At 36.8% G+C, this 144,179-nt stretch overlaps 4 protein-coding genes and 4 long non-coding RNA genes across 12 annotated transcripts; 4 read left to right on the plus strand and 4 right to left on the minus strand.

Moving 5' to 3' along the window:
- Positions 1 to 9,838: 9,838 nt before the first annotated feature.
- LOC125499331 (uncharacterized) lies at positions 9,839 to 17,901 on the minus strand. 2 transcript variants are annotated; one of them, XR_008970112.1, is made up of 5 exons: positions 17,426 to 17,901; positions 17,206 to 17,336; positions 17,013 to 17,109; positions 16,266 to 16,649; positions 9,839 to 10,022 (listed from the first exon to the last, which is right to left on the minus strand). It is a non-coding gene; the product is annotated as an uncharacterized LOC125499331 (long non-coding RNA). The 2 variants fall into 2 exon arrangements; XR_007276121.2 differs by lacking the exon at positions 9,839 to 10,022 and having other exon boundaries at positions 16,086 to 16,649.
- Positions 17,902 to 21,224: 3,323 nt separating this feature from the next.
- LOC109135585 (uncharacterized) lies at positions 21,225 to 67,590 on the plus strand. Its single transcript, XR_007276116.2, has 4 exons — positions 21,225 to 21,491; positions 22,038 to 22,214; positions 66,538 to 66,604; positions 67,307 to 67,590. It is a non-coding gene; the product is annotated as an uncharacterized LOC109135585 (long non-coding RNA).
- A 2,611-nt stretch (positions 67,591 to 70,201) lies between these two features.
- LOC104898635 (uncharacterized) lies at positions 70,202 to 72,034 on the plus strand. The gene is made up of 2 exons (XR_002040423.3): positions 70,202 to 70,574; positions 70,721 to 72,034. It is a non-coding gene; the product is annotated as an uncharacterized LOC104898635 (long non-coding RNA).
- Positions 72,035 to 79,469: 7,435 nt separating this feature from the next.
- LOC104898636 (uncharacterized) lies at positions 79,470 to 92,734 on the plus strand. 2 transcript variants are annotated; one of them, XM_048648655.2, is made up of 18 exons: positions 79,470 to 79,803; positions 79,899 to 80,007; positions 83,114 to 83,159; positions 83,237 to 83,406; positions 83,577 to 83,694; positions 83,789 to 83,871; positions 84,088 to 84,147; positions 84,333 to 84,587; positions 85,563 to 85,659; positions 87,904 to 87,954; positions 88,063 to 88,143; positions 88,220 to 88,291; positions 89,754 to 89,816; positions 90,584 to 90,736; positions 91,213 to 91,270; positions 91,353 to 91,405; positions 91,504 to 91,558; positions 92,217 to 92,734. In XM_048648655.2, exons 2-18 carry the CDS (start codon positions 79,907 to 79,909, stop codon positions 92,327 to 92,329), a joined length of 1,629 nt encoding a protein of 542 aa, XP_048504612.1. In that variant the 5' UTR covers positions 79,470 to 79,803; positions 79,899 to 79,906; the 3' UTR covers positions 92,330 to 92,734. The 2 variants fall into 2 exon arrangements, with proteins under 2 accessions (XP_048504612.1, XP_010684031.1); XM_010685729.4 differs by lacking the exon at positions 92,217 to 92,734 and adding an exon at positions 91,666 to 92,129 and having other exon boundaries at positions 79,487 to 79,803.
- LOC104898637 (hypothetical protein) lies at positions 92,403 to 96,176 on the minus strand. Its single transcript, XM_010685730.4, has 6 exons — positions 95,706 to 96,176; positions 94,747 to 94,844; positions 94,562 to 94,633; positions 93,274 to 93,398; positions 93,082 to 93,154; positions 92,403 to 92,734 (listed from the first exon to the last, which is right to left on the minus strand). The coding sequence occupies exons 1-6, from the start codon at positions 96,046 to 96,048 to the stop codon at positions 92,630 to 92,632; spliced, it is 816 nt and encodes a 271-aa protein (XP_010684032.1). The 5' UTR covers positions 96,049 to 96,176; the 3' UTR covers positions 92,403 to 92,629.
- A 917-nt stretch (positions 96,177 to 97,093) lies between these two features.
- On the minus strand, positions 97,094 to 114,375 carry LOC104898638 (hypothetical protein). 3 transcript variants are annotated; one of them, XM_010685732.4, is made up of 13 exons: positions 114,058 to 114,369; positions 113,851 to 113,970; positions 109,611 to 109,738; positions 109,314 to 109,523; positions 108,768 to 108,963; positions 102,053 to 102,110; positions 101,916 to 101,966; positions 101,700 to 101,753; positions 99,902 to 100,021; positions 99,526 to 99,650; positions 97,973 to 98,024; positions 97,567 to 97,767; positions 97,094 to 97,444 (listed from the first exon to the last, which is right to left on the minus strand). In XM_010685732.4, exons 1-12 carry the CDS (start codon positions 114,228 to 114,230, stop codon positions 97,669 to 97,671), a joined length of 1,386 nt encoding a protein of 461 aa, XP_010684034.1. In that variant the 5' UTR covers positions 114,231 to 114,369; the 3' UTR covers positions 97,094 to 97,444; positions 97,567 to 97,668. The 3 variants fall into 3 exon arrangements, with proteins under 3 accessions (XP_010684034.1, XP_048504613.1, XP_057252332.1); XM_048648656.2 differs by lacking the exons at positions 97,094 to 97,444; positions 97,973 to 98,024 and having other exon boundaries at positions 97,628 to 97,767; positions 114,058 to 114,374; XM_057396349.1 differs by lacking the exons at positions 97,094 to 97,444; positions 97,567 to 97,767 and having other exon boundaries at positions 97,979 to 98,097; positions 114,058 to 114,375.
- A 2,777-nt stretch (positions 114,376 to 117,152) lies between these two features.
- LOC104898713 (uncharacterized) lies at positions 117,153 to 118,686 on the minus strand. Its single transcript, XM_019250565.2, has 4 exons — positions 118,255 to 118,686; positions 118,083 to 118,181; positions 117,843 to 117,963; positions 117,153 to 117,676 (listed from the first exon to the last, which is right to left on the minus strand). The coding sequence occupies exons 1-4, from the start codon at positions 118,684 to 118,686 to the stop codon at positions 117,153 to 117,155; spliced, it is 1,176 nt and encodes a 391-aa protein (XP_019106110.2).
- A 3,178-nt stretch (positions 118,687 to 121,864) lies between these two features.
- Positions 121,865 to 126,075, plus strand: LOC130589423 (uncharacterized). The gene is made up of 2 exons (XR_008967080.1): positions 121,865 to 122,925; positions 125,853 to 126,075. It is a non-coding gene; the product is annotated as an uncharacterized LOC130589423 (long non-coding RNA).
- Positions 126,076 to 144,179: the final 18,104 nt, after the last annotated feature.

Below are 144,179 nucleotides of genomic sequence, written 5' to 3' on the forward strand. Positions count from 1 at the left end.
TACATTGTTAAAATGGATGTGTCTTTTGGCAATAATTTGTGTATATATGGAAAGTCACTACTTATTGGCAAATCATACCAAAATTTCTTAACTATCACATATGAAATTATCCCAATTACTGCACTATTTAATATAGGAAATTCTACTAAATTCATTACAAAAAATGACGCCAGTTTCTATCTATGTTTATATTAAAAACGTGATTAGTAATTGTATATGATTGTTTTAAGTATACGTCCAATATTAATATTGCAATAATTTGGTGTATTAATTTAAGTTTTTGGTACAAAATTAATTTTCTAACCGGTATATATTAAATTTTAATTCTATTATGATTTGAGAAATAAACGAAGTGGTGGAATTACATAATTAATAACGCATAACAAAAAGTAGTAAACTTACAGTTTAATGTATACACTTTGTAAATAACAAAATTTAAAAAACAAATACAATACATAACAATCATATTTTGTGATCCACAAGTTTGCTATAAGTAGGCAACTTGCAAATAAATTGATAAGCACACTCTTCCGCCCAGTAAACGTGTGTAACATCCACAACTTCATGAACGTTAGATTTAAAACATAGCAATGTCGCTCTAAGTACGAAAACATATGCATCTCCAATGTGAGAAAAAGTTTGTTCCTTAGGTTGTCCATGTATTTAACCTACAAAAAACATTCATTAACGATAATGCGAAATTAATATTACACAGTTGTATCATTGAAGTTTCTAATATCAACATACATACCTCTTCAGTTCGTTTTGGTAGATCAAGAGTGGACAATCGTAATATAAAACATATTTGCTTGTGAGATAGTCCAACACTTAATGACCCACTTATATCCTTAATTTTGATATGTATGAATAGATTTTCCGAACTATCTACTTTATAAATATCATATATCCTCCCAACAACCCTACACTTGCATCCCTACAATGAAATAATAAATTTCGTTTACATATTAATATAAATATAAACGAACAAATATAAGATATTATAAAATAAGTATCAGATAGGACATACTCCGTTGTATTTGTGAAACTCAGAAATGGATAAACGCAGTGAATTTGAGATGCATAGTAATCTACTGAGCGGAAGAGAACTCTTATTTATCCATATTGTCTTGTGTCGAACAAATTGATCGTTACGAAGCCTAATTAATGCAATTAAAAGATGTATTTAAGCGAACACGTTACGTTGTTTATGTTGTAAAAATGATCCAATCGCATGTAAGTATACATAGTAGCTTACCATTGTTTTAGCTTGCTTGCAATCTTTGTCCTAGGATTGATCATGATTTGTGTGTTTTCGACGAATTGCAAATAAATGCCTATGAAATATGGTAGAAAGACAAAAGTATTTTATCTACAGATTGTAAACATATGTTACCTAAACAATACAATTTTCATGCTTACCGTCGTCATTTTTCAAAACCAATCCTCTTGCTAAAACAACCATAGCTTCTTGTAATATGTCAGAACTTAATTGTTCTAAATGGTCAAAACAATTGTCTACAACGCATACTTTCATAGCAGTATAACTGATATAAGTAGAAACAACGAATCAATATATTGATTATGGCAAAAAAAAAAAAATTGAACTACAATTACATGTAATATAAATCGCAAAATTATAAAACTACCTCTTGTCAATTAGTATGATATATTGTTTTTTGCTTTGTTGATTAATCTTTGATTGAACACGTCCCATATAGATGAGTACTCCAACAACACCTAACATATCATTTTGTAAAAAAAAAAAAACGTGTGGAACAAATAATATGCAATATATATATCTATACATCTAAAATAATATATATTTGTAAAAAAATAAAAGAAAAGAATTATCATAATACAGATATAAGATATAGCTTTCTTATTTACATAGCATGCATGGACCGATTTTGTTTTTTAGAACTATACTGTGATTAAAAATAAAAAAACGTACATATACGTAAGCTAGAATGTTTTAACAGAATGTAAAAATTACTGATAAAAAAAAAAGTGTGGAATAAATAATATGCAGTATATATATATACCTATTTCCTTAGTTTCAACGTGAATTGCCTCATCAAAGACTTTAGCAATGTGAATTCATTTTTTCGAACCTTATTGACATGAGGATCCATTTCACAAAAGAAAATAAAACAACTTGTTTGTATGTTTAATATATATAAGACAAACAATACCGCAAATAAAAGTATGTGTCGCTTGAAATCACTTAATTTCGGAATCAATCAATAAAAAATTGACTGGAATATTTCGTTTCTAAACTGCTAAATATAAATGTTTTTTATTAGTGTTTTAATGCATATGTTTGGTAACGAATCAATATATTAAAGGTAAATCAAATCAAAATCTTTAACACACATAAGAATATCCCATGGTGATATGTTCATTGTTAGATCGAAATATACAAAATAATTATGTTAGATTTAAATTGTAGTCACGGTTTTTTATAGATCCAAAAAAAAAAAAAATTTGTGCATTATATTTAATAGAGATAGGTAAATCAAATCAAAATCTTTTTCTTGATTGAACTTAATTCATGACCATGATAACTAAAGAGACATACATAACACTTAACCAATTTAGTCATGTACTGCAGGGTTTTTTCTTTACTAAACAAATTTCATGACCATGAAAAATAAATAGAGATATGTAATACATATTTAATACGAAAATGCAAAGCAATGCATGATAACACTTGAATACTTCATTCTTTTACACATCATCTCATGCGTTCATCCCAATTGTTACACACGTTTAAGTACATTAATCATTATTAAACACAAAACTGAACTCTTTCCTTTGCTTCCATTGTTGCAAGTTCAATCTTATTACGAAATGAGATAATCATACCAACATAACCCATGGTTTCCATTTCTTCTTCTTCTTCTAATTTCTCTAGTGCTTTTAGAGAATTCGCAATTTGCTCATCAATGGCAGACCATGCTTCAAAAAATTCCATCATAGACTCATTAATATCATTGACATGTTTTGCAATTTTAGGATCCATTTAGAAAAATAAGTTGTTTTTTCAGAAATTAGAAGGACACTTAGATTAGAAATTTGAAAACCGATTTTGATAAATTGAAAGCAAGAGGGGTTATGAAAACCGGATTCTTCAAGTCTATTTTATAGGCAAAAAAATTATCATTTAATGTATTGCATGCATTAGGTAGTAGATAATATTTATTTGCTTGCATGCATTGGTTGGTATTTAAAACTTTGAATTTATTGCATGTATGCCAAACCAACCGTGAGTTATAATACCATAAACGTTTTTCATTTATATTAAGATTGACAAATTAATAGTACAACTCTAATTGCAATTTTTTTGTAATTCAATTAAGGAAATTAACATACTATATTAATATAAAAGAGTATGTAAGACAAATTGCTAATCAGTCCTTGCAATATAATACAATAAAGTTGTATTTCTACTTAATTGAAGAAGATTTCCGTCGTCGACCAAATTCAATTCTTCGAAACACTCATGGCACACTTTATGAATCCTTGGAGGTAAAGTGTGTAGGTAGTACAACATCATGTTATCACAATCCAAGTATACCCTAAACCAAGGTTTTGATGAAGAAACGTCTTCAATAGTATCCCATATAGGCGAATCATAACATATATCATGCATGAATTCCTTTGATACTTTATGACTCAAAAGACGACCCGAACGTAATAGTGTTAACACCATTGCATCAACATCAAAGAAATTAGAATGTGCCAATTTCGGATGCCATGTATCTTCAATTGAGGCGCATTGTGCTTCACATGGGACTTCATGAATTACATCTTCAACCACGGACATATCACGTTTATGGTTATTAGTTTGGTTTTGATTTAGTATTTTCTTGAAACTAATCTCATAAAAGCGCATGAATATGAAACGCACAAACTGTTTTATGGTGTACCATGACCATCCAAAAAACGTCATTTGGACTCTCTTTTAATTGTAAAAATAACAAAATTTTGGGTTATGGTGTGGTGTGGTGAGAAAAAGGCCAATGAACCATTGATATTTATACTACATATGGCCGAGTATAATTACCAATCTTTTGCTTTTTTTTTGTAATGTAAAATTGTTTCCTAAATATTAGAGTAATTGGTTGATTTGGTATCAATTAGAACCGTGATTCAAGGTGGTCGAATTTTCTTAATTGATTCCGTAATTGATGCTAAAATGTATCAATTAATATTGTGATTGGTATTCACATTCCTTAAAATTTAAACGTGCAATTTACTTGCCATATATTACATAGATTACGCTATTGGACTAAACATTTCCTTAATTATGAAGATTACATATATCAATTACAATCCCTAATTGATGTCAATTTCACAATCTTAGAACCGTGTGACACGTGGACACGCTCATTGAGCTTAAAAAAATTCTGATCAAAGGAGCATGCCACGTCATGCCACGTAGGATTGAAATCGATAACAGAACGACACGTGGCCTCAAGGATCCTACTTTAAATATATATATAGATATATATAGATTAAGGAAAACTTTTGTGATGAACCTGTAACGAGTAAACTATAATAAAAATAGGAAATTATTAATGGTACATGTAAGTATGGAGAATAATTGTGTTAACCTGATTAGGTTATCGATGACATTTATAATATATAGTGTTTACAATACAAGCCTACGACTAGTAAAAGACCATACTATCCTTTTACATACAATGTTACTCTAATACACCCCCTCAATCTTTACGGGGTTAAACAACGGATAGATTGGTTCGATGTTTAGTAAATAAGTCAGTAGCTAGGCTCTTAGTAAAAATATCAGCAACATGAGACTGAATAGGAACATGCCAAACAATGAGACCTCTCTTGGCAACCATTTCGCGAAAAAAAATGATAATCTACATCAATATGTTTGCTGCGATCATGATGAACTGGATTAGCAGTGAGATAAGTAGCAGAGACATTATCACGATACACGATCACTGGATGGCGAAGAAAATGACCAATGTCAGCAAGAAGTTGTTTGAGCCAAATAGTTTCTGCAGCTGTATAGGCAATAACCCTGTACTCAACTTCAGTGGAGGATTTAGAGACAGTAGGTTGCTTTTTCGAGTGCTAGGAAATAAGATTCTTCCCAAGAAAAAGAGCATAGCCCACTAGGGGAAAAAAAAGGAAGGGTTGCGCAGGAAGGGTTCTGCTTTTTCTATAAGCGCAACCCTACATAACAGAAGGGCTGCGCTTTTGAAAAAAGCGCAGCCTTCACTTAGTAGGGCTGCGCTTTTGAAAAAAGCGCAGCCTTCACTTAGTAGGGCTGCGCTTTTAAAAAAAGCGCAGCCCTTCTTACAGTAAGAAGGGAAGCGCTTGTCTAAAAAACGCATCCCTTCTTAGACAAGCACAACCCTTTATGGGCTTTTTTTTTATTTTATTTGAAAAGAAGTGGCATTGGGCTTGTAAAGTTAATAAGTGGACCATTTTCTCTCCTCTCTCCCCCTCCCTCCCTCCCTCATTCTCACGCTGCCTTGCCTCATTCTCTCTCTCCCTCCCTCATTCTCTCTCACAAACGCTGCTCTCTCTCCCTTCACTCATTTTCTCTCTCTAACAAACGTTGCGTTCACTCATTTTCTTCTATTTCTTAGATCTGTGGCTGTGGGTGTGGCCGTTTGGGTGTGCGAAGGATTCATTTTTCATCTTTGACCCATTTTCTCTCTCTCACAAACGCTGCGATTTCACTCATTTTCTCTCTCTCGAACTTCAGTTCCCAGTGGCTCGTTCGTTCGCTCCATTCGTCTTTTAGTCTGAAATTTCAAGATCTACTGAAAATCATGAGAAAAAAGACGAAACGAAGAAGGAAGAAACTAAGGGGTACAAAGTTTAAGGAGTACAAAGTTTTGAGATCTGGTTTTTTTCCAATTATAGGTTTAAGGAGTACAAAGTTTTGAGATGAACTTTTTGATTTATTGTTGTTGACATAAAAAATGGGGAATAATAGACTATTTCGATTGTTTAATCTGTTATGATTTATTGTTATTGTAATTTAATTTTTCTTAGATCTGGTTCGTTCATATCATTTCTTAATTTTTCTTTTTGCAATTTATTTGTTTAATTATAATGTTTTACTGTTTATAATATATTCATCTGTTTTTGCGATAATATATATCTGGCTGAATATTTGTTTTTGTGATTTTATTATAATTTTATCAGTTTAGATTGATTTTGTGTCAATTTGACATAAAAAAATGCAATTTTTTTTTTATTTTTTTTTGGGTCAAAAGGGCTGCGCTTTTAACAATTAGCGCAACCCTTCATGCTTAAAAGGGCTGCCCTTTTAAGCTTAAAGGGCTGCACTTTTTAGGTAAAAGCGCAACCCTACTTAAAAAGTGAAGGGCTGCTGTCAAAAAGCGCTGCCCTAAGGGCCTTTTTTAGCGCAACCCTTCCTTATATTTCCACTAGTGGCCAGTAGTAGAACGACGAGTGTCAGAACAACCTGCCCAATCTGTATCAGAGTAGGCAATAACAATAGTAGGAGAACTGCTGCTATATAAAGATAGATCGAAATCCAAAGTGCCATGCAGATATCTGAAAATTCTTTTCACAACATGAAGGTGAGTAGTACGAGGAGCATGCATAAACTGAGATACCATATTAACAACATAAGCAATATCTGAACAAGTCATAGTTAAGTACTGCAATGCACCAATCATACTACGATAATCTATGGGATCAACAAGGAGCTCTCTATCAAGAGTAGACAATGTAACTCTGGAGACAACATGAGTGGTAACTGGTTTAACAGTATGAAGATGAAATTTACGGAGTAAATAAGAAACATACTTATTTTGAGACAAAAATAAACCAGAGCGAGTACGCACAACCTGAAGACCTAAGAAGTAATGAAGATCCCCTAAATCCTTCATAGCAAACCGAGAAGAAAGAGCAGAGATGAATTTTGTGACAAGGGCAGGACTACTACCAGTAAGGACAATGTCATCAACATATAAGAGAAGAATGATGAGATGACCACCGAACTTGAGAGTGAACATGGAAGTGTCACAACTGCTGCACTTGAAACCAATAGATAATAGGAAATTGCTAAAAAGAGAGAACCAAGCTCGAGGAGCTTGTTTCAAACCATAAATGGACTTACGGAGACGACAAATATGAGTAGGTTTAGATGGATGAATAAAACCCGGAGGTTGTCGCATAAAAACCTCTTCATGAAGAAAACCATGAAGAAAAGCATTTTTGACATCTAATTGACGAATAAACCATTTAAGAGAAACAGTAGTAGGCTTAATAACAGGACTAAAGGTTTAAAAGTAAGCAACACCTGCCTACTGGCGATTTCTAAAAATGACAAGCCTGGCTTTGAACCACTGCACAGAACCATCAGAATTGTATCTAATCCGATAAACCCACTTACAACCAAGTAAATTCTTATCATAGTTGCCAGGTACCAACTCCCATGTGTCATTATAATTAATTAAAGCCTTATATTCATCTAGCATAGTTTGACGCCAATGCGAGTCTTTAGAAGCTTGTTTAAAATTAGTAGGTTCAAACTCGACAACAGTAGTTTTTACGTCCAGTAAGATTTTAGGCTTGGACACATCGTCTTTTAACCTTGTAACCATTGGGTGATGATTAAGGACAACCGGAGGAGACGGAGACAAAGAGGGAGTCGGGACGGTGCTGACAAAAGTAGGAGAGGGTCCTAATGCGCGTTGGACGAGGCCAACATCGACACAAGGACCAGACGGCAGACTGGGCAACCAAAGACATTGTACCGTGGCCAGCACTGGACCCAGCGCGCGCTGGAGTCTCAGCGGGCCTGACAGAGTTGGACGCGGGTGAGGAGAGTGACCCAGCAGTCGCTGGATACTCAGTGGGCCTGGCAGAGCTGGGCACGGGGTGAGGAGAGAGGCCCAGCGGGAACTGGATCCTCAGCGTGCCAGGCAAACGAGGAAGGAGGAAAGGGGGGAGGCCTAGGGGACGCTTGGCGAGTAGGAGGCCATGCAGGAGACCTAAAAGGAGCTGGTGGGTCAGGGTCCGAGGCAGCCACATGGTTGTTAGGAGGTGACACATGCGACGCATGAGACACACAGGGGACATTCGTTAGGTTCCACTCAAGAGTTAGTACCATGGGTGAGGTGTAAGGCACAGTAGACGCAGGACCAACAAGAGCACGATAACAAAACTTATGTTCATGAAAAAGAACATGACGACTAGTGAACACTTTGTTGGTAGTAGGGTCAAAACAACGATAACCTTTATAATCCAATGCATATCCAATAAAAACACAAGTGGTAGACTTAGGTTGTAGTTTGTGATTTTTAGAATCCAGGAACAAAGGGAAGCATCCACAACAAAACGTTTTCAAAAATTGATAGGAAGGGGGATGAAACAATTTTACAAAAGGAGAAACACCCCCTAGAACCGAGCTGGGCAATCTATTAATGGTGTATGTAGCAGTATATGATGCATCAACCCAAAATTCAACAGGTGAATCAGAATGAATTATCATAGTATGAGCCATTTCAATAATATGACGATGTTTGCGTTCTGCCACACCGTTCTGAGCTTGAGTGTGAGGATAAGATTTTTGAAAAATTATGCCACTGTCACGAAAATGTTGTAGAAGAGGAGAATTATAAAATTCCCTACCTCCATCACTTTGAAAAATCTTAATTTTGCAATTAAAGAGATTTTCGACCATCTTTTGAAACACAATATATTGAGAATGAGCTTCCGATTTTCAACGTAAAGGATAAATCCATGAATATCGCGAGAAATCATCAACAAACACAACACAGTAACGATATAATTGATTTGACAAAATAGGAGATTGCCAAAGATCATTGTGAATTTTATATAATGGATATGGAAAAACATGTTCAACTGAATCAAAAGGTAAACGATGTAATTTTTCTAACTTACAACCAACACAATCATCATGAAACTTAGAAGTACAGGTGATAGAATTTTTTGAACATAAAGATCCTAAGATGCTAGAGGAGGTATGACCAAGACGAGCATGCCAAACTTCACCCGATGCCTTAGTAGCTAGGAAAGCAGGAACTGAAGGCTCAGGAGGGAGAACAATGGGTTGAATAGGGTAGACACCTTGCTTACTGGATCCCCGAAGCAGAACCGCCCTCGTTGTCTGGTCGTCCTTAACATAAATAAAGTTTTTATCAAAACTCACAACACAATCATTTTCTTGACACAACTTGTTAACTGATAATAAATTATGTTTCTAGTTAGGAACATGACAAATAGAAGACAAATGGAGGGGACGACTTGTAGTTTTTAAGGTTAAATTACCAGTACTTTAAATTAGGAGTAAAGGTACCATTACCAACTACAATAGAACTAGACCCAGTGTAAGGAGTTTTAGTAGAGAACTTACCATCCTGAGGGGTCATGTGAGAGGAAGCTCTCGAATCCGAGTACCAGACTGAATCATTAGCTTCACCACCAACAGAAAGTACAACTAAGACTCGAGTGACACTTTCAGATGAAGAGGGAGTAAAGTTGGAATTGAATCTTTGAGGACAATATGCAGCTTGATGACCTGGAAACCAACAGAGACCACAAGTATCGGAAGTAGGGGTAGAGTTTAAATTGTTACTTGAGGAATTACTCCTTGCCGAAGACAAATCATTAGTAATAGAGTCTAGGCAAGGCATACTATAGGATGACAAGTTAGAATATTTACTCATACCATTAAGGCATCCTCGATTAGCATTGTTGTTGTTGTTGTTATTTCCAGAACCATGAGAATTATTGATGGAGTTCTTGTTACCACCATTACCCCGATGAGGCGGCAGCAGACTGTGGCTGCGAGGAAAAAGGCGCCACGAAGGGCTGCGAGAAAATCGCAGCGAGGGGTTGCATGAGTATGGTCACGCGCCAGTTGGTGTAGCGGGGAGTCAGAGTGACGCGCCGACAGTGGCTGCGTGAGAGCAGCGGTGGTGGCGGAAGCGGGGTTTGAAAGATCCATGACGGTGAATTTTTTTTCTTTTTAGAAAAACCTAAGAACCATGTACAAGTGTGGAGAATAATTGTTATACCCTGATTAGGTTAACCCTGACATTTAATATATATATATATATATATATATATATATATATATATATATATATATATATATATATATATATATAGTGTCTACAATACATGCCTACGACTAGTAAAAAAACCATACTATCCTTTTACATACAATGTTACTCTAATAGTACCATTCTAGTATTAACTTTTTCTAATGTTATGCATTCTTAAATTTTCATTATCAATTTTACCGTCCTACCACTCAATTTTTCCTAAAATAAGTAGGCCTAACTAGGAGAATAATCATACAAGTGTATCATAATCGACAAATCCCACATCAAAATTAACGAATTAACTACAAAACCCAGACTAACCCACACATCCAATTAATGAGTAAACTATAAAACTTTGAAAATCTCGATGGTAGCTGCAATTTTTTTAAGGGAACTTATGTCACTTTATTTTAAAAAGAACCTTAAATAGTTTGAAAATAATCCTTTTAACAATTGTTATAACGAAAAATAGTGATTAATGCGACATTCTCACGTACATCCAATGCCCGACTTATCTCAGTCGCTTGAATATGAACTCTCAATCATTCGTACCTCCCCCATTCAAAAGAAGTGTTGGAAGGCCTGCTAATGAGAGGAAGGATGTTGATGCATCAGGATTAAAACAACTACCACCTTCTTAGAGCACTGGTCAGCAAGGAAAGAAAGAAAGAGTGGTGATGGTCCCATCACTTCCAAGAGTGTAGAAAAAATAGACGAAAGAAAAAATCTGCTGGATGAGAATGCAACACTATGCATACTTCTTTTTTGGTTGTTAATGATAAGTAATTAAGATAAATGTTGGGTTGAAAACTATGCTTAAATTTAATTGGATGAAACATGTAAGTGGAATCATATGGTCTTCTCTTTTTGTAAAACTACTTAAAAGCATTGAAAACAAGAAGCATTTTTTGTAAAGCTACCAATATTATAATATTATTGCAAATGGAATATTATTGCTGACATATTTGGTGCTACATTAAATTGTGCTCCACTTCTTCAGTAAAAAAAAAAAGTTAAAAAAAAGTAGTTGTTACAAAAATTTGCACATTTGGTAAAACATAAAGGGTATCTCGTGCATAAAAAATCTTGTTTAATGGCTCACTAACGTTGTTCCTCATTAATGACATTTCGTACATTTTTGTTGAACCTTAAGGATACCTTGTGCATTTTTGAAACTATAGCCGCTCGTAGTTTATCAACCTCTTCCTTGATAGCTGCGTTCTTTTTCGAGGAAAAGTTCCTTTTCTTCTGTTTTACCAACCTCACGTGATCGTTGACGTTCAATCGGTGGACCATAAATGTTGGTCAATTCCTGGCATCTCGTCTGCTGAAAGGCAAAGACGTCAGCGTGGTCGCGCAGGAGGCTTATTAAGTGGACCTTGACGTCATTTGTCAGATCGGCCCTGATCTTTACTGTTCTTTCTGGTCTGTCCAGCTCCAAGCTGATTTCTTCTGTCTTGCCCTCTGATCTAGGTCTCGATAGGTCTGCCGGCCTTCCCTCGAAGTTTTCCATTGACGGACCCTTCTTATCTTTATTCTCCATCTGACGCCTTTTTCTCTCTGATGGTGGTGTCTTTGTCGGTATTTTATGATCGGAATTCTTTAGAGTCGTCAGGTAACAAGCCCTGGCTCTCTTGATTCCCTTTGATTTTCTCCGATTTTCCCTTGTTCGACGTATAGATCATCGTCAAATGGTAAGTGGACACCACTGCCTATGCATCGTGGATTAATGGTCGCCAAATGATGGCGTTGTATGCAGCGAGGACGTCGACTATTAGGAATTCTACCATCAGGTCCCTGAACTGGGATCACTCTCTAATCTTGACCGAAAGCTTAATGGTTCCTTTCGGGATGACGGATACTCCCGTAAACCCGATCACAGGGTACGAGATCGCTTCGTACATGATACCCCCTAGGCCCATCTTCTCAAACATGTCCAGGTAGAGGATGTTACCGGAGCTGCCGCCATCCACTTAGATGCGATGAACCATTGCTGTTGATATCTGCAGAGATACTACCAAGTGATCATTATGAGGATAAATGATTCCCTCAGTGTCCTCTGACGTGAATGCCACCGGCGGCATGCTTGGAGGTGCCGTCCATTGTTCGGTATTATTGTAGTTCACTTGGTGCCTAACCTCGTTCAGGCTAGCCTTGGCACCATGTATGGTACCCTTGCGTGCCGATCCTCCTGAGATAACGTGAATCTTAGTGATTAGCTCTTTTACTGATTTTCTGCCGCCGTCTTCGTCCTCTTTGGATGGGATTTTCGATCTATTCTTGCTTGGTACTGCTTGACGTAGCCTCTTCGCACCAAGTCATTAATGTCGTCTTTTCAATCCTTACAGTCATCTGTGATGTGACCATAATTCCTGTGGAATTCACACCACTTCGACTTATCTCGGCCCTTGTAGAACATCAGCCTGGGCCTTTGCCATTTATCGTCTTTCTTATGGAGCTCATAAATCTCTGCCCTGGACATTGTCAGAGGCGTGTAATTGCGATAACGGTCAGATCACCCTTCCTAACCCTTCTTTACCGAATTACTTTCTTCTTTTCTTCCTGAATTGTCCGGCTTCTTATCCTTCCGGTACGTTTCTTTTTCTTTCTCCTTTCCATCTCCTTCTAGTCGCTTAGCAGCTGCTCTCTTGTCGAACTCTTCTCCTCGGATAAAGTCATTTGCCTTCCCTAGGACTTCCGTCAGGCTAGTCAGCTTTTGATGACCTAGGTAACTTCTGAAGGCAGTCCCTTCTCTTAAACCCGTCATCAGAGCTAAGACCGCCACCTCCTGTTATAGGCTAGGGATAGTAACGACTTCTGAATTAAAGCGTCCTACGTAGTCTCTCAAGCTTTATGACTCTCCTTGCTTGATGAACATCAGTTTGTCGGTAGTTTTCTTCCTACGCTTGTTACTGACGAAGTGTGTAACAAAAATGGAAGTGAGCTGGCGAAAATCGAAAACAGTGACCCGTAGTATGCTTTTGAACCATGTCTGACCAAGTCCAGTCAATGTAGAAGGGAAGACCTTACACCATACCGAGTCGGTATCGGTGTACAACAACATATGTCCTTTGTACGCCGAGATGTGATCCTCCGGGTCTGTCTTGCCATCATACTTGCATGTCGGCATCTTGATATTCTCCATGGGCTCTTGTAGTATAGCAGTTGAGAAAGGAGAATTTTATAGAGACACCGGTGCTCTCCGTCGATACTCGCTCTTTCTTCTGGGCTGGGTTGACTATTGGATCTCAGTAAATTGATCATCTTCTTCGTTTCCCCCACCTACTGGTTCTGTGAGGGTCTTGGAATCCAGGTCATACCGACCTTGGTCATCCTGGCGTCCCGTTGCTAGTGAGCTCATCTTTCTCACTGGACTATGGGGCCTACTTAGGGGACACTTGCCGGCTTGACCGGTCGGTGTTGTCTGGCTCGCCATGGCCTGGAAAACCTTCGCCACAGTCTTGAGCTGTTCAGGAGTGAACATATGTTGGAGCGCTTCAAAGATACCTGGTTGAGGGGACTCAACAATCTTCTTCCCCTTATCGATAGGTGGTTTGGAAGATCCCACCACCGGTTGCGGGGTCGAAAATCCCGATGGTGCTTTTCCCAATGGGACATTGTTCTCATCAGTATCGATGAGAGTGGTTATGCTGGCAAAGTTATGGCTTAATACTTAAAGGTATATTTCACCCCTCCTAGCGCCAATTGTTCCGGTATGGAATAAATGGTAGGTAGTGAACCGGTATCCTTCGTTGGTGTAAGCTGGTTTGGAATTCTGCAAAATAGAGCACGTAAACTAACCTCGGGGGTTGATCCGAGGAACGCCCCTCCGATGCCTAAGTCAATAATAGGTAAAGCGGAATATCTCAAGTAGAGCATAATAATAATTGTGAACGTACCTTATGACTCAGATAAGTGGGGTATTTATAGGAGTTAGCAGTGTCCTTGCTAGGGTAGGACTCTACTCCTATTGGTTAGATACAATTCTATCCTCTTTCAATACTTATCTTTAGGCCTATAGGCGCATTAGATAGTAATTGGATCAGGTCCGGGCACATATGAGAATGGCTCAGGATAGGAGTACCGTTAAGTCATCCTAATAAAACCTGCATGACGTAGTCAAGGGCCCTATAACCAGTATCTTGCACTAGTAGAAAAAGGACGATTTGCATCCCCCCATTTGTGTCGCACAGACACGGAAACGACGCACAGTTCGTATTTGCGTCGAATTTGGGAATCTGTGCGACGCAAATCACAATAATATCTCCAGCAGGTGCGCGTTATGTGCGTCGCACCCTCCTCTCATGCGACGCACATTGCTAATTTGCGTCGCATGAGAGGAGTGTGCGATGCACAATATGGGTATAATGTACGTCGGATTACTGGTGTGTGCGACGCACATCGGAATTAAATAAGTTTGGGCTTTGATTTGCGTCGTATGGGCCATATCACACGACGCTGATCATGGGTTACCATATTTAAAAGATGCGCATTTTAGGGTTTAGCTTACAACCCATTTCAGCCGTTTTCCTTCTCTCTCCTTCTCCATCCTTCATCTCTCTCACTGTCATTCAAACCTCCATCCATCTCTCCTTCGCATCTCTACTTCGAATCTCTACTTCGCATCTCTGCTATCTCTCATTTTCTCACCTTCATTTGTCATCTCTCTCTCGCATCTCTCTTGTTGGCGAATTCGGCGGCTTTGGGATCTCTTTCGCTTCTCTCATTGGCGAATTCGGCTGTTTTGCGGCGAACCTCCGTCGAGTGCGACGATCGATACTCGACCTCCAAGGTTTCCTCTCTCTCTCTCTCGATACTCGACGATCGATACTCGACGATCGATACTCGAAATATACACGATGTTCATGCTCAGATTTCTCGATTCTCGGGTATTTTTAGTTCTCATTTATTCTGAATTTCTTTAATTTGCCATATTTATGTTTATTTTTGGCGATTTGAAGAACGAGATTTGAAGAAAGAGATTGAAGAACAAGATTTGAAGAAAGAGATTGAAGAACAAGATTTGAAGAAAGAAATTTGAAGAAGAACGAGAATTTGGTGATTTGTATTTTTTATAAAATATATTTAGTGAAATTTCTCTATGTTAGATCTGTTTTTTTTGTAGGTTTAGTTTTTTAATTTCGTTTTTTGTTGTATGTTAGATCTGATTTTTTAAGTTTTTATATTTGTTTTGATTTTTTCGTTTAATTTTTGGTGATTAGAAGAACGTAATTTCGTTTAGATTTTGTTTAGATAATTCAGTTCAGTTCGTAATTTTTGGCGATTATCATCATTTGTTGTATGTTAGATCTGGTTTTATGATATGAGATTTGTCTTGTTTAATTATCACCATTTGTTGTATGTTAGATCTGGTTTTTTTTGATGAGATTTGGCTCGTTTCTTTTTCCTCCTACGCAGTACTAAAGCAATGCTTTAGTATTGCGTTTTTTTATTTTTGACATAATGGCATTTGCGTCGCACATGGCGCATGGTGCGACGCAGATGACTGATTTGCGTCGCACCCCCTGCTATGTGCGAAGCAAATTCCACTTATACCCCTTTTATAACCCGCCTGAAACTATGGGCTGGAATGCACGGTGCGACGCAAATAGCTAATATATCTGCGTCGTTCACCATTTGACGCAGATCGTGTCTAGGCTATCTGCATCGAGGCCTTTGGCGTCGCACCCATGTCCGAGCAAATGGGTGCCTCAGATCCGACGCAAATCGCCGTTTCTGTACTAGTGTTGACCATGACGGTCATCAGTGATTCCCAAGAACCAGTATGGAACCTAGTCATCCCCCCATACAAATAACATATGCCAATACAAGTTGGGAGCTCTCTAAATTTAAGATGCTCCCACTGATATGGGAAGCACAAGTTTGTGATTGACATGTACTTGAAAATACTACCAATGCCAAAGCAAACAAAAATGAGCATGACTTTGCTTTTCAAATATTATTTAAAAGGTTCACCAATAAAATATGAGTGACTTTACCTTGAAATATACTTCACATAATTTAAACTAGAAAACCCACCAAACTATAGCTTTGCTACTTCAAACTATGGCTTAGTATTGCAAGCAAGAGAAGCAATATAGAAGATTCTCATTGAACTTTATCTACCATAAATCCTTAAATACAAATTGATTCTATGCATTTGACAAAACTTACCATCCCTGCCAATTGTGAAACATCCATAAAGAACGCCAATAGTACAACAACAAATCCAGTTGTCACAGTGCTCTTTTTCGCAGGACCCTGAGTTTTTTTGCTAACATCTGAGAAAAGGACGAGAACAAATCATCTCTAGCCATTGCCATTAGAATTCGCGGCTGAAACAATGCAATTTTTTATTAGAAACATGCATTGTACTTGCTGATCAAAAGATAAACTTCCAACAAAAGATCTTATAACACAATGGAACAAAAGGAAACTTCCCCTATCCTTCAAGAATCATGTAAATAGAACACTCAAAGAAAAGGGCTTGCATGTGGAAGAATTGAACCCATCAATGTTGAACAGATAGTTGTAACTGCTCCAACAGTGATGACATATCTGCAAATAGTAAAAAATTCTCACTTATGGAATTTTGTTTGGTGTCACGTGTTAATGTAAGGCACATCTAATACAACTTATGTGGCTTAGTGTAAACCATGACTTGAAAATGCAGAAGATATTGGTGTATCAGGATCCATAACATAATAGGGCACCAGACCAATAAATACACATGAAATCAGCATGTATAATGTACAACATATAGAAAGCCCAACAGATATTCCTATCAGCAAATCCCTTTGTGGATGTTTTACCTGCCAAAGAATAGGACAACATCGAGTTATCATATCCTCGAGGAAGGACACTATTTCAAAACTTTCTTTTTTTACATAAATGACATGTCTATAGCACATGATGCAATACCTTCTCAGCGATGCTTTCTACTGAACCAAAGCCAAAATATGCAAAGAAGACTCTTGCAGAGCCAACAATCATTCCGTCCACGCCATACAAGAAGTACCTAAAATAAGAGGAAATAGTAAGGTATGGATGGTTATAGTCATATACAGGATGACAAAAAAAAAAAAAACAGAACTATATATAATAAGATAATTACCTTACAAGTAGCTCATATCCAGGCCATCCATTTTGGAATTCAAGATAGGCACCGGAAATTATTACAAAGATCAAGGCACATATATTTCCCGATGTGACGATGACTTATGTGAATGTATTCTGCAAGGTTTACTGATGTCTATGCATATTAGCCTTTTCCACCATACAATTATTGAGTGACATGTAGGAAGCAGCCAAAAATGAAGCATAAAACTATATACCTCCTTGATGCCAACACATAGAAGCCCAGTGACAAGGAACACAAGTATTGCGGCACAAGGGTCAACTATGACGCCAAGTATATGTTGATGTGCCATAAAGGAAGGCATGTTGTTCTGACCGCTAAAGAGCAACGCCTAGCATAATTAAATTCTAAGTAAGGGTTAGCACATCTCAACCCTTGTAATCAATCCAAAGTGACAGAAGTCCAACAAAAATTTGCAATCCTTATGGTAAGTCAATATAATGATGTAGCTCTAAATCAAAATCCCAAGTAATAAGAAGGAACCTATAGCAACCAAAGTGCACTCAATAGTTATTGAATTTGAATAGATTGTTAATGCAGCACAAGAGCTAACCACCGACTGTATATCCCAAAATCAAAGCCCAACCAATCAACCAAGCAACACTGCAAGAATTCCCACAAAAGCCAATCTCACTACATGTAGCATCCTTTTCAAAATTCTGGCAATCCTGCTTAGCACATGAAGGATCAAAATTTGAAGCAAAGGAGACTTGAAAATAGTTAGAATTTTTAGTTTATCAACTTTCTCCAACACAAATGTAGGATAAGCACTTTCAGCAGAAGGACATCGACTAGCAAGTTCTGCATAACAAAAAGCCAAAAGGCCAATAGTTATACCAGCTATAATGAAAGAAATAGCAAGTGCCAGTCCAGAGTGCTCTCTTGCTACTGCGCCAATAATTATATAGACACCAGCTCCAATAGTTGAATCAACACCTAGCGTACGTATAAGAAAAATAAGTTTAATGTTCAAAATGATTCAATGTAAACATACACGTTGTTGTCTACTATCAAATGGTTTCTCATACAAGCGTTAATTAGTTCATTTCACGCAATTTACCTTTCTTCTTTCCCTTGGCTGCATAGAAGGTAAAAAAGGGAGATTGGTTTCTGTTTATGAGAGTAGACTTTTAGTATCTTTTTTTTTTTCTCTCTTCATAGATTATCAAAATCAAATTATACCACTAGTTATTCCTTTAGATGATAAATGGCGATAACTATTCGTGGTTTTGAATTGTCTTCTTTGTTAGACACTTATGAGGCTACGATAAGTATGGTTAGCTAATTCGCTGCAGTCTTTTGTTATCATTATAGTATTTCCTTATGAGGATGGAGTGCCTTACTCATCCATTGATCCATGCTAATGGACTTATGAATCCTGTTTTAAATTTAGTAACTAAGCCACTCTTTCATAAAAGGAATTCTTTTTTTTATTGTTCCAACTTAAGAAGGATCAAAAGCTACAATAGAAAATATTATTGACGTTCTGCTAGTATTATGTAAGACAAATGTACTTGTGTCCTTACGCAGTTACGCACCATTACTACACATTCAAAAAGCGGAGTCTAATTGAGAACTGCTAATTTACAAACACCTCTCGTATTATGACATATACTTTTGAATAGTCTTGATTGGCTTCTAGCAATTACTCATTGGTCGGAACGGGCCGAGATTTTGTTCCCGAAACTCGTTATTTTGGGCCAAAAGGGGGCTTTTTCGGTCAAAATTGGATCGGGTCAAAAAAGACTAAAAAATCATTTTTGGCTTGCTCAAAGCCCGTTCCAAAGCAAAAATAATCGGGTTGGACCAAATTTTTTTGCCCAAACCCGTCCAAAATTCGGGTGGGGCATTTTTGATCAGCTCTACTTCTAAGTAGTCTTAAGAAACGTTGGCCATATCTTACTAATGCACAAAAATAACATCGTGTGAGATCTTATTAAGATTACTATACTCTAATGTGTATTTTCAAATTATCAACTTTCCATAATTTCTAATAATTCGTTATCGTATTTAGTTATATACTAATGGTCAAAGGTGAGTAATGAACACCTTTAAAAAGGTATGTAATTGTAAGTTATTCATACATGTCAATACTCAATTTTCAAACATTTCTATCGTACACACAACCTCACCTATAGAAATCCCAAGATTTGTATAGATCCTATCTCAATTCGATAAGTCGTGTTAGTATTTGAACATAACATTTGTTACTCTATACAATCAATACATAAATCAAGTAAAATAAGCTACTATAACTTACTAAGTTCAAAGTTTATAACACTATTTCATACTTGATACACAAATTTGTTCCCACTAATATGTAGCCTCAATAGCAAGAAGAAAGCTCACGAAATTAAAAAGGATTTTGCTAAACAACGCCCTACAATTTTCTAGTAACTTCCTAAATACGGTATTTTATACCGTATTTACATACTTGTATTTCTTTCTCTCTCCTCCCCTTGACTCCCTTTCTTAATATTTTCTAATTTTCAGATTTCCCCCCTTCTTCATTCACTTTCCCTCCCATCTTCTTCCACTCACCACTAGACACCGGTGTCGCTGCACAACCACTGTCGGACCACCACTGTACCACCATCACCGCACTGCTACCCCCGACACGCCACCATCGTCGTACCCTCACCATCACCCCCTCCCTCTGTTTTTTTTTCCATTTACAATGATTTTTAAAAAAAAAAAATTAAAGGAGGCGTCCACCACGGACGCCTCCCTTTTTTTAAAAAAAAAAATGAAGAAAAAACAGGTGGTGTGTCGGGGTATGGTGGTGGTGGTGGTGCTGCCGTGGAGAAGAAGATGGTGGTGGTGGTGGTGGTGTGGCGGGAACTTTTGAAATTAGAGGAGGAGGGGTTAGGAAAGTGAGTCAAGGGGAGGAGAGAGAAAAAAATACAAGTATATAAATATGATATAAAAATATCGTATTTAAAGGGCTTTGCTAAACACCGCCCTAGAATTTCCTAGTAACGCCCTAAATACGGTATTTTTATACCGTATTTATATACTTGTATTTTTTTCTCTCTCCTCCCCTTGATTCACTTCCTAATGTTTCCAGATTTTTTACCCTTCTTCCTCCACTTTCTCTCTCCCATCTTCTTCCACTCACCACTAGACACCGGTGCCACCACACAACCACCGCCGCACCACCACCGCGGGAACACCACTGCACCACCGCCGCCGAAACACTTACTCCGACATACCACCACCGCATATCCCCACCATCACCTCTCTGTTTTTTTTTTCAATTTACAGTGAATTTTTTTTTTAAAAAAATTAAGGGGGCGTCCACCATGGATGCCCCACCACCGGTGGAGGCGCCCATGGCAGGCGCTCCACCACATGGTGAGGCGCCTGCCATGGGCGCCTCCACCGGTGGTGGGGCGTCCATGGTGGACGCCTCTTTTTTTTTTTGAACTTTTTTTCAAAAAAAATTAAGGGAGGCGTCCATCATGGACGCCCCACCACCGGTGGAGGAGCCCATGGCAGACACCTCACCATGTGGTGGAGCGCCTGCCATGGGCGCCTCCACCGGTAGTGGGGCGTCCACGGTCGACGCCCCCTTAATTTTTTTTTAAAAAAAATTCACTGTAAATTTAAAAAAAAAACAGAGGAGAAGAGGGTGCGATGATGTGTCGGTGGTGTGGCGGCGGAGGTGCGGCGGTGGTGGTGCGGCGGTGGAGGTGCGGCAGCGGTGGTGAGCTTTGTCAACTTGTTTGTTTTTTTTTCTTTTTTTATAAAAAAACATTATGAGAGGTGGTAGTGTTGGTGTTGGTGTTGGTGTTGGTGGAGGGGGCATGAAGGTGATGGTGGTGTGGAAGAAGAAGGCGAAGTGAGGAAAGAGGAGAAAATGAAAAATACAGTATAAAATACAGGGCGTTACCAGGAAAATTTAGGGCGTGATTTAGCAAATGAGTATTTAAAATATTACTATGAAAATTTTTGGACATTGTTTGCAACCCAAAATAAAAATGCTACAACAACAAAAATAAAAAGTATAGATAATCATTACCAAATACCAATAGGCAATAGCAACAAGATGAGGAACAGTTGACGTCAAAAAAAACAAGATGAGGAACAGTTAAAGCTTTAGCTAAAATTAACCATTGGTGACCACTTGAAGCATTCGCATGTTTTGAATCAACCTATTTTCTCCTCACTGAACATCTTAATCCTCCTAAATTACAATACTCATCTTCAAAAATTGGATCCTTTTCTCTCTCTTCCATTCAGGCCTCTTTAATTTCTATCAGGTAAATACTTAATTTCTTAATGCTAAACTTAAGATTTCAATCTCTGCATTTTCACTTCATCTCTTTGCTCTTTCTCGATTAAATTTTGCGAGGAAATTCCAAGAAATGAGTTGCTCTGGTCTTTGGTCCGTTTGGTAGAAATTGTTTAAGTATTTCTATTTTATTATCACAAGTTTGATTTGACTGTCGTTACAGTATGCGTAAATTTGTAATTTGCTGTGATATAAATGTGAAATTTGAATTGAATTTTGTAGAGTCCGTTAGTTAGGAATTGTTTAAGTGTTTTTTGTTCAGTCTTTTTTTTATCAAAAGTTTGGATTAATTGTTATTGTTGCAGTATGTGTAATTTGCTATTCAAGCTGTGGTATAACGTCGAAGTTGAATTGAATTTCGTAAAATTTCTTGGATCCAATTTTAGAGTTATGAGAGAAAGGTCTGGTCAGTTTCTTCATTTTTTTTTAAAAATAGTTAGTCTAAATTAGTTGATGATAGCAAAGTTTGTAGCTTGCTAGATCTGAAACAATGTTTAATTTATGTCGTGGTTAGTTATTCTTATTGCAGATATTAGATACAAAGATCGGTGTAGGTGGTTGTGGAGGAAAGTATAAACCACTGCTATCCGACGTTCCATCCACTCATAAAGTTCTTCCCAATTTTTCAGCACACCGATTTGTCTTCAAATTCCAGTTGCGCCTTCTCTGAATTTTTTAATTTGTGGCGACTGTGAGTAAATTATATCTCTCTCTTCTCTATTAATTTCGTGATTCTTGACTGATTTATTGGAGGTACATCTTTCAGCATTTTCTTATAAGGTTTACAATACAAGCCTACGATTAGTAAAAGACCATACTATCCTTTTACATATCTTGTTACTCTAATAATAATCAATTATATTTGTTTAATTTTCTTCAATCGATGTTCGTTTCTTTGAATTGTTGTTCGATTTGTGCTTTAATTTGATTTTTTTTCCCGATAAATTTGTTTTTTTTAAGCTATAGATTATTATCTTAGTGTTACCTAATTCACCTTTTGAATTCGCAAGACAGGCCAAAAAGAAAGCAAAACTGACCATAATCCGTTTGCAATTCATAGTGGATTAGCGAATTAGGTAACACTTCATTGATTTATTGACAAAACTAACTGAAGTATTGGGAAGTGTAACACCCATGGAAAGCGGTTGCGTTTTCGCGCGAACGGCCCGTAACGGCCAAATAGAACGTTTCGCGACTGTTGCAGCGTAAATTTATTGCAAAAATTCACATAAGTCGGTTTTGAAGCTTGTTTTTTAATTTTTTTTGTTTATAGTACCATATTATAGTGAAATACACTATTTGGGATACTTCTCACACAAATAATTATTTAAATATTATTTAACTAATAAATGAATTAAAATAATTAACAACTCATATAACAACTAACTTGTGGAAAAATAAAATACTTAAATAAAGAAGGGTGTATGTCTCTTACCTATTAAGGATGAAAGTTGAGATGATTCCTTAATCAAATAAAAAGATTGTTTGAGAAGAAGGAAGTGAAAAAAAGGATAAAGAAATTTAGAAAGAGAAATTATAGAAATTCATATTACCTCCAAATCTGTAATTCCACTAGCTGGGAGAAAAAAAAAGAAGAAGATGAATCTCCATTCTCCAAAGTGCACTGCTCCATGTTTGAAGAAAGATGAATCTTCAAAGTCCACGCTCCATGTTTTTGGTGAAAGAAGTAAATCAGTAATGGGTTAGTATTTTAGGAGGGGAAAAATGGAGGGAAACATGGAGGGAAACATGGAGGGGAAAATTAGGCTTCTTTACGGTAAAATACATGTAGACATTCGATTTATTTTCATTCTTTTTACTTATTATTTTAGATTAAGATATTAATAAAATTTGTACCATTAGTTAGCAAGTAACTTATTTTCGTAACAAAAACAAATTATTAGAAGTAACTAGTAGTATAGTACAAAAATTAAATAAATTATTAACTATTACATGTCACTGAATGTAAAATATCAAATCATATACCATACTAATAGATATGATTACCACCAAAATGAACGACGATGGGGTTCTTCGTTAGTATCATCTCTACCCGGCTCACCAAAAATATATGGGCCCATTGTCGTGTTCCCCATCTCCTATGTGTTAGTTGGTTCAGTTGCTTGACTCGGATTACTAGAGTTTGTGGAGTAATCATAATTTACATTTCTATAAGTGATGGTCCCGTGGTTGATGATTTGAATGTGATCACGATATTGAGCTCCAGCCTTACCATCTTCATAATTAGTAGATGTATAAGGCATGCCACATCTCCAATTTTCTTCCCAATTTGCTTGAGGTTGTTCATGGTATGGCTGAGGTGGGTAATATGGGACTGGTGGTTGTACCTCCATCGCGTCTCCTCAATTGGGGGTAGGGTATGTTTCTTGAAATATATTATTCTCAATGTTGTTACTTGAATAACTTGAATCACCCATATTACTCCCCATGAAATTTGGAGTGTTATCATTTGACGTTATGTACGAGCCTTCATCATTCACATGGCTCTTTCCCCGATTTTGGCGTCTTTCATATAATTGAGTTAGGTTGAGAATGATGCATCCTCTCATCATTTCGAACCATACTCTTGTAGATCACAATCATCTAAATCATTTTGGACCATACTCTTATAGATCACAATCATCTAAAACACTTGAACCTACTTGTCTATGTGGATTCTGATGATATCCATATTCATCCTCATATCTACCCCCACCATCATCATCATCATCATCACTCGGGGGTGTTAATGCAGATCTACTCGATAGGGAGGACGGTCGGTTGGTGTCATAGCTTTGAGGTAGAGATACACCAAATCTTATTTCTGGATCATCATCATGAATCTCAATTGTATTATCCTCATCATCACCAAAGTTCATCCACTCCAAATCGTCATCTTGAAAGACCGATTGCTCTCTTTCTTACAGTGATGCATTAAGTGGATCATCCTAAAAAATATGATCCAAATTAATTGGATTGAAGCTTGAATCGATTTCTTCCTCACTCCTCCGTTTTGCATGTCTTCTTCACAATTTCATATTATAACGGAGGTAAACTATCATATGAAGTCTCTTATACTGCAATCGATTCCTTGCCTTGGTATGAACATGACTCCACATGCTCCAATTTCTTTCACAATTTGAGGAGGACATACATTAACTCAGCCTTCGAACAACTATACGACATACTTCTACAACACTTTCACCAAAAGTCATCCACCATTCAGCTACAAAATTTAAATTTGTTATAAATTATTGTTCCATTGAACTCATTCTAACATTAATAATTCGTGTGAATTACATATTTACTTATTTTTTTTTTACCTGGATTCATGTGTTTAATAGCACCCTCAGCCATGCTATTTCCGAAACTATCAAGCTTCTCCTTGTAGACGTATAAATGTAAATATTATAGTATTATATTATACTATCTACAAAAGATATAAATACAAATCTGAAAGTTAAAAGCTAAATATTACTTGATTGAAAGCTTTAATATCATTGTCCATATTGGGTTCTATTTTCTAAATGACCTTCTTCACCCCCGACATCACCTCATTATCATCAATAATCTTGTCATTTGAATAATAAAATTGTGGATCGAGAAAATAACCTTCATTCAGTAGTAAAAAATGATATAATAGTCAGTAATAATAATTGTGATATTAAATAATATCTATTGGAAAATTGCATTTTAGTTGAATTCACCAGCAGAATGCAGATCATGATGTAGTTGAAAATTCTACCTTTCATTAATAATTTTTCGGTAGGTTCTGTAATACCTACAATCCTTTCCTATAGCCAACTTGGCTCTTTCCATTGCCTCGTAGATGAAACCCATAGTCGGTTTTTCATCCCCATCAACAAGCCTCAGAACCTTTAAAAGTGGCTCCATTATTTTTAGAACCTCGTTTGCCTTATTCCAAAACATAATAACATTCTCCGTTTGTGCAAGTAAAAGCTCACGAACCTTTTTTGCATTGTCATCGGTCATTTTACCCCATCTAGATTGCTTCCATTCGGAGATTCAAACATATCCCGCAGATCATTATTATGCGTGACAATGCTCTCTAACGACACAAAATTTGTCGCAAATCTAGTGATTCCAAGCCACAAGAGCTCTCGATTGTTGGTGATCTTTTTCATATATTTCACGCTCCAGGTCGAATTGTAGATGAAGCTTGATATCAAATTTGCTTGTGATATAACATCTTTGATTGAAGACTTCTCTTATTATGTCCTCAATAATAAGATCTATAGAATGAGCAACACAATGAGCCCAATATATACGCGGAAAAGCGTCCATTAGTTTTTTTCCTGCGGCCTTCATGGCAGCCTCATTATCGGTCACTACTTGGACCATTCGATCTAGTCCAACTTCTTCTACTACTTTTTTCATCAAAGAAAAATAGTAGTCAATATTTCTTGACGACACATTGGTGGCATCAACTGATTTGTGAAATACCGTGCCACGAGAAGAATACACAAGGTAATTCAAAATGTGCATTCTGGTTGGACTATTCCATCCATCAGACATTATTGTGATACCTCTCTCATCCCACACCTTGGCAAATATGCCTATATATTCCTTCATCAATCTACATTCTTCTCGGAGATTACTTCTGCAAGCTCATATGCAGATGGAGCTCTTACATCAGCTGAAGTTTCACGAATGACATTCATTAATGGGTTAGTGAATGCCGAAATAACAGCGGTAAATGGTTGGTTGTTATCTATGATCCAGTTACCAAATGCTTTCGTAACTTTCTCATTTTGCCTCTTTAGCCAACTAGTGTTGATCTTTCTTTATCTTTTCACCTTTTCATTTTTTTCTAAATATATCTCAAGTGCTCTTAACCTCGGTGCAGGAGTGGATACTGGTTCATACATTCTATCCCTAGCTCGTTGTTGACCTCCTTCTCTAACAGTAAATGATCTGTTTATTCGAGGGATCCCACTCCCACTACCACCTTCATAGTTACTACTTCTCCCCTTCAACATATCACAGTCCCTTTCGAGTCGTTGTTGCATTGACTATCCCGCATTCCCATAAACATACTTGGATAATCCTTGTCATCAAAATCACAACGATTATATATTCTCATTATTTCTTGTTCAAAATTAAACTATCTCCGCTGCTTATTTGTTTTGGATTTCATACTCTTCTAGTAGATTGTGCATTTCTCTTTGGATTTGTGCCGGAACCTTATCACATGCCATGACATAGCCCTTTTCAGGAGCCAAGTGTTCTTTAAGACGTGTTATCCCCCTTTGATTTTACTTTTTGGCAAACTTTACATTCTACTGTTTTCTCGTCTTTAGTGAGTTTTGTTGGGGCCCATTTCTTGGACCAACCCACCTATGGCAAAGTTACTAAAGTACCCCTACATCTAGGGAAGCCAACCCTCCACCAGCTGGAGGTGACCAAAATACCCTCATTTATTGGGGCTCCTATCCTCTATAAATGAGGGTTGTCTCATCAGACAAAGGTAAGCGACTCTAAGCTGCCAAACCCAGAGCATCTCTCTCTACATTGACCCCTTTCTCTCTCTACCTTAATCATTTACCAACTTGAGCGTCGGAGGGGCGATCCCGGGACAACCCCCCGGGGTAGGCTAACCTTGTTTTGCAGGATTCTGACGTACGGATAACGGAGCTCAAACGTAACTTCTTGGGGCCCACATCAAGTCTCTCAACACACATTAGCATCCTCAATTTCTTAGCAGAAATAGTTTGGCGCCGTTTGTGGGGATAATACAAGAAGTTACTTTGCCACTACTCAGCAAGATTCACCTTGTTGCTACTCAGCAAAATTCACTTCATTGTTGCTCAGCAATGGCACCAACCAAGAAGACACGCTCCTAAGCCAACCGTTCCGGGAGAGCTCAAGCATCCCATGTGCACCTACGGTGTTATCCCTCTATCCGAATGATGATGATTCCACCCCAATCAGGAATCCATTGCGAAGTCGGTCATCCCACAGCATCGGGTCAGATATAAGTAGCTGACCCTCCACCCATAACTGCAACATACGTCACCTTGATTGCATCTCATCTTCAACAAACTCTCCAGCAAAGTCGGATTGGTATGGTTTCCACTAGTCGCGAGGAGATCATTCATCCTTCCTAAGATGGTCAGCCTAACCGGCTGGGACCTAAACAAAGGGAAGGATCGCGTCAACCCTCAAAAGGGTAAAACATGTTATCACTCGGAAGAAGTTGTATCGAAGAACACAACCCATGAAGACTGATCTGAACAAGGGGTGTGGTGACTCAGAACCGTAAAACCTCTCTAGAATAAGAAGTGGCACCCTCAAGTGTATGATATAGTTCAGCTAGAGGGGCCTATTCATCAAAGGCACCGACTCATCAACGATGTCTACTCATTCAAGGTATCCACTCATCCTTAGGTGCCCACTCGGCGAAAAGAAAATACTCAGATAGATGTGCCTAGTCATCATCAAAGGCATCAACTCATCAACAGTACTTACTCCTTCAACGTACCCACTCATCCTTGGGTGCTTGCTCAGCCAGGGCATCTACTTGGCCTTAGATGCCTACTCAACCAAAGAGAAACTCATCTCAGCTTCAAAGGCACACTATCAAAAGCCTTTACATCACCCAGATCGGTCAAGAAAAACTAAGACTATCAAGTCAACAAAGGCAAGCAAAAGGAGACTCAAAAGGCGAGAATTTCGCCATGGCACCTCCACAGTCACGAGGGGGAAATCTCACTAACATAGCCGAAAATGGCTAAGTACAACATACCGGAACATTCATGATGTCAAAGTGGCGAGGCTCAAAGCGACCCATATCCTCCATATCCGGACCCGCTCGGTCAGTAGGAGACCCCCTCTCCTTTGCCGAGTCATTCTCATACTTAGCCAAAGTCAAGCTAAGTACTTAATTGGCGCCCACTCGGACGACATGTGGCTCATTAGCCCCTTATCCGAGTGGCATCCGACCCGCTCGGCTGATAGGAGACCCTCTCTCCTTTGTCGAGCTGCTCTTATACTTAGCCAAATTTAGGCTAAGTAATTCATTGATACCTACTCGAATAGGGACCCGGTCGGCCACTCAGTCTTGCACATAAAGCGAGGCACAATCCTGAGTCCCCCCCCCCCTCTCGGACCCAGCAGGGTACCCTAGAACATGGATCTCTCTCGATTTCCGTTGGACGATTGCATTGGGAAGGAAGGATGCTACCCTATCCGATCATCCAGCGTGGGGCTAATTACTCGAACGCCTCAGCTGGTCCAATGAATACACTTGATGGAGGTGTGATGATGTTCATCATCCCCTGAATAAAAAAACTTCTCTAACGACACTCAAGTATACAGAATCCCCCTGGCTAACTTAGCATACACTCAAGTATCAACAATAGAACCTACTCGAGATATGAGTAGCGTCAGAAGACCTCCTCGGGAAGCATGAAGCTCACTAGCCCTGCCGAGTCGAGAAGCTCCATCATTGGCACCTCCTCAGTCAGAAGAGGAGTGTCCTACTAACTTAGCCGAGAAACGGCTAAGTATCAACAATTGAACCTACTCGAGATCTGAGTAGCGTCAGAAGACCTCCTCGGGAAGCATGAAGCTCCGGAAGTCTCCTCATTGGCACCTCCTCATTCAGAAAAGGAGCGTCCTACTAACTTAGCTGAAAAACGGCTAAGTATCAACAATTGAACCTACTCGAGATCTGAGTAGCGTTGGAAGAACTCCTCGGGAAACATGGGGCTCACTAGCCCTTCCGGGTCGGGAAGCTCGCTCTCCTTGGCACCTCCTCAATCATAAGAGGAGCGTCCTAACTTAGCCGAAAAATAGCTAAGTATCAACAACCGGACCTACTTGGGAGCCGATTAGTGTCACAAGACCTCCTCGGGAAGCATGGGGCTTATTTACCCCCCGAGTCGAGCATATATCTCGTGGGCACCTGCTCGGACAAGCTTGGGGCTCATTAGCCCCTCATCCGGGTGGCGTCCAACTTACTCGGCCCAAGGAAGCCTTCCCCTCCTTGGCTGAGTCACTTTCCTAGCCAAACAGGGCTAAGCAAAAGAAGGCACCTGCTCGGACAAGCTTGGGGCTCATTAGCCCCTCATCCGAGTAGCGTCCAACCTACTCGGCCCAAGGAGGCCTTCCCCTCCTTGGCTGAGTCACTTTCCTAGCCAAACAGGGCTAAGCGAAAGAAGGCACCTGCTCGGATAAGCTTGGGGATCATTAGCTTCTCATCCAAGCGGCGTCCAACTCACTCGGCCCAAGGAGGCCTTCCCCTCCCTGGCCGAGTCACTTTCTTAGCCGAAATATGGCTAAGGACCTCCCTCGACATCTCGAGGAGCGTCCATGACCACCCTCGGCACTTCGAGGAGCGTCACTCAAATACTTAGCGAAATTCAAGCTAAGTACTTCATTGGTACCCACTCGGACAGTATGGGGCTCATTAGCCCCTCACCCGAGTGGCGTCCGACCCGCTTGACCACTAGGAGACCCCTCTTCTTTGACGAGTCGCTCTTATACTTAGCCAAATTCGAACTAAGTACTTCATTCGCACCCACTCGGACAGCATGGGGCTCATTAGCCCCTCATCCGAGTGGTGTCCAATCCACTTGGTCGGTCAAGCCTCGAGGGCACCTGGTCGGCCAACGTCTCGAGTGCACCCGTTCGGCCAAGCTTCAGCCAAGCATCGAGTGCACTGGGTCGGCCAAGCCTCGAGTGCACCTGGTCGGCCTAGCCTTGAGGGCACCGGGTCGGCCAAGGTCCCGAGCATGCATCCCCTCGGCCAAGCCTTGAGGGCACCTGGTCGGCCACAATACTCGAGGGAGTTGCTCGGCCTCGACCAACTCAGCTCTAGCGAGCTGCTGGACCTCGACCAATTCAGCTCTAGGGAGCTGCTCGGCCTCGACTAGCTGGGCAATAGGGAGATGCTCGACCTCGACAAGCTCGGCTCTAGAGGGCTACTCGGCCTCGGCCAGCAATGCTCGAGGGAGCTGCTCGGCCTCGGCGAGCAATGCTCGAGGGAGTTGCTCGGCCTCGACTCACTCGGCACTAGGGGCTACTCGGCCAAGGAACCTGCTCGGCCAAGGAAATTTCTCGACCAGGACAGTTGCTCGACCGGTCAGCGAGACCCTTGTGCTTGGTTAATCCTAGCGCCAGAAGATATCCTTGGCTACGATCCGGCATGAAAATTCTTGGGTCCCGCTCAATATCGGCAAAAATGCAATCACCTTATTCCGCCAATCAACCGAGCTAAAATGGCGATTTCAACTCCGATTACTTGGCGTGGGGCTAATTGTTTGGGCCCATTTCTTTGACCGCCCACCTATGGAAAAGTTACTAAAGTACCCCTACATCTAGGGAAGCAAGCCCTTCACCAGCTGGAAGTGACCAAAATACCCTCATTTTTTGGGGCTCCTATCCTCTATAAATAAGGGTTGTCTCATCAGACAAAGGTAAGCGACTCTAAGCTACCAAACCCAGAGCATCTCTCTCTACATTGATCCCTTTCTCTCTCTACCTCAATCATTTACTGACTTGAGCGTCGGAGGGGCGTTCCCTGGACCACCCCGGGGTAGGCTAACCTTGTTTTGCAGGATTCCAACGTACGGATAACGGAGCTCAGACGTACCTTCTTGGGGCCCACATCAAGTCTCTCAGGACATATTAGTATCCTCAATTTCTTAGCAGAAACAAGTTTCATACAAAATCTTCATCCAACATAAAAATATAAATATGTACGCCGTGTTAGTTTCACGGGATTACTTGCAAAATGCCACGATCTAAATCTGAAAATAAAGATGTTGGATGGAGATTTTGTATGAAACTCACTAAAGATGAGAAAACAGTAGAATGTAAATTTTGCCAAAAAGTAAAATCAAAGGGGGATAACACGTCTTAAAGAACACTTGGCTCCTAAAAAGGGCAATGTCATGGCATGTGATAAGGTTCCGGCACAAATCCAAAGAGAAATGCACAATCTACTAGAAGAGTATGAAATCCAAAACAAATAAGCAGCGGGGATAGTTTAATTTTGAACAAGAAATAATGAGATATATATCAATCATTGTGATTTTGATGACAAGGATTATCCAAGTATGTTTATGGGAATGCGGGATAGTCAAATGCAATAACGATTCGAAAGGGAGTGTGATATGTTGAAGGGGAGAAGTAGTAACTATGAAGGTGGTAGTGGGAGTGGGGTCCCTCGAATAAACAGATCATTTACTGTTAGAGAAGGAGGTCAACAACGAGCTAGGGATATAATGTATGAACCAGTATCAACTCCTGCACCGAGGTTAAGAGCACTTGAGATATATTTAGAAAAAAAATGAAAAGGTGAAATGATAAAGAAAGATCAACACTAGTTGGCTAAAGAGGTAAAATGATAAAGTTACGAAAGCATTTGGTAACTGGATCATAGATAACAACCAACCATTTACCGCTGTTATTTCGGCATTCACTAACCCATTAATGAATGTCATTCGTGAAACTTCAGCTGATGTAAGAGCTCCATCTGCATATGAGCTTGCAGAAGTAATCTCCGAGAAGAATGTAGATTGATGAAGGAATATATAGGCACATTTGCCAAGGTGTGGGATGAGAGAGGTATGACAATAATGTTGATGGATGGAATAGTCCAACCAGAATGCACATTTTGAATTACCTTGTGTATTCTTCTCGTGGCACGGTATTTCACAAATCAGTTGATGCCACCAATGTGGCGTCAAGAATTGTTGACTACTATTTTTCTTTGATGAAAAAAGTAGTAGAAGAAGTTGGACTAGATCGAGTTGTCCAAGTAGTGACCGATAATGAGGCTGCCATGAAGGCCGCAGAAAAAAAACTAATGGACGCTTTTCCGCATATATATTGGGCTCCTTGTGCTGCTCATTCTATAGATATTATATTGGAGGACATAATAAAGAAGTCTTCAATCAAAGATGTTATATCACAAGCAAATTCGATATCTAGCTTCATCTACAATTCGACCTGGTGCGTGAAATATATGAAAAAGATCACCAATAATCGAGAGCTCTTGTGGCTTGACATCACTAGATTTGCGACAAATTTTGTGTCATTAGAGAGCATTGTCACGCATAAGAATGATATGCGGGATATGTTTGAATCTCTCTAATGGAAGCAATCTAGATGGGGTAAAATGACCGATGACAATGCAAAAAAGGCCCGTGAGAGCTTTTACTTGCACAAACTGAGAATGTTGTTATGTTTTGGAATAAGGCAAACGAGGTTCAATATATAATGGAGCCACTTTTAAAGGTTCTGAGGCTTGTTGATGGGGATGAAAAACCGACTATGGGTTTCATCTACGAGGCAATGGAAAGAGCCAAGTTGGCTATAAGAAAGCATTATAGGTATTACAGAACCTACCGAAAAATAATGTATGAAAGTTGGAATTTTCAACTACATCATGATCTGCATTCTGCTGGTGAATTCATCTAGAATGCAATTTTCCAATAGATATTACTTAATATCACAATTATTATTACTGACTATTATATCATCTTTTACTACTGAATGAAGGTTATTTTCTCAATCCATAATTTTATTATTCAAATGACAAGATTATTGATGACAATGAGGTGATGTCGGGGGTGAAGAAGGTCATTTAGAAAATAGAACCCAATATGGACAATGATATTAAAGCTTTGAATCAAGTAATAGAACCCAATACTATAATATTTACATTTATACGTCTACTAGGAGAAGCTTGATAGTTTCAGAAATAGCATGGCCGAGGGTGCTATTAAACACATGAATCCAGGTACAAAAAATAAATAAATATGTAATTCATACGAATTATTAATGTTATAATGAGTTCAATGGAACAATAATTTATAACAAATTTAAATTTTGTAGCTGAATGGTGGATGATTGTTGGTGAAAGTGCAATTGAGATTGATGATGATAATCCAGAAATAAGAGTTGGTGTATCTCTACCTCTAAGCTATGACACCAACTGGCAGTCCTCCCCATCGAGTAGATCTGCATTAACACCCAGAGTGATGATGATAGTGGGGGTAGATATGAGGGCGAATATGGATATCATCATAATCCACATAGACAAGAAGGTTCAAGTGTTTTAGATGATTGTGATCTACAAGAGTATGGTCACCGAAATGATGAGAGGATGCATCATTCTCAACCAACTCAATTATTTGAAAGTAGAGCTGGCCACGGGCCGTGTTGGGCCTGAACGCGGGCCAGGCCCACGGGCTGGAGTGGAATACGGGCCGGGCTAGTCCCGCGACCCATCAAACTCGTGCCATGCCGTGCCGGGCTGAAATTGTGCGAAGCTTGTCCATGGCACGACACGGCCCACGTGCCTGGCGGGCCGGGCTCGTGCTCACCACGGGTCGGTGTCGTGCTCAACGCGGCCCTGGTCCGAAAATCACAGTTTTTGAAAAAAAAAAAATACTTGTGCTCGCAGGCCTTGTGCGTAAAAGGGTTATTTTATTTTGCAAAGTAAAGTAATGGTAAATGAACTGAAAAGGGTGACACAATCAAAAAGAGTTGATTTTTGCTACTGATAAATTTTAGTTTTGTTTTTTTAGGTCTACTTCACTACTTGTCTAGCATTGTTAGATTTGTTGTCACTTTACTAGAATTATATTGTAAGCTTTATTTCTCTCTCTTTTTCTTTTTTTAAGTTTATTTTTTATTTTATATATTTGTATTTATAAGTTAATTATAGTGAAAAACAAAAAGTAAAAAGTAAAGAAAATTTATTTACAGTAACATTGTAACTTGAAAAATACCTCAAATTTATTATTGAACTCTTGATAATATTGAAAAGGAACAAAATAACTAGATGTCTAGATTCTTAACAACTAAAGACATTACAAACAATAAGAAAGTTACATTGCATTGATTGAGAACTATTATCATCACTCATCATCATCATCTATTTCTTGTTCAAGATCGTCGGCTAATTGAATTGATTGAGAACTATTAGATCCAGAAGCCGACGTGCCTTCATCATTATCGTTTTGTACATAAGACTTATCTTGAGATCGATCTTCGGCATCTAACCAATCTTTGAAAGAGACACACATTTCAAGAGTTTCGGGTTTTAAACTTGATCTTCTATCATCTAGCACTCTTTCTGATGCGCTAAAAGCTCGTTCGGATGCAACTGATGAGACTTGGATAGCAAAAATATCACGCGCCATCGCCGCCAAAATTGGATGCTTTGTGCTTTGTGCTTTGTCCTTTGTCCTTTCCACCACTCCAGTAGGTCAAGTCCAAACTTTTCTTCATCATTCATACCTTTCATAAAATCATAGCTTAGATACATTTGTAATTCAGAAACATCACTTTGAGTTCTCCGGGATGATTCACTACCAGAAAATTTAGACATCATATTAGCAGCTTGTGCAAATAAACCTTTTGACCGCTTACTTACGCTCTTGGATGATTGAGAAAGAGCAAATCGAGTAACTGTTACATATTTAATTTCATAAATTCTAAATAGTTCGAAAAATCGAGTGGCCACATTGGTTTTAAAAGCTCCAACATCACTTTCAAGTAGCATGCAATAAAAATAAATATCAAGTAACAAGAAAGTACCATCATATTTTTGCCTTGGATCTAAAATAGAAGCAAAAACATAAATAATAGGAAGCTCCGTATAATATTTGCGCCATTTCACCTCCATTGCTGGAAGATAGTCATCATAAGTTTCTTTACCACGATGCTCATAAAAAAGTTAAGCAAGTAAACATGCATTACTAAGAAAAGATTGAGAACATGGATTATAAACAGAAGAAAAACAATGGGTCATGCTATATAACAATTGTAAGAAGTTCATATACTTTTCACAATTGTTCCAATCACTTTCTAATAAAGCCATTTGTGAAAATTTTTGATTGAAGAAAATCGTTATTGGATTCTATACTCGATTGCCCTACTCAACATGTCATAAGTGGAGTTCCACCTAGTCGGACAATCGGCTTTGAGTTTTACCACCTTTAGCTTTTGCTGACGCAGAAATGCTTTCCACTCCTGAAGTCTCATAGAAGAACTGTTAATAGAAAAAATTGCAGTTCTAATTTTCTCATAAAAAGGACCAATAGCAGTAGTTCCATCTCTCACACATAAATTTAAAACATGACAAATGCATCTAATGTGAAGTGCTTCTCCATCTAAAATTAAATCTGGTAATTGTTGTTTGACCATGTTTGCTCTATATGTCATAGATGTTGCATTATCAAAAGTCATGGACATAATTCTAGTCCTAAGACCATACTCATCAATAGCTTGCATTAGATGATGAGCAATGTTAAGACCAGTGTGGGCGTATTCTAACATTCTAAAATGAATAATACGCATTTGCAACAACCATTCATCATCTATCCAATGACAAGTCACACACAAGTAATGTAGTCCATAACCACCATCCCATGCATCTGCAGTTAAAGAAACTCTACAAGGAAGATTACTTAATAGTTGAATTAACCTTTCTTTATGCTCTAAATAGTTTCTCATCGCAGATGAACAAGCCATTTTTCTAGAAATTGGCTTGTGTTGAGGTTGTAGTGCTTTGTTGATGTAATTATTAAAAGGTTCATTCTCAGCAAAAAGAAAAGGTTGTTCAGCATGCACAAGCATTTGCGCGACGCGAGTTCGTCCCTATCCCTCTCATAATTGTAAGTGAAACCTTGTGGATGATATCTAGAGATTTTGGGTTGTGCTGGATCGCTAGAGGGTTCACCATATTTTTTGGAGTGTCTAGCTAAGTGACCCGTCCCTTGTTTAGATATAGCAGATAAAATAATGTTACATGTTTTGCACTTAGCTTTGCTTTCATCCTTATTTAATAAAAAGTAGCCCCAAACCTTACTTTTTCGATGTTTCTTAGTTGCCATTTCCTCTTCCGTACACCACTCATCTAATAGATTTGGGATTTCAGAGAAGGGCCTATCCACTGATTGTCCACTAGATCTGGATCCCATGCTAGGCATTGTTGATGAAAATTGAGGTATAGTTTGGGTGGCATGGTAAGAACTTGGATCTTGTGGTGTGCTAAATCTGTAATAGGGTTGGTATGCGTTTGGTTGAAATCCCGGAGGGGGATTCATACCGAATGCAGAAAACGGTTGGTTCACTTGGCTATACTGATTGAATCCCATGTTTTGAGGTGGCGGCATAGACATGTTTGGGTTTTCTTGGTCACTAGAAGTAGCTATGTGTTTGGCTTTTTTGGAGGAGGTATTTGGTTTTGATGCCATTGCGTAAACAAATTCACAAAACCGGAATGTACTCAATTAAAATTAACAAAAATAACACTAATTAATATAAAAGGAATCAATTAACAATAATAGCTAACAACGTACTAATAATATAATTGTAAATAGAAAATGATTAGTAATAATAAGCTAAAAATAATTGAAACAAAGTTGAGTTAAATCTTACAACCAATATAGTAGAAATAAAATTAGGAAATGTGAGAATCGCAACTTCAAAGATTACTTGAATGATCTCCAAAAAATCTTCACCCAAAGAACAAGTAATTTTGTAGTAGTACTATTAATTATTTTAAGAGCAAAGTGTTAATGTATAATTGAGAGATTTTGTTATTTAGGAATTGAGAACTTTGATAATTCTAAATTGAGGAGATTGAAATAATACAGAAGAATGAATGATGAGATGAGAGTGATGAATTGTTTGGAATAAAAACTGAAGTTTTGGTGTATTTATAGACAAAGGAAAAAATTAGCCGTTGCAAAAATAGCTGTTGCAAAATTAGTCGTTGCTTGGTGCATATGGATTATGGACGTTGCAAAATCTGAAAATTTCACTCTTACAGTACATTGTGTATTTGTGACATTGTGTAGTTATTATGTGTTGTCATTGTCACAATGACACAATGTCATCATGTCACTTTACATGCACAATTTGCATCAAATGAAAAGCAAAAGGAGAGTTTCAACGACACTCAACTACTCAAGTCTTCAGCGAGCTTCTTTTTCGTGGGCCCAGCCCACGGGCCAGGTCACGGGCCCATCCCACGGGCCTGAACGGGCCAACTTAACGGGCTTGTGCCGGGCCGGGCTGACTTTTAAATTCCCGAAACGTTAACGGCCCACGTCCCATGTTATGAGCAGCGGGCCGAGCCGGGCCCATAGCGGGCTCGGGCCGGGCCGGGCCTAGAACGAGGAAAGAGTCATGTGAATGATGAAGGCTCGTACAAAGCGCCAAATGATAACACTCCAAATTTCATGGTGAGTAATATGGGTGATTCAAGTTATTCAAGTAACAACATTGGGAATAATATATTTCAAGAAACATACCCTACACCCAATTGGGGAGACGCGATGGAATTACAACCACCAGTTCCATATTACCCACCTCAGCCATATTATGAACAACCTCAAGCAAATTGGGAAGAAAACTAGAGATGGAGCATGCCTAATACATCTACTAATTATGAAGATGCTGAAGTTGGAGCTCAATATCATGGTCACGTTCAAATCATCAACCACGGGACTAGAGGTGGCCATGGGCCGGGCTGGCTCGCGGGCTTCCCGGGCCCTGCCCGTTCTAGGTCCGGCCCGAGCCCGCTATAAGCCCGGCCCGGCCCGCTGCTCATAACATGGGCTGTGGGCCGTTAACATTTCGGGAATTCAAAAGTTAGCCCGGGTCCGGCAGAAGCCCGTTAAGTTGGCCCGTTCAGGCCCGTGGGCTGGGCCCACGAAAAAGAAGCTCGCTGAAGACTTGAGTAGTTGAGTGCCGTTGAAACTCTCCTTTTGCTTTTCATTTGATGCAAATTGTGCATGTAAAGTGACATGATGACATTGTGTCATTGTGACAATGACAACACATAATAACTACACAATGTCACAAATACACAATGTACTGTAAGAGTGAAATTTTCAGATTTTGCAACGTCCATAATCCATATGCACCAAGCAACGACTAATTTTGCAACAGCTAATTTTGCAACGGCTAATTTTTTCCTTTGTCTATAAATACACCAAAACTTCAGTATTTTTTCCATACAATTCATCACTCTCATCTCATCATTCATTCTTCTGTATTATTTCAATCTCCTCAATTTAGAATTATCAAAGTTCTCAATTCCTAAATAACAAAATCTCTCAATTATACATTAACACTTTGCTCTTAAAATAATTAATAGTATTACTACAAAATTACTTGTTCTTTGGGTGAAGATTTTTTGGAGATCATTCAAGTAATCTTTGAAGTTGCGATTCTCACATTTCCTAATTCTATTTCTACTATACTGGTTGTAAGATTTAACTCAACTTTGTTTCAATTATTTTTAGCTTATTATTACTAATCATTTTCTATTTACAATTATATTATTTGTACGTTGTTAGCTATTATTGTTAATTGATTCCGTTTATATTAATTAGTGTTATTTTTGTTAATTTTAATTGAGTACATTCTGTTTTTGTGAATTTGTTTACGCAATGGCATCAAAACCAAATACCTCCTCCAAAAAAGCCAAACACATAGCTACTTCTAGTGACCAAGAAAACCCAAACATGTCTATGCCGCCACCTCAAAACATGGGATTCAATCAGTATAGCCAAATGAACCAACCGTTTTCTGCATTCGGTATGAATCCCCCACCGGGATTTCAACCAAACGCATACCAACCCTATTACAGATTTGGTACACCACAAGATCCTAGTTCTTACCATGCCACCCAAACTATACCTCAATTTTCATCAACAATGCCTAGCATGGGATCCGGATCTAGTGGACAATCAGTGGATAGGCCCTTCTCCGAAATCCCAAATCCATTAGATGAGTGGTGTACGGAAGAGGAAATGGCAACTAAGAAACATCGAAAAAGTAAGGTTTGGGCTACTTTTTTATTAAATAAGGATGAAAGCAAAGCTAAGTGCAAAACATGTAACATTATTTTATCTGCTATATCTAAACAAGGGACGGGTCACTTAGCTAGACACTCCAAAAAATGTGGTGAACCCTCTAGCGATCCAGCACAACCCAAAATCTCTCAGTATCATCCACAAGGTTTCACTTACAATTATGAGAGGGATAGGGACGAACTCGCGTCGCGCAAATGCTTGTGCATGCTGAACAACCTTTTCTTTTTGCTGAGAATGAACCTTTTAATAGTTACATCAACAAAGCACTACAACCTCAACACAAGCCAATTTCTAGAAAAATGGCTTGTTCATCTGCGATGAGAAACTATTTAGAGCATAAAGAAAGGTTAATTCAACTATTAAGTAATCTTCCTTGTAGAGTTTCTTTAACTGCAGATGCATGGGATGGTGGTTATGGACTACATTACTTGTGTGTGACTTGTCATTGGATAGATGATGAATGGTTGTTGCAAATGCGTATTATTCATTTTAGAATGTTAGAATACCCTCACACTGGTCTTAACATTGCTCATCATCTAATGCAAGCTATTGATGAGTATGGTCTTAGGACTAGAATTATGTCCATGACTTTTATTAATGCAACATCTATGACATATAGTGCAAACAGTCAAACAACAATTACAGATTTAATTTTAGATGAGAAGCACTTCACATTAGATGCATTTGTCATGTTTTAAATTTATGTGTGAGAGATGGAACTACTGCTATTGGTCCTTTTATGAGAAAATTAGAACTGCAATTCTTTCTATTAACAGTTCTTCTATGAGACTTCAGGAGTGGAAAGCATTTCTGCGTCAGCAAAAGCTAAAGGTGGTAAAACTCAAAGCCGATTGTCCGACTAGGTGGAACTCCACTTATGACATGTTGAGTAGGGCAATCGAGTATAGAATTCCAATAACGATTTTCTTCAATCAAAAATTTCCACAAATGGCTTTATTAGAAAGTGATTGGAACAATTGTGAAAAGTATATGAACTTCTTACAATTGTTATATAGCATGACCCATTGCTTTTCTTCTGTTTATAATCCATTTCTCAATCTTTTCTTAGTAATGCATGTTTACTTGCTCAACTTTTTTATGAGCATCGTGGCGAAGAAACTTATGATGACTATCTTCCAGCAATGGAGGTGAAATGGCGCAAATATTATACGGAGCTTCCTATTATTTATGTTTTTGCTTCTATTTTAGATCAAGGCAAAAATATGATGGTACTTTCTTGTTACTTGATATTTATTTTCAATGCATGCTACTTGAAAGTGATGTTGGAGCTTTTAAAACTAATGTGACCACTCGATTTTTCGAACTATTTAGAATTTATAAATTAAATATGGAACAGTTACTCGATTTGCTCCTTCTCAATCATCCAAGAGCGTAAGTAAACGGTCAAAAGGTTTATTTGCACAAGCTGCTAATATGATGTCTAAATTTTCTGGTAGTGAATCATCCCGGAGAACTCAAAGTGATGTTTCTGAATTACAAATGTATCTAAGCTATGATTTTATGAAAGGTATGGATGATGAAGAAAAGTTTGGACTTGACCTACTGGAGTGGTGGAAAGGACAAAGACAAGCACAAAGCATCCAATTTTGGCGGCGATGGCGCGTGATATTTTTGCTATCCAAGTCTCATCAGTTGTCCGAACGAGCTTTTAGCGCATCAGGAAGAGTGCTAGATGATAGAAGATCAAGTTTAAAACCCGAAACTCTTGAAATGTGTGTCTCTTTCAAAGATTGGTTAGATGCCGAAGATCGATCTCAAGATAAGTCGTATGTCAAAACGATAATGATGAAGGCACGTCGGCTTCTGGATCTAATAGTTCTCAATCAATTCAATTAGCCGACGATCTTGAACAAGAAATAGATGATGATGATGATGAGTGATGATAATAGTTCTCAATCAATGCAATGTAACTTTCTTATTGTTTGTAATGTCTTTATTGTTAAGAATCTAGACATCTAGTTATTTTGTTCCTTTTCAATATTATCAAGAGTTCAATAATAAATTTGAGGTATTTTTCAAGTTACAATGTTACCGTAAATAAATTTTCTTTACTTTTTACTTTTTGTTTTTCACTATAATTAACTTATAAATACAAATATATAAAATAAAAAATAAACTTAAAAAAAGAAAGAGAGAGAGAAATAAAGCTTACAATATAATTCTAGTAAAGTGACAACAAATCTAACAATGCTAGACAAGGATATATTTTTAAGAAATATAGCGATAAAAGGATAATCCTGTATGCAACAGGTGTAAGGCTACAGCCATTACTGCCTCAAGTCAGCCAGCCTACTACATAACTTTGTTCAGGATACATTGGAATATTTTCAAGCCTTCAAGGGATTTCAGGATTGGGAGAGGTAGAATCCGGAAGCAGATGATGAAGCTGGGGTTGGTTGTGATGGTGATGGACTGGCGGGTGGAGGTAGTTTAGAAAGGGTCTAAAAGAGGTTGAATCTAGTGGAGGTGAGTGACAGTCACAAAAGTAGTAGGTGCTCAAGTATTAGGGTAGGAGATGGCAATGCTGAACTTGAGACGATGGTGATAGCCTAGATTGCCTGGTAGGAGAAACTTGAGAGTAATGCGTGCTAGAGTGAAACATAAGTGGAAATCAAAATCCTTATCTTTCAAATTGGTATAGCAAGGTCAATGTTGATGTTATGTTCCACTTGTAAGCAAGGAATTGCCATATGTTACACGACGAACAGAATATACAAATAAAAGAAGGATGTAAACAGTCTATACCAACCAAAATGGAGACAACAAGCATCAACAAACCCAATATTGGTCCGAGTTGTGGCGAAAGAGTAAACAGGATGCACATAGTTCCAACAATCTGAAAGAACAAAAATACCGAGTATTCTTAGAGGGACATTAAGCAAAATGAATCCAACAGAAAGTTGCAAGAACATGCAAGAATAAGTTTCTAAAATTCACACAATTAGTTTCTATTTTTTAAAATTTATAGTTAAGAATGTGGAGAGAGAAAAGGGGTGTACCTATGTTGGAGATACCAGTGATGTAAATGAGAATGATTGACAACCCAGAATTACAGAATCAGACAGCAAAAGATTCTTCACCATACATTCAGCATACCGAAGCCCTCAGCTTCTTCAGCTTGCCAACATTTGTTTTACTCGACATCTTAATAATATCATCTGCGCACACAGACAATAAATACATTAAAAATCCCAACAAATGGTCCATTACCATCTCTAACCTACATAATAAAATCTAGTCATAGACGTTACCTAAACTCATATCCATTTTTTCTCCGTGAGAGCTATAGCCTCGGTTGTAAGAGGTTTAGTAGCCATCTGGAAAAGAACACAATAGTCAGTACTGTAAAAGAAGTCACTTTCTAAAACGAAATACTTCAAGTTAAAAGCACACTAAGAGGTCCAACAATTTTCATTCTTTTCATATACATTTCGATGACGGATTACTATAACCATACATTCAGCATCACAATAGAATTCCAGCAACGCATGTAACAGCCCGTACTTCCGAGCTGCTAGCTAATCACACTTAAGATACGCTAATTACAATTAATGCTTAATAACCTCGAATTCTATTCACTTGCAGCGGAAACATAACCTATAAACGATCCTGAACCTGTGGGTCAGGGCCCACAACAATCATCCTTAGTAACTAGATAACATATTACATAACACCTTGCTCGACTTCTAAAGCAATATAACAATTTATTCACAAATAAGGATATATCATCCTAAATACAACCTCTGAATCATTACATCTAATTATAACCTTGATACCTAAATTCTTCCTTTTACTCCATTCCAAGTTTTCCGCACACGAACCTGCAAATCACTAACAATGAACTCTGCCCCCACCAGGACAGGTTCCAAGAACAAAATCAGGAAAACTGAGTACATACACTGTCCAACCAGAACATCTTTTCGGTGGCTTAAAAACGTATGTACAGATTTAAACTTATCTTATGAAACAATTGTAATCAAGATTTTACAAAACATTTGCAATCAAGATACATCAAAGTCATAAAGAAGTATATAACAAATATTTGAACATAGATTGTAATGCTACTTCCATAGAACTAATACAATCTATCGAAGTCAACTCTAACATACTTTACGTCAATGAATCTCTCCCACTTCTATGGATCATATACCAAAACTATTTAATCCATCTGATCCAAAAATCTTTAATCCATATGCATATCATAGTTAACTCTTGCATAAATTCCTAACAGGTTCCTTAGTAATCATTTCCAAAATCGGCGCATGAACTCTGTAACTTGGGTGAGTAAAACATCTTTTCACAAACCATTCGAATACTAAAGATACCATTCGAATACTCAAATACATATTCTATTTTTTTCTTTCAATATCATACTGGGGAAGAGAACACGAATAGAGTTGCCTTTCAGGCGAATTCTCTAAGCTTTATACAAGGGACGTCTCCCTCTTCCATTTTGTACTGCTTGCAAGACTTTTAGGTCATGACCCCACATAACGGAGCAATTTCCGCTCCGGAGCAATACCCGCTCTAGCACATAATGAGCAAACCTGCCCCACAAATGTTGTTCGTCACTGCTTTAGCAGCTTCTTCCCCCTCATAAAACAGAATCAGAAATTCATATTTTCGAAGATTTAGATTCATAAATCTCAAATTATCATAATAGAATCACTTTTGGGTATTAGATATACCCAAATTAAATTGCTTACATAATATTTTAGTAACTTGGTATAAATCATCCTTTATAAAAATTCTTTGGCTAAATCTCTTTCAATACCGACTTTACAGAAACTATGCTTCATTTTCATAAAGGATTCTCCAAAACAAACCGTTGCTTACCAAAAGATCATGTCTCCAAATTAGAGTTTCTATTTTATATAAACTTTGTATCCAATGCACAAATGCTCTTTACGAAGAATAACCTTTCCATTCAATCTTATTTGGCAATCCATCAACTCACAAACATCCCCAACGTATATTTCCTATCTTTACAAATCCATTTCCAAGGATTCGGAATTCTCCAAGGACTACCCCTGAATAATGTGATATATCTTTTAGTCGAAGTTCTCTTCCTTCCCAAAACACATTCATCCAGCTTACTTATAACTTTTTAGATGCATTCTAAATCTAATATCCCAATTGATATGTTGCTGGCTCCAATAGTATTATAAATTCTCAGCGTATAACCAAAGTTGTTCTTCTAGAGAATACCTAAAGGTGCTTTTAAAGAATATAATTTAATCATAATCTGAATTTCTTTTCCTCACAAACATATAACACAATATTTATTTTATGAACTTAAAAACTCTTATTTCCCAAAGCCGAAGGACAAATTCCTCAAAATGTATATTGGAAAACTTCTTTCTTTGAAGACTTATATTATAGTCATAATGAGTCGCATCACAAACATCTATCAATAATTTACATACATAATCTAAGTTCATAATTTGTCTAATAGATATATCGATTATACTTGATATCTCACTCTAGAATCAAATCCAATTATAACTTACATGTGCCTGAAATAACTCATACAACTACTTTAGTGAAAACATAAAACATAACTTGTAGCCAATAAAACTTAATCTGCGATTTAGTTCTACCTTTGTCTTAAAACTCATAAACATGTATTTTAGAAACCATATAGTACACAAATCACATTTCTAATACAACATAAGTTTAATTTATGAAAACATATCAAGATCAACTTATATAGTTTATAGGATCAATCGAAACATCAATAATATATTTGGAAAGTGGAAGGACATATGTGTACCTTATAGTCATAATGAATCGCCTCCATACCGTAATTGATCCTCATCAATTAATTCCCTCGACTATCAACTCAATCTAAGCTCCATAATTTTCACCTCAATAACCATATTAAAATTTATTAGTTGTGAGTCTCCATACCAAATATCAAGATATTCATAAACCAATTATTCCCTCCAAAAATAACTTGACTCATATATACAACCTATTTCACTTTCCAATTCACATTTTTCTATCTCCCATGATGATTCTAATTCAAGATAATCCAACTAGCATCTCCTTAGTATTACCAACATATTTCTAACATCACATGCGTTTTCTAAAAAAAACCAGATACAAATTTAGAATCAAGGTCTTATTTCAACTCCACAACTTCCTTAGAAGTACAAAGCATAATTCGTAAATTGTTTCTTAAAACTAAAATAGGTATGGTGAGTACATAAATTGATATGATTCCTTTTAAAACAATAATGAGTTTGTGAAACTTATTATGATCCTAATAAACTCTTATATAACACTTGTTAGCTTTAGCAAATGAAGTTTGCAATTCACAAAAAAAATTAAAACTAAGCTACTGATGGAAATCATAAGACTATTAAATTCCTCATCTTTAATTTGATGAAATTAGAAAAATAACAATACAATTAAACCTCCATCCAATGCATTAAATAAAGAAAAATTCAATCTTGGACTTACTCAAACTATTATCCCAATTGATTTGGAAATCAATAACAAGTTCAACGATACTTGTGAAAATCATTAACCATTTATAGCAAATAAATTAGATTGGAATTAACGAAATGAAATTCACAACTTAAACCCAAAATTTATACCTGTCTAACGAAATCAGGATTTGTAGAACTCAACAACAATAACAACAAGAACAACGATGCAACGATAACAACCAACACAACCATGAGCAGCAGCGGCGACAAAGCGGTGCAGAATCACCAGCAGAACGCCGGCGACAACACATGCAGCAACATCAACACCGTATAACCGAATCAGAGGAGAGAGAAAATTAGACTTGAAGAACAACCAACAACAACCAGAATGGCAGCGCTAAACACGACACGGCGGCAACACCGAATAGGGTGGTGCACCGCTAGCAGCAGCAGACGAAACAACAACCAACAACAACCGCGAATAACAACAACAACACGAAACAGAGGAGGAGAGAGAAAACACGAAGGGGAAAATAGATTGCGGCTCCGACGAGCTTCAAGAACGCCGGCGAGGAGAGGCACAACTCCGGTGAGGCAGAGAGCAAGGGACGAGAGAAGATTAAGGATGTGGGGTTTTCAATATTGGGGGTTTTGAGAGACAGAGGAAATGAGAGAGAGAGAGGGTTTAAAGGGTTTTGAGTTTCATTTCTTTTGATGAAGAACAAGAGGGTTTGACACATAACAAGTAGGTGGCATTTCCCACATATGCCACCTAAAAGTAAATTTCTTTTCTTTCCTTTAAAAAAAGTCTGAAATTTAATTATCAATTTCCTGAACATTTCTAATCCCAAAAAATTTCCACAACACAATTTAGAATATAATAATAAAATTCTCAAATGATCTCTTATCAATATAAAGCTTAGTTAAACTAATAAACAAAATTACTTAATTTAAAACATGCTTAAAAAATACGGGTTGTTACAACGCATAACAATCATAATGGCAACACAAAATAAAGAATATCATAAGGAAACAACAGAAGGTCGTTAAAGAAGCAAAGAACACCATTGATACATTAAAAAGCCATAAATAATCGTAAATTGGAATAAAGATTCAAGATTTAATTTCAACTCTATTAATGTTTACAATCCCTGATTTTGATAAGACTTGATAGCCATAACAGTTTGCTTTGAAACCTAGAAATCTTACCAAACAAATTCAGCATGATTATGACAGAGAAGGAGGCGAAATTTACAATATACAAACAGTTCAGAGTATATACGCAATCTTATATCCCTCATTTTAACCTAAAAATGCAATCTTAACCCTAATTAGAATAAAATTCGAGAAAAACTAACACATAGAAATGCAATCTTAACCCTAAGTCAGTGAAGTTCTCGTGCTGAGGGAATGTAAACCTCCTGGAGTTCTCCTGCTGTATCACTGGAGTTCTCGTGCTGAGGGAATGTAATATTGCTGCAGAACAATGAAGAAAAAAGATGTAATATATTGAGAAAAGGAAAAGAAATAATTCATAAATATTTACACATGATTCAAAGAACCAATGAAGAAAAAAAGAAATTCTAAATATACAGCAAATAGCATTTTCAGCTTCTTTTGTTGCTGGAGTTGAGGTTCTTCAGCTTGACCTCAATTTTGTTCCGTCTTGATACTTGTAAAGGTTTAGGACACTCAAAGGCTCAAACCTGTATATAGTTCAGCACAAGCACAAGCCTAAGCACGGACTTCGGCAATTAAGCACCTTTCCACAGACCATGAGCTCCATAGATTAGTCGGGTATATACATATATATATAGGTGTATCAACACGTGTATATAATCATATGAACTCAGGGAGCCGGATTTTGTATACCACTTGTATTAGTTGTATACATTTTCTCAGTTATCTGATCATGGCAGATATGTCATAGAGAAGAAAAAAGTTCTTTACCAGTGCATTGTCTGTGTTATCTGTATTATCACTGTGACTAAACTCGAAGTTTTTACGATGTGTTTAGAGAGTTAAGAAGAAAGCAAAGCTTAATATTCAAGGAAAACATTCTGATGAGAATATTGATGGAAGAGGATGAATTTTGCTATAGAATGCATGGAAATCGCAAGTCCAATGGAAGAAGAAGAGCAGCAGTACACTTGTGAAATACAAATACTCAACTATACAAAGACCCCAAATAATCCTAAAATTCAGAAATTTGAGGGAAAAATATGACAACAGATAATCAAATACTCAAATTTACAAGTTGGCAGTATAAGCTTGCCAACAAGCTGCTTCTTATATGGAATGGTTTTAAATTACCATGAAACAGCAAATGGAAGAGGGATAATCCTATATGGAATGGTTTTAAACAAGACCACTAAAATCAGAAAAAAGAAAGATATCAAGACTTCTATAAAACAACATCAGCTTCATATTTAAAGCAAAAATAACGAAGTAATTAAAAGGAGAAAAAAATTCAAAACTTCAGCAAATGAAATGAACTAGAGAGTGAGAAAACGGCGACATAACTGAAAACCCTAACTCGCAAACAGATAAAATAACGTTGGCTTTGGTGATGCAATTTATTGGCGATGGTGTTGGTGGCCGTCGGTGTTGGTGGCCGTTGGTGTTGGTGGCCGTTGGCATTGGTGTGCGAAGAGAAGGGAAGAGGGAGAGAGAGAAACTACTAATTTTCCTACGCTTGTTCTTCGTAAGAGGAGAGAGAGAGGGAAGGTGAGGCTGAGAGAAAAATATGAGAGATAGGGTTTTGGCGGGTTATGTGCAAAAGCGATTTGACAAAAGAGACTTAACAAATGCTCGGGTTGACTAACCGGAGCACTAATTCACAAATGCTCGGGTTGATTAGTCAACCGGAGCATTTGACATTAAATGCTCTGGTTAACTAATTAATCCGTAAAAAATTTCACAAATGCTCGGGTTGATTAGTCAACCGGAGCATTTGATAAGTAGCAAAAGCAGTTTTTTCCACTAGTGTAGACCTAAAAAAACAAAACTAAAATTTATCAGTAGCAAAAATCAACTCATTTTGATTGTGTCACCCTTTTCAGTTCATTCACCATTACTTTACTTTGCAAAATAAAATAACCCTTTTACGCACAAGGCCCGCGAGCACAAGTTTTTTTTTTCAGAAACTGTGATTTTCGGACCAGGCCCGCGGTGAGCACGACACCGGCCCGTGGTGAGCACGAGCCCGGCCCGCCAGGCACGTGGGCCGTGTCGTGCCATGGACAAGCTTCCCACAATTTCAGCCCGGCACGGCACAACACGAGTTTGATGGGTCGCGGGCCTGGCCCGGCCCGTATTCCACTCCAGCCCGTGGGCCTGGCCCGCGTTCAGGCCTAGCACGGCCCGTGGCCAGCTCTACTTTCATATAATTGAGTTGGTTGAGAATGATGCATCCTCTCATCATTTCGGTGACCATACTCTTGTAGATCACAATTGTAACACCCCGTATTTTTTATACCCGTTCAATAATTATCTGTATTAATTTATTTAATGAAAATGATTTCAGATTTCTTTTATTAAAAATATTTTTTAGTTGCTTTGACTTTACTTTTGAAGTGGTCAAAAACAAATTTCCTAAATTTACTAGGTTAACTACCCAATACCTATCATATACTACTAGTATTTTAAGGAGACTAGGAGAGAGAGAAAAAAAAAAAGAAACAAAGGAAAAGAAGGAAGTGTACTGCATTCTATACATTTGAAACCCACGACATTTCTCCTCACCATTATTCAACTTCTCCATCAACATCAAACCTTCAAAAACAATAAAAATTACCAACCCTCATCACATCAATTGATCCATTATCTCCATCTTCATCATCTCTAGTTCATTAGCTTTAAAAGATTGGAAAGTTTTGGGTTGTTGGACTTGCGGTTTTCGGATCAAGAGGTCGAGATTGTTGGGTCCTTTATAGTGTAATTTCACTTTTATTACTTTTCCTAATCAAGTAAGTTCAAATCTTAACTTTTATTTTCGTATTTGGTGATTTATTTTCAGAATTTGGGGTTTTATAAATTAGGGTTCATAACAAAATTGAATTGGGGCAAAAATTTATTGAACGAAATTTGTATAATTGGTTTGTGTTTCAAGTTTAATTCGACTTCGTTATTGTATTTTCGAATTGGGATTTTGTCGATTTAGGGTTCTTGAGATAAATTAAATTGGGGTAAATCTCTATTTTACCATGTTATACAATTGGTTCATGTTTTTTTTTTTTTGGTAAACATGGCCATTCATTCATTAATTAATAAAGGTTAAACATATTACAATCCGATTGTAGAAGTTCCAAACAATAACTAGGGGGTCGGGGGAAAATCCTAGTTACAATACTATCACCGTCCATGATCCTACATTCCTTAGCCATGAGATCAGCCACTTTGTTGTACTTCCTGCTACAATGCTTAACCTGAAGATCCGGTCTCTTAGTTATCCACTGCATGCACATGTTTAACAAATTTGAATATAGATCACACTGACCCCCTATGAGTAGATGGGTCGCTTCCTTACAGTCAGAGTATATAATAGCCTTCGGGAGGTTGTACTTTTCAGCCAGGCAAAGGGCCTCAAGAATTGCTAAGAGTTCCGCTGCAAGAGAATCATTAGTATAGATCTTTTTGGCAAATCCCCCAACCCAATGCCCATCACCATTACGAATCACTCCCCCAATCCCATCAACTTCGAGATTACCAACAAAAGATGCATCAACATGAAACATCAAGAACTCTTACAAGTGAGCAAATTAGGGTGGATCCGAAGTTAGGTTAATCGAATCAGTGGCACCTAAATAGACTTTCACCTTTTCCCTCGCCCTGAAACAAATGACTCGGAACGGCGAAGGGTTTTGGTTTTTGAATACACATGCGTTTCTATCCTTCCATAATTCATGACAAAGATAGGGGAAAAGAGACCCCAAGGGAGGTCCCAAAACCTATCAGTGGAGTGCAAATTTTCCTTAATCCAGCACCTAAAGTCTACGTTCTCCCCCACGGGCATCCCCGGCCAACCCCAAACGTCACTACTCTTGTTACAATCCCTAATGATGTGCGCACTATGTTCTAGGTGAGTCTGACATCAAGGACAAGTGGGTGGTAGGCGTTTGTCGTGTACTCCTAACCAAATATAATTAACCTACTTTCATGCACACTAAGTAAGTATAATGGAAGCAGGGATCGTATCCACAGGGAGCAAATGAACTTGATTGGAAATTAGCAAATCAAGAACCCTAGTATGTACTAAGGCCAAAGCAACCGAATAGGGGGATTTGGAACAATGTAAGTGATCTAAACTACTCACAATACTAAAACACGAAGAGATTACAATATAAAAAGGCCTTGGACTCGGTTAGCATCCACCCTAACCTACTTTGTGATCACGAAACCTTAACCCTCAACCTTTCCTATGGTCACCTATTGAGAAGTCGATACTTCTATCCTCCTAGATCGTGGTCTAACACACGATCTGCGTGGTTTGAACCGCTCTTACTATGAATTAACTCAAATGAATCGCACTTAAGTTCAAACCAAAGTAGCATTAAAAACGAGGAACACAATAGGATCACTAATGTTATTAAAGCAACAACATTCAAGTAATAAGCTATGCTTCTCTAAGTGCACAAGATTAATGTTCAGCATTTAATCAAACACCTAGTATGCTACATGGAGCTAGGAACACAACAATCCGATTATGCACCTAAAACTAGCATTAGATGATTCACACAACAATACTAGTAACGTTCCTAGCAAGGATTATGCAAATATCATGGAAATACATACAAGAAGCATCACAATGACCATAAGAAGATAGAGAGTAAGAAGTTCTCACAAGTAGATTAGAGCTTCAATAACCAAATCCAAGATGGGAGTTTAAGCTAGCAAATCCATGAAATTCATTACAAATCTAATAAGGAAGAGTAGAAGAAACATATGGAACTCTCTTTCTCTCTCTACCTTTTTTTCCTAGTAAAGCTAAACTAAAAGCTGACTTAACCTCCTTTCCCTCCAAGGGAGGAAAAGTAAATAAAAAGTGCAGCGGCAGGGGTCGCGACTCGCGACAGAGCTCGCGACTCGCGACAGAGCTCGCGACTCGCGACAATAGGCAGGTCGTGACTCGCGACACTGATCGCGGGTCGCGACGAGCCGTCTGCCCCAAAACTCTCCAAAACACCAAAAATAAAAGGAGAGAAAAATAACTTGGCTTTTGAGGAAGCCATGAAGCTGTAGAACTGAAGTGATGATCAATCCTCGGGCGACGAATAACAATGAAGCTCGAACCACGGACCTCGAAACTCGGAATCGCAAGCTCGGAAATCGGAAGATGCATCATAAAGGACACGAGCAAGGACTCCGGGATACAAAAAGTGATCGGAGGGCTAAGATCGGCCCTCGAGTGTGCCATCATGTAAACTACTTCCTAAACTCCTCAAATCACAACATCCTCCGGCAACACCTCCTAACGTCAAATCTCTCCTAAATCCCGACACTAAGCTCGTACCGACACCAAAAACGCCTCGAAATCCGCCTAAGATTGGCGGATAACTTGGACACATCAAATTCCCCCACGCTTAAACCTTACTCGACCTCGAGTAAAAGAAAAAGAGAACTCGAACACCCAAGCCCCAAAATACGCCATACCTGCCAACCTCCGGATTTGCCTCCACAAGACACAAAAGCCAAACGACAAAATCTACCCCAAAAGAATCATCCTATACAAATGACCCTCGAATCCCAAAAGGTATCGGGACACGATCATCAACAATGACCTCCTACTCCAACCAACCCAAAATGCAAGGAAACTAAGGCACGAGGGTGAGTGATTCCCCCACGCTTAGCTTCTTACTCCATCCAAAACATACCATAAGCACAAAAGAAAAACAAGCCAAAAGAGATGTCTACCCGCCTTCAAAGGACACAAAACAAGAACCTAAGCTAACCCGAAAACACCAACTCCGAATGCGCCACCTTATGACGCCACCACCGACAAATGAGAATCAAAGCAAGTTTTCTTTTCTCTCTTTTTTTTTTTCTCTCATTTTGCCTAGGAGCCCTTTCGGGTTTTCATCCTAGCTTCTCATTTTCATTTTTTTTTTCATCTCTCTTCTTCTTTTGGCTCACAAAACTCACCCGCTCAACTAGCTCTTTTTTGCATAGGCCGCCCTTTCGGGTTTTCGACCTATCCGAGCCCCCAATTTTGCCCGAGTCGCCCGCCCTTGCGGGTTTTCAACTCAGCGGGATTCTTCTTTTTTTCTTTTTCTTTTTTCTCTTTTGTCACTTTTTTTTCATGCTCTTTTTTTTTTTCAAATTTACATCAATTTACCACAATATTAACAAAACAAACCAAAATAGAACAAACTAAAATATCACCACATTTAATCAATCTCTCCCCACGCTAATTACGCACATTGTCCCCAATGTGGAAAGGACAAAAACAAATAAGAGGGAAAGGGAAAGGAAAAGCTCTAAGATCCCGAGGGGCCCCGCGCTCAAACCTGCGGGCTGCCCTACGGGCCTCTCTCTCCTGGCGGCGTAGAATGCGCGCCCCTCAATCTCGGATGTGGGATCGGAGTACCAGGAGTCCTGGTTCTCCGGTCCCTGAGGTGGATAACGGGAGACAAAGAAGTTGTTCATGGCCGAAACCATGGAACCAACTGAATAAATCTGGTCCTCCATCCCGTACATCCTATCCTGCATCTCCCCCAAATCGCCCCTGACACTGGATAGTTGCTCAGTTACCTGAGCCTGAAATTGGGCGTGAGGGAGGTAACCCTGTTCCTGCTGATACTGCTGGTGGTACTGCTGAAACTGTTGGTATTGGAATTGCTGTGGCTGTGGTTGAGGCTGTGGTTGTGGTTGTGGCTGTGGCTCCCTCTGACCTAACTCCTCCGCCACCACGGTGGCATACTTCTCATCAGGGGAAAGGAAGAGCTGCTCATAGGTAGTCTGATCTGTAATGGCTACCCGCGCCTGCGGTAAAGTCATATACCTAACATTCCTTGCCCCAAAGAGCCACACATATCTCGTCTCATTGCCTATGGTTGTGAAGTTAAGCATAGTAATACTCCTAAGGCAATGGTATCATAACAGTTGGAATCACGAGAAAGCCGACTACTAGCAGTCCCTAAGGGGGTCAATATGGGCTCGCCCTTCCTATCCACAGGCACCTGGACACCTAAGTGGGATGCTAAAAGGGTGATCATACCCCCCATACTCAACTTCCCAGATGTCTTCCCCTCTGCCGACTGGGCTAAGCACTTATCTACCCAAATTTTGACCCAATCTGGACACCCCTCCCCTGTGGTGTCATAGCCCAAAGACATTTCAAATCAAATTCCGGTAAATTGGTGGGCTCACCTGCACAAAAGACCGTCATGGACAAAAGACGGTGCACATATCGTAAGGCGGGGTGGGGAATGGCGCTGCTCTTACAGTGGCTATGCCACGTGCCACCACCAGTGATTTTATACCAAAAGACAGCAGGGTTATAGTTCTCCGTCTCCGAAAAGTCATCCTCAGCCAAAAAATCCCAATCAAAAGCAGTTTCTATCTGACATATGTCATCTTATATGGGTGATCATTAAGAGAAAAAGTAATATATGCAGATTCATCTTCAGTTTCGGGATGTTTTTGCAGGGTTGAAAGAAACTCCAGGGTATACCTTTCATAAGTGCGGGCTCTCTTCCATAGAAAGTCTTTGAGGCCAACTTTGTTAAGAAGATATTCAACTGAGCTAGCTAACCCCAATTTTTCTAGGGTAGGATAGTCCGCGAAACTTAGTTTCTTGTATTGTCCTCCCCGGTCTATCAAGGCGGTCCCAACGTCTCTTAGCATGGTCACTAAGCTTCTTAAGGCCACGGGAGTTAATGTGGGGGACGGATTCGGTTCGGCTTCTTTTGCTCATGGTTCTTTCAACTTAGGAGAACTATCAACAGTAGGGGTTAAACACAAGAACACCAACAATGACACTCTTACACTCCAAACACCCTCCACACAACAATAACCAACCACCAATTCCCAAATGAGTTCAACTATCACACCAACAACACCAAACAACTCAACAATTCCAATCAATCACTACAAACAATGACTCAATCAAACTACAACTCTACAATTAAGCAAGAATGAGATATTTCAAGCAAAATCAAAGAGAAGTAGAAAAGAGAATGTTATACCAAAATGTAGGTCAAGTAGTGTTGTGTAGGATGATTAGAACTTGTGAATAGCTTCCTTAAGCATGTAGAATGATCCTCCAAGCTTCAATTTGGATGGTGGTGCTCAAAATCAAAAACCCCCAAATTTTAGGGTTTGGTAGAAGGAGTGAATTTGCAGAAATTTTGGAGTGATTATGATGTGAAGGAGAGTAGAAAGTGTAGAATTTGTGTTGAGAAAGAAAGAGGAGAAGAGATTGGAGGTGAAGATTGGAGTGTGGGAGATGAAAAGAGGAGTTTGAGTGAGTTTTGAGAGTGAGAGAGTGATAGAGGAAGGAGGGGGCTTGAATGAATGGGGTTATGGGAGAAAAAGAGGGTTTAAGTGAGCTGCTAGTAAAGAAAAACAGACTTCTGTCGCGAGTCGCGATCACTGTCGCGAGTCGCGACCTGCACAGTCTCGATGACATATAAGATGACATATGCTCAGATAGAAACTGCTTTTGATTGGGATTTTTTGGCTGAGGATGACTTTTCGGAGACGGAGAACTATAACCCTGCTGTCTTTTGGTATAAAATCACTGGTGGTGGCACGTGGCATAGCCACTGTAAGAGCAGCGCCATTCCCCACCCCGCCTTACGATATGTGCACCGTCTTTTGTCCATGACGGTCTTTTGTGCAGGTGAGCCCACCAATTTACCGGAATTTGATTTGAAATGTCTTTGGGCTATGACACCACAAGGGGAGGGGTGTCCAGATTGGGTCAAAATTTGGGTAGATAAGTGCTTAGCCCAGTCGGCAGAGGGGAAGACATCTGGGAAGTTGAGTATGGGGGGTATGATCACCCTTTTAGCATCCCACTTAGGTGTCCAGGTGCCTGTGGATAGGAAGGGCGAGCCCATATTGACCCCCTTAGGGACTGCTAGTAGTCGGCTTTCTCGTGATTCCAACTGTTATGATACCATTGCCTTAGGAGTATTACTATGCTTAACTTCACAACCATAGGCAATGAGACGAGATATGTGTGGCTCTTTGGGGCAAGGAATGTTAGGTATATGACTTTACCGCAGGCGCGGGTAGCCATTACAGATCAGACTACCCATGAGCAGCTCTTCCTTTCCCCTGATGAGAAGTATGCCACCGTGGTGGCGGAGGAGTTAGGTCAGAGGGAGCCACAACCACAACCACAACCACAACCACAACCACAGCCACAGCCACAGCCTCAACCACAGCCACAGCCTCAACCACAGCCACAGCAATTCCAATACCAACAGTTTCAGCAGTACCACCAGCAGTATCAGCAGAACAGGGTTACCTCCCTCACGCCCAATTTCAGGCTCAGGTAACTGAGCAACTATCCAGTGTCAGGGGCGATTTGGGGAGATGCAGGATAGGATGTACGGGATGGAGGACCAGATTTATTCAGTTGGTTCCATGGTTTCGGCCATGAACAACTTCTTTGTCTCCCGTTATCCACCTCAGGGACCGGAGAACCAGGACTCCTGGTACTCCGATCCACATCCGAGATTGAGGCGGCGCGCATTCTACGCCGCCAGGAGAGAGAGGCCCGTAGGGCAGCCCAGGTTTGAGCGCGGGGCCCCTCGGGATCTTAGAGCTTTTCCTTTCCCTTTCCCTCTTATTTGTTTTTGTCCTTTCCACATTGGGGACAATGTGCATAATTAGCGTGGGGGAGAGATTGATTAAATGTGGTGATATTTTAGTTTGTTCTATTTTGGTTTGTTTTGTTAATATTGTGGTAAATTGATGTAAATTTGAAAAAAAAAAAGAGCATGAAAAAAAAGTGACAAAAGAGAAAAAAGAAAAAGAAAAAAGAAGAATCCCGCTGAGTTGAAAACCCGCAAGGGCGGGCGACTCGGGCAAAATTGGGGGCTCGGATAGGTCGAAAACCCGAAAGGGCGGCCTATGCAAAAAAGAGCTAGTTGAGCGGGTGAGTTTTGTGAGCCAAAGAAGAAGAGAGATGAAAAAAAAAATGAAAATGAGAAGCTAGGATGAAAACCCGAAAGGGCTCCTAGGCAAAATGAGAGAAAAAAAAAAGAGAGAAAAGAAAACTTGCTTTGATTCTCATTTGTCGGTGTGGCGTCATAAGGTGGCGGCATTCGGAGTTGGTGTTTTCGGGTTAGCTTAGGTTCTTGTTTTGTGTCCTTTGAGGGCGGGCTAGACATCTCTTTTTGGCTTGTTTTTCTTTTGTTGCTTATGGTATGTTTTGGATGGAGTAAGAAGCTAAGCGTGGGGGAATCACTCACCCTCGTGCCTTAGTTTCCTTGCATTTTGGGTTGGTTGGAGTAGGAGGTCATTGTTGATGATCGTGTCCGATACCTTTTGGGATTCGAGGGTCATTTGTATAGGATGATTCTTTTGGGTAGATTTTGTCGTTTGGCTTTTGTGTCTTGTGGAGCAAATCCGGAGGTTGGCGAGGTATGGCGTATTTTGGGGCTTGGGTGTATCGAGTTCTCTTTTTCTTTTACTCGAGGTCGAGTAAGGTTTAAGCGTGGGGGAATTTGATGTGTCCAAGTTATCCGCCAATCTTAGGCGGATTTCGAGGCGTTTTTGGTGTCGGTACGAGCTTAGTGTCGGGATTTAGGAGAGATTTGACGTTAGGAGGTGTTGCCGGAGGATGTTGTGATTTGAGGAGTTTAGGAGTAGTTTACATGATGGCACACTCGAGGGCCGATCTTAGCCCTCCGATCACTTTTTGTATCCCGGAGTCCTTGCTCATTGTCCTTTATGATGCATCTTCCGAGTTTCCGAGCTTTGCCGATTCCGAGTTTCGAGGTCCGTGGTTCGAGCTTCATTGGTTATTCGTCGCCCGAGGATTGATCATAACTTCAGTTCTACAGCTTCATGGCTTCCTCAAAAGCCATGTTATTTCTTCTCTCCTTTTATTTTTTTGGTGTTTTGGAGAGTTTTGGGGCAAACGGCTCGTCGCGACCCGCGATCAGTGTCGCGAGTCGCGACCTGCCTATTGTCGCGAGTCGCGAGCTCTGTCGCGAGTCGCGACCCCTGCCGCTGCACTTTTTATTTACTTTTCCTCCCTTGGAGGGAAAGGAGGTTAAGTCAGCTTTTAGTTTAGCTTTACTAGAAAATAAAGGTAGAGAGAGAAAGAGAGTTCCATATGTTTCTTCTACTCTTCCTTATTAGATTTGTAATGAATTTCATGGATTTGCTAGCTTAAACCCATCTTGGATTTGGTTATTGAAGCTCTAATCTACTTGTGAGAACTTCTTACTCTCTATCTTCTTATGGTCATTGTGATGCTTCTTGTATGTATTTCCATGATATTTGCATAATCCTTGCTAGGAACGTTACTAGTATTGTTGTGTGAATCATCTAATGCTAGTTTTAGGTGCATAATCGGATTGTTGTGTTCCTAGCTCCATGTAGCATACTAGGTGTTTGATTAAATGCTGAACATTAATCTTGTGCACTTAGAGAAGCATAGCTTATTACTTGAATGTTGTTGCTTTAATAACATTAGTGATCCTATTGTGTTCCTCGTTTTTAATGCTACTTTGGTTTGAACTTAAGTGCGATTCATTTGAGTTAATTCATAGTAAGAGCGGTTCAAACCACGCAGATCGTGTGTTAGACCACGATCTAGGAGGATAGAAGTATCGACTTCTCAATAGATGGTCATAGGAAAGGTTGAGGGTTAAGGTTTCGTGATCACAAAGTAGGTTAGGGTGGATGCTAACCGAGTCCAAGGCCTTTTTATATTGTAATCTCTTCGTGTTTTAGTATTGTGAGTAGTTTAGATCACTTACATTGTTCCAAATCCCCCCTATTCGGTTGCTTTGGCCTTAGTACATACTAGGGTTCTTGATTTGCTAATTTCCAATCAAGTTCATTTGCTCCCTGTGGATACGATCCCTGCTTCCATTATACTTACTTAGTGTGCATGAAAGTAGGTTAATTATATTTGGTTAGGAGTACACGACAAACGCCTACCAAATTTTGACCAAATTTTGGCGCCGTTGCCGGGGAGCAAATGAACTTGATTGGAAATTAGCAAATCAAGAACCCTAGTATGTACTAAGGCCAAAGCAACCGAATAGGGGGATTTGGAACAATGTAAGTGATCTAAACTACTCACAATACTAAAACACGAAGAGATTACAATATAAAAAGGCCTTGGACTCGGTTAGCATCCACCCTAACCTACTTTGTGATCACGAAACCTTAACCCTCAACCTTTCCTATGGTCACCTATTGAGAAGTCGATACTTCTATCCTCCTAGATCGTGGTCTAACACACGATCTGCGTGGTTTGAACCGCTCTTACTATGAATTAACTCAAATTAATCGCACTTAAGTTCAAACCAAAGTAGCATTAAAAACGAGGAACACAATAGGATCACTAATGTTATTAAAGCAACAACATTCAAGTAATAAGCTATGCTTCTCTAAGTGCACAAGATTAATGTTCATCATTTAATCAAACACCTAGTATGCTACATGGAGCTAGGAACACAACAATCCGATTATGCACCTAAAACTAGCATTAGATGATTCACACAACAATACTAGTAACGTTCCTAGCAAGGATTATGCAAATATCATGGAAATACATACAAGAAGCATCACAATGACCATAAGAAGATAGAGAGTAAGAAGTTCTCACAAGTAGATTAGAGCTTCAATAACCAAATCCAAGATGGGAGTTTAAGCTAGCAAATCCATGAAATTCATTACAAATCTAATAAGGAAGAGTAGAAGAAACATATGGAATTCTCTTTCTCTCTCTACCTTTCTTTTCTAGTAAAGCTAAACTAAAAGCTGACTTAACCTCCTTTCCCTCCAAGGGAGGAAAAGTAAATAAAAAGTGCAGCGGCAGGGGTCGCGACTCGCGACAGAGCTCGCGACTCGCGACAATAGGCAGGTCGCGACACTGATCGCGGGTCGCGACGAGCCGTCTGCCCCAAAACTCTCCAAAACACCAAAAAAATAAAAGGAGAGAAGAAATAACTTGGCTTTTGAGGAAGCCATGAAGCTGTAGAACTGAAGTGTATTGATCAATCCTCGGGCGACGAATAACAATGAAGCTCGAACCACGGACCTCGAAACTCGGAATTCGGGCAAAGCTCGGGAAACTCGGAAGATGCATCATAAAGGACAATGAGCAAGGACTCCGGGATACAAAAAGTGATCGGAGGGCTAAGATCGGCCCTCGAGTGTGCCATCATGTAAACTACTTCCTAAACTCCTCAAATCACAACATACTCCGGCAACACCTCCTAACGTCAAATCTCTCCTAAATCCCGACACTAAGCTCGTACCTACACCAAAAACGCCTCGAAATCCGCCTATGATTGGCGAATAACTTGGACACATCAGTGGGATCCTGGGTCATGCCTCTGACCGACAAAAGGTGCCTATGCGGGATACGGTCATGCCATAGGAGCCACATAAAAAATCTCACTTTGGGTTCACATCTCCCCTTCCAAATCCACGAGAGATCTGAATGCGATGGGGAGGGAGTAACTTGGGCCAGGTAGGCCTTCCGGAGCATGAAACCTTTATGATTAACAAAGTTTGGTATAAGCAGATCTGCGGGGGCGTTTTGGGAGGGAGGAACGGTGGATAGGATTCGATTTTTAAGACACGTTGGGATGGAAAGGGATAGGGAAGAGAGATCCCACTGCCCCAAGTCAATCAAGCTATGGACTTTCCTATTACTTTTCCTCTGGACTGAGCGGCCCATGCATCCAAGAACGCAAAGGCCTGATCGATAACCAGTCATCGTGCCAGAATTCAATACTTCTACCATCCCCTAGATTCCAAGCGCTATTTTTCCTCAAGAGGTCCCACCCTTGGCCAATATTCTTCCAAATTACCGACCCATTGTGGAACTTGGTCACCCGGTATCTGTACATGTACTTTGCTCGGATACATCTCTGGGCCAAACTGGTCTGACCTTGGGCAAGTTTCCACCCTAATTTCGCCATGAATGCTCTGTTCATGAGTTTCTGACTCACGATTCCCATACCCCCCTGGTTTTTTGGCAGAAAGGTTATTTGCTTATTTACTAAGTGGATCTTGTTTTTACCCCCTTCCTCTCCCCAAAGGAAGTTGTTACAGATAGAGTCCAGATCATGCAAGGTGCTAGTCGGGAGAGAGGTAGCCTGCATATAGTAGGCCGGAATAGCCGAAAGGGTTGAGGAAATAAGGGTCAGCTTTCCAGCTCTCGATAAGAATTTTGTCTTCCAGTTTGCTAATCTGGTCCTAACCTTATCCACAATGAACTGGACCTGATTTCGGGAGGGACGTTTGTAAGAAATTGGCAACCATAGATAAGCCCCCAAGTTCTTGGATTCCTCAATGTTAAGAGTTTCGATGAAGAGATTTTTGTGCTCACTGGTAGTATTCGGGGAGAAGATAAGTGTGCTTTTAGCCTCATTAATCTTCTCACCAGAATCTTCACAAAACTTCTCCAACACCGTGCGGACCGAGAAAGCCGTCTCTTCATCGACCCGGCCAAATAGGAGGAGGTCATCAGCAAAGAGGAGATGGGAGATAGGGACTCGGCCCCGTCCAACCCAGAAGGGTATCCATTCTTTATTTAGGCAGGCTTCGTTGATTCTGCCTGTCAAGGCTTCCAGGCAGATATTGAACAGGTAAGGCGACATGGGATCCCCCTGCCTAAGACCTCTGGAATGTCTGAATTCCTCTGATTGACGTCCGTTAATCAGAACACGGGAAGAAGCATTAGAAATGCAGCTCATTATAAGTTCAATAGCAGGAGGGTCAAGGTGAAGGTTTATGAGACACTCCCTAACGAGAGCCCACTCGACTCGGTCATAACCCTTTTCTAGGTCAATTTTCAGCGCGAACCACCCCCACTTGCCTTTCTTCTTGTTCATGGAGTGTAGCACTTCAGAAGCTACCACAAGATTTATATCCGGACCCATACCCTTTATAAAACTATTTTGATTTTGGGATATCCACGATGGGATTAAGGGTTTAAGACGGGATACCAGAATCTTAGTGACCAGCTTATAGAGCGTATTACACAGACTAATAGGCCGGAACTGCTTGACTGTATCCGGGGAATTCTGTTTGGTGATGAGGCAAATCAAAGCCTGACAGATATTTTCCGGGACCCGGCTTTGCCTAAACCACTCTTTTATGTCTCTACATACGTCATCTCCTACGACATCCCAAGATTTTTGGAAGAAAATTGGGTGGAAACCATCCGGACCCGGTGCTTTAAGGGGTTTCATGCTGAACAGTAGGGCCATTTTAATTTCGAGAGAGGAAGGCACATAGCCTATATTACTACCCAGGTCCACCCCCCAACTCTTATTCCACAGAGAAGATAATTTCTCTGTAGAGTACAGGTTCTGATAGAAGGCTAGAATTAAGTCGTGGATGCCCCTCTGGTCAGTCACCTCATTCCCAACATTATCCCGCAACCTATTAATCCTAGCAGCATTACGCTTAATCATGACACTTCTATGAAAGAATCTCGTGTTTCGGTCCCCCTCCCCCACCCTATCCATTCGGCTCTTTGTTTTCCAAAGTACCTTTTCCTGGTCTAAGGTCTTAATCAGGTCATTTTGGAGATGAGATTCCAGGCCTTGATGAAAGGAGGACGTAGGGTGAGACTGGAGATAGGACTGGGTACCCTTCAACCTAGCTAGGAGGTGGCGCTTCCTACGGTAAACATTCCCAAACGTTGTATGATTCCATTCTATGAGGGTCTCCTTAAACGCATTCAAACTTTCATGTATCGATACACACGGGTTCGGCCACTCAGGAAGGGCCCCCTCTCTAAACCTACTATCAAGAAGCCACATTGGTTCAAAACAAAACGGCTTCTCACCTTGGACAAAGGGGTCATTTTCGAATTTAAGAAGAATGGGGCAATGGTCAGAGGTGATTCTCGGTAGGTGCCACAGATTGGCATTAGGAAATAACTGGATCCACTCAGTATTGGCCCACCCTCTATCAAGTCTCTCAAAGATCGGTTTTGACTTTCTTTTATTGGTCCAAGTAAACTTGGGCCCATTGAAGCCTAAGTCTACAAGCTGACAATTGTCCATCGTGGAGGCAAATAAATTCGCTCTTCTTCTAGAAACAGGCCTACCTCCCATTTTTTCATTTTGATTCACAACATCATTAAAGTCTCCTATGACTAACCAAGGCTTATCCAAATTATGAGCAAAGCCCTCCAAATCATTCTATAATTTTTGACGAGTATGAAATTTAGGACTAGCATAAATTGACGTAAGCACAAAGGAAGTGTTTGTAGAACGTACCTCAACCACGCCATAGACTCCCTGGGCACCTTCTCCTATAACATGAAAATCTAGGCTGTGCGATTTCCACAACAGGAGAATGCCTCCCACAAACCCATCAGGTTCAAGCAGATGCCAAGAGTCGAAGCCCAAATCAGCAATAATAGCATCAGTCTTCTCACGCCCCACCCAAGTCTCCGCAAGAATCACCAATGACGGGAGATGGTGCTGCATAAGGAGCCTAAAATTCAGTTTAAAGGAAGGTCTAGCCAGCCCTCGAACATTCCAGAAGAGCACAGTCATTCCTTTTCTTATGGGGGGTTTTTCAAGGAGCATCTTTAAGATCCCCTCATTTCCTACCACCCACGGGTCTACTTCGGCTCCGGTTTGGGGGCATGTCCATGTTTTCCTGTGTGGCCATAGTATCACTTCGGCTTCTCGAGGGCTTTTTAGCTCGTTTCCCACGGCCCATGTTGTTGTGATCCCCAACTGTTTCATCGGGAGGTGAAGTCTTGAAAGTAGCAGAGCATTGGAGTTGCTCCTCGCGATCATGCGCACGTCCCTCACTTTGACCAAAATGAGTGTGCGTATCATAGGTAGGAGGGGTGCTGGATCCACCAGGGTCCCAAACTTGCCAGCATGGCTCTTTCTTCGCTCTCTACTCCTACCTCTTTCTCTAAAAACCACTTCAGAAATATTTTCATGGTTTGGGGGAGGTGATGTGCATCTAGGACTTGAGGGACATGAGTTGGCCGAAACTCGAAATCCGAGTACATCATCAGGTGGTTGGCTGACTCGGGGTTTAGTGTCGGGTTGGCAATGAGGGCCTTCACCTCTTTGAAGGTTAATTCCGTGTAAAATTCGTTGGGATCCTCCAGACTGTCGGGGAGATAATACTCCACCTCCTCGATGTTGAGCTCCGCTTTGAGTGGCCGGACTGGTCGAGCAAACAAAACCGGGCTGCGGGGGCATGTCGACATGACTCGGGGTTCCGGAGGTGAGTTGGGTGGCGACAAAGGCGGTGGTGGGGATAGTGATCCGGACAGATCGAGGAAACTCGGGTCGCAGGGCCTCCACATTTTGGGAAGAAGGGGTATCTTTTTTTGCTGGAGAGGGGGTTTTTTTTTGTTAATGAAACTGAACTGGGTTGAAGGTTGGTATATAAAGGAGATGGGGAAGGGTGGATAACAGATGGGGAAATGGGCACCAGCTGGGCTACGGTACCTTTTTCTGGGGAAGGAGGGGGTTGGGTACATTTTTCTGAGAAAGGCTGGGGGTTAGATTTGACGGGAGGTTTGGATTTTTTGGCAGCCAAATCTTCCACTTCGCCCCTTTTCGAGATAGTCTCAAGGAAAGAAGGATTTTCCTCCTGCAAATTCTGCAACGCCGCATATTTATTTCCATCCCCTGGCAGATTTTTGAAATCCAAAACAGCATTGGGAGGATGCGTATGAACAAGAGTGTGGGTCACATCAGAGCCTCCCTTTTCTCTCACCTCATCATTCACCCTCACCCCTTCTTTCCTAGGTGTCCATTTGGGCTTTGAAGTGGCCCTACCCATCCTACTTTTCCCAAAGTCAACTTTCTTATTTTGTTTCTTGCTTTCCACGTAGCTCCATGCAGGCTCACATAATTTTCCAATCTTCAATACACCACCTTCACCATTGTTAACCTTTTCTGGAGCTTTTAGAACTTCCGATTGCATGACCGGACATCCCTTAACATTATGACCCACCTTACAACATTTATGGCACAACCAAGGGGAGTCGGAATAAACCAGTTCATGGCACGTTTCTCCCACCCAAACCCGGCCCGGGACGCTGTAGTTCGCGCGCATCAACACACAAACCGAAGCGAAACGTTTCCGGTCTGCTTCCAACGAGTGAGCGTCAATTTTGACAATGCTACCTAAGGAATTTCCTATAGAGTGCAGTATTTCCTTACAAAAGAACTCTAGGGGGAGTTCCGGCACGCTAACCCATATGGGGTATTGAGAGATTATGGCGCTGGACGGCTTGAACCCCGCTTGCCATGCTTGAACCCAAATGAGGGAGCCCATGACAAACCATGGCCCCTCTGCAAGAATTCTCGATTTCTCATAAGCCGAGTCACAGTTGAGGCTGTAAAAACCCTTCCCCAAAGAGATGAGGTCGGTATTCGACTTCCAGTTCCACAGTTTTTTTAACTTCTTCTTAAGGAAATCATGAGAGAAAGATTTCCCTACTACCTTACATATGATTGCATCGCTCCAAGGTTTCACAAGATCCCAGTATAGCTTTTCGGATATCGGAACAAAAATGTCATCCCCTTGACATTGTTTGGGCTGGGTCTCTGCATATGGGACCTTAATAATTTGTACCGGAACGACCTCAGAGATTTCATTTGGGAGCTTTCCAGAACTGCACGCTATTTCTTTGAACGACCGCTCGGGGAGGAATGAAGGGGGAGGGGGGTGTAAGGACGACGATGGATGGCCGACGTTGGGGGCGACTACGATGGCATCCGCTTGAACCTCAGGGGATTGCTTCGGAAGTCTCTGGCTAGGCTCCTCACTTAGGGCCTTGAGGGCGGTGGTGGAAGTTTCAGAATGTGGTGTTTCGGGTGGGGAAGGAGGAGAGCATTCTCTCTCATGTTTTTTAATCCAATTGGTTCATGTTTGATGCATATAATTTGATGTAGTTAACATCTTCAAATTTGGTTTTGTGTTGACCAATTAGTAGTGGTTAGTAGTTGTATGATCATTAGTTTTGTTAGATTAAATAAGTCTGTAAGTAATTTGGTTCATTGGGGCTTCATGTGCGTGGCCTCCATATATGGTGATTTCTCATGCACCCTGTTCTATAATGTCTTTAGCTCATGTTAGGAACTTGATTGTAACTTGTAAGTAAAGAAGAGTATTACACTTAGTGCATACAGTAATATATAGTAGATGGAGATACACGCATATATAGGGCTTTAGATGATCATGATGGTCAACTACCTATATGGTTATGTATAAGTTTAGTCTTGTTCATGTATAGTTTAATACATACTCTGTATATAGCTAAGTGGGATGTTTTGCTTGTATAGTGTTGCACTATGTTAAGTATACTGCATAATTTTTACTTATTATGACAATCAATCCTTTAGTTGCATTTTTTTTAACGCTAGATTTTTGATAAGTTCTCATGAATGGTAGTGCTCATTAAACGACTAGATTTTTTAACTTGGAATGTATAAAGTTGAGTCAACTTTAGGTATATAACAAGTTACTTATACTATGTGTTATTATATTGTAGAACACGGGTTTGTAGAGGAACCTTTTTGACTTGAGATTGAGGTACATTGACTGTGTTTGCTATTGAGGTAAGATTTCTTACTATGCTTGTACAGATGAGTTGAGAAACTGTTTTATAATGTTTGGAAATTTATTTTTACAATGAGATTGTTTTATGAAGTTTATACGTTGAGATTTAAATGGTTCTCGATATTTATATTGAAAGAGTTTATGAGATTATTCATAAGATTTATATTAAAAGGAGGAAGTTCCTCAATGTTACCAAGTTGAGATTTTGAAAGGAGGAAGTTCCTCACCCTTACGAGGGTTTATAGAGTTTTATTGTGGGGTTGCCGGTAAGCGGTATTCTCCGAGTTTGGAAGTATGTTGAGTTAACAGTGTCTCAACAATATATTTTAGTAGTTGGGTGTATGTTAATCAATACACTTGCCATTAGTCTTCCTTCTTGGTTCGTTATCAAGTTAGGGGTATGCATACTAGGGACTTTGGTGTTTACCTTGTCTAGTGAGCCTAGCTAGCTCATTAGATTTTTATTTATTACTTCCTACTCACAGATTATGAAAGATTATATTTGAAAGTTTTACAGAATAGTTCAGAAAGAAAGAAAGATGGTTATTAGAAAGTTAATTATATATATATAATCTGTACACCTTTTAAATGAATTTGTAAGATATTCCTATATATCTTACCTGCACATTGAATAGTTTTGTTTTATTTCAGTATTAAATCTTGCTCAGCCTTTGGCTGATATTACAGTGTTTAATGTGCAGGGACTTGAAGATAGTTAGCTCCAGTTGGGTTAAAGAGTGCGTTGGATCCATTTTGATTTAATAAGACTTTAAAAAGACTTCAGCTGTTATTTATTTGACTATAAGATTTATATTATGGTTTGTAATAATTTATTTACATTCTATTTTAGTTGGTCTGTAATAATTAGTTAAAATTTTTGGTTATTGTTTTAGTTAGAACCATTAGCCTTGCGGTTATTATTAATAATTATCGCGGCGTAGCACCTTTGGATTTCCGAGTTTATTATATTAAGTTGTTTTTAGAAGTATTGGAAATTCAGGGTTGTTACAACAATCATCTAAAACACTTGAACCTCCTTGTCTATGTGGATTATGATGATATCCATATTCAATTCGCCCTCATATCTACACCCAACATCATCATCACTCTGGGTGTTAATGCAGATCTACTCGATGGGGAGGACTGCTGGTTGGTGTCATAGCTTAGAGGTAGAGATACACCGACTCTTATTTCTGGATTATCATCATCAATCTCAATTGCACTTTCACCAACAATCATCAACCATTCAGCTACAAAATTTTAATTTGTTATAAATTATTGTTCCATTGAACTCATTATAACATTAATAATTCGTGTGAATTACATATTTACTTATTTTTTTTACCTGGATTCATGTGTTTAATAGCACCCTCAGCCATGTTATTTCCGAAACTATCAAGCTTCTCCTTGTAGACGTATAAATGAAAATATTATAGTATTATATTATACTATCTACAAAAGATATAAATACAAATCTGAAAGTTAAAAGCTAAATATTACTTGATTGAAAGCTTTAATATCATTGTCCATATTGGGTTCTATTTTCTAAATGACCTTCTTCACCCCCGACATCACCTCATTGTCATCAATAATCTGGTCATTTGAATAATAAAATTGTGGATCGAGAAAATGACCTTCATTCAGTAGTAAAAGATGATATAATAGTCAGTAATAATAATTGTGATATTAAGTAATATCTATTGGAAAATTGCATTTTAGTTGAATTCACCAGCAGAATGCAGATCATGATGTAGTTGAAAATTCCAACTTTCATCAATAATTTTTCGGTAGGTTCTGTAGTACCTACAATCCTTTCCTATAGCCAACTTGGTTCTTTCCATTGCCTCGTAGATGAAACCCATAGTCGTTTTTCATCCCCATCAACAAGCCTTAGAACCTTTAAAAGTGGCTCCATTATTTTTAGAACCTCGTTTGCCTTATTCCAAAACATAATAACATTCTCCGTTTGTGCAAGTAAAAGCTCACGGACCTTTTTTGCATTGTCATCGGTCATTTTACCCCATCTAGATTGCTTCCATTCGGGAGATTCAAACATATCCCGCAGATCATTATTATGCGTGACAATGCTCTCTAACGACACAAAATTTGTCGCAAATCTAGTGATGCCAAGCCACAAGAGCTCTCGATTGTTGGTGGTCTTTTTCATATATTTCACGCTCCAGGTCGAATTGTAGATGAAGCTAGATATCGAATTTGCTTGTGATATAACATCTTTGATTGAAGACTTCTTTATTATGTCCTCCAATATAAGATCTATAGAATGAGCAACACAATGAGCACAATATATATGCGGAAAAGCGTCCATTAGTTTTTTTCCTGCGGCCTTCATGGCAGCCTCATTATTGGTCACTACTTGGACCACTCGATCTGGTCCAACTTCTTTTACTACTTTTTTCATCAAAGAAAAATAGTAGTCAATATTTCTTGACGATACATTGGTGGCATCAACTGATTTGTGAAATACCATGCCACGAGAAGAATACACAAGGTAATTCAAAATGTGCATTCTGGTTGGACTATTCCATCCATCAGACATTATTGTCATACCTCTCTCATCCCACACCTTGGCAAATGTGCCTATATATTCCTTCATCAATCTATATTCTTCTCGGAGATTACTTCTGCAAGCTCATATGCAGATGGAGCTCTTACATCAGCTGAAGTTTCACGAATGACATTCATTAATGGGTTAGTGAATGCCGAAATAACAGCGGTAAATGGTTGGTTGTTATCTATGATCCAGTTACCAAATGCTTTCGTAACTTTTTCATTTTGCCTCTTTAGCCAACTAGTGTTGATCTTTCTTTATCTTTTCACCTTTTTCATTTTTTCTAAATATATCTCAAGTGCTCTTAGCCTCGGTGCAGGAGTGGATACTGGTTCATACATTCTATTCCTAGCTCGTTGTTGACCTCCTTCTCTAACAGCAAATGATCTATTTATTCGAGGGACCCCACTCCCACTACCACCTTCATAGTTACTATTTCTCCCCTTCAACATATCACACTCCCTTTCAAATTGTTGTTGCATTCGACTATCCCGCATTCCCATAAACATACTTGGATAATCCTTGTCATCAAAATCACAACAATTGATATATATCTCATTATTTCTTGTTCAAAATTAAACTATCTCCGCTGCTTATTTGTTTTGGATTTCATACTCTTTTAGTAGATTGTGCATTTCTTTATCCTTTTTTTCACTTCCCTCTTCTCAAACCATCTTTTTCTTTGATTAAAGAATCATCTCAACTTTCATCCTTAATAGGTAAGACATACACCCTTCTTTATTTAAGTATTTTATTTTTCCACAAGTTAATTAATTAGTTGTTATATGAATTGTTAATTATTTTAATTCATTTATTAGTTAAATAATATTTAAATAATTATTTGTGTGAGAAGTATCCCAAATAGTGTTTCAATATAATATGGTACTATAAATGAAAAAAAAAATGAAAAAACAAGCTTCAAAACCGACTTATATGAATTTTCCCAATAAATTCACACCGCAACTGACTCAAAACGTTCTATTTGGCCATTATGGGTCCTTCCCGCAAAAACGCGACCGCGTTTTTTCCCATAGTTGGCAACCCTTAGGGTCACTCAGTCAATCCCCTTTGTTATATTCTTAGCTAGCTAATCTTCAGCTTAAGCTCACCCACTTCAATTAATTCTTTAATAAATCATCAAAAATCAAACAAAACGCAAACTGTGATAGATGAAAGTAGGGGAGAAAGTAAATGCAATTAATTTAATTTTGATGATGATTTCGCACGCATAACGTGCATATAAAGCTAGTCCCTTTAAAGCAATTAGGAGGGTATTACAGGAAGAATATTCATATATTGTTGTTTGCTGCATATTTGGCGTACATAGACATAGAACGAATACTGAGGGAGCTGGAAGAATTCCAAAGACAAAGATTCAACAGTGCAGCTCAACTCAATAGGTGACCTTATTACTCACACCCATTAATTACATAACACAAAAGGAAATCAATCAAGTTTATACTATTACATGTCCTGGAAAACATTCTGTTTTATAGCATTACATGAATGTTTATACTATTACTCACACCCATAAATTCTGTAATAGTTCAAGATCCGAGCAGGCTATGGCTGATCTGTGTTTGGGCCTCTACTTCCTTCTAATTCTGGGCCGTGATGTTAGTCAATATGTTGCAGCAGTTGGAAGTTCAGTTCGATAGTTAAGTGTAGGTGAAGAAGTTTTTGGGGCATTGCATCCGACCGCTATCAGGGGTACATCAACTGACTATGACATCCTTTCAGCCGAAGAAGTTTCGAAAAAACAGCAGCCATGAGTCATGTGCTAAGTCCCAAGGAGCTGATAAGCTTCAACTTTACATCAGAAGCTAGGCCTTTTTTCACAAAATATGATGTCTTCTTCCATTTTCTGCTTCTCTTAATTGGTATAGTATCTTTAGTCTTTACACGATTCTTATCACCTCTGCTGCTATGTTCCTGATATTTCATAGAGAGGTCAATTAGTTATGTGGGTCAAGCATCCATGCAGAACTTCTTTTCTAGATGGCATATGCTTTTATTGTGTTTTGTGTTGATTTGACTGGATACTGTTGTGAAAGTTATTGTATTGTACAGAACGCTTATTGTGTGATTCCCTTCGCTGCACTCAAGGATTGCTTCAGGCCGGGTATCATCTAAGACATTTTTTCTTGTATGTATATTGTAATTAAAATTAATCTGAACTGTGCAGCCTCTTACTGTTTGTGTTCAATATGGTGTTAATTCTGATTTTTTTATCAGCTATATAGAATTGTATTTGATCTATATCTTGCATGGATGGATGGCAGCCAATGCGCAAACTTCAGCTTAGGCGACAAGATGGTCAGCTGTGTTATTATGTATAAGCTAATATGGGAGTTCTTGTCATCTTAATCGAGAAAGTATTTGTGATTGTGATCTGTGTTTTCTGGAGGATAGGGTCTGTTATATATATATATATGTATTTCAAACATGAAGCTTGTTTGACACCTGAGTTCTGCTTGCTGCGGTGGTACGAAAAGCTCACAGATGTTGATGAGGTTTGAGTGATAAACATGGTGGCCCACATTACGATTTGGCCCTTGGAGGATAGGAAAATTCATGTTATCACTCCTGAATCCTGACTGCAGAACTGAATACTTGGAGGATAACCTTAAGGGAGTTCTGTTCGAGGAAAATTGAGAACAGACTCTATCCCTAGCTTAATCAACGGATTCCCTTTTTGTTTATTGTAAAGGAAATGTTGTTCCTTAACCTTTAAGTTTCATTGGTGTTTGTTTTGTTTCCACTTTCCATTATACTTTGTTTATTATCTGGTTTTCAATATGCATGAACTCAGTTGGTATGCTTTTGAAGTAATGGCATGAATTTTAGTTTTTACTTGTCAGTCATATTATGACCTCAAGCTAATTTCTTAACCTTTCTTGAATTTTTCTGGAATTTGGCTTACCTGTTAATTGTTATCAATCTTTCTTAGCAGTGATCTTGTATAGTGATCTTGTATTGTACTGCATATCTAACATAAAGCTGAGATATAACTGGTTACTTGAAATCTCAAGAGAAGTATCTACATGCTCCTGACCCTTGTCTCTTTCGTGATATCCATTATTGTGTTGTGCTTTTCTTATACTACTATTAGATTTTTGGGGTTACTAAACACGTTACACTTTTCATTTGTACAAGAGTTCTCAGATAATATGCTAACATGGGAACTTTATCTGTCCTTAAGATCTGTTTGCTATAATTCCTAGCTCCAATAAACTGATATGAGAGAATTTGCAATGTTTTTATGAAATAAATACAGTTGTATATATGTGACTCCTCCACTCGTTGAGCTATACTCGGTTCAAGAAGGGAGATGGAGGTCAATTCTTGCTGGACAACTTCCAGGGGTAAATTACATTCTCTTATCTCCATCATACTGATTCACATTTGTTGCAAGATTGATATGATTGCAAGATTCTACAAAGTTAAGCAACTCCTTTCTCAAAAAGTTGTATTGTACTCCTCTTATCCACAAATAATTATGCATGTATAATTTTTGTGGCTCAGATTTTTGTGTGTCACAAATGCCAAGTGTGGACTATTTATGGTGATAGAAGGATATAATATACTCTGTCATCAGGACGAAATTGGAAATTGGTCTAAACTTAATTAGCATGATGATGCAGATTCTAGCTGTTTTTTTTTCATATATTTTTTTAAGGTAAGAAGAAGGCGCCCTGATCGGACCAGAACCTCGTACAGGTCAACCCGGCTCGGGTTTGCAGGCAAGCCCCTTTGGGAGTAGGAGGAATGGTAAGGGGAAATCCCCATCCCCAAAGTGCCTCTAGTGAAGTTTGATCCCACAACTTTAAGGTTGTGAGATACAAACCAAATTACTAGATCAAGTATTATTTGATTTTATTATTATTATTATTACTCATGTCCTTGGGCTCCAAGGTAATGCAAATACTTGGTCTCTAAGGTCAAGACGACTTGTAGTTTATTATAAATACACATCATGCTCCTCTGTTTCAGAACACACAAAACACAAGAGCTACACAAAGAATGTTGGGATTGTGTCATAAATCCCACAATAATTAATTCAAACTTGCTCCGTAAGCCTCAAAGGAAATTCACACATACCATATACTTGGCCTCCAAGTCTTTTAAGACTCCAAGGATCATGATGTCCTTGGGTTTCAAGGCTTGTGCTAATATGCTTGACCTCCAAGCTTGATTGTACTATAAATTCCCACTTAGCATAGACTTACAATTGTATCAAGTGTACCAAGAGTACCATACACACAATGCCCATACACATTAGCTCATAGAGAAAATACACTTCTTCTAACTCCTACGTGAGTTTGTTAGATCTGTTTGAGAATTAGATTCAATATAATTTAGAGAGTTATACTATTATCCTTTACCTTTCGGGGTTGTAATCTCATACCCTTTTTTTTATATTGGATAATTAGTGCTCGTTGTCGTGGTTTTTTTTATCTCTTTTGAGGGTTTTCCCACGTTAAATTACGTGTATTTATTTCTACTTGTCTTGTCCATCTTTTACTTATTTTCTTATTATCATTATTTGCTTCTGCTTGCGCTCCTAACCCCAACACTGCTACGTAACATTATTATTTTGATATGATATAACTTGTGGTTGGAGTAAATGTTTCAGATAACTAATTGTGAAGAATGGATAATACTCTGAAGGTGGTACAATGCATGTAGAGGCATTTAAAAAGAGGATACAGAGCCAAAGTCGTTAACTGGTTGTCTAGTTATAAGAGCATCAATGCCAAGATTGTGACCTTATTTTTCTATTTCATTTTAGAATACCTATTGAAATTGATTTGTAAAATAATAAATATTATCACTTAACCGTGAAGATTAATGGTCATGTTTTCAAGATTGGGGGGGTCTTACTCCTTGTTTGGTTGACAAAACAAAACATGAAAAGTGCAAATTCCTAGGAAGTAGAAGTATATGAAGTTGTTTGGTTGGCAAAACCATGGGAATTTGCACTTCCTAGGAAGTTCTACTTCCTCCAAAATGGAGGAACCCCTAGGTAAGTAGAGCTTCCATAGGAAGTTCTACTTCCCATTATCAACCAAACACAATTTTACACTTTCTAGGAATTTCAAATACATGAAAAAAATAACTTTCTAGGAAGTATGACTTCCTATATACAACCAAACAAGGCCTTAGTAAAAAAAAAAAGTCAAAGTAAGATGCGTGAATAGTGTAAAAATGAAAAAATTATACTTAAAAATAAAAAGAGGAAGAAGAAATCACCCAAATACGCCAATCAAAAAGCACAACATAAAACACCCAAATGCCTAAGTTAGGAATTTCAACAATGGCACCCGAACTCCCCAAGCCCCAACTGATCCAGAGACATATTAGACTCATGAAGATTCAAGAGTAAGATAAAGGCATGATCAATTGATCAAGCCTTGCTGAAAGCCCACTAATGACACTTTTTGAAAGAAATTAGAGGAGGTTAATCAATTAGTCAATGGAGAGTTAACTGCAATTGCAATTCTTGTTTCCCTTATACCTTACTTATGTGCATCACTGCATGGTACTCTAACATCATCATAATCATTAGTACAAAGGACGGATCTACTAAGGCCCTGTTTGACACTAGCGTTTGAGGTAGCGGTTAGCGGTTGGACAAGATTGAAACGCTACTTAAAAAAATTATGAGTATTTGGAAAGGTAGTGGTTGTAGTAGCGGGTAGCAGTTAGAGTAGATTATGAGTAGCGGTTGTGGAATGTTACTACAAGTAACGTTTGAGTTTTAGAGGTAGCGGTCTAGCAAATAAGCACTATATAATAGCATAAGGTAGAATTATTAACCAATGTTTTTTTTTGTTTTTTCCTTTTACTATTTATTAATTGTTTTGTTTTATGGCAATTCAATGTTTGTTTTACAATAACAGAGATGTTATTTAAATATTTATTTTAAAGATAATATATTTTACAAGTATTTTAGTTAAAACTGGTAATATAAATTTTTTGAGGGTTGAATATTTTCTTAGATTTATACATTTCTTTGAGAAGCTAAAAAGTCGTATACTCTTTTTTGTGTAACTTCTTTGAAAAAATAGATATTGAATTTAACTATTGAACAAACATATGAAATTGTTTTAGTTCATTTCGTATTAGAATAAATGTCATTTATTGACTTTTACATTCCAACAACTATTTTTGCCAAACACTTCTAATTAAACAACTAATTTAATCGCTGACCGCTGACAGCTACCCCCAACAGCTACCGCTACTATAACTGCTAACAGCTACTAGAATCACTTATTTTGCCAAACATGTCCTAAGTAACAAGTAGTAGCATATGCTATCCTTAAAAAAAATTGAAAAAAAAAATGGGTGGGAGAAAAAGAATAAGAAAAAGGAATATAAATAGAATCTAGCAATATTTTGCCAAACATTTTGTTGTTTTTAGTTATCTACTTTTGTTTATCCTCTTTTTTTATTTTTTTTTTCTTTTTCTTCAATATCCCCTATGCCCTAATATTTTCCATCTTGTACTTGTAAATTTAAAAAATACTTCATATTACAACAAAATTTATTCTAATTATAGTTGCCTTTCAGTATATTATAAATACATCACACTTTCCTAATTTCGAATAAAAAGGTTTAACCTTTTAAAAATCGCTTATTTTAAAGAAAATCATCTTGGATTTTTTTTTATAAAGTACCCATGTATTTTTCCATTTTCTACGCTATATTCCGAATCATCTAGTGAAGCGAATGCAGCTCTAATGTTACTAGCAAACTTGGTGTTCAACAAGCAAGGAAATTCATCTGTTATAAAACTAGTGCTTATGAGAGTTTTAGCAGTGTAGTTTAGGAGGACATACTTAGATCCTTGAAAAAGGTAAGCTTCACCAATGAGAGTTTTATGCTCATTTGACAACGTTTTTGCTCATTTAAATTTTTTATGCTTATTTTACGTTTTTATCACATTTTTGCTCATTTTACGTTTGCTTCTACCTTGACCACCTACGCAGGATTTAATGTCTTGACCATCTACGTAGAATTTCATCACTTTTACCACCAAGCTACATCGGTTCTTTGTGCAAACAAAGTCCAAATAACTAGTAAATGATTCTGCTACATCAAATATATATAGAATAGTCTTTTGTTACTCATATAATGAAGAAAAACTAGTATTTGGGCCCGAGCATTGCGTCGGGTTTTACTATTTTACAAATTTGATATGCATTTTTTTCCATTTACATTAAAATATATTAAGGAAAACTCAACATTCAAAAGGTTCAAATATAATAATGTGGACACTTAAAGCATGATTACAAGTTGATTGAGATGGTAATTATGTCATGTATAATTACAAGAGGTCACGGGTTCAAATCTTGTTGCAAGCTAATTTTATTTTTGTTAATTGACATGACTTGTGTACACATTGGACAATTCTAGTGGAGTAACAGACGTGCCACGTGACGTGTATACATTGTCACGCATGCCTTTTAATATTTATTTTTTTTTTGAATGAGAAATTTCATTAATTGAAGGTCAAACGACATCTACAATAGATATTAAGGAAAAATAAGATACAATCAAACAAGGTTAAATCAAATTTATCTTCGAAAAAACTACAATGAACCAGATCGAGCAATACAGCGCAGCCCCCTCGTATTTGCTGAATCAAACAGCTATTGATGAGGAAGTTTATCATTCTAACATAGTTTGGGAAGAACATTCTTGATCGAGCCATGTTTACCGCATCCGATTCCAATACCCTCATGTTGAGTCTCGAACTTCAACCAATGAGAACAATTTCTCATACCTAAAAACAAAAAAACCCTACTCACAACTCCCATAGGGGAGAAGGAGATCTCCAAAAAAGAGACTAAAAATATCCCATAAAGAGATACTAATTTATTTAACAAAACTAAAAACTTAAAATAAAAGGAGGAGAGGGGCTTACCATGGATGAAACATCCATGACAGCCCCTAACTGATGAAAAAGAGATAGGGGAAGCTAGGGTTTAGAGAGAGAAAAAAGAGACAGGGGGAGGGGGCGGCTATGTTTTTTTTTACTAAAAACTTAATATATTTGTATAGTTATTTGCAAAGTTTTGCATCCTTGATCTTTTCACTTATATTGTTTTTGATAAATTCCAAGACTTCTCACTTTGTAAGTGACTATCCTCCACCACCAAATTATGACTTACCCTTGATATAATACGTCATTCATGAAAACATTACATCATTTTTCGTCTTAATACATTACCTGGAGCATCGCATATACAAGTCATTTCTTAAATAAGAGAAGGAAAATATGACTATAGAGGAAATAGTTGTGTTTCTTATTCTTCCTTTTTTTTTCTAATCGGGTACGCGAGGAGCAGAGCAATTTAAAAATGAACCCCCATAAAATAAGCTCTTTTATGCGATTTATACTTTTTGTAACTTCGATGAGTTTTGTTCCCGTCATGCTAGGATAGATGCATAAAATTCAGATACTGGGAATATGCGGTTAAGGTAGAATATTGTAGGATTATAGATGCTCAATACGGAAAATGAGTATTATATACTCAAACAGCTAATCCAAGATCTTTGCATAAATTAATATGAATCTAATATGAGTATAGAATTATACCTCTTGATGCGTGAATTCCTCTTGCACCACAAGCCTTCTAGTGGAGATCCTTTAGAAACGTCAAACGTTGTTCCTCTAGTGTTGGTCCACGAACAACCCTTGGATCACCATTCACCATGTATGCTAGTACGGAAGAGAGGAAAAACCCTCTTGCTTTTGAGGTGTTTGGTGGTCGAATAGGGAAAGGAAGTGCAAGGAGAAAATCTAATTTTTCTCTCTAGAAGATGTAATGTGTTGTCCTCACTTTGTAACCCCCATATCCCTATATAAGGTGGTTACAAAGAGGTGCTTCACGAGGCTTTATTTGCTTCATAATGTCACACACATTATGAGCCTAATAATCTCATGAGTTAATCTCACTCCACCCATCTAAAACCGTCCAACCCATTTCAAAAATGGGTTTAGGTAATATCCAAGGGTTGTCACATTGTATGACCTCATAGGACCCAATATATATTAGTAGTTGGCCCTATTATACTAGCCCAACAAACAACAATTAGCTTCTAGCAAAACGTTGTGGTCACCTAATATTATTGAATATATTATCTCTATAATTTGTCCATATATATTTAATTTGTTACACTTGATCGAGGACAAAATCCTTCAAATATATCAAGTCAAATCATTAGCTTCGGTGAACAAGATAATAAAAAATTTCTCCTCAAAGAAAAAGAAGCAAAATAAAAACAATTTAATTGGCAAATAACTAGTATATTATTAAAACGCATGGGCAAGAGTCCGCCGTGTGTCCCCTCTATTAGGTGGGTCGAAATGTCGAGCATAAAATAAACATTTCATTCTTTTTATTTTATTGAATTACTTAGGGTATCGCGCGAGTCCCTACAATTAGTATATCATTTAAGTGCATGGGTAAGAATTATATGTAGCTCGTCATGTGCCCCCTCTCAGGTATTGACATGATACCATGTCATTTGTGGCATGCCATATTTTTTCCCTACGTGGAACTTATCTCTCATGTAAGAGCTCTTACTTACATTAATGAATAATTTTCATTATAATAGGATTTGAACCCAAAACTTTGTATAGAAAATATATAACTCTCAATATATCAACAAGGTTTATATACTTCTAAGAAAACTTAGCACTTGAATCATTACAAGCTTTTAGATTTCCAAAAAAAAAAAAGATTAACTTAACAACAAAATTAGAATATTTAATTGCAATATACACATACAGTGAAAGCTAACTACTCAGAAGTCGCAACTACTTGTCAATGCATGGTAAAAATTCAATCTGCAATAGTATTGAAGGTAGAGATGTGTCCATTGCTCCTCTATCCTTTAATTACTTCTCTTATCGAAAAAAGAAAATGATATTATGAGTTTAATAGAACTCAAGAGTTAAGTTCAGATGTTCTTTATGCATTACAATATGAATAAACTGCCTTATTCATTTTTTATGTCAACACAATTAGGAAAGTTAAAACCCAGGACATCACCACACTTTGCATTCCTCCTTCTCAAATGTTTACATGGTGCATTTTCTTGGAAACCCTTCTAGATATCACTCATAAGATTAAGATGGACATAATTACAAGAAGTCTCGAACTCTCAAATTCTCAATGTACAAATCCAATCATCAAATTACGACTTTTAATCGTGACTAGAATCTAATTGTCAATTCCAAACAATATATCTTTTTGCCTTATAAATAATGTGGGACATCTTCCTGATCCAATAACTAGCTTACATAAAAACTAGTTTAGTTAAGTTGACTTACATAAAAAGTTGGTAAAAAAAAAAAAAGAAAGAGAGAAAAAGAAAGGACAAAAAAGAGATTAGCAGCAAGAAGAAGAAAATGAGAGAAAACGGCCAAAGTGAGTCCCCAAATCCAAATGCATTCCGAAGATAAAGCAGCAGTACCAGTGGATTCTGAATGACATATCTTCCATGCTCATTTTGTCCGCACACCCAATTTCAATTTAACCAAATTTTTCTGGGAAATCTTCTAACCAATAAAAACTCTTACTTTACTTTTCTCTCTGCTTAAATCTGCTGTCTTTTGTAAGTTTATCAAACCCTCTAAATTTCAATCAAATAGTCAACCCATTTGCTATTTCTATTGTTTTTGATCTAAAGTTTTCACCTTTTTTTTGCAGTGATTGAAATGGAGATCGACAAAGCAATTGGAGATTGCAATGATCGAAGGCTGAAAACTAAGTACAACACTGCTGTTTATGTCATTCAGAGAGCTCTTGCTCTTTACAAGTATGATTCTTTCATCTGTGTTTTATGTATGGTTTTTCTTTTTATCTTTTCTGATTTTATGAACTTGTGTGCTTTTTTTTTTATTTACATGATTGATTATTTGGTAGTGTGGATAATGTTGATGTAGGATGGATGTCAATTGTGTGAAATGAATTGAATTTATCAAGTTCATAGTATTGCCAAGATTTGCTTTAATGTGGTCTGATATTTTTCGGATATGTAATTGGTTTTTTTTTGAGGAGTCTTGAGTTCCCAAGTTGCACGAATAGCTTTTCTGCCAGATGAATTTTATGAATGTTGAATTGGTCATAATGGTGGTACATGAAAAACTAGTGATTGGTACCAGATGAATAAGTTTGCTATGTATATGGCAACAAAAACCCTCAGGAAGCATGGATGAGCTAATTTCGTGCGGATTGGGACATTTTCCATGAGGCCATCGTTGTCTTATCTTGCATTGATCAGAAGATTGTCCTAGTTCATGCCATTGTCTTATTGGGATCCTGAAACTCTCATTTAGTAGTTTGTTGTTAGAGAAATAGATGCAATTGGAGTTTAGTTGAAAGGAATTGCACTTCATGTAGATAAGATTTTACATTTTAGAACAACAACAATGTCAGAGCCTCTATCCAGTGTTACTGTAACCCCAGCTCACTTCCGCTCATTACTAAAATCACATTCAATGTATCATTTCAATTTAGCATGAACACCATCTCTAGTATCATCCACCAATACAATCATCTGCAAACAACATACACCCTTGTGTGAGTGTATCTCATCTTGAATAGGTTGTGTTATTACATGTATCACTGCTGCCAAGAGAAAATGACTTAATGCATATCCTTGATTTTGCGTTTTGATTTCTGAAATTTGGTTGTTTGAGTTGACATATAATGTTTCTTCAAATTAGAATCAGCAAAATTATTGAGCTGTAATCTTCTCAATTAATCTCTATCTGGAGCCTACCATATGATTACAGGATATTTTTTCCAAAGGTTGTAACTGCAGCATCAAAACTTTCTTTGCTTGTTCATGCCTTCTTTGAGACGGGTATCAAATATAGTATAACTTCCTGCAACATTAAAACAGATCCAATATTGTGAATTTTGGTAAGTTAGGATTGTAATCCACTTGTGTTATTAATATGACCTAATATGTGAATTATCAATTGACTATGCAGAAAGCTAATTGTCTCTCCTAGATGACATATTGACCTAGAGTAGAGCCCACAAGTAGCCTTGTGGGATAGGAAAGTTGGAGCATTATAAGGAAAGGAGACAGAAAGAAGTAAAGGGTAGAATTATGGAGTTAATAAAAGAAGGGTGACCAGACCAGTATCACAAAATTCAGCTGTTAATCTCAAGAGCTGATTTTTTTTTAAAGAATTTTCAGAAGATTTTGAAAATGGTATAATAAATAGCTTATGATCGACAGGAAATCCAAAAACTTTTAAACCAAGGTGTACTTTTGCAAAACGATCAATTTTCTTTTGTAATTATAAAAGAATCTATTTCTTATCCAATGTATGCCTGTATAAAAGGCACAAATCAATTTTAAGTTCAAAAATTGCTTAATTATGCAAGTTTTCCAGAATTATGGCTTTTTACTATTATTTATTAATCTTGCATAAATTTCCTTATATAAGTACTACACTTATATTGATGTTTATGTAATGTCAATAACGGCAAAACTCTATGTACGGCAAAGCTTTGCTTTGGCCGTTATCAAAAGATGTTTCCCTTCGTCCTTTATATTGCATGAGCTCACCTTAGCAAGTGAATACGATTTATATTTTATGTTGCTTCTCTTCTATGTCTAGAGAAACGGTGCATAGTCTCTACTCTCTACTAAAATCTTTCGCAAGGTGGGATTTTCCGGTACATTCCTTCCCTAGTCTCAATGTGGTGCAAATAACTAATATAGCATCTTGCATGAGAGAAGCGTTTTACTTTGTGCGCCTCAAAATATAACCCCTATTTGATTATTCATAGGCACCAAGAGACATCCTTAATCATTAATAATTGCAATTATATAAATGTAAAAATTATGGAGAGTTGATAATTCAAAATACACAAAGGGAGATATAATAATATTCATCATAATAATGTTTTTTCTTATATATCTATAAGAATGATGGTCAAAAAATTTGAATTTTGACCTTGTAAAGTCCAATAGGGTTTACAATGGGGGATAAAGGAATAACAGCCTCTTTGATGTTACCTGCTATTGCTTTTCTTTTGTTTATTGTGGTAAAGTGCTAGAATATATTGCTAGAAAACCAAGAACAAGAAAAGGTGTGAGTACAAAAGTAAACATCTAAATATGGAATAAGACTAGGCACAATTGAGATCTCATGTCCCATTTTGTGTCCCATCTTGTCTCTCAACCCGTTCTCTTTCAGACACATTAACAAATATTGGTGATGTGTGAAAAAGAGAAGGGGTTGGGAGTTTGGGACACAAGATAAGACATAAAATAGGACAATGGATCCTTAATGGGACTGGCAAGCCATTCAGGCAGCCACCTTCTTTAGAGGGTTCCTTGTGTCCCTAATGCTGGAAGACTCTACTTATAGTGCAGATTATATTAATAACAAGTTCTAACGTGGTGCTAGGTTGTAGTCTTCTATGATGGAATGGGAACCCGGCTTCTAAAATTTTGTATCTTTTAGAATTGTTTTTTATGCTCATCATTGTCTTCATAAATCTATATGTGCAATTGTTTTAATTTATTAATCTATGTTATATGTCTCCTTGAAGTATTACTATTGTTTCCTTGTTAGTATTAAGCATAAACTTCTAGGTACATTATTTATCTTTATGAAAGAAGAGAGCTCATTATAAGTTGGACAACGGAAACATACAATTTTGTTACTTGCACAACAAGAAAAAGAACGAAAGTAAAAAAATAAAAGGAATAGAAGAAAAATTTACTAGTAGATTGTTGCATTATCTTACGTTTCTTTTGGGATGCACTCACTCTTCAAACTGCGATTTTCTTAGTTATGCTTGCTCAAATTTATTTGTTTTTGTCTTGCTTGTGCTTACATATCATCCAACTTCTGTCTAATTGTTTCAAATGTTTACTTAACTCTTATCTATGGCAGCATTGAAGAGGTAGCTTTCAGCTTCAATGGAGGGAAAGATTCAACTGTAGGTTATCATAATTTAGAGATCCATGTTTTGCAACTTTTCTTTTTCGTTGAGGCTGTATATTCATTTTATTGCAGGTTTTGTTGCATCTACTAAGAGCTGGGCACTATCTGCACCAACAGAAGCAAGCAAAGCATGATGAAGATCCTGCACATGATCACTGCAAATTTGCAATTAGGACAATATATTTTGAGAGCCCTAGTGCTTTTCCTGAAATAAATTCGTTCACTTATGAAACAGCTACTACGTAAGGGAGTTCTATTTACTTAGTTGTTTTGAGCCTAAATTCTTATTCTTGAACTACAATTCTCTTGTGCCTCTATCATTACAACTTTAATATCTTTGAGCTGATAAGAATATGTCTAAAGGATATTATATTTGTGTAAACTCTTATTAGTTTGCCGACGTGTTGCGCAGCTATAATTTGCAATTAGACATCATTCGCCAGGATTTTAAATCTGGACTGGAGGGTTTGCTGAAGACTAAGCCTATCAGAGCCATTTTTCTAGGTGTCCGTATAGGTGATCCTACAGCGGTATGACATGACAGAGGCCCTTCTGTGAATGACCTTTTAATTACATATTTAAAGATGGGAGATTGATGCTTTATCACGCTTTACCATGTTGCAGGTAGGCCAAGAGCAGTTCTCACCTAGTTCTCCTGGATGGCCACCATTTATGAGAGTGAACCCCATCCTAGATTGGTCTTATAGGTTTGTGGTCATATTCTACTGTCAGTACTTTGTGCTCTCCATATCAGAAGAATGTTTCTTGTATCATCTGTGATCTGTGGAACTTATTGAGAATACATTTTCAACTGCTGATATCTTGCTTTCATTCAAGAGGAATATTTTATTGGCGTGGTTGCAATGTCATTTATGCTTCATTAGAGTTCTTGAATTCTTATGTTTGCGTTCATCTTTTCACAGAGATGTGTGGGCTTTCCTATTGAATTCCAAGGTACCTTACTGCAGCCTCTATGATCAAGGGTAATATTTCCATCCTGTAGTGAGCTTTATGCAGTTAAGTTGATGTTGTTTATCAAATATCTATTGTTGGATTTATATTGTAGTAAATCTTGCTTTATTTAGCTATGTCTATGCTGTATCCAGTATGAGATTCGGCAAACACAACATTATTTGTAATTCTCTGCCCTTTCTTTTTCCTTTGGCAGATATACTTCAGTCGGAAGTATATATGATACAGTTCCAAATAAGCTGCTGTCTGTTAGCAATCCCTCCAGCGGTAAAGTAGAGTATAGGCCAGCGTACATGCTTGCAGATGGAAGATCAGAAAGAGCCGGGAGAGCAAGGAAATCTACTTATGGAGCTGACAGTAGTATTTCTCTGAGCAATGGAGCAAGCAACGTGGAATCACTACAAACTTGTATTCCGACAGCTTCTGTTATTGGTGTCGGGGATGAGATTCTGTGAGTCCCTTGTTTAACGTTATCTGATTATAGGTGCTGATGATTCATTTGACTTGCATTCTTAATATCCTGATTTACATGCTTAGCATTACATCTGCATCTTGCTCATTTTTGGCTTCTTAACGTTGCTCTTTTGTGCAGAAATTATCTTCGTTAAATTCCAATGTTTTGCCGTTGATTTGTATATCATCCTTTTTAAGATTCTTTTTGATTTCAGGGTTATCTCTATTCCTTATTATGTCTATATGAATGAATTACCTTTTATTTGGGATAGCCTTATTTTCATTCACTAGAATAAAGCTTGGTTGACTATGGGTCTTCTGTTTGGTTGATTTATACTTGTGCATCCCAAACCTCTAAAATTGAGTTCCATATTATAAATAATTTTTTTTAATGAAACAGATGGGTGATAAACAGGTGTTGGATGTGGGTCAGGGGGTTGAAGTTGAACAGATTGAGTGTCAGCCGCATCCTACCTAGTCCATCACCCGCTTCACTTGTCACGTCATCTGTTATGGGATGTCTCGTATTTATTTGAACCGGGTTGATCGGATATTTTTTGATTGCAGATGAGATGGCATCCTAAACAAAAAATTTTGTATGCACTTTAGGTGTAAGGTCAACTTGAGAAGTATTACTATGATAGACTAGATTTTTAATTTTTAATATAGTGCTTGTGAATTTGTTGGATGTATCTTAATTTTTTTTGTAATGCATAACCTTGCAACATGGTCAAATACTTCTATTTTGTGTTTTGGCTAATGACTACTTATCTGTGTGCATAACTATGAGGGTGTGATCAGACATGAGGAGCAGGCAAGCAGCAAATTAGTTAACATATAACTCAATGAAGTGTGTATTCATGTTATTAGTGGCTTGCTTGTCAATAATATTTTCGGATAATTTTTTAACTATTATTGTAGGTCATCAGTTTATATATTTGAGATTCTGATGTCATATGATATGATAGTGCAGGCTTGGTACTGTTGAGGATCTTGTGGGGCCATCGTTATGCAGAAGACTCCATTCCATTGGTTGGCAAGTCACACAATTTGATGTCCTCCGAAGTGATGTAAGTAACTGGTCACTCGTTTTTGATACTGGAAATCCTGATAATGCTGAGATTCTTTCATTAGGTGTCTATTGATTGAGAAGGTATTTAGAGGTCCGGCAGGTGGAGTAGTGCTTGTTTTAGCCCCAAGGTGGAGGGTTGGGGGGGGGGGGGATGGTGCCTCCCTTTTAGGTTCTTTTTCATGAATTAGCTTTTATAGTTTCCCCTTTAAATGTGCTGGTCAGTGTTGGTGGAACAAACAGAGATCTTGATTTTGGTAGTGTTGCATCCAAGAATATCTTTCCAGTGAAGAAGTGGTTATGGAGGTTTTCTCCAGAACCTGGTCCAATTTTCAAGAGTGATTTTGATTTTAATAGCTGTGGTTAGTGGTAGGATTTCTTATTTAGGCTCTGTTCTTTTGGACGGAATTAATGAAAATTCAGTTCAGTTCAGTTCAGGCAAATTCAGTTCAGTTTAGTTCAAGAAAATACAGTTCAGTTAGTTTCCTCTCACACTTTTCATTCAATTCAGTTAGACAAATTCAGTTCAGTTAAGACAAATTCAGTTTAGTCAAGTCCAAAAGAACCTAAATCTCTTAGAAGTTTGTTTGAGGATTATCTTCTTTTTTCTTTCTTTTGGTGAAGTCTTGGTTAGGAAGTAGTAACACAATCCAATTTATGTTGCAGAGGGTATCTATTGTTGGAGTATTCAGTCTCTCTCTCTCTCTCTTTCATAGCGTTGTCATTTGTTCACTTTACACCACTCCCCTATGTCACATTTTATGCTTGGATGGATGATTCTTCTTTTTGGGGGAGAGAAATTTGTTTCTAAAAGTCTTAGTTTAGAAGAAATCTACACTCTGCAGGATAGACAGTTTGAATGACTTTCTTTTTGTTGAGCTTTATTTTAATTTTATATATTCTAGATTCATTCTGGTAGATCTTCTCTTTTGAGTTCTGTAGAGGTACCTATAGAATTCCAAATTTCTTAAAGTGAAGGCTAGGATGAAGCTTAAGGCTTTTATATGGACATCATTTATAGAAACGATTAACGACCCAATTTTTTTTAAGTGAAAGAAGAGGCAATTAATCAAAACCCTCCCATACACTGTTTTGTTTGGTGACACTAATAGAGTTTCAAATGCCTAATGGATCACCTTTTCAATCCCTCAACCATTCGCTCTGTACCCACCCGACACCGAATAACCTTGCATCCCCATCACTTTTCCCTCGTGCCTATCGACATCACTCAGAAGGTAGCCATCTTCCATCTTTGCTGGTATGTCACCATGCTTTGCCACTGTTTCTGACATCACCGCCTGTATAATTGTTGCCCCCTTTTGCACCACCGTCATCTTCCTTTGCGCCTGTCACCGACTCACTGTAATGTCATATGTTTCATCCTTCGGTCGAATCCGTTTCTTTGTGCACAAATCCTGAATTTGACCTTGTTGGTCAGGTTGGACTACCAATTAATGACTTGATCACCAATGCTGAAGATCTAGGCTGACCTTTGTGGTCAATGTTGAGAAAAAAATCCATTTGTACTTTCTTTCCCCTTTTTGGTGATGGGCCTTGATTTTGCAGATGATATATTGGTGAAGATGGTGATTGAAATATTGCAGGTAAAGAGAAAGGAGGAGAGCGGTGTAGTTGTGTGGTAGGCGTAGGTTGTTTGTTTTGTGCTTGGGAAGTAGTGGGGTTAGGTGTTGGTGGGAAGAGAGGAATGTGTGGCTGTACATGTTACATTAAGACAGTGGACTATATGAGAACAAGAACAATCCCAAGGAGGGAGGTAGGAAATCAGAATGGTCCAATTCCAGATAGAGGTTAGAGAGAATGAAAAGAAAAGAAAAAGAGAATAGGTATAATTGCATGTTTTGGATCAAGATAAATTTACTCTTGATGGAAATATGTAAACTTTGACCTTTGACTTTTTAGTATAAAAGGTCATTTCCGAATGTAGGGAGTATATAAACTTTGACCTTTGTGGTCAAACCTTGCTAACGATGATCACAGTTATCAAGTTCTGTGTACTAAGAAACATATGATATGGTGGCTTTTCTGTAATCTGACCTGTTGATGGTGGATAGATGCTAGTCACTTTTAATGCAGATTACACCTTACAAGCAATGGCTGCTGACATTAGCCTTTCTTGTTTTCCTTTTTATAAAAATGTCAATCTGCCTTCTCCTTTTCCTTATCTTTTTGTGTGTTCTTTTGCTCACTGGTTTTTTCCTTTTTTCTTCTTTAATTTGAAATGCAGATAGATGCTGTTGCTGAAAGTGTTGAACGACAAAAGTCTACAAATGACATGGTGAAGTATTCTAGTGTTGGCTTGGAGTATCACCCTTGGATGTGGATTGAGGCTTCTATTTTGTGAGCTTTGTATTGCATACTTAAGGAACTTAAAATTTTCTTACAGGTATTTATCTATGGTGGGATTGGTCCATTGCATTCAGATGCTACTCTTGCCGGCATCGCAAAAGCATTTGGTGTCCGCCTGGTGTGTTGTGTTAACTTGAGTATTTCTCTTGTTTATTTGTAACTTTCTTATCAAGTTTTGACCATTTTTCATTTAGGCACCTGATGAAGAGTTTGAAGAATACCTAACAAACATTGTGGGCTATCAGCATACTGGTGACAGGAATGAGGTTGATGTCTAAGAACTCTCTCTCTCTCATTAAATACCTACACAGTTACACTCATGTGTACCTGTCCCCACTCACACATACATATACACTCGCAGACATATGCACATATTTACACACACACAGAGAGACGTAGATATTTATGAATTCACTTTGAAAGGATTGTCAACTGGTTAGAACTACTATCTAATAATTATAGTAAAGCTGTGTAATGGGGTCAGATCTAATTACTGGATTTAAATTTTCACCCAAGGACATGATTTAGCTGAAGGTCTGGTGTCTTAGAAAAATGGGAGCCTGATAGCCTTCACTCTTGGAGAGCACCTAAGGGCCAAGATACAGATTATGTCTCTTTTTATGGAATATATCATTGTCATATGCAGATAAATTGCAGGGTGTCATTGGTTTAATAGATGTTAGTCATGAACTAGCTCAACTGTGATATTCTCGTGGAGTTCGTAAATTGGTATTGAATGACTGAGATTGAAACCTTTTCAGTTCATTAGTCTTTGTGAATCGCTATGAATCTTGAATGGGAAAAAAAATCAAGAAAAATAACATAGAGCCATTGGTCCTGACAGTTCATCATACCGTTACAGAGAAAATTAGAATTCAGATAAGTATAATTCCTGCGAAGTTCTTTCTTACTATTAGCAGGTTTATGCACTTTGATGGGTTGACTAGCTAAGGCATTTTCGGACAGAAAGCAACTAATATTGTTCCTGCTGTCCGTCTTTGCTTGTCTTCTTTCTTTCTCAAAGTAGTACCAGTATGGCACTATGGTTGGCCTCTGTCGGAGGCATAGAGGCTTTATGGATGTGCAAAAAGATGTTCTAAATAAGTTGGGACTCAATTTGTTTGACCCAATGAGAAAAGAACCAAGGCCTGTTCCTAGACTAACTTTAGGGATAAGAAAACTGATAGGGGTTTGAAGAATATGAAGTTAGGTATCAATCATGTGGATCATGGCTCATGAATGGATACTAAACAGGATTTTTCTGTAGGTCTTTCTCTGCTTTTTTCTTTTACGACTCTTAAGTTCAGATCTTTGGGGGGGGGGGGGGGTAGGACGGTTCAATGAGATTGATCCAGAAGATGGGTTGACTTGGTGGGGCCAATCCTACATTCCTACTCTTAATTAGGAACGCAAAGGATCAGGGTCATCCTTTTTTTCTAGGCAATTATTTTGCTTGTTAAGGGTAAAAGTTGAGATGGTGTTGAATGAATAAACTCTATATGACATGATACATTGATGACGACAATCTATTAAGGCGCCAAGGATGTGACCCCAAGTATTACGTTTTGATGAATAACATCAGGTCAAAGTTTGGCTGAATTGTCCATTAATAAACAGTCTTTTGATCTGTTCTTCATAAAATTGGATTTTGTGTTCATTGGAGCAAAAGATAAGTCCTTTATATGTGTTTTGCCATTGTCTCACATGCATAATTGTATACATTTTCAGATGGCTCAACTACCAGAAGGTATCACCGAGCTGTTGCATCATGAAAACCTGCCTGTGCCATTGGTATGTGACAAAAAAAAATTGCTGTGTTATTCTAAGTTAGTATTGCTGTGTTTATTCCATGTTTTGATGAAAAATTCTTGGCAAATGTGTCTTGTCTTCAAATTTGCCTAGGCTGCTTCGTTGCTGCAGTCTCACATCATGTGTGATCTAACACGACACACACTTGATTGCATTTTCAAATCCCATATCTTTTGAAACTATTTTCAATCTTGCCTTTCCCTACCATGAACGATCTTGTAAATTTTTGTAATTTCTTAGGTTTTGTTTGTTGTCAATTAGGACTTTTTAGGGAAAAGAAGTGTTAGGGCATCTCAAGCAGATATAAACTTGGATCTCTGGACGCAGCTTATGATTTAAATTCTGCGTCAAATTTCTCGCTGTTCATTTCAGCTATAGTTGCACTCTTTTATATCCAAACCTAGGCATGTTAAGTTTGATCTCTGCCAAAGTATACTATCCAAATTACTTGACATAAACCTGAAATATGAATGAAAGAAGGTAGCTTAATTTGGTTCTCAAGCTTGACCTGATCAAAACAAAACTGGACTGAAATGATAATGATGAGTATTCATTGAATTATCATAGTAGGTTATTGATTAATGATAACAGACCTGAATATGATTTGAACCAGAATAAGGTGAACAAAACTGAATGTACATAAAAACATGACCTGATTGAATTAACCCAAACCAGCGCCAACTCGAGCGACCTGTTGTGATGATGTTTTATGTGATGTTATTTCAGCTGTTAGTGGTTTTCTTTTGCAGATGAAGTGCCAGAATGTGATCGTACTTATGGCAACAAATCCACTGGAGCTGGACAAAGAATGGAATTGCTTGATTGAGCTTACAGCTTCTAGTGGGCTTTTAACATTGACAAAACCTTTTTCTTCTAAGTATCTGACAACTATTCTTTCAGATGTACGTATTAAAATTCCCATCTCTTAGAATCAGGGAAATACATGCTTTGTTAGAATAATGTAGTCTCAAAATAACCTTCATGGACTTGTTTTTTATATGATTACTTGAATTTATGTTTGAAAAGACTTCCACAAGTCAAAGACTTCTAAAGAATAAAAGTATGTTCGCTTCAACTTATTTTCCCTGAACTTGTATTAATTTTTCTAGAACATTTCTTAATTTTTCTGAACTTTTCTTTTCTCTTTACATTTCTGGACCTTTTATAATTTTGAACTTCTATTAATTTTTTATAAATTTCTTGGACTTTACATAACTTTTCTGAACATACTCAAAAATAAGTTGTAGAGACATATCCTGAGTCATAGATGTCGATGATTTCCTGTTTTATGTGTTCGGTAACACCAGGTTTCTGCATTTTTAAAACCTGAAGTAGTGTGAACCTTGTAGCCTTATACATTTGCATGATACTAATGCAGGTGGAAGTTGCTCAGCCATTGTCTGCACTGCGTCTTGACTTTCCTGATCTGTATATTGGTAAGACTCAGTTGAACAATGTTGGGAACAGTTTCTTTTTTTACTGCTTGATGACCATGTGATTCTTCGTATTGAATAATAGGGTGCTATCGGAAATCCAGGAGTGGGCCTCTTGTGATTACTTTGTTAGGGAAGGTATATACATACAAAATAGTTCTTTGTCATTTTAGGACTACTGAGAAAGCAGTAAACTGAACTTATTTCCCATTAACATGTTTTTCCGTAAACTTTAGGACCAAGGGAAAGTGCAGCTGGCAACTGAAGCACTTATGAAGAAGTTTCATCCAGGTGCATTTTCCGGAACCAATTAGAGTTAAGATATGATATTCCTCGGGTTCAGTATTATTCCATTGTTATATTGCTGGCAAAATTCAAACTCAAGAGGCCAAAATCAGGTTCTTGTCATCTTCAAGCTACAACGATTTTGGTGTTGGAATCACTGTTGAGAGAACCTGAATGCAATGCAGACTTACGACCCCCTTGCCAGACAAGGATAGGGGGCTAAAAAGACCCAAAAACAAAAAGAAAAACAAAAGACGAAAAAGCGATCAAAGTAGGAGGGGAAAGAAAAAGGCGAAGGAGCAAAAAGAATGTGGGAAAGCAAGGGGGAGTATAGCAATAGCTTATATATTTATGAAATTTAAATTTTTTTGGGAAGCCAGAAGTAGCATTTGATGATGTCGTGATGAGAATCAGACTGGTTGTGATTATAATTATTATTCAGTTATTAGGATGCCATTTAGTGGAGAAACTTGCCTTCATACTAATTTAAGTATATGAAATTCTACATATTTTCTGCATGGGTGGTTTTAGTTGAGCTGAAAGCTGAACATAAATTACCCATTCATTTGGATACCAACCTAAGTGCACACAGTTACATTTCTAGTAATTTATGGTATAAGACTGTTTAGTGTAGAAGTTTACCTTTGTTTTAGTCACTCTGTAGGCTTTCCTCACTGCCTCGATGATCTTGGAGGCAGGTCAATGTGGCGTGGCCTTAGAAAACTCGAAATATTGCACTATGCACGAAAATGGTTTCTCTTAGGGCTCTTCTTTTAGCTGAATTTTTCTAGCTAAAAGTTGCAGAATCTCTATCCACCAGATAACATATACGTTTATATAGATTTGCAAATGTAAAGAGAGGATAATAAACTAAACTTCGTAATGGTCATCTTCTCAAATTTGTATCTACTTTTAGAACAGGATCATTGTCCAAAATGTTGAGTGAAATTTCGGATGCGTATTCATACCCGATACTCAGTAATTTTGTTCGAGTAACATATATAGTTCCGGAGTGACAATATGGACACCTAAGAATTGAGTGAAAGATAGAATGGGATATTTGTCGGTTGTATCTCTTTAGTAGCTCAAGCCCAGTTGGAGTCCTAAGGCAGCATGGACAACAAAGAGTGTCATGATCCCACTGCCTAAGATGCCATGAACATTCCTTAGCCCAGGATTTCCCTGATCGAAGTTGTACATTTGTTAATATAAAAACAAAGGTAATTCAAAAGCACTCGGAGATAAGAAAAAATGAATAAATTTAATTGACACACAAATGCATGTGACTCACAAACAAAGATATTCTTGTGATTAAATGCATGTATGCAATGGGGTCGTCTTGTAGTAGCAAATAGCACTAACATTTAACATTTTGACGAACTGTTAACAAAAACCAGATTTCGAAAGATATATGATAGGTTAGTACCCAACTGAAAGCATATCAGTTATAGCTTGTTGTCTACAAAATGTCAATAAATCACATAGAACAATATCTTCTGAAAACTAAAAGCATATAGCCAAATACTAACCTCAAATAATGATGGTAAGACAGTTTGTAAGGTTAGAAGAGCTAGGCCTATCAAACCGGTGACAGCATGAGGGCTGCAACCAAACATTGAACTAGTTAGTTAACATGTTGAATCATTTTCGATCTCTAACCGAAGAGGTTGTAAATGCATATGTTGATTATCGAAAGATAGCAAGGAGGGCGATGAATAAACCTCTCGAGGATAGGTCGATCAGAGGTGAGCAACGATATGATGCCTCCAGTTGCCCCAAGACCAAAGAAGAAAAACATTCCTCCCAACAGTTTTGGGTGCAAGTCTTTGGCTTTAGCCTTCTCTTCCTGAATTTACATTACATCTTGTCATTTACAAGAAGTGATGTTAATATGATTGGAGATATAAAAAAAAAAAAATTCTGATATGTCATTTTTTTTTGGGCCCCCTTTCGGGGACACGTGGTAAGATGAATTACCTTTGGGCTGCCCTCGCACAGGGCCACTCACCTTTGAGCTGCCCGTGGTATGATATAATCACCTTTTGTATAATCAATTTTTGTATGATATAATCACCTTTTGTATAATCAATTTTTGTATGATATAATCACCTTTTGTTAAGTCAATTTTTGTATGATATAGTCAGTTTTTTTTTTCCAATAGTAAGTTTTTGTGTCATAAAGTCAGTTTGGGTGCACAATAAATTGTTGTGAACTCGTTCCACGGGTCCACCCCAAAATGTTCTACATCATAAAAGCGCACGTCTTGTATCTAGAAAGTATGAAGCAATAACACTCTTGGCCGAAATGTTAGGGCATGTTCTCCCCAAGCTTATTTTTAGTTCAGTTCAATTCTTTTCAGTTTAGTTGCAATCAGTTCAATTCAGTTCCTAATTTATTTGTTATCATTACTTTTAGTTATAATTTAATTCAGTTCAGTTGCCATAAGTTCAGTTCAATTTAGTTCCGTTCAGTTACAATCAGTTTAGTTCAATTCAATTCAATTCAATTCCGTGACCTGTTTGGATTTGGTCATTTCATTTGTAATTCTGTATTTGGCCAAATAGCCTGTTTGAGAATCCAAACAATTTGGATTTGGATTTCGCAGAATTCCAAGAGCAAATCAAAAAGCCCAAAAAATTGGAATTTCAAATCCATCCTAAAAAACTGATTTAGAAATTCAGACTCTCAAGGTTCACCTTTCCCTCTTTATTGCGGCAAATTCTCTCCTCCATTATCATGGCATCCTTGAACCTTCAAATAAGATGAAAATCTTCCAATGATAATTGCTTCATTCTCTTTTAAAATCTGGAATTCAAATTAATAGATTTTGCCAAACACTAGATTTGCAATTAAATTTTGGTATTTCAATTTCAAGATTCGAATTCTAGTAATTAAAATGAAATACTAGTTGCCAAATACTACCTCAGTTCATTTGAATTCAGTTGTTTTATGCCGAAAACAACAGTAACAATTGATCCTAAACTAAAATGGTGGAAGTGAAAGACATACCTCATCATCTGAGAAGCGTATGCGGAAGCCCAGATAAGTACCATATCCACCCATAGCGAAAAGCACAACAGCCTATATGCATACAAGTAAAGTAATCTTCAACTACATGACATGGAAAAAATGAATAATTTCCACAATCAATTACTATTATAAGGTAGAATCACAAATGCAATAGTATACATTACCATGTTACCGGGATGACCCCAATGAACAAGCCAACCTGGAAGATTGAATGTCTTTACTAATTCCGCAAATGGTCCAAACACAGACCTCACTGTTTCAGCTGCCATTCACAAAACATGACTTTGTTGAATTAGTATTAACAAAATTACACAACTACTGTCTAATGCAATCAATATTTCTTAACAGAGTAGTTGTCTTCATTTCAATCCTTTTTGATGTAAATGAGCGACTAAGCGCAGTAATGTAGATGAGATTCGATCCTAGCGGAACATGTTGTGAGTTTTAAATTTTTAGTACAAGTAGCACAAACACATATGGCATAAAATCGAATTATGATTGTCAAAAAAAATCGAATTATGATGAAAATTGTGAAACTTTTTTTTTCTTTGTTTTTTTTAACAATTCAATTAGGACATCAACTATAACTAGTGTTGGTTAATAATCATGAGGTAGCAAATTTGTTGGTGGAATTATATTGGGGTTGATTAATCGTAATTTTCGGATTTGAAGTGTTATGTAGTATCAATGTATAGTAGGATTTCAAGATATGTACTCTTAACTTTTTGTTAGCTTTTGGCCAGGTTGAGTTAGTTTATTTTATATGCATTTTTTAAGCTACTTTTATTGGATAGTTGAATTTGTACCGGGTCAAGTGTAAATCGAAATAACTTTTTGAGAACAATTTTTTTATATAAAATATCCGCTTTAAGGACTTTCAAGTTTTGCGAATCAGTTTGTTCAATATTATACGGATCAAATGCATACGAAACAATGTCAAGCTAAATCTAATAATCTAATACAAGACTATTTATCATAGGATAATAAACCTACTAGTGCTTGCAAAGTTGCATTCATAATAATATTCATGAGTAAAACAAAAAAAAAATGATATGGAGTACTATAAATTCTAAAAAATAAAATGAAGGATGAAATAGAAATATAGCAAGTGGGTAGTGGGTACCTCCAGGAAGAGCAGCCAATAACATGAATGGAAGAGGGTTGAAGGAATACAGCACAGTTTCTCTTTCCAAATCCAATTCATCAGATTCATAATTATAATCATCTTTATTAACTATAATATCCTCCCTATTGCTCCTTTCAACAACACAGCATAAAATGTTGTTTTTTGATGTACTAGTAGCAGTTAATGAAATTTGAGGCTTACATTGTGTTGACAACTTTGACAGTGAAGTTGAACAACAATGAGTAAAAGTAGCAGGCAACAATGAAGGAAATTGAGAATTGACAACACTACTTCTACATTTTAACGGCAATGCAGCAAAAGAATTCAGCATTGTTGCCATACTTTTGTTGTTGATTATTGAAGGAGAAGTTGTGTAGTAGTATAGTGGCAATAGGTAGTTAGATAGAGTAAGAGTGAGATAGGGTGAGGCAAACAAGTTGACACGCCACACGCCCTTTTTGGCCTACCAAAAGTTTGACACACAATTATACAACAATCACCCATATCATTTATTCCTTCTCTTTTTTATTCTATTGGACAAATTTCTTTTACTTTCTGTAAATTACAGAGGAAAAGGAAATAAAAAGCCTAAACTTCTATTCATCGCCTGAAATGATAAGATAAACTAGTGATTTTACAGTGACAGAATCTTATTATTGGAAAAGCTTTCCCCTTAATGGACTAATCGTTAGTTATCATTTCTTTTAAAGGTAAGATAAATAAAGTCTCTTGTAAGGAGAGGTGGAAATTGAGGATCCCTCATTGTAAGGGGTGAAACTCGATCCCACGATCTCTAAGATCGGAGGTAATGCCAACACCATTAGGCTATTACTTCCAAGTACTTTATAGGCTTGTTGAATAGAGAAGTATGTGTTTGTAGTAACATATATGTATCTTAATTTTTAAATTTATCATCACATTTATGTAAATATTAACCAAATATTTTCGCCGTCCTCAATTGAAGTTCTAATTAGGCTTGGGCGTGCATTTCAATAGATAATCTAAAAGTATAAATAAATAAAAAAAAGAGATTGAAAGTGTTATTGGAAAATCCTCACCAAATGAAGATTATAAAAAAAAAAAAGAACAAGTAGAATGATTCACAACATATCAATTGATGATGTAAAAAAATTATTCATTCAAGGTGACATGAATATTATTTGTAACATGAAATTTGTTTGTGCAATTCCTAAAAAGAAAATACAGCATTCATTTGGAAACAAAAAGAGTATGTTATTAGCTTTAGTTTTCATCCACGTAGAATTTTAAAATATCAAGTGTGTATTTTGTGCTCCTTTAAAAGTGTCTTCGACGAAATTCTTTGTTTTCAGGAACCATTTATAGATAACGTGACTACAAACATTGTAGAATCAACTATAGGGCGGTTAAAAAAAATATTGTAGATTAGGTTTCAATAAGCGATAGATTAAAAGTCCAAAACTCACTAAAGAAGATTACAGTTAAACCTGTACAAACATTTCTGTACGACAATTACGTTTGATTCGAATAAAACTACATACGTGAAGAAAAAAAAGGAGCTAACTAAGCTTACAGGATCTGTATATTCAACAGCATAAAAAGCCTTATTACTCATCGCATGAAAATCTTAATGATCTGATTCATAAGATGGATGCCACATTTGATGTAGGAGCGATATCTTTTTTGATTATCAATAAACTTCGTGCTAGACAACCACAACAACAATGGCAAAGATATATACGAGTTTACGACAGCAACTGCGCCAAACAAGAAGCAAGATCAGGGGCACACGGGTCAGATCAGAGAACAGAGAATCTAAGAAGCAATAAACTCCAGATCAGAGAGCGAACAAGCAAAGTACGACATTTCATTAGATTACCTTGTTCAGCAGTTTACTATGAGCAACGATTCTACACAGATGGGGTAAGCCAGAACCTAACTGTTTCAATATTTGAACACACCAAACCCAAACAAAAGTATATTATCGTTCGACTCGGAGTATGTTGTTCTCTAAACCACCCTTGATAGCTGACTCTCTTTGGGGGTCAACTTTCCAATGCCCATCAACAATGAATTTTATCTGCAAATTGTTAAAGGTTACAAAACGTTTCTTAGTAAGTCCATAAGAGATACATGATGCAATATTGTTGCTATTAAGACATACATATTCCAGTTTATTAGAAAGTATAGACATTACAAATCAACCAGTAAAATGCGAAGGACTAGGGTAGGTTGCTTATTTGCTCGAAACAAACGATAAGATGGTATATACTATATAGTTTTACCTCATACACCCCAGGATAAAGCCACAAAGTTGTTGACCAAAGCCGCGAATTCCTGTTAACATTAATCATCATCGTGAACTCTCGATATATAGTTCATGAGTGAGAAGGGACAGTTCATGTCTACCCTATAAAGGTCAAAAAAAATAAAGGCAGCACATAAAATCACAGCATGCTCGATAATACAGGAAGAGCACAATGAAATTCAGCACAAAACAGTAACCTATACTTGCTAAAGTCGGTATAAGAAACGGAAGCAAATATCGCTTAGCGGACAAATTATCAACAGAGGTTCCAATTTCTGTACAACGGCTAATCAGCAAGCTAGCATACAAAGAAGAGATTTTCAGGCAGCAAGCAAGATCTTGGAATGTCATTGTGCATCTTGACTTTTTCCGTTCTAATCGAGATTAGATTAACTTAGGTTGGTGTCTTTGTCAGGTCAAGGGGTGGTTGCTTTCTCTTTCCTTGTTTTTTTAAATGGTAGCTGGTAGATAAAAGGCGAGTCACACTCCTAGTTGTCTTATGTATATGGCCGATAGATAGAGGTAAGTTGGTTTGTGCTAGGCTTGGGGAAGGCAATAGCATGGTCCACGATTCACCTCCAGAAGTGACAAAAAAGTACCATAGAACAGCTAAAAGTTTACATTTTCAAAACCTTATCATGGAAGGATCCAGTAGATTCTTGTATATTGAGTCATGGGTTTGCTTCAGCCATATACATGTTATGGAAAAACAGAAAGAAAAAGAAAACAGGTAGGAAAGTTTAAATGCTCATAAAAATTATTGTTCCATTAGAACAAATAGGGGAAAAAATTGTCTTCATCACAAGTCAATGTCCATTTCATGGAGTATCTTCATTATATTTGACCACTAATACATCTGTCAGATCACAAACCTAAGCCAAACAAGTACACCACCAGCCAATGAGAATGCCACAGCTGGCACGATGTTGCACGAGCAGGGGAAGCATGATGTTGGCAGTCTTCTCTTAACCAGTCAGAAATCAGAATATAAACCATAAGACTCACTTTAGCCTCTATAACAATTTCACTCCAACTCCAACTCCAACTCCAACATAAAGGTCATTCATTCCAACCGGTGCCACAGTAAGTCAGTAACTACTCATTTAGCATATACTTTCTCCATTTCAAAATACTTGCTACACTTCCCCTTAAATTGAAATGTCACAATACTTGTTACATGTCATAAATGGCCTTCTTTTTACCCCTTAACTTTCTAAAATACTCTTAAAAGTCGGTGGTCCTCCATTTTCTCCTTTAAAATACCATACTTTTTTCTCAACAAATGTTTTTTCATTCAAAAAGTGATGGTCCCCCACTTTCTCTCCCTACCTTTCCGAAAAACTTCCCAATCCTTTCAAAGGCAACAATGACAAGACCTATAATCCAGTCAACCGGTAACACAAACAAGGGAAAGAAATTTTTTTTTTTTAAAGACTCAGCATTGCTGAAGGGAGGCTCATCACTGTTCAAGAGAATAATTCCAAGTAATAATAATATATTATTTACACATTTAATAAAGATATTTAGAACCTTGATCCAACAGGGTCCACTATGGCGGATGATGGCTGACGATCCATTTTAATTCTTTGATGCCACCCATTGAAACTACCTGCTACCTCTACCATTTGCCCTTCTCCTGAGTACTGAATCTTCGCCTAATACAACAAGAGAATCATTAACATTAAGCTTACTTCAAGTCCAAAAAGACATAAGCGAACCATTATCATCTGAAGTGAAAAGGCAGATAAAAGCAAATTAACATTAAACTGACTTCAAATCCTGAAAGATCACTTCGTCTCATAAAGAAAATCACAAAAAATAAGGAAGGTAACACAGAAAACCAGCAGATAGGATATTACTATTGCTATGATAGATGTGGATAAAAGTGGTATCGGAAATATGTTACCTCCACAAGTCCAGATAGGCTATCTTCAGCAGCAAGTAGTTCTGCATCCTTTTCTAATATAAGATTCTGGGCTTTGCTTATCTCATTTTCTGCTTTTGTTTGCAAAATTGACAGGGCTTGCTGCACAAATTTCATCTCACATAAATTTGTAGACATGGAGATTGCAACAAAAGTAAAATAGAGCAACTACATTTTTTCAGAATGACACAGTGCAGTAACTATGCTGGATCCCTACCCTGGGAACGAATAATTTAGATATAAACGGATCATATGATTGTAAAGGCAATAGTTCCAGCAGAGAGTGCAAGTTGCTAGAAAAAAAAAATCCCTTCTGAAACGACAGGATGTAGAACTTTCCTAGGATGCTTGATGAGTTCCTTTCCACATTGTACAAAATTGACACGTCAAAGAAAGATTTACTATTTAGATTAAAACTCACATAATGAAACAAAAATGACATTTTAGAAAATAAAATTTTAGCTTGTTGTCAGCAAATCACAACCCAGTTTTTCTATATGGCTATGAACATTATTTGATAAGCGCCAAATGGATGGAAGGTTACACATGCAGGCAAAAACCTTGACCTAAGAGTACAAGTTACTAATACGAAAAAGACATACAAATGAACATGTTAGTGTTGTAAAAATGTTATGCTAAGTTGTTAAAATAGAACTACCATTATAGTCAGATGTGAATCAGTTTAGTTTTGGGCTTTTAAACAAGTAATGACATGCTCAGATATTCCAACTCCTTTGATACAATCTTACAAAAAATTTCAAGCATAATAATAGGAAAAGAGTTGGCACACGTCAAATTTTCAATACACTAGAAATTAATAAAGCCAAATCTGACACAACCAAGAAGAAAACTTACCAACTAACTAAACGAGTCAAGATGACTAGTATGCTTAATGAATTAGGTTAGTGCTAGAGATATTCATAACCATATATCATTGACACAAGTAAAACCCCAAACGACACATCCTAGTTGTGGGCTATTGTTACAAAGTGGCTTTAAATGTCAAGATAAGACAGACTGCTTTTTCCACACTTATTAGGGTATCAAATTATACCATAACATTAACCTAATGCCTCTAAGTTTATGGCTATATCATTACTCGAATTATATAATTATTAGACCCAATTCCCAACCTCTTACTATTTTTAGGATGCCAAAATAGATCCCTTCTCTCCAGAGGGTGCTGCAAGTAATTTTACATTGCTCTAGTAGTGAAAAAGCTATAAGAAAATTTTCTCAATCAAAGTATCAAAGTTGTCTTAAATTGATACAATTCGTAAATAATCATCCTCTTTCCGATGGGTTAAGAAAGCAATCACATGTCCTCTTATACCATGCAAGAGAAAACCTTGAGACAAGCACTAGAGTGATTGAGTGATAATAAGACAGTGTAACTTTTACCAGGCATGTTGAGAGAACTAAGTAACTAACCATCTTGAGATCATAATTGACCCCCCTTGTTTTACTGCAAACTATAACAGACACTGAACTGTGCCAGATAATTAGGAGAGAGAATGATATACAAAACAGTCCTCCTTGACAGTTCAGATAATTTAAAGATACTAATCTTCACCAAGTTTCATTGACAACATTTGGAAAAAGTAGCATCTTTGCAGTGGATTGATTCCTTAAGCAATTAGCCATCTGTTGTGGAACTTGGAAGAACTGATCATTTGAAAACTGACACAGTTCAACAGCATCAATAAAGAAAACAGAAAACCTTATGCTCTTTTTTACTGAATAAGTAGGGATTAGCGAGGCTTCAGCCGGAAGATACTACCTTTTCCCTCTCAACCTCTTCTTTCAGCCGAGATAACTCCAACTCCTTTTGATGCTGCAAATAACATATATATGATGAGAAAAAAACAAGTGGGATGATCCATGGAGAACAGATGCAACAGTGAATTGAAAATGAAGTAATTTAGAAATGTATGCATGTTCTTATCATTTAAATACGCATATGATCAATTTGCATGAGAAATAGGCTAACCATTACCAGCATGTGTTTGAGACGATTGATCTCGACTGCATTGTCCATTTTGCCAGCCTATATGGTATATATTAGAAAGTAGAGGTCCCGTAACTATAAACTTTAACCAGTAAATTGACCCTAAATAAGAATATGAAACTAACCTCATTATGTGTATCATTTTGAAAATCGGTAGGCCCTTGAGCAGATGAATATATATCCCTAAAACATTGAAAGAACAATAGCCATTCAGTAAAGATACAGGCAACCTGCAGAAAGGAGTATTATATAATATCTCCTTTGCATCTAGTTTTGTATTAAAAAAAAAAGGTAGGAAGGGAATTTCAGAAGTTTGCATTGGTGTCCCTATAGAGATATAGAAATTCCTGAATTACCTTAAATACCCTCTTAGTATTTGTTATTCCAAGATAATTAATGAGGGCAAAAAAGTCATGGAAATATAAAAAAAAATACTCTAATATGACTGCCAGATTTTTTTTTAGTGAAGGTAACTTCCAGATTTTTTAAAACCAAAAGAAACATGTACAATACCACTGATGAATCTCAAAGTAATAATTGAAATTAATCCTTATTCATTATCTAAAAAGATATAGTTATACTTATACACTTATTTGTACAAGTAGGTTTTCACAAAAACTAATCAAGCTTTTTTTTTATATATATAATTACACTTATTTGTATAATTACATTTAAAGCAAATTTTTAACCCAAAATAATGAATGAGGATTGAGGATTAAATTGAAAATTTCCACAAAATCACTTACACGCGATGTTACGCATGCATCGCGTGCAAAAATTACTAGTCATATATATTTCAGCTCTGCAGCTAGTTTTGGATAAGAAAAGGGCAATGTAGCCAATACTATGACTGAAAAAAAAGGGAAACAGTTTAATAGAATTGCAAAGGCTTCTATAACTTCTTCATGTTTAAACAGAAGGAATGTGAATTATTCAAACAAGGGGACAGCTCTGAAACTGTAGATACGTTTATAATCAACATTCAAAGGTACTTTACGTTTATAATCAGCATTAAAGGTACTTCTATAATCACGATGTACCAAATTACTCGAAGGGGACACACAGAATACTGAGATACTTCATCCATTTTTTGATAGTTGTACACTTGTATCATAGGCACTTTTGACACATTTCACATTCTTTCATTTGACACTCTTGTATTATGTATATGTAAGGAAAATCATAGCCATGTGGGATCTTGTTAGATTCGTCCCGTTATGTATATTCATTAAATCAAATTTTTAGCATTCTTACTTACGCATAATAAAAGATATTAATGCTCAAGGTTGTGGATTGGCATACGTGCCATATCCTTTGGGTAAAACCATTAAAAAAAATTATATGGCTCAACTAGCACCAACCATAACCAGAGATTATTGTCGATATCAACCTGAGTAAAACTGAAAACCCAAAAAGTGAAATGAGACGAAGATACCCTTGAGTAAAGTATATTGATCCCCTCTATAATTATAACAAGTCTCCAACTACGACTCTTCCGCGTATTCTGCATGATTTTCCCCCTAAGATGAATCCCCAGCACTGAGCTCTAGAAAAAGAGGGATAAAGGGCTCATGACTTGATACACACTGAAGATGAAAGTCAAGTTTCAACTGAAATGCATAAGAGCTCTTAAGGACACAATGCTTCAAGAACTTGGGATCTTATCCTAAAAAATTGACAAATACTAATTCCGCCTTTGTTTCTGGTATAACATATGCGTGAAAGACCAAAAAGAAAAAAAAATCAAGAACAACATACAGAACTTTACATGGTTTACAAACAATTTGGTAGCTACGTCCATAGTGCAAAGTGGAAAATATCTTTATCTTATCAATTTTGACGAGGCGAATAAATTTTTAGGTTCTTGTGGAGTTCAGAATTACAGATTGTGGCTAGTTTTTACCTAAACAAAGTTTATATACTACTCCCAAAATACATATGCCAACTTAGACCATAACAAGATAAAAAAAATACAGCCAAGCTCAGAATATACCCTGCCCTTGGACCCCACCAGGAACTCGTCGGCCCCTAGGCCCTGACTCGCTAATTGTTGCGAGACCCCTGTGACTCAAAGTGGAAGATTAAATTCACCCCAGCAGTTTCTAGTCTTTCTACTGCTTTTATGCAGCTTAGACCATAGTGGACTGCTCCCTAATTTCCACCTTATAGAAAGGGCACAACGAAACTGATCACATGCTTAAAAAAAGTCGGGTAACGTATCAAATTCTAGCCCCATCAAGTCCCTTGTCCAAAATACAGCTGTGCAATTCTAATACTGTTAAGCTCTCGGACGTGCAGCAGCAGGATATCTTACAACAGATTATTAGAAACAATGATATCATAGCTTTCATCTCAAAAGGAAGGTCAGCCTACCAATATCTCATATAATGAGTCGCTCACATGAATAACCTACTGCTGTCCAATGTGGTATGATCCTGGAGGCCCAATTATTTCATGTCCTTTTCTATCATTTTAGTTCAAGTCATCCTTGGTTTACCTCAAACTCTTTTGATATCTCCATTTCCTACCAATACCACATCTACAAAATGCATACACCACGGAACCTAACCCTGTATGAACCTTGACAACTTGTGCTGTAGTCATAAGTTCATAACTCAAATGCAAAGATGATGCCGAAATGCAAATCCCTGATGTATTCATTAATAAGGAAAACCCTCTGACAGCCCTGCCAGCTCGGTGTAAACATATCTTCTTGTTCCACTGTAATTAGGGCATCAAATCTTTGATACGACCAGAACCGGGATAAGGGTTATGAGCCACTGATGCAGACAACAAGAACGAAGAATCTTCCACAGCTGCAGTGGCTTAATATTACAGTGACAGTAAGCCCACAACTGACCAAGATTTAGTTCCCTGACTGCACTTATTCTTAATCATGTCAACCTGACACAACACTGACCATGCAACACAAGGCAGAACCATCTTGCACTTGACACTATTGCTTAATGAAGAAGGAAGTTACTCTATTAGGGAATAATTGAAGACATGTGGGTCCCATGGATGGGAATCTAACCCAATATGTTACTTCGTGGTGCTACCTTGTAAAAACATGTTAATAGGTTATATTAATAAATAAAAAAATTAGATAGTTGTTCACAAAGGTCGTATTTTATTAGGTGGTTCTACACAGATTCTCCAGATAATTATTTAGTAACTGTGTCCTCACATCATCTTAGATTTATTCTAAATATTAATAAAATTTATGGCAAAAATAACACTACTAGATCCTGCTCCCATTTACAGCTTTGCTAATTGCTAGTCATAAACTTATCATAATAGATACATTAGAAAGTTAAAATAACATTAAACCCAAATAAAGAAAAAAATTAATCATGCTACTGCATCGAGACAAGTTTCATTGATAGTCTTCTTGGTATTATTGCCAGTTTAGGGTTTCTTTCTTTATTATTAAGAAAGCTTATTTCATGTTTTTGGACATTTAAGGAACAAAAAGCTCTTTTCCAAATTTCACAATTAACAAAATAGAGTATCACCACATTAGTGTAATTCTTTTTGTGTTAGCTACGCAAATATTATCAACAGCATCTGAATACCCAACCCGAAAGCTAAAAGGTGAAAAAAAAAAAAAAACAGACCCATTAAAAAATTTAATATTGTACTTCCAAATAGTAAAATCACTACCAATGCCTAGATGTGTTCTAAGAACCTCATATATACAGATGAAACTATAAAGACACCATATATCACTAATCAAACTTGTAAAAAGAAGTTCATGGCATCTATTGTCATCTATCATTTATGCTCATCAATTTCATAATATTCATAACATTTTCCAAGTTCAAATTACAAAGTGTGTCGAATGTGCTAACTGTTAACTTGTTAAACGATAATACAATGCTAGGACCTGATATTTTAGGGTAAGGGTAATTTAGGTATTATCTTAATGAGTAGCTTAGGAAATAAGCTAAGTAGTTATGCTTAGGAAATTACTTCTATATATAGGGTTAATTAGAGAGAAGAAGGCAGGTGGAAAATTGTTGAGAATATTAGGGAGCTTTTAAGAGTTCATTTGGGAGTGTGTCAAGTCACTCGAATACTTGGCAATCTATCTTTAATTTCTGTAATTTTCAGTTTATCAATCAAATCTTCATCTTCTTCCTCAATTTATGCATTTATTGGTATCTAAGCTATGTTGATTCATAGCAAAATGCTAGGACCTGATATTTTAGGGTAAGGGTAATTTAGGTATTATCTTAATGAGTAGCTTAGGAAATAAGCTAAGTAGTTATGCTTAGGAAATTACTTCTATATATAGGGTTAATTAGAGAGAAGAAGGCAGGTGGAAAATTGTTGAGAATATTAGGGAGCTTTTAAGAGTTCATTTGGGAGTGTGTCAAGTCACTCGAATACTTGGCAATCTATCTTTAATTTCTGTAATTTTCAGTTTATCAATCAAATCTTCATCTTCTTCCTCAATTTATGCATTTATTGGTATCTAAGCTATGTTGATTCATAGCAAATGGTATCAGAGCAAACGATTCAGGGAGATTAGTTGCTGATTTTTTTCAGTTTTCAATTTCGGAAAAAAAAAAAAAAAAAAAAAAAAAAAAAAAAAGAGAGAGAGAGAGAGAGGAGAAACTGCAATGGAGGTTGTAGGCAGAAACGCAGCACATCAAATGCAAACATGGATTCGAGAAGAGTTCGCATACATCACACACAAAAGAGATTTGGAGATTTCAGACTCTGAAGAAGAAAGCAGAATCCGACAAGAGCTTCAAATTCATGAGTTTAATGGGGGAAATTCGAAGGATTGGATCCTTCAATTGGAAGATTTCTTTGAATTTTTTCAGCTAAATGAGGAAGCAAAGTTGAAGGTTTCCATCATTGGGCTTAACGGTGATGCGAGACGGTGGTTCGAAGACGAACACCGGCGACGGCCCTTCTATGATTGGCAAGAACTGAAGGGGCAGATGTTGCGACACTTCGGTTCGACATCGACCCTTTCGTGGCAAGTACAATCAGATTCAATGCAGTGGAATGACAAGGAAAAGCGCTTGAGCTCATCCTTGGGTTATAGTAATGGTGGAGAGGCTGAATTTCCAGGTGATTGTACTAGTGATAGCCATAGTGTGGTGGTGGCACAGGAACTCCAAGAAGATCCAGGGATCGAAGAGGAGGATGAAAAATGTGAGAATTCAGATCTGAAGAAATTTGGTGTGGCGCATCAGATTGTAGGACCAAGGAAAGGCGCCACATGCGGTGGCTCAGAAGACGGCTTCCAGGAAGTGGCAGATGGCTACACCGGGGAAGGTAGACGAGGCCACCTGGGCAAGGAATCTGGTGATAAAGTATTTATGGGTGGGGGAATCAACCCACACCAGGGGGTAGACCTTCAACACGATGCGGTCAAAAGAAGGCGAGGGGTGCAGCAAGGGCCGGTAGGCTGTGGTTCTGGTGGAGGTCCGGGTAATTTTGCCGGAGGTGGTAAGTTTGGTGTTGGAACCGCCTCATATGGTGGCCTGAGGGAATATTTGGGTGGCTGGAATAGAGGAGAGTGCTTTGCGAAAGGTGCTGCTGCAGCGAGTGGGTCAGGTGGTGGACCCGGTTATCTTGCCGGAGTAAGTTCCGGTGGTAGGACTTGTGGTGGAGTACTCAATTGTGGTGTTCCCCATAAACTTCTAGAAAAAGAGGACGGCCCAGAAGTGTGCATGGGAAGTTATGCTGAGTCATCTGTTGGCTTGGAGAGGAAGCTAATTCCACAAGATATTATTAAGGGTAATATTGTAAATGACCTGAATGTGGGAAAAGGCAGCCTGGTAAGCCACGTGCCTTTTTCTTTCTCTCAAAGACCCTTCCTTTTAATGAATGAGGCAAGGACTATAGTTGGGCCCCACAATTTTAAAACCACATATTTTTCAATTCATGAGGCCAACTTTCTTGCTGGGCTAATTATTTCTGAGCCCATTTCCCAAGTAACAGATGGGAATTCAGTTTCATCCTTGGCCCAACTCAATTGTCTAAATTACTCCACCCCATTAAAACACATTTCACTCTACTCCTCCCATCAAACACATTACGACCCACTTAAGAAACATGAGAAGGTGACTAAATTTGATTTTAGCAATTTTAAACCTAAACACCTCACTCAATTCTCTGACTCTTATGTCCTGATCATAGAGTCCACTCAACCCACACTCTATCCCACACCAAGGTTTTTCAATGCCACCACATTGTTCAAACCGAACTCCCCTGCCATCTCCCTCACCAACGAGGAGCTCAAGCGCCAATGGAAGCCGGGCATCAATTTACAAAAGGCTGCTGTCAAGTGCTGCAGAGGTCGGACATTTAGTGCCAGTTACTATCCACCTTGAGGACAAGGTGGAAGTTTGGGCGGCCGGTAATGCTAGGACCTGATATTTTAGGGTAAGGGTAATTTAGGTATTATCTTAATGAGTAGCTTAGGAAATAAGCTAAGTAGTTATGCTTAGGAAATTACTTCTATATATAGGGTTAATTAGAGAGAAGAAGGCAGGTGGAAAATTGTTGAGAATATTAGGGAGCTTTTAAGAGTTCATTTGGGAGTGTGTCAAGTCACTCGAATACTTGGCAATCTATCTTTAATTTCTGTAATTTTCAGTTTATCAATCAAATCTTCATCTTCTTCCTCAATTTATGCATTTATTGGTATCTAAGCTATGTTGATTCATAGCATACAATTACCACAGCTCACAGAGAGTAAAATAACATACATATTTTCAAGAAAACTTTATAGCAACGTTCTCGATAATGCATAGTTTTGCGATTCAAAGAAGATTTTCAAAAAATAAAATAGAGGGAAAAAGAAGGAAAAAGAAAAACCTTGCATTGTCTTCGATGGCCGAAAGATCACTCAACCTTGATAACAAAAGGGTGCCATTATGTCCAACATTATTGTTGCTAACAAGGGCCAAATATCTAGTATCCCCTTCATTATGGATCACTGGTTCACCTTGAACTAGCCCGTGATTTGAAATTTTGCCTCCATCATTCAACTTTAAACCGCCATACATATCGTCTGAATGGCAAGAATGAAGACATGTAATATGTTATTATTACAAAGAGGGAACAAATATCAAGGTCATTCATGGAGTATAATACTCCCTCTATTAATAGCTAATGCCTCTTTTCTCAAAGAACTGGGTACTAAGAAACATCTTCACTGAAGCATGTTATACAAGATTTTACAAGCTGCCATTTGTTACGACTGTGAGGAACCGAAGATAAAAGGTCCGACATGGATGGAAGGAGTCTTATGTAGAACCAGCATAAGAAAGGATGGCAGGAAACTATACACAGCTTAAACATAAGCAGTGGTACTAATTTTTGTCTGATACAGCGAAGTGAAATTAGGTTGATCTGGCTTACCTTCAACTGTATCTAAATGTCCATATTTCATAAAGTTTTCCACCTTTTCCTGCAAGGACAGTGGAGGTTCTTTTGATAGCGAACTTTCGTCATTAAATAACAAATCTGATTCATGTTCTAACTCCAAGCTGGTCTCAAAAGCAGAATCGTCGTCCACCAAAGGAAAAGCTGCCTGCCCTTCATTCATATCATTAAGTTTCTCCTCCTGACCTTTTAAATTCGATAGAGCAATCAGTAAAGAATTTGGATGACATGCATTAAGAAATCAGAGTCAAAACACAAAACCACCAAATTGACCTGTTTCTTCTTGATCGTCATTCAAGTTTCTGAGTGAATCAAACTGATCAGATGTTTCAGCAGAGTTAGCAAGAAGCTCTTTAATAAGTTTGTGTCCTCTCCTTCGAACAATGTTTGCAAGATCTTTCCTGTAAATATTACAATATAGAGGAAGCAATGATATTACCATCTCTATATGCCATTGAATACATTACACCTTGCATGCAGAAACCTAGAATGCACACAGCACACAGGAGAAAGGGAGAGTAAAGGAAAAGTGAATACGTCTAGCACCAACTGAGACACCATGACGCTGTAAATTGGAACTTAAGCTATGGAAAGGTGAACTCTATTAAGGAGGTAGTAGGAGTTCCAAAATGATGTGATCAGTAAGGCGTCATGTGCTTGAGCCTCGTCTCCACAAAGCAGCAAAAAAGGACCTATTTGTGATATATCAACTAAACACATGAACAAGCTAAGAGACGTTTGTTACTAGATCCCAGCAATAAGTGCACTAGTCATTTGGCTATGGCCTTAGTCCTTACAGTCTAAGGATAAAAGGTTCTCAGGCTCGTAATTAAAGAAAATTGTATCATCCCTCTCCCCCATTGAATCAAAATACTTTTGGCCGAACATTTCAAGGGATAATCTGTAAGAAGTAACAAGACACAGCTTACCACAATAAAAACCAACTTGGTAGCCATCACCATCATGAGTCATGAGCATTTCTTATTACGAGCTTGAGAGGACTGTTGAGCAATAAGCAACAAAAAATAACAGGAAGAAAAACATAGTAAAAAAAAATGGTAGAAATGCGTAAATGACACATTTTCTTTACGTAGAAAACCCTCTTCAACAATGGGGAAGAGCCACGGATCCAATCTCCAGGGACGTACTTAACTATTGATATTTGGGAGTACAATGGTAACTACACAACTATAATATTAGATATAGTATACATTAGGATAGTTCAAACTGATACCCTACCAATCCTAAAACACACTCTCACCACTAATATTGTGATTATCTCTCTTACCACTACTCAGTCTCACTCTTGTGTTTATGCACTCTTTAATTCTAATGCACTCACACAATTTTCTCTTCTTCTTCTGCCTTCAAGCTTATATACAAGTGCCTAATATATAGGCACACCTCAAGGCTTCTCAAATAAACCACATTAATGAGCTTAGACTTTTGAGCACACTTCCAAATCATCTCATGTACATCCTCTAGGCAAAGCTAACAAAGTCTTCAATTAACACCTCTGACTATGCTTCCCGTAAAAATTTCACAAGAGATTTACTGCAACCCTACTACTCTAGCCATTAATACTAGCTACCTCATTCAAGTCAACAAAAGAGATCATCTTCTCATAGAAGCAAATCCCACGGCCTACTCTATTTTTCTTCTATTTATTTATGTTTTCTTCTAATTCTTTAACGTAAATAAAGACATTATTATTTGGGGATTTCGGGAGATTATCCCGACAAGAAAAATGCTAAAAGCTAAACAAGGTAAATAAGATGAGAGAGGTAACTCTTTATGAAAGCACAATGATATTAGTAAGCTGCAAAAAATCTCTATGCTAAACATTTCAATAGCAAGTAGAAAAAAGCACCCCTTCATTCTAGCTCCAGATTCTCGATCCATTGCGAGAAAAACAAGCTCTGACAGCTCTCAGATCACTCCATTAACTTGGGCCACATTTGACAAACACCAATTCACATAGTATCTGCTGAAGAAATGCGTAAAGGGTATTTGGAGACACAATTATGAAGCTCTACATCAACCATCCAAGGGCTAGCATATAGGAGCCCACGAGAATTCACTGAGCATAGTTCGTAGCTTTGCTCAAGACTCATGACCAACATTTTTAAGAATGTTGACTAGTATGAGAGGAGCTCTGTGGCACCGGTCAAGTAAAGTGTTAATTTGTATTCAATTGCTGATTTGGCTTTTATTTAATGATTTTGCTGCCTTTATCAATCATAAATCATAACCCTAAGTTCCCACATTAGCTTCATCAAATCAATTATCTTATCGTCCAAATATTTCAAAGCCCAAACTAAGGGAGAAAAAAAGCAAACTCAAAAATAGTATAGCAAATTAACAACAGTAAATTGTTTTCCTGGTTACTCCAAAAGTTACCATCCCATAGAACATAAATAAGCTAACTTAGGGCATACATGTAACTCACTAGACGAACGAGTTTTTTACAAACTGAGTTAACTACTCTTCACTGCTTTTCCCTCTGCTCATGTGGAATTTGCCTTCATCAAAGCTTCGCCAATCAACACACTAATGAACAACATTTCAAATCATTTTAAGGGTGTCTTTGGTTTGGAGGAATGTGTTTTCCAGGAAAAGTATTCTCCTCACTTTCCTGCTTTGGTTTGGACCGGGTTTAGGATAGTTGAAATTCATTTTTTAAGGGTAGAAAATTACTCTCCCTAGTGAGGCAAGGGAAGCCACTCTTTTCCTAGCTCTACCCAAAAACGCAAAACACAAACAAAGGAAAATGGGTTCCACGGAAAGTTACTTTCCTTGCAACCAAACGAAGTAAAATCAATCTAGTATTAAGATTTCCTTTGGAAAATAATTTTCATGGAAAGCCACTTTCCAAATGAAGGAAAATCAATCTAGAATTAAGATTTCCTTTGGAAAATAATTCTGGATCTAGAGTGCCATCAAAGTCATTGATGTCAATCTTCATCCCTCTATCACTTGCACCACCATCGTTCTTCTTTTCCTTGTCTTTCCCTAATACGCTCACTGTTAACGTAGCCAAGACTTGTTGCATGGCTGCAAGTTGTTGCTGAAGCAACTCATTAATCCTCTCTTGGTTATTCTTCCCCATGATGACGAGTAATCACCCTCCAAGAACTCCTAAGAACCTCCAAGAAATCGTCTGCAACGTTGCTCTACAAACTAGTCGAGAACTTCTTGTCAAGCAAGGATCTTTCTTGGACTCAATTCACCACTTTTGGCACGTCTAATATCCTCCAAGACACATCTTAGCTCTAATACCAATTGATGTGTAACGTGGGAGAAGAAATCGCACACCTTACAACTCGAACAATAAGAAACAAAGAAGATTTCGCTATTCTTTGAATCGGTTAGTTAGGCTTCAAGAACTTGATTCTTGGATCCTAAACTAAGGGTTTTAAATTTGTTTGTATTGGAAACACTCACAACACTCACAAACTCTTCGAAGATTGCTTGGAATTCACAAGAAATCACTCGGTAAATTAATCAAACAAGCAAGCAAACACAATGCAAAACTCGATGCACATACGTGTTAATTTTAACTCAAAACATAAAACTGATCTTATTAATGAAACAACTTACAATATATACATCCTAAGACTCCAACTCTTAACATAACTCCTATAAGATAAACTAAAACACACGTTCAACTTAAAGATAATAATAGAAATAACCGAATAGATATAGAGTCCTACTCCTATGCTAAAACCAAGTAAAACCCCTCCCAAGTAGGAAGGCAAAACCTTGCTAGCAAAATGACTCCTAAGCAATTAAAGACTCCTAATCCAACATAGATTAGTAATTAAGATTTCCTTTGGAAAATAATTTTCAAGGAAAACCACTTTCAATCGGAAATGTTTTCCATCCAACCAAACACACCCTAAGTCTTAACCATCTTAGTAAAAAAATCTCATCCTACCAGTAACATTTATACTAATATATTAAAAGGCTTTCATAAACAAAGAATGGTGCCACGTGGCGCTCTCTATTGGATTTTAAAAATCCATGTAATTCATGGACAATAAAAAAACTAGAAAATGCTTTGCATAAGATTTGATCCCATGAGTTCAAGCTCATATATTAAAGTCTTAACCACTAAACCAAGTCATATTTAGTGTTATCAATTAAAAGTAAAATATTAATAAATGAAAAATGTCATTACACGGGGTATACGGGCCTAAAAACTAGTTTAATATCATAGGTTGCTTTCAGTTAACATACAACTAAATGACCTGATTCAACCACTTTAATAAATAAAGCTTTGTATTACAAATACAAAGTCCTAATAATATAGGAATATGATATACACAGCCTTAGGGATGTACATAAGACACTAAAAGTAGAAATATTAACCAAAAACTAAGCGTTACTAATACCAATCAACGTATAATTATATCATAAATCCCTAAAACAATACCATTATACAAAAATGTATTCAATACTTATCCGTACCCCTCAGAACTGCATATACAACGATTCGATTCGAGATATATACCTTCCATGCTGTGAAAGCTCCTTGGTAGAAGGAACATGACCGTCTGGCAATCCAATTGAAGTCACAAACTCCCGAAGAACATTACAGAGTTCATCATCATTCATAAGCTTCCTGCTTGGCCTGCAATTCAATCAAATTGTTGCAGAACTTGTGAGTTTTCAAATCAAAAATTTTACGATTAAGAAGATGAACAATTGAAAGTTATACCTTGATTTCTTTGCAGAAGCAAGACATAGAATAGAATATTGGCGATTACAGTAACGGAGATTTGAGTGAAAGCAAGAGTGATGATAGAAGAAGGAAAAGGAAGTGTTAGTAGTTTGCGAGTAATGAGAGGTGAGAGAAAGAAGGTGAAGTGGGAAGCGAGAGAGGGTTGCCATTGTAGGAGGAGGAAGAAAGAATTTCGAGCATTTCAGTATGGAGAATTTTGAGACTAAACTCACTTCTTTTCTTCCCCCCCTAATTCCTGCAAACCCACCCAAGGGCCAAGGCCCGAATTAGGCCGTGTCTTTTTTTGTGTTTTTTTTGCTAATATTTGCTCAACTGTAGTGAAATTATTTATTTTTTAGGGCACATTGAAATTAGTTTTTGAACTGAATTGAATTTAAATTAATTTTTTCTTTTGGCAAAAAAAATCTTTTTGCTGAAACGAGGTTAATTTTGCTGAATTGAATTGAATTTGTTTTAATTTCAAAATTAATTTTCGTTAGCTAAAATTAAGTATGATTACTAATAATAATAATAATAATAATAAAATAGTAATATGCTTAGTTTAATACTAAGTGACCTACAACTAGCAAAACATATAGCTAGCAAAATATTTAACTTCCCTTTATTTACATAAATGATAGTACATAGTACTCTTTTCATTTCTTCTTAATTTACACATTTTTTTTTGGTTTGTTCTTTTATTCATATACACATTGTTGTTTTGTTTATTCTTGGTACAACCCGTCTTGTGTAAGGCCAGCAACATCTGTAAATATAGGTGTGGCCGCGCATACATACATATCAACACATCAGCTCATTGTCAAAAGGTCATATCTCACTCGTTTTTCATCGGAGTTGAGTTTTTGACTAGGCATTGAAAAGCTATCGAGGCAATTTTTGTGTCCAATTTAAAAATTATAATTATTGAGTTTGTTGTGAGATACGGTCTTTTGAAGTTTACCCTTGTTCACAAATTCTTATGAACAAATGAAGTTACTTTAATGAACAAAAGGAATTACTTTTATGAATATACGATTACTCTTAACAATAAAAGGGTGTTAAATCTTATAAACTAATGTGGTTTCTTATTCCATAACAAAAGGCAATAAGAATCAATTTACTCTTGTGAACGAATGAGGTTACTCTCGTATGAAGAATGAAGTTACTCTTGTGAACAATTGGGTTACTCATATGATTAAGGATTTTTTGTCCAAAACTACCTACTTTTTGCCAAATTTTGTGAAAAACTGCCTTGTTTTCATTTTTTTGTCCAAAACTACCAAGTTTCACATTTAATTTTGTTGACCACTACCATGAACAGTTTTCCGGCGTTGACTTTATGTTTTCCGGCCACAAATAGTCACGTGTGGTCCACGTGACTTACTAACTCCCAATATTTCCCTTTTCTTTTTTATTTCCCCTCCAATTCAATTCCCACTAACAAATATCTCTTTCATCTCAATCTCACAATCTCTCTCCTCATGCCTTCAATTTAGTTTCTCCTCATTCCTTCAATGCGTTAACAACAACAGTAGCAACATTTACTCACATTTAATTGCCAATTCCCACTTGTTTAACCAACCATTTACTCTTTCTTCCATTTACTCCCCTCCAACCAACCCAGATTTATTCCACATCTCAAACATTAAAGAGAACAAAGCAACATCACAACATCGCAACAACGCTTCAAATTTGTTCTGTAAAATGGTGAGTTTATCCTTAATCTATTGAAATTGTGGTATCAGTGGGTGCAATTTCTTCAATTTCGTACTTTAGGGTTTAATTCTGGTATCCTATATTTTCTTTTTGGATTTCAAGGACATGTCATCTAGAAGTGAAGACATGGTATGGGTGAACCAAGAGAAAGGATGTGCTACTGTGGTGTCCCTGTTGTTGGTTTCTTGGACACCAAAAATCATGAAGAAGGTTTAAGAGGTGCAAGTTTTATTCCAAAAGAATTGGTCATGACCTAGGCTGCGGGTATTGGAGATGGATTGATGATGGTTCTGTTCCTTGGCAAAGGGATGTTACCAATCAACTCCTTGCTGGGAAAAGGGGGTTGCAATAAGAGGTTTCCACACTCAAGCAAAAATTGGAAGATTTGGAGGCTTATAATGTTTGTTGGAATGAAGAGAAGAAAGAGATGCAGTTGAATATCAAAGTGAAGATGGGGAAATGTGAGCAAGTGTTTGGCAGATGGTTTAAGTTCTTTGTGTTTCTCACTATTGTAATTGTTGTGGTAGCAGAACATTCAGGCTAGTTGGTTTAAGGGGTTTAGGGAAGGGTTTGTATGGTGATTGTGTTGGGTTTTTTGGGGGATGGTTGTTAGACTGTAATGGCTAAGTTATGGTTGTAATTGGTTGTTTGAATTTGATGCACGAAAATTTTGAAACTTTTGGTAATGAAACTTGAATTGGTAGGCTGTAATTGGTGGTATGCAATCTACTTAATGGAATCTAACTTATGTTTTGCCTCTTTCCTTCTCTGGTTCTTCTTTGTACAATATCAATCTTGTAATGTTAGGAATAACCGTCACAAACTCAATGAAATGAAAATAACACAATGCACAGGAAAAGAAGGAGCGAGCGCTCCACGCAGGAGCGGAGCGCTCCTTCAGCACTTCCGCCAGTTTTGTTGGTCCCTGCCATTCATGAGTGCTCGCTCTAACCTCGAGCGAACGCTCCTTCATCAATGTCAATCTACTTGGAGCAGGTACTTGAGTAAGGTTATTGTTAGTGCACTAAATCATACACAAACTCAGACTAATAAACTTGTTGTCAACCTACTTGTATACTCATAAATCATCATCAAAACATTATGTCATTGCACAAAATCATTCATGACATATATTAACTGTCATGTAGCAAGTTATAAGTAAAAAGTTGCACTAAATAATCCATGACATCCAACAATATAACCAACATAGTTAACATTGCTTGACATACAAAAAAAAACAAGTATGTTATGCCTAATTAAGTAATTGAGACACAACTAGCTTGAGGTGGTTGGCTAAGCTGGGGAGATTGTTGTTGGCTTGATTGACCTTGTTCAACATTTGTTTTTCTTTTCCTGTTCTTCTACTTTTCCTGGTTCTACACAATTGGATCAGTAGTCTTAGGCCTTCCTCCCTTGGACTTAGGAGCTTCAGGCTTTGGAGGGTTTTTGCATTTCTTTTTGTTGTGTCCCACATGTCCACAGTTTGAACACTTGTTTCTTTTCTTTTCATTGACCTCTCCTGCCTCTTTCCTTCTTGTTTTTTGACTTGGCCTCCCAGGCATCACTCTGATCTTTGGTGGCGCAGGTTCAGGTTGCTCTGTCTTCTCCCATTGGTCATGTCCAGGCATAGGATGGAACGGAGGTGCATATGCTCTGTATGCATTAACATGGTAGGCCCCATGAACGTAGTCCTCATAATTTAGCCTCTTCTTTTCAATATAAGCCAAAGCAGGGCAGCAAGGAATCCCCATTAACTCCCACCTAAAGCATCCACATTTCTTCTTCTCCAAGTCTACCACAAAGGTGTCCCCAGTATGGTCAACCTCAAACTCCCACACATCAGCTTGATTAACATCACAATTTCTTATGTAGTCTTTCTGCTTCTCAACCATCTTCACTACTGATGGCATTATGAGGCCCTCAAATTTCAACAATCCTTCCCTTTTTTTGGCAACATCTCTTCATGACCCACCTCCGCATCCATTCCATCATTGTCAGAATAGGCTTTTTCCTAGCCTCTATAAGCACACTATTGAAGCTTTCACAACAGTTGTTCAACAACATACCTGACTTGCTTTTGGTGGAAAAAGCGTGTATGGACCAGCTTGAAGCAGGTATGTCATTCATGTACTTGAAAGCATCATCATTGATCAGCTTGATGGATCGCATTGCTTCATTGAATTTTCTCTATGAGAATCAGTTCAAAAGTAAGCTAAAGTGTACATTTAGATGTAGAACAAATCACATGTAAACAAGCTTACCCCAGTTGAAGCCCTTGCTGCTGTCCAAAACTATTCTCTATACACCTCACCAGGAAATTGCCTCTTAACATTAGCCCAAATATGCCTACAACAGTATCTAGTTTCAACATTTGGGAACACGACTTTGAAAGCATCCAACAAACCCTGTAAAATGGATTACTCAAGTTAGTTAGTGAACACGAAATTGTGGTAAAAGAACTTGAGTGTTGTAATTTACCTTTTGCATATCACTCATGTAAGTAACTGCTTCCTCCCTCTCATGCATGAATGTGACTGCCTCAGCAACACTACCCAGATCTTTCACAAGCAATTCCAAGAACCAAGTCCATGTCTGAGAGTTTTCTACCTCAACAATACACCATGCCACTGGAAATATATTATTGTTATCATCCTTCCCCACTGCAGTCAACAAGATTTCAGGATAAGGACCCCTTAAATGGCAGCCATCAACCCCCAATATTGGTCTACATCCAGCCATGAACCCTTCTTTGCAAGGTTGAAGACATATATACATTCTCTGGAACAGAGGAGGTGGCCTCTCAATCCTCTCACACTTCACAACTGCATTGCTACCCTCATTGCACTTCCTTACAGTTGCAGCATAATCCCACACCCTTTTGTATTGTTCTGCAACATCACCAGAAATCATATAGAAAGCTCTTTGTCTATCATACTAACATTTGTAATACTTCACCTCCACCCCTAGGTCTCTTCTACATTTCAGCATAAAAGTAGATAACTTTCAAGTTGGGTTGTCTCTCCAATCTTCTAGATACTTGTCAGCTAGGTATCCAGAGGTAACCTTCCTGTTGTGACTCTGATAACCACACCTATGAGCTAAATCCATACTTTTGATTTGAATTGTGCCTCTTTCACCTTTTACTTGCTTGGCATAAACCCTAAACTTGCACTTCCTCTTAGATATACAATTGCATTCACTAAATCTCCTCCTTTTCCACTCACACTCACACCTATTCTTACAATATGCAGTCATCATATTCTTGCCATTGTGAAAAAAGTAGAAATCATACCCCTCTTGAACGGCATGATACTGGAGTGCTTTCCTAAACATCATCAACCTCATTATCAGAGTTACGAGGGCTATGAAGTTCTTCCTCAGATTCGTCTAACACTTTATCGATCATCAGCCACAATTATGTCATCATCATCCAATTCACTCTCTGATTCAACTACATCACTCACTACTATAGATGTTCGTGTGTTGTCAGATCTAATTCCTCCCAAACTCCTAGTCACTCTCTCATTAATGTCATGATCCACATGCTCAGCAAACAAATCATCATCACTCTTATTTTCATAATCTTCATCACTTAATTCAACATCACTATCACTGCTATCACTAAGATCATCATATGAATCTAGATATTCAAGTACTTCCTTTTCTGGTTGTAGTGGAGGAGGTTCATTTGGAAGAGCAATGTTGAAGGCTTATATTGGGCTTTTTTTGGGTCTGGTTAAGGATTTGTGTTTTTTGGCAGTTTTAGGTGCTTTAGTTTTAAAGGAAGTAGTTGAGGTCTTTTTAAATGGTTTAAATGAGGTCTTGGAAGCACCTTCCTCAGTAGAACCTACATTTAGGTGTGCAACAAGTGGTGGGCCCCCTTTCTTGTTTGATGACTTAGGTTGCTGCTTGCGGGAATCTAAGCAAGTTGCACTCTTCCCTATAGTGTTTGCAATTGAATATTTATTGTGGCAAAGATTCTCCTTATTCAGGTTTCTCATGCACTACATATAGATGGTAATATCCATCTTCCTCAGGGGATCCCAACAACTCAACCAAATCTTTATCACACTTCATCTCCTTCCTACCAGCAAACAAGGTGTAACCATTCCTCCTAAACCAAATTCTGCCTGCATCACTGTAACCTAGGTCCTTAATCCATCCAACTATCTGAAAATAACAAACTTCATCTTCATTCAAATGGAGACTAACTCCCCCTCCCTCATATGTTGTCTTCTACCTTTGGTAATGAAATCACCCCCCATTGTACAATCTAACATTAACTGCCTCCATGAAACTATAAACAAGATTATAACTTCAGTAACCATAACAACAATATAGAATTTGCAGCAAAAAAGACTACTTTTTTCAACTACATTTTCCCGAAATTGAAAACGAAAATCGTGAATCACATACCTCGATTTTTTAGCTATTCTAAAATTACACTTTTCCTTGCCACGAAATTGAACTAATTCCCCTGAATCATTGTCAAAAATCTGAAAATTAGTAACAATGGTGAAAGAAACAGTTCAATAAAGCAAAAGTGAGAAGAAAGGATGAAATTGCTTACCTCATAATAAGTGACTATTTTTTGCCAATTAACAAATGTTGCTACTGTGAGAGAGAGAGATTATGTTATTTGTAAATTAACAAAGTGAGAAGGAAGGAAGAAACCGAGAGATTGAGAGGAGAGAGAGAGAGAGAGAGATTATGTTATTTGTTAATTAGGTTAGACATGTGGGAATTGGAGGGAAATAAAAAAAAAAGGAATTAAAAATTGGGAGTTAGTAAGTCAAGTGGACCGCACATGACTATTTTTGGCCGGAAAACATAAAGTTAACGCCGAAAAACTGTTCATGGTAGTGGTCAACAAAGTTAAATGTAAGCGGATGTCTGCTTGCCCGTGCGGATTTGTGAACGACAAATACAAAGTCTTTTGTCTCGTATGCACGCTCAAGCAGAATTTCGCTTGCCCACGCACCAAGGCGCAAGCCCAAGCGAGATTCCGCTTGCTAGTGCACTATTGTAAACCAAAGCATCAAAATCCTTTTGTTTGGCGTGCAAGCCCAAGCAGGATTCTGCTTGCTCGTGCACCATGTTGCACGCCCGTGCAGTTTCTTGCTTACCCGTGCACGTTGCTAATCGCCAGAATTTCACGACTTAATTATTTCCTTTTTTAGTTTATGTAAGCGATATTAGATTTAATTCAACATACTTTAAAGCAGTTTTTCATGATTAGAGAGAGAGAGTATTACTTTTTAGAGAGATCTTTTAGAGGAAATTCCATTATTGAACCTTGAATTCTACAAGTTTGATCCATTCAAGTAAAGACTAGGTTTTTCTAATTTCCTCTCTTCCTTTATTATTACTATGTCTTTTCATTTATTTCTCAATTTCTTTGTTATTTCAATTATGAGTGAGTAGTTCTATAATCTAGGGTTAAGTTGAACCCTAGCAATGATTAGTGCGTGAATTCCTCCCATAATTCCAATTAGATGTGATTAATTATCTTTTTTGTTTGATTAGGTTGTTCTTACCTTCATTATCATACTAGGGATAGGTGATTTTGAATTGATTCGTTATGTCTTGTTTTCAATGGGAATTGAATCTAGATGGATTTGTTGATTCAATCAAGAGTATGAATATCTCTATGGGAATAAGTAAATAGGATTATTAGGAATTTATTTGTGATGTCATGTTTAATGTCTCTTTCTTGCATGATTTCATGGGAATATGTTTGATTATTGCTTGTTTAGAGTAGTCATAGGTACTCTAGAGAGGTCTTTGGTATTTATAGAGTGCGTTGCTCCTTTTGGATCATTGATTATGTTTATTGGGATGAGAATTATTCATGTATTATTCGTGCTAGTGGGATACTTAATTCTATGTGGCTTTATTGATTGATTTTACTTTGTGTGCTCTTAGTAGTTGTCATAATTTAGCGTTATTATTAGTTCAACACCTTTTTTTACCATTTTTTGTCACTTTGTTTAGTTAAATTGAGTCGAGATTTCTAGTGTTTGATACCGTTTGTCTCTGTGGATTTGACCTTGACTTGCTTTGCTATATAATTAGGAGGTTAGTTAGGAAATTATTTTTGTTAGGTGCGCGACATGCCTATCATTTATTGGTATGGATCATGATTGAATCATGTAGTTCTCTTTTATTATTATTTCACTACTTTGAGGACCGATACAACAAGAATCCGCGCTTTTAGCGTATGAATTTACCGTCCGGACCCATAAGACGCAAATTAGCGTCCATCTTTGGGCGGACGCTAATTAGCGTCCGTTTTTGGAGCGGACGCTAATTAGTGTCCGTTGTACAAGTTTACCGTCTATCATGACGGACGGTATTTAATGGTCATAAAGCAAAACACGACCCACCTTATTTCCAACCCTATCTCTACCTATCCTTATTCTCTCACCTCACATCACAACCGTCCTCTTTGTTCGTCTTCTTTCTGCTCTTCTTTTCTTCTTCCTTTCTATTTTTTTCTCTCTCACCGTCGACGGTATTCACCACACTTTGTCTGATTTGAAGGTGATTTTTTGGGTTTTTTATGTGGTTCGATCGATTTTCGAGCCAATCAACGTCACAGGTTTTCGTTTTAGGGTTAGTTATTTTTTTGGATTTTTATGGGTTTTTTTTGTTAATTTCTCAATTCTCCTTCAAAACCCCATATTTATCCTCTCTTTTTTTCGATTTTTATTTTCGAATCCTTTTTTTGTATGTTTTTTTCGTTTTCTCGATTTTTATTTATCTTCTCTCTTTTTCGATTTTTGTTTCAGATCTGGTTTTTTCTTGATTTTTTCGTCGGGTTTTTATGCTATGATTTTGTGTTGATTTTTAATCTGGTGGACTATCTGGTGTTTTGATATGTTGCCTTTTTCTTATCTAAAGGTAAGTTATACAAGAAGGTAAGATCTGCGATTATTGACTCTTGACAGTGATTAGTTTTTTGAAGGAAAATGACTTGTGATGTACTTCTGATAAGTTATTGATTAATTAAGTTGAGCGTGATTTAGGAATTGAAATGAAAGCTAATACATATTTTGTTTTCAGGCTGCCAGTTTTGGAGGAACAAACATTGATCCAACAGCCTGGGAAGACAAAAAGAATGCTGGCGAATCTCGTTTTCCTGCTCAGGTACATTAAGAATCTCTGCCTCCTGTCTGCAAGTTTGTTGTTTCTTTGCTCAATTTCACACATATAACAAGATCTTGCAACACTTGTGATGCATTTGCTTCACCTAAGTTTTACTGATCATGAACTTAGGAGTTTTTTGTTGGTTGCGCTGCACAGAGATGATTGATTTCACTCTACAGTACAAGGTAACACCCCTACAGTGAGTGGGACAGGTAGCGATTTCACTCTCCATGTGTGTTGTGAGAGGGCAAGATGCCCACTCACTGGTGGGATTTTATTCTTCGTCATTGCCTGATGCTTATCTAGGAGACTAGGACCAACAACTGGCCTATAAACCAACACAAGTTCCTCCTATGCACTCTATCTTCACTCATGCTCACCTTAGGCACTTCCTTGGATGTCTCATCCTAATAACTAGGGACACTTAATTTTAAAGTATCTTAGCATACGAGCTCTGTAAAGCTTAGGTGCCCGATAAATCCTCTGAAGCAATCGTGGGTGTTACACTTCTACAATTTAATTTGTTGCATACAATTACCACGTGCCATACTTGAAGGGATTTAGGCTTATCAAAATTACAGAAGGGCTGAGAGATACCTAATTGTGCAATACCTAATTGTTTCGTTCCTCATAGATTAAAGGAACAACCACTAATTCTAGTTTCACTTAACTGATTATTGCTCTCTCCTTGTGATAATGCCATCACAACTTATACTAATATTCGTTAAACCTTTGGGGCTGTTGTTAAGTTCTTTGTATTCTAATGCAGTATACAATAGCAATGTTGGGCTATGGTCCTGAAGATAAAAGTGATGTTATGGAGTTGACATACAACTACGGAGTTACTGAATATGACAAAGGAAATGCTTATGCTCAGGTATGAGTAGTCCGTTTTCCATTTACAAATTGTATGCTTCGTAATGTGTATAATATGTAGTACTGGTACATGTTTAAATGATGTTTTTCTAATATGTATCTTCCACCCTTTGTTTGGCTTTCTTGCCTTAATGAATTTTTTGGGAGGAGTGCACATTAAGTGCAATGCTAAGAAAGTGACACACGGTATATTATGCGAACTATATGCTTTCTAAACCTCAAATACGAGGACTTGCAGATGCTATCTGGTGAAATATTCCTTAAAAATTTTAGCGACTAACATGACTTGAACTATAATAATTCACAAGAACGAAACTACCAAAAACAGTAAAACTAGTTGAAGGATGAGAGAGAGACTCGTGCCTTGCATATTGTGCAATTACCTTGGCTTTGGAGGGGGGGGGGTTATGAGTTGTATGTTTCGTGTGAGTTAGGTTTACTCACCTCAACTCTGATCTAAACCTTAAAAGTTAGCATCATGTGATATTTTGAGTTTGACATGAAATCCTGTCTATAGAACCCAATATTCCTATTTCATGGGGATCCGGTTGATTTTTATGTAGGTCATAGGGATTTTGAAATATAAGTGTCATGGATGTTGTTGAAGCCCGGGAAAAATTCCACTTATCTGCTGAATCTGTTGTACGATTAAGTTGTTGCGAAGGTTTTCCCGTCAAAGAATGGGCTTCTGGTATCTGCCTTCCGAAAAGAATAAACCTCGGTATCTGAATCCTTCTTCTTTATCCTAGTTTTTTGCCTCTAGTGTAAACTATATATTGTAGCCTTGAGCCCCGGATTACATCAGCCATGTTTAGGCTAGGTGATCTGTATAATTTTTTCATGGGTCTTTTTTCTGCATATATATTGTATGTGCTGTACTTTTGACCACAATTAGAAAAAAAATGTATAAAGCTATGCTAGTATCTAGTTGTATGTATATGTTTCTCTAAGGTTATAGGTTTGGAAAATTAGCATTATTAGATGTTCAGCACTTTGTGACATCTTTTTCTAGCTGTATATACTGTTGAGAAGGTAAAAAGAGAAAGAGATGAGGTAGTTTAAATCTAAATTTAAGATTGAAGTGCTGAACATCTAAAATTTTAATTTAGGCTTAGTTTGGTTGGACGTTTTCCTTTCGTTTGGTTCCTCAGGTCTTTTTATGATTTCATAATTGATACGACTTGTTATAGTGATAGATTGGGGAATATGAAATGGGGTATATGAAGATATGAGATAGTTTTTCAAAAATGAGTTGTTGTGATGATTGCTATATGCTGCTTTTGTTTTAGTTGTGTATAGCCATTTTGTTTAAGCATTATTATTAATATTCACGAATTGGGTCATCAATTTTTATACTACCTCTACCTAGTGGCCAGGTTTACTACTCACGCCATTAAAAAGTAATATGAATGGTCAGGTGAATTTTTAACATAAATCAAAACTATTCTAGAAGACCATGTTTTATCTTGTTTTTTGATGCATATATCATAACTGTGAAATGATGTTATTGCGTTAAGATATGATTCAAATGTTTTTTTTTTCTTGGGTTGATTGGGGTTTTAATTTAGTGGATTTATTGTTTGGTAAAAAAAAGGGGTGGAATGATCTTTTTTTTATTTTTGTGTAGAATTAGTTTTTAATTGATGTTTGTTTTGTACGAGTATGAGTTTGTTGTGCAATAAGAATGGATTGTAAAAGGGGATTAAGGGAAGAATTAATGTGTAGGTAATTGCCTGTCGGGAACAGGTTGAAGAGGCATTAAATTTAGTAGACAATTTCAGAAGCATGCAGCTTCAGGATGACTGATTGGCTTAGACTTCCCTTTTTTTTGTTTTTTTTTTTGTTTTGAGTGGGTGAGTCGGGTCGTGTGGTATGGGGGCTGGGTCGTGGTTGTGTTAGAGTTTGGTGTGGCTGGGTGGTGGTTAGGCTGGCTCGGGTGGGGGTTGGGGAAAATAGTTCTAGATTATTTATTTAGTTATTCATTTAATTCTTGTTAATAATTGTTTTTTTTGTTTAATTTCATTAATTTCTTTGTTTTTGTTGATTTGCAGGGTTATGAGATTTGCGTTTGAGTTCCAGATTTGAAGTTGGTTTTGATCCAGATACCAGATTTAAAGTCCATTTTGTTCCAAATTTTTGTTGTGGAGTTTAAAGTGTACATGTAATTATATGAGATTTGTATTAGATTTTGTTCTAAGTATACTAGAATTTAGTTCTAGAATTATTTTTTCACTTGTATCTACATTTATTATCAATAATAATTGAATTGATTAATTTGTTTGCCGTAATAAAAGAAGTATGGTATTTGCATCATTTTATGTCTTATCTCATTTAATATCAATTAATCAAAAGAAAAAAAGCTTCTGTTATTTCCCTAGGAACACTACAAGAGGGGGGGGTGAATTGTAGGTGTAGAAATAAACGTAACTTTTTGGGGAAATTAAAACTTAAACGAATAAACAAGCTAGAGGAACACAAGGGATTTTTACGAGGAAAAACTTCTTGGGCCCAACAAGAAGAAACAACCTCGACCACTAGGGATTTTAAACTCAACTCTTTCACTAATTAGGCCAAACAACTTTGTTACAACCTAATTCTAACTCGAGCCACACCTTGAGTTCCTAAACTCAAGTTCCTGAGCCACTGTTCCCTTAACAGCAGTTCCTCTCAACTTCACTCGAAGTTTTCTCACTCATACAAGCTTCACTCAAAGCCTTTCTCTTACAGAACTTCACTCAAAGTTCCCTTACCCCAAAAACCAAAATACAATTGATCGAAATAAGCTTAGTGGAATTAGAGTAAGAAAGCAAAGAACAAATGGCTATTATAGAGAATGAAGGCACTGACACTTAATTAGTTAAACTCACTTAATTACTTAGTCAGACACACTTTGGAACTCATTTAGACTTCAATATTTATAGTGATAATCACAAAGAACGTGGGAGTAAAACTTGATTACATGTTAAGTCCATTAACCCATGATGTTCCTTCCCCTAAGGAACACGTTTCTCATCATGTCCCATGATCCCATGATCTCAATATGAACGTGGATATATTTTAGCCACTACTCCTAAGTAATAGGAGTTCCTTGAGTTATATCCGAAAATCAGTTTTATAAAAACAGTTTTTATCTTTAAAACTGAATTTTTAATCTTTAAGAAAATAATATCTTTTAAACAAATTCTTTATAAAACCGGATAATTATTTTCTTTATTTTTCCGAAAAAACAAAATCTTTTCTTAAACGATTTTCTTTTAAAACTGATTTTATCATTTGAAATAGATAAAACTAATTTCCTATAATTTAGGCATGACTTATTCAATTCAAATTGTACCGTTATACTTTTGCACGCCTAAGTCTAGTTCCTTTATAATAAGTTCCTTTAACAGATTCGTTTAGTGCCACTTAGTTTGTTCCTTAGAAAGGAACAAACTCTCATTCTCAAATAAACTGCCACTGTTCCTTACCATCTTACTTTGTTCCTTTACATGGAACTAGAAAATAAAACGCCTAGCTTATTCTTCTTGATGCAATGCTTCTCCAGTATCAACTTATAGAAACTTCTTTACTTAGCCTTTGAAATCCTCTCTTGACTTCTTCCTTGACTTCGTATTCTCCTAGTTCCTTTCATTGATACCTTAAACATCATACACTTAAATAACTCATTAGTTCACTACTTAGTTTGCATCTTTGTTTCTTTGTCATCATCAAAACTAGGGTTCAACAGCTTCCAAGAGTAGCGTTTGTCCCGTAAAAAAAAAGAGTAGTGTTTGTGAAAACGGTCGCTAATTAGCGACTGCCAAGGACACGGTTGCTGATTAGTGACCGCCTGGGCAGTCGCTAATTAGCGTCTGCGACTGACGGTCGCTAATTAGCGACTGCCTGGGCGGTCGCTAATCAGCGTCTGTGCTAGGCGGTCGATAATCAGCGTCTTTTGAGGAATTGGTCGCTAATGTCGAAATATCGGGCGCTAAATATTTAGCATCCGCTTTGCGGACGCTATTTGGAGAATTAGCGACCAAGGGTTTTGCATCAGCCGTTTAGCGTCCGTTGGCGGACGCTAATATATTTAGCGTCCGATTCCCGTTGTGCGAGGGCCTTATTTTAATAAGTTGATATATTATACATTGAAAGTAAGTTGGTTGTTGGATTGGATTAAAGAAGGAATTAATCTTGGGTTGTAAGTTGTGTGATCACTTATTTATCCTAAGATAAAAGTAAAGTTGTGAATGTTTAATTATGTATTATCTGTGTTGCTTGTGTGACATAACAAGTAATAAATGGTAAATCATGTAAAGTGAAGCTTGGATAGTAATAAACTTTAGACTGGTGCACGTCTGAAGTTGGACAATCAGGAGTTGGGGTACATGGTGAGCGTGTCATGACTTTTTCTGGGTTCGAATTGATAATCGTTCCTATTTATCGTAGGTCATGGGAATACAAAGTCACGCCCGTATCTCATCTTCTAAAGGGAAGGTTGGTTTTAGTTAGACAAGTTGGCCCAGTGACTATTCCATTTAAAGTAATAAAAATGTTGTTAAAGTTTAGTTCAGTAAAAGTTATCTGCAAGTTAGTATGTTGTTATTTATCCCTACGTACTATTCTTTAGTATCATGTTCGGAATGCTTATTTATTTGTTATGTAGTACTCAGCTTTGCTAATTACGTGCTTTGTTTGTATGTGTTGATCATGGCTTTGTCTTATTGATCCCGTGATGGTCAGTTCTTGGTGAGCACTATAGTACATTGTCATTTACAGGTGTGAAGATCGATGATGCACCATAGGGGTTCGAGAATGGAAAGCTTGTGTAGCTTGTTGATTTATTATTAACTTTAGTTGATACATTTATATTTAAGTTTGCTTTGAAGTTAGCGTTAACACTATTGGTTGGTTTTAAATAAAGGTTACTTTGTTATTTATTGAATTTCCATTCTAAAGTTAGTTATATGTTTTCCGCTGCAAAATTCTGAATAAGACGATACGTTATCACACAAGCAATAATGCTTTGATGATGCTCTAGATTTATATTAAGTATTTTTGGAAAAGAGATAAATATCGGGGTGTTACAGATTAAGCGTCGGTTAGGAGGATAGGTATTGAAGACACTTGAGACCTAAGGGAACTTTGAGGTTAAAGATAGAACCGGAAGGGTAGGGAAAACTCGAGCCAGTGGTAACAAACTTGTGAGATTCCCACAAGCAACTTGAGTAACTAAAAGTGACTCGGTTTGCATACTATGAACCCCTAGAAACTGGGGAGCAACGTCCAAATATAGAGTTTTGAGAGAAATGACAACCATTATCATCGGTAACTTAAAAGGAGAATTAACTTTTGTTATTCTCAAACACAAACTAACAATCCAGACCCATGTATACTCCAAACCCCTCCGACTTAATTCTTTTGTCCTTGACCTATTACCTAGAGAGAAAAATGTAAAACTAATAACAACAACCAACCAAAGACCTCCTAAAATTCGAACAACAAAGGAACTAAGGCCACCACTTAGGAATACCTTTATAATCCTCAACATTAAATCTAACTTACCACCGTCATCCACTAAATTCCACAACCTGGAATCAACATGCAAACCAACAACCTTAACTAGAAGAATCCAACATAAGATAAGAGAAGGCACGTCAAATCTACCCAACAACAAAACAAAACAAACATAGTAAGACAAGGTTCCTAATACAGGGATGACAATCAACACAACCTCTAAACCAAACAATGGCAGAGGTAGATTTTGAGGAATTCGACACACCTTAATACCAAAAACAGAAATCCTAACCTAATATTTACTTTTACCATCAAGATCGCGGTAAATCTGAAACCACAAGATGGCGGCGATAAGGTTAGCTTCGGTAAAAGAGGTCAAAATCGCTCTTTAAATAGACCCAACAAACTCGAATTTAGCACTCCCTAACCCAAACAAGAAACCCTTACCCAAGACTTTACCTTTATCGGCAAGATTATCGACGGTGGCGTTTAGAGAAGTTTTGGAGATAGGCTGCCCAAATTTGTGGACTTGAATCTGAATAAGTTCTCCCTAAAAGGCTCAAAAAACTGAAGGAAACCAGAAGAAGACACCAACGGGAAGAGGCGAGAGGTGATTGTCGTACGCGACGAAGCTTCCATTCTTCTTCCCAACCAATGGAGGCAGACGAAACAAGACTCAGGCGAAACAAACGGAATGCTTGTTGTGTTAGAGCAGGTCGCCGGCAACCAGGGAGCAGTGCTCCCAGCCGGTCACCAGCGACCTGCTCTAGGCAGCGAAACTATTTTAGGGTTATGAGAAGAGAGCGTTTTTAGAGAGATAAGTACTTAGTTTGTATATGGCTATAGTCTAAAGTTATATCTTGACATATTACATTATTCTTCCTTTGTATAAAACTGCTTCAGATGCTCTTTTGTGGTACAAATCTTCCTCTAATACCAGCTAGCACTTGCTCTTGGATGATAAGACCACCATTCAAAAACATACCTTTAACAATCAATATCTTCAATTTCTTACTAATAAAAAGTTACAAAAAGTTGATATTATGAAAGTACATATTAAGGCAATATTAAACAAGATTCCACATAATTTTTTTGTATCTATAAATAAGAATATTTGGTCAATAATGAATTTTGAGTTTTAGCATAAAAAATGAAAAAAAAACACTATATTATGGAATGAAAGAAGTACCTAAGAGCATCACCCTTCATGATCTTAAAAAAAATCATCCTACTCCTACTCTTACTCCACCTCTAACTTTCTCTCTCTAAAAAATATCACTCGATAATTTTTTTCACAACTATTCTCTTAACTATAAACAACATAAAAGATCATCTCCCAATTACTTTTCCTCTCTCTTACTTTTTGGCCCCACCCAACTACTTGTTCTCTCTATCATCCAACCACCATTATATAGTATTTTTATTGTTTACTTTTTAATAATATGAAATATGTATTAATAATTGATAAAAAAATATTTCATCCATTTCAGAATAAGTGAAACATAGAGAAAGTGGGGAGTTACCAATGAATGTAGAGAGAGAAAAAGAGTTGGGACTACAATAAAGTAGAGTGATGAAACAAAAAAGTTATGGTCTGCTCTTGCTTTTTAGTGGCTTATTTGTAGTAAGAGTGAATTTTTTTTTTTTACCATTTAGAGTTTGGTTGCACTTATTGTAACTATTTCAAATAAGGAAAGTCTTTTACTTACTGAGAAACGGAAGTAGTATTAATAATTAAACTATATTTCATTTCAATAATTCAATCATCGACATAATTAACTTTTTTTAATTAACTAATATACATAATTAGCATTTTTAATAATTAATTGAATAAGAAATTAACTACCACTATTTTACATGCATTACATTATTAACGATCTATTAATTAATTTAAGAGACACAATTAGCATTTTTAATATACTATTAATTAGTAGACATATAGATGTTGATTAATATACATCAAATGATCTTAATTAGCGTTACAACCAAATTAATGACTGAATTATGAACAGAAAACATAAAATGCTACGATGCTGCAACGAATAATAACTTATTTAAGAACGAAATACACAAAAGGCTCTTAATTAGTGTTACGACCAAACTTCTGTCATATATTGGCAACCAAATCACGTTTCAAGGATTGATACACATGTTGATCTTCAATTATGATTTTGTTATCTAGGCATTTGGTTTTTTGAGCGATTTTAGTTTTGATTTCTTATATAATTAGCTTAATTAGAATATATAATTATAAGAATTTATAAACATAGAGCAATAGAAGAAGAGTAATGAAATGAAATACAATAAATTGAAGAAATTTTGTGAAGATGGAGAAATTAAAATTAAGTGTGTCCAAAATATAGCAAAACGAGTCTCTATTTATAGAGCTCAGGAAAAAGAGTCGTTGGTATTTTTTATATGAATTTTTGATAAATAATTGTTGCAAAATTTACAACGCTTATATTTTAATAACCAATCATGGCGTGATAAATTGGTCTAACGCGTGACAAATATCACGCTGTAACTAGCGCGGACACACGTGTCAGTGAGTGTTTTTTTTTTACTTTTTCACCAACCAAAACGATACATTTGGTTGGAGCTTCTCTCACAAATCGAACTAAAATAAACGCGTCGTTTTGACGGGGAAAAACAAAAAAAATTTACTTTCGCCAGATTAGGTAGTGTTTCTCACTCCCACGCAGGATCGTAGTTTCAATCGTCCCAACTCCCAACATGCACTTTTTTTTATAGACGGTTCTAATGATTATATCATCTTTTTGAAAAAAAAAAGTATTGAATCTAAAAGTTTATTTGGGAGACCTTACACGTGGAAACCAACCACCTAAGTTTATCATTATACAAACTACAATGTACCTAGTGCTGTCAGTTTGGTTGAAAACCGATGGTTAAACTGCAAACTGTTGATCAACTGAACTGAATAAACTGAACTGAATTGACCCATAACTGAAAAGTTAAAAACCGATAAGTCAATCAGCTTAAAGTAAACTGCAATTAACTAAACTGAAACTGAACTGAAACTCAACCGAAAACATACCAAACTGAAAAATAACTGAACGAAAAACCGATTTAAAGTGAACTGAACTGAACTGAAAATGAACTGAATTTAACTGAAAATTGTTTCAAACTGTTTTTAACTAAACTGAATCAAACTGAATAAAACTGTTTTTAACTGAACTAAATCTAACTGTTTTTTAACTGAACTGCATAAGATTGAATAAAACTGTTTTAAACTAAACCGAATCAAACTGAATAAAACAAATTTAAACTATATAGAATACAATTGTCTCAAAGACTCAAACTGAACTGTTTCAAAAATGTAACACCTAATTTCATAATTTTTAATTTACCTAAATTATTGACGTGCAATGACACGACACCTTAATAACTAGACAAAGATAAAAACAATGTGATTTCAATTTTCAATTACTATTTCCATTAAAAATAAATCACTACATTCAAATAACAATCTTAACAATGTCTTTTAACATACTATTTCCCACTTTTTCTGTCTTTTTTTTTTCTGGCCTAGCAAACTTTCACCTGTGTGGCTTTTTGTTGGTTCAGTGGTTTGCGTTTATTTGTAAACGATTGAAAAAACCCACCTGTAAAAAAAAATTCAGCAGAAGCCATGACCCCTTTTGTAGTTTTGTTTATCACTTCTATGGCTGTTATAGTCTTATCTATTGAGTTATGGACATAATTAATAAAATCAAACTAATGTCCCAAACTTTGAACTATTTAAGTCCCTGCAAATTACTCTATCACTATACTAATACTACTCAAAATCAAGATAAAATAACTAAAACAAAACCAAAAATGTTCCAGCAATTGCTCTGTTTTTTATTTTCTTTCCTTTATTAGCTATACACTTATACAAGTTGTATGCATTAACTCATTTCAATTCAACAACCTAGCAAGAAATTCGAAAATTATAATCAAATTGAAGCTTATGTTTTTATATCACCCGACACCTAAAATCTAAATTCTCAAATATCACATTATTAGAAATATAAATTCAAAATTACAAATTAAATAAAGATTGAGGCTGGAAACTTTACAAACAAACGAAATCAAAGAAAGAGATCGATGAAGGAATATTTTATAACTTCCACCATATAGTCTCTAGATGTATTACAATGATGAACAAATACACGATAACAATAAATTATAGAAGATGTAAAATTTATAATAGAAATTCAGAGTTCTCCAGAAAACAAGATCTAAAACATAAAAGATAAAAAATTACCAAAAAACCTTATAAATTCTAAATCTACATAAACCTGATAAGACCTAGAATTATCTTATAATCCAGATGTAAAACTAAGGCATGTATATTGTATTCAAAAACCTCGATTCTTGAGATTTTCACGACAAAAACATCAACTTGGGTCTGATTTCTTCGCTTTGGATCCGATTTGGTTTTTCGCTTAAGTTTGCGATTTCGCCATAAAAAACAAAGATTCAAAGGCTGAGATGGACAGAGAAAACAAAGGCAAGTTTAGAGAGGAGAGATATAACACCAGGTTAATGCAGAGAGAAGGAGATAGAATGTAGGTGTGGGGAGATGAGAAAAAAAATTGAAGGTGAGAGAGAACCGAGACTTGGTGGCTGAGAGAGGAAGGAACTAGGGTTTGATATTTTATATGGAGATGGGCTGAGAGACAATCTAACGGTTCAATTTGGTTTATGGTTTGTATCTAACGGTTAATATTTATGATCTGTGTGCTTTGTATTGTTTTTTTATGTGCCATTGATTTTAATGATCTAACAGTTTAGATTTTTCCCTTAGTTGGTATTGGATTTTGCCTTAAGAAAACAAATAATCATACTAAATTGAATTATTATCCCAAACAACTAAACCCTATATATACTCCAAAACTTAAACCCCAAATCTCTTACCAATGTCCCCATTTTTAAATAATAATTTTAATTATTTTTAGTAGTAATTAATATTTTCATTTAATCGATATATGCTCCTGTCAATTATCTCATAGCCTCATTTCATAAATTAATTAGGAAATAGCAAAAATTCATATCATAAAACAAATAAACCAATCATATAAATATATACTTGAGAAATTATCTTGAATATTTATAATATAATGAACACAAATGCTAACCAATTAAATAGTTATACTAGCTCTATTGCTCTAAGGTCATTACTTTTGAAACTATACTTGGATTACTTATACAACTATTACTTGCTTAATTAATGTTTTGATTATAGTCATTTACGTGAATTATAGTATAACACTATAATAATATTGATGTGCTATGGGATACGTATACTTTTACTTATCAAGCTATACTTCTTATAGTGTTACGTGTACAACTATCACCCAATTATGTAATAATTAAATTATATCTATTTATCCCCTCAAAAATAAAATTATATCTATTTAAGTGAACTTATTGTGTAACGATATAACTTATATGAAATTCATTGAGTTGATAGTAACTGCTTCTTATAATTTATGTTTATTATTGTTATTGTTTTCATTGTCATCATAGCTATTTATCGCATACACGAGTTGACTAAAAGTAACTGACTAAGTGTACGTCATCATAGCTATTGTTACTAAAACTATTATTATTTGTATTATTACTATTTTTTATCATAGCTTTATGTTATTTATTATTATTATTATTATTATTATTATTATTATTATTATTGCTATTATTATTATTATTATTATTATTAGGAAAAAACTTATTATTATTATTATTATTATCATCTTAAGCATCAATTATATATTTTTTAAATGTTGAATTTCTTAGTTTTTATAATTTGATGTTGATTTTAAGAAACTATGCCTGTGTTGATGTACAACTGTACATATATCATAATGAATAGGAAAATTAGTTTATACTCACATGTGTAGAAAGTTAAGAGAATATAACTTAACGACGATTAATTGGAATGGAGTATTGTTATCCTTAACAAACTTATCGACTTACAATGACATATATTAATCTAATTCAATAACATATTTATAGGTTCAAATTGATTTAACTTAAATACTATTAACTTGAATGCAAGATTGATACTCTCTATGATTCTATCAACTTGTTATAATTAAGTCACTGATTGATGGTACATTCATGTATCTCATTCCATGACAACTTGCATCAATTGAATTAGATGGTTTAGTTATGAGATGAATTTAACTTACAGACTATTAAACTTAAATAAATGATTGTTATCTTCAATTAGTTTATCGACTTACATTGGTTTATTCATATTAATCTTATATGACAACAACTTATTCAACTTGAATTAGATACTTTTAATTTCAAAATTAGTCGAAATTAAATATGATTAAGTTACTTGAATTAGAATATAGCTATGTTGAATCAACTTAATGACTTTTATACATCGTCCATCTCACCAAATAACTATATATTAGTTCAATCACATATGTTTTATATTTCAAAATGCATTTCACATAAAGACGATTAACTCAAATATCATATTGTTATCTTGAATTAACTTAGAGGCTACCATTGGCACATTCGTTATGTACAATAATAAATACTTGTATTATTTAAGTAGATGTTTTTTGTTTCAATTTTCATTATACATTGGAAGACAATTAGCCTAATGATTAACCACTTACATTAACTGATCTATAAACTAATTCATCATTATCAATCATCATCTTAATCTTTGACCACAACCAATCACCAATTCATCATTGATAGTTACACGTTGAAAAACTATAGAATAATGAAAAAATTGAAATTGAATTTTTCAATGTCAGCCAAATGTCGAACCTTTAATAAATAGTTTTACTGAAAATATGGTAACTTCAAAACGCGCTTTCATAGACAAATATAGATACGTCTCTTGGTGCTATCGTTGTGTTCAACAAGTTTAACCTATGTGATAAAAGTCCAACCGAGTTGGCATTTCCTACAATGAATAATGAATTGACCCGAAGCGAGACCCGAAGTGAAAAGATGTACGCGGTACAAACAATATCAAGTTTCACGTGAGTCGATGCGAATTTCCTTAAGAAACTGAAATTAATTGAACCCGAACTGAAAATAATTGTTTAACCAATAGTAATCGGTAAAAAGTCAACTGTTTAAACCAAAACTGTATGGGTCAAACCAAAAGACAACTGTAAACTGAACCGAACTTAACTGAAAATCGAATTAACTGTATGGATTGAAACTGAAACCGAAAAAGTTTAAACTGAATCAATTAAGCTCGGATAAACGAACTGAATTAACTGAACTGAAGTCAACTGAACTGTTTGATTTAAACCAGAACTGAACTGGTTAACTGAATTGACACCACTAAATGTACCTCAATAAAAAGAAGAGAACTGAAACTAAGTTGTGCTACTTAAAATTCGTCGCTATACAATGAACTATTGCATGGTGTACAACTTTCAACAAGCTAGCTTGAAAATGAGGAGCAAACGTTAGGAAGTGAAATCCATCGTTGAAGGAAAATCATAGAGTACGAGACTACAGAAATAGTTTCGGTTTTGTTGGGTCCCAACTCCCAATCACATCCTCATATTGTAAAAAAAATCAAATTTGTGGTTGCTGAGGATAGCTAATAAAAAGGATTAGTTAATTTATTCTCATTAATACGTAAATGATTCTTATAGGATGACAACGTATATAGTATATATTTTAGGTTAGATTTCTCTAAACGTTTGTGGTCCAAAAGGTCCAACTACAAAGCCTTCAATCAAGCCACACAATAGTAAAATTTTACAACGTTATAAAGACTAAATGACGAAAAATTAAATGTTTCTTTGATTAATATTGGGTCCCATGGATGATAATTGCTACGACTTGAAAATAAAAATAAACATAAATATAAAAAAAGTAACAAAATAACCTTCATCTAAGTTATTAGAAAAATCAAAAATGATATCTTTCGTGTATTTTGCTGTTATATCTGATTTTCTTCAACACTGGCAGACACAAATTGGTTGACCTCTGTCCCCTCAACTGTCGTAGGGATTTTTCTTTTGTTGAATTATTTAAATGTAAGCATTTTAATTCTTAGGGTTCAAGTAATAGTCATCTTGGTATTAATACGAAGTAATTATTTTGGTACCAACTAGACCTGGATATAGGTCGCACCGGGGCCGAGCCTGAAATTCCAGATTTTATCCATGACCCGCCCCAAGCCCATGGCCCGCGGGCCGGACTCGTGCCTCCTGCAGGTTGGCCCGTGTTTTATGTTTTTTTTTTGGATTTTTGGCAGTTTTAGGTTAAAAAACAAAGGAAAGGTGCCACGGGCCATCTAGGCGAACTCGTGCCGGTGCGGGCCTGAAATAAAATTTCTTGACCGCGACAGGCCCGCGGCCCATGTAGCGGACAACGGGCTAGGTCGAGCCCAAATCTTGCCGGCATGGTCCGCGTGCTGGCCCGGCCCATGCCCACCTATAGTACCAACTAAGAATGTGCATCGGCCCAGAACGGGATCGGACCGGAACCAGAACAAGTTGAACCAGAATCTGCAACTTTTTTGGATCGAGATCAGATATCTGGCCGGAATTTTTCCGATTCAGCCCGGTTTTGGACCTATTGGATCGGAATTTGCATTTTTTAAAAAGAATTTTTTTTTATTTAGATTTATGCATATTTACAAATTACATATATTAAAATTTAATAATTTTAACAACAATAATCTTAAAGTTAATAAAGAGTAGGTTTTTAGCTTTCTAAGTTTATAATTTTGAATTTTTTTAACCTTTTAACTAATTTTTTTACTTAAAAAAACAGAAATTTCGGTCCACCGATCTGGATCGGAATTTTTCGGGTTTGGACCAAACGAGACTAGAAACCCGAAATCATGATTTTCGACGGACCGGGGAACGAAACAGAATCTGCGGTCCATTCCGATCCATATTCTGGTCAGTCCAGATTATGATCGGACCCGATCCTTTGCACACCCAAAGTACCAACTTACCATGATTTGATAATAAACTAGTTATTAGGCCCGGGCTATGCCCCGGGTAAGAAAAATTTCATTTATTAATATTGTAGTTTGATATGATAGCACTAAATACAACTTGGTCTAATGGTTAAAACTTTAGTTCATGAACTTGAGGTCACGGGATCAAAACCTATACTATGCAATTTCTAATTTTTTTATTGTACATGGATTACATGAACTAAAACTCCCTAGGGAGAGCGCCACGTGGCACCGTTTCTGGTTTACGCACGCCTTTTAATATATTAGTACTAGCCTTTTGTGCACGCGATGTGTGCGATGATATTTTTAGGCCTAATACTAAGTAGTAAAAAAACTGAAAATGCAAGTTAGTATTTTAGTTCACCTCCATTTTGTGAATAAGATTCTTTCATTTTCTTTTAATGTTGTTATTCATTTTTGTGATTTTGAATACTTTTTTGGTTCTCAAATCTTATATGCGCATGTTTTTTTTAATCAGTATGATGTTCTTTACTAAATATCTTCTTGTTCTTTTTTTTGGTTTTATTCATTTTTGTAATTTATAATAGTTTTTGATATGGATTTCAGTAATTTCTTTATGATTCCAAAATTGTAACCGAAAAGTATAAGACAATTTATGTTTTTTTTTCCTTGTCTAACTTCTAAATTCTGATTTCACAAATTGATATTTAAAAATTTTCATCATTATAAATGTTCACACTTTGAGTTTCAATTATATTTGAAATGAAATTTTAAATTTTCCATACACAATTTGATTTTGCATAAAATGGTCATTTTAATTTGTCTCCTTTTCTAAATTTTAACACTTTGAGTTTCAATTATATTTGAAATGAAATTTTAAGTTTTTCATACACAATTTGATTTCGCATAAAATGGTCATTTTTTATTTTTCTCCTTTTCTAAATTTTAACACTTTGAGTTTCAATTATGGGTGAAATGATATTTTAAATTTTTCATACACAATCTGATTTCGCAAATTAATATAATTTTTTTTTCTGAAAATAGATTTTTGCAAAAGTTGTTCGCAAAAAGGTTTGATATTGTTTGTTTTTCAAAATTTGTTTCTGAACATGGATATTTTGCAAAAGTTTTGGGCAAAAATTTATATTGGAATTTTAAAAAGAGAACTAAATTTGTAACTTCTTCATCAGTGTCGTAAATGAATCAAATTTCATACACATCTTGTTTTCAGATTTTATATGAAAATGAATCAAATTTAAGTCTAATCATATAAAGCCATTTTCAACTAATTTCTATTATCTCCATTTTTTCAACTACATAACAACCGACTAATGTGAAATAACTTCGAAGATTAAAAGAATTATGTACCTGTTTGAAAGTTCGCAAATCCCCATGGACGAATGTGTGGTATCACTGTCAAAATCTTATGTTTTTCTCAGATTTGTGTTTATAGGTAATTTTTGTGAGTATGTAACTGTGAATGGTTATTGAGAACAATGATTTGTAAGTGAATTTTGTGAATGTTTTTGTATGTATTGACGTCATAGTATATTAGTTTTAGTTTGTAAGTTAATTTTTAGTTTTTGTAAAGTTTCCTGATCATTTGAGTGATTTGCGTGATTTTTACAATGTGATTTTCTCAATTCTATGAGTGATTTGTAAATTTTTCTCATATAAGTGATTTATGAGTGATTCTTGAAATTAATTTCTGGTGGCTTTGTTTGACCCCCATTTTGGTATTGAGATTCCTTTTGTAATTTAGAAAGAGAAGGGGGGTAAAATAGTCAGTTCAAAAGAGGACACCATTGCTCCCCCTTCCCTTATGTAATAGAGATAGATTACATTTATTTTGAGACCTCTAACCTAGAAATTACTTTGGTACCCTTGTTGAAGTCTAATTTGAACTCCAACAATGAGTTACCAAAGCTTTCTATTCCTTCTTATAATCTTTCGAAAAACTCTTGGCGTTTCACTATTGGAATCCACAATAGGGGTATTTAAGTAATTTTATAGACTGGAGGTATCAAAGTAAAATATAAACTGGTATCAAAGAACGGTCAAATTAGTACTAAAGTTATACTTTATTTGATATTGATATCACAATGAATATTTATGTATGAAACTTTACAATGATTTAGTACTAACTTATATTTACTTGTTACTCAAACTAATGAAATTATATTGATCCCTTGTTGAAGTCCGTTTTAGACTTCAACAATGAAATGCCGGTGATGGTGCTACCTCACCAAAAAAAATAAGATCTATTTTTTTTTTCTTTTCTAAGCTTCAACAGGTTTACTTATATGATAATTATATTCCGCATCTAAATTATACATTTGCTTCAGTGGAGCCAATGGTACTTGCAGGACCCCAAACAGTTACTCACTCTGTTTCTTTTTAATGTTAGATTTTTATTTCAAATCAGACTATAAACTTTAATCGATTATCTTGATTTTTTTACAAAAAAAAATATAGTAATTTTCGAAAATCTTTTCTAAAAGTGCCAGCTCATTCACCAAGTAGAGTAACTACTACCCAAACCTATTACCCTACTTAGTAGTTTTCATAATATGTAATCAACTGGTTCCATATTCAAAACCCTACTCTTTCACACTTAAGAACAACACAAACAATCTCACTAGAAATATCATACGCAAATATTACATGAAGACCTAAGATGAATCAATTAAAGAATCCTAAACTATCTTCACGCACTTCAATCCTTGAAACTTCCCTTGAATCAACGATGAGGAACTTTAATTTGTCTTTTCTTGAACAACTTCGAAAAGGCTTCTAAGTTTCGATTCTTGGAACAACCTATTTGCTACACAAGGACACATCATAGCATAGCAAATATTCTTTTGAATGTTTCATTGAACAATCGAAATGGTTGGATACTCAGCTGTTTCCTAAAAACCTAGAATTAAGCACCTGTAATAACAATTGTTCCCTATAACGATTTGTCATCATTCAAGAGTCAAGACCTAAGGGACTCCACAGGAGCCACTTACTTTCAAATTCAGTGATTTTTACTAATAAAAAATCGAATAAATTAAACTTGAGACAGATCCAATGCGACCCAAAGGGATTGTCCCAAAAATAAGTAGACCTTAAGCACATCTAATCTAACGTGACATGTCCCGTACCCGACTTGAATGCCTCGTTCACCACCTCGGACGCAAAAACTTGTTCTAAAATTATATGTCTGGAAGAAATAAGAAGGGTATTAGGAGACGAAATAATATTTTGGTTGAACTCGGAAATATCCATATGATGTACCTTTTGGTTACATTCTTCTCCCTAGTCCCTCACCTTTTCTATTCTTCTATGATACTTTCATCTCCCTATCTCATATTTTTTTTAAAATTGTTTTTAGTTACTGTGAAAAAAAAAAGTACGTAGATTAATTTGAAATGGAGGGATTATACGATACCACAATCATTATGATGGTAATATTTTGTAATATCTATACTAATATATTAAAAGGCGTGCGTAAACGAAGAACGGGGCCACGTGGTGCTGTTCCTAGGGAGTTTTAGTCCATGTAATCCATGTACAATAAAAAAAAAATTAAAAATTGCATAGTATAGGTTTTGATCCCATGCCCTCAAGTTCATGTACTAAAGTTTTAACCACTAGACAAAAGTTGTATTTAGTGTTATCATATCAAAGTACAATTTTAATAAATGAAAATTTTCCTTACTCGGGACATAGCCCGGTTTTCTTACTCGGGACATAGCCCGGGCCTAATAACTAGTTATTATGTTAAATCTTGTGATTTTGTTTTGAAATTGGTGAATAAAGACATATTTTTGTTTTAAACTTTGTGAAAGGAATTTTTTTATAGCAAGAAAACACTTTATAAGACATTTTTTTTTATCAAATTACCCAACATATTGCAGAATTTTGGCTAACAGCTCTAAATTCTGGTCCCTAACCCTTGTATTACTTTCCATGTGAAAGTAATTCACATTTATAGAACCTTAAAATCTCACAAGATAAACCCCATCAAACCAAAAGTATGCTAACCAGTAACCACCCCTTTGTCTTTTTACTCTCAATTAGGCCTACATACAAACGAGATGAGTACTCGAGTTCCAGCTTGTTCGTGCAAAGTTTGATAAAAAAATTAGGGTTTTTGTCGAAAAGGACCTAATAAAATAAAACATACCTTGGATTATTTGATGAAGGTTGCAGGATAAGATCGAATAGGTTGATGCTTCCCTTCAATGGAGATTGCGCTGTTGGGAGGAAAGTGTGAGAATTCAATATGTTTGGGTTAGTTAAAATAGGAACAAAACATTAAGGAGTCAATTAGGGGTTAAAAAAAAGGTCAACATCGGTAAATGGTAAATTTGGCCGCAAATTCATAAAGTGGTTCCTGTTCACAATCGGAAGTATTTTATTAGGTCCTTTTTGACAAAAAAATTTATTAGGTTCTTCCCCACAAAACTTGTATTTTATTAGGTCCTTTTTGACAAGAAAACCCAAAAAATTATTAGTGTTTGAGCTAACTCGAACTGAAACAAGCTTTCATAAATTCTTATTCAAGCTTTTTTTATTAAGCATTTGGCTTGTTCGAGCTTTTATTCGTGAATCTATTCATTTGAATTTTGAATTCGAACTCTAGCTTAAACGAGCAAAAATCGAGCTTCATTCAATAATCAAGCCTAAGTTAACTTCTAAATGGATAATATAGTTCTTTAAAGTTCGCATCAACATAGGTTGTGTTTTTAAAGTTTCAATATCTTGTGAAAGATTTATAAAGGTGCTAGAGAAAAATTTAATATTTTCATGATTCTTCGAGTTTGAACAAGTTTTTATAGTCATGTAAAGTTAAGAGATGAACTTTGCTAGAGTTGTAAACTTCGAATCCTCCACTAAAAATTGAAAAATAAGGAGTGGGAAGGTGAGGAAAGGTCATAGCATCTCATCAGGTAGAAGAAAAAAAGCATATTATGGCTATGTTTAGTTCATCTGAACTTATCTGATCTGAACTTATTTTTTCTGATCTGATCTGATTTGAACTTATTTTTTCTGATCTGATCTGATCTGATCTGAACTGATTTGATCTGATCTGAACTGATATAATTTACAAGATTTTATCTTTTATAAAATATATTATTACTATTATATTATTAATTTGTAAATCATTATTATGCAATACATTATAAGATCTTCTTTATAGTATTACTATTATTATCATTTTATTTCTATTACAACTTTTACACAACTTTTATTATTGATAATAATAATTATTATTATCATTATTATAAGAACAACAATAATTATTATAATTATTATTATTACTAAAAATAATTATATAACTCAAGTCATTAATTTATAAGAGTACTTATACAATGTTTCACACTTTTCCTTAAAAAAATTGTTTCACACTTGAGAAGTCGGCAAACTCAACATTTTTTCCATATAAAATAAAATAAGATATACAAACAACTATGACTTGAGCAAAAAAGAAATAAATATTGTGCAACTTCAAATAGCTAGAGTGATTTGAAATTCGGTAGGAAGAGGTATACCGAATCTAAATTTATAATTTGTATCTCACACTTAGCTTATTTTGAAATGTAATCCGAACTTAGTAGTTTCGTTGTCATGAATTTGAGTTATCATATTTTATATATTTCTAATTTTTGCGTCAATCTTATGTTCTTAACACGTGGCTTTTAATTTTCTATTACTTAATAACAACAAAATAACTTAATATAATGATAACAATGACATTTACAATGGTAACAACAAGATTAATAATAATTACCAATATTAATAATTAATAAGTATAACAACAACAACAATAATAATTCTTTTGAACAAATGTACTAGTAAATAATAATACTCCCTTTGTATTTTTTATCTTTCTCACTTAGAATCTTGACACTATTCACAATTAGAGAGAATCTTTTAGATTTTTCTCAATATATAAGAAAAAATATAG

This window comes from Beta vulgaris, chromosome 7 (assembly GCF_026745355.1).
Source record: "Beta vulgaris subsp. vulgaris cultivar EL10 chromosome 7, EL10.2, whole genome shotgun sequence".
In the NCBI taxonomy this organism is placed as follows: Eukaryota; Viridiplantae; Streptophyta; class Magnoliopsida; order Caryophyllales; family Amaranthaceae; genus Beta; species Beta vulgaris.

Excerpts from the sequence above, each read along its gene's own strand:
- LOC104898636 (XM_048648655.2), top strand. The coding sequence starts at position 79,907 with ATGGAGATCGACAAAGCAATTGGAGATTGCAATGATCGAAGGCTGAAA. Across the intron at positions 85,660-87,903 it reads TTGATGTCCTCCGAAGTGAT|ATAGATGCTGTTGCTGAAAG; the intron begins GTAAGTAACTGG and ends TTTGAAATGCAG. Across the intron at positions 91,271-91,352 it reads CTTTCCTGATCTGTATATTG|GGTGCTATCGGAAATCCAGG; the intron begins GTAAGACTCAGT and ends ATTGAATAATAG.
- LOC104898637 (XM_010685730.4), bottom strand. The coding sequence starts at position 96,048 with ATGGCAACAATGCTGAATTCTTTTGCTGCATTGCCGTTAAAATGTAGA. Across the intron at positions 93,155-93,273 it reads GATCGACCTATCCTCGAGAG|CCCTCATGCTGTCACCGGTT; the intron begins GTTTATTCATCG and ends GTTTGGTTGCAG. Across the intron at positions 92,735-93,081 it reads TCTTACCATCATTATTTGAG|GGAAATCCTGGGCTAAGGAA; the intron begins GTTAGTATTTGG and ends AACTTCGATCAG.
- LOC104898638 (XM_010685732.4), bottom strand. The coding sequence starts at position 114,230 with ATGGCAACCCTCTCTCGCTTCCCACTTCACCTTCTTTCTCTCACCTCT. Across the intron at positions 113,971-114,057 it reads GCTTCTGCAAAGAAATCAAG|GCCAAGCAGGAAGCTTATGA; the intron begins GTATAACTTTCA and ends ATTGAATTGCAG. Across the intron at positions 101,754-101,915 it reads ATCGTCTCAAACACATGCTG|CATCAAAAGGAGTTGGAGTT; the intron begins GTAATGGTTAGC and ends TGTTATTTGCAG.
- LOC104898713 (XM_019250565.2), bottom strand. The coding sequence starts at position 118,686 with ATGATTTCTGGTGATGTTGCAGAACAATACAAAAGGGTGTGGGATTAT. Across the intron at positions 117,964-118,082 it reads AGAGGCAATTTCCTGGTGAG|AGAAAATTCAATGAAGCAAT; the intron begins GTGTATAGAGAA and ends TGATTCTCATAG. Across the intron at positions 117,677-117,842 it reads TTCCACCAAAAGCAAGTCAG|TAGTGAAGATGGTTGAGAAG; the intron begins GTATGTTGTTGA and ends TAATGCCATCAG.